At 41.0% G+C, this 104,338-nt stretch overlaps 1 protein-coding gene across 1 annotated transcript; it reads right to left on the bottom strand.

Moving 5' to 3' along the window:
• Nucleotides 1-42,015: 42,015 nt before the first annotated feature.
• Nucleotides 42,016-100,036, bottom strand: CNKSR3 (CNKSR family member 3). The gene is made up of 13 exons (XM_030499421.1): nucleotides 99,904-100,036; nucleotides 70,718-70,881; nucleotides 62,807-63,009; nucleotides 61,097-61,187; nucleotides 58,870-58,911; nucleotides 56,886-57,005; nucleotides 55,070-55,129; nucleotides 52,347-52,415; nucleotides 51,460-51,606; nucleotides 49,550-49,683; nucleotides 46,918-47,126; nucleotides 46,360-46,449; nucleotides 42,016-44,803 (listed from the first exon to the last, which is right to left on the bottom strand). The coding sequence occupies exons 1-13, from the start codon at nucleotides 99,953-99,955 to the stop codon at nucleotides 44,505-44,507; spliced, it is 1,680 nt and encodes a 559-aa protein (XP_030355281.1). The 5' UTR covers nucleotides 99,956-100,036; the 3' UTR covers nucleotides 42,016-44,504.
• Between the last annotated feature and the right edge of the window lie 4,302 nt (nucleotides 100,037-104,338).

The raw sequence follows: 104,338 nt of genomic DNA, 5'->3' as shown, positions 1-104,338 counted from the left end.
AATATCACGATAAGGAGAGATGTTATGGCAAATAATTTCAAGGATGTTTAGAAATCATAGCTAGTATAAACAAGAAGAGGAAACATCTTTTGTTATACAAGAAAATTAACATCAAGGCTCAAATACTGAGCCAGAAAGCAAGGGAATAACAGACCAAATTACAGCAATTATTGTGACACGTGGCCTTTTTCCTGTTATTTCTTGTGTGCTTTGGGTTTGGGGAGGGTGGGATGTAATTATACAAACTGCATAGATTTGAATCAGCCACGGTACCAGAAGCAGGAGAAGCGTTAGTTAACTGATAAGGGAAAGTTTCCACCTGAATGCTTTGTGCCAAAGGAGTTGAAATGGATTTCAGCAGAACCTTCTCAGCGACTGTAAGTCAAACTTTATGTAATTTCCAGACTCCCTTCCCCCCCTCCCCCAATAATCTCCTCCCAGAGGCTGTAGTCAGCATCCCCTGCTGAGCTCTGCCCCTCGCATGTCCTCTGTGCAATGGTACGTGGTCACACCATGGCAGCCCAGGAGCATGGCCAGGGCTGGTGGGTTGGCTAGCAGAAGAGATTTCCAGCCAACAAAAGCTACACCTGAGCTCAGGAGCTTGGCAAGCCAGCAAGAGGTTAGTAGGAAACAATACTTGAGTCCATACCACCAGGAGGGTGTCCCAGTACCCAACTGGAAGAGCTGTAGCATGAGAAGACTTGGCTCAGACCACCTCACTTCATAGCACTCTGGGCACCCATGTGCGTATCCTTGTCCTGACTCAGGTGGACATTGAGTTTGAAGAGGGGTGTCACCCCAAAGATGTACCCTAAAGAGCAAGGTGAGGATGTGGAATTCCAGCCCTCTTCCTAAGCCTCTCCATTTCCAACAAGAGAAGATTTAGGAACAGAAAGAGAGGGAAATCCTCCAGCCTACAGGTTAAGGCACCCACGTGGAAAATTATGCACCAGGACTGCAGCCTGCTTCAATGGATGTTCATTTCACTAAAATTGGGAAGTGGAACAAGCCAAAGAGAGAAAATAAAACAGTGAAACCTCTCCTACCTCAAATGGCTTTATAAAGGAGAAAAACTTGAATCTCTCACTTCCTGGAGAATCAAACGTAATGCATCTACTGGATAATAGCAAAGGGGATGGATTTATGTGATCTGTTTGTAAACCATACCTAAATTTCTTTAGCTTTTCTTAGAGGTGCTTGAAACAACTCATTTAATATCAGTCTGAACTGAATATGTCAAAAGTGGTTTCAGCTAAAAGATTTCTAATTCAAGTGTTGGGGTTGGGTTTTTTTTTTTAATTTTGATTCAACAACTGAATTATATATATCAGTTTGAATAGCTTTATTAATCCCACTTCATTCCTGCTCTTTCAAGAAGAGTAATAAACAAGTAAGTACATGAGTAATAGCTGATGCAACAAATGTGGAAACACAGCACGTCACTCATCAGAAATACCTTGCAATCATTTCCATTTGACTACATCATCTCTTCTGAAAGAGATAGAAATATCTCTGTTAAAGATCAAAGGCAATGTTAAGGGTGGAAAAAAGCGGAAAAAATACTGCGGTTCTAATAATTCTAATTGCAAAACCCAATCTTAATTCATGAGTAATAGCCCTCTTGTGAAAGTCAAAATTCACAAGGCCCCATGCTGTCTTTTACCAGTTACAAACTACAATGAGTATGTTGATTTGCAATGATATTGGTATAAGCCTGCCAGACATGCCTTCCAGGCATTCCTCAGATGACATCCAGAGTGGGCATATGCCTTCCTGCTTCTGAGCAAAATATTTGAGATATGTAACATGACTCAAACTATTTGTGTTGCAGAAGCACCCAAAATGTGCGTAGCTCAGCTCCTGTTCAGATGGCATTGACATCTTTACCAAGCACCAAGGCAGGGCTAGAAGACAACCTGGAAAATTAGCTTTTTGCCTTCCTTCTGTTTACATTTCTCCCATGGTTCACCAGCTTTAACCTCTCTGCTTGCTTTCTGTTTGTTTGTCTGCCTGCAACAATCTGCCTTTCAATGGGCAATGAATTGACAGGCAATATGAAACTAGTAATCGTGCTACAAAAATTCCCTAAAAAAATCAATGATTACTTAATCACATATTTCACTTACCAGGCATTAGGAATAGCATTGCCCCAAATTATAGCAGTGCTTGAAGCACTGTCCTGTGGCAAGGAGACAGCCTTACATAGCAGCCCAAAATTATCACATTACCTCAAACTGGGGTTCTTGCAACAGTACAGGGGAAAAATAATCACAGGGACTGTTAGCTCATAATTGTCCTTTGGGTTACTAGAGATAAATTTAATCTGACAGAACCTTACCATTAACTCCTAATTAATCAGATCTAGTCAGTTACTTAACTGGTTAATTAGCTATCTAAATTGACTATCTTACTTGTACAAGGAGTTTCTTGATCCGCATATACTCTCATTTACTGCCTCACCAGGAAAATTGGATATTAAGCTGGTGCTTTGCCACAGGGCAATGACAAACAGGCATAAAGGTCCTTTTCACCGAAATTCATGGACCATCCCACCCCAGTTAAGCTGTGTCCCACCCACCTTGGTCCCCATGACTTCATGTTTCCAATTGCAGATGAAACTACAGATTCACCATTAGCATCAGAAACAAGTCCATTAAAGCATAATCAAAAGTCGTAATTGCCAGAGTATACTTTCAGCTTTGGCCACAATGGACAAATTTAAGCTTGTTAAATAAAAATTACCCTTTGAAAAGCCAAAAGGATTCTTATCATAGGCTTAGCAGCAAGAAACTGCATTTGTCACATTATAGTACCATTCGTTGGTTATAACTTTATTTTCAAATGCATTTGAAATTATTCAATTCCCTCACCTGCAAACAATTAAAAAAGACAACTTCTGACTCTGTTTGGGAGAGGTCCAGGAAAAACTGGAACAAAGTTCACTGCTCCTGTCTTGGAGACAGAAAAGATTTGGAGACATCGCCCTGCTTGGATCACAGCCAGGTCCTGTCAGTCCAGCCAGGAAGCCCAAGAGCAGCAGGTTACAGGCATTGACAGCTCTGAACAAGCAGTTACAGGAGCCCGCGCTCACCACCTTTGGGAGGGGAGGGGCTGGAAGGGAAGAAGTTCAACAGCAGAGAAATGGTCCAGCTGTCTCTGTGGCCTCACAGACAATAATGAGAAATCAAATTGGCATGCTTAGTGAAGTGTGACTGCCCCAAATGTGTGACTGCATGCAGACTCCTTACAGTGTTGAGCTGATTCCTAGTGCTGTCATGTTTGAAGGCCAAGGAAGTTTACAGAAACATTACAGGCAATTACTACTGCCTCCTTTTGCTGCGGCAGGCAATAAAAGTAGGAAAAGTTAAGTTGACTACAGAAATGGATGAAGAGTTAGTGCAGTTAAGGGGTAAGATCTAAAGAAGCATTTCCTTGGTGTTTTGCTTTCTTCCAAAGATGCACAGTTCTTTGCCAGCCCAGAAGACAAAACACAGAGGAGGCAGGCAAAAAAAAAAACGCTCAAAGCCTATAGACCCTCCTGAGACAACAATCAGGGATTTCTCTTGAAGCAAGTCCCTTGTAAAAAGACACAGATAAGGTAAGAGGGAGCATCATTCCCTCCTCTATTTTTTTCAGATCAGCTGTTCAGCAAACACAGTTTTGAGGGAACACTGGAAGGTCCAGCACCTACATAGAGAATGAGGGGAATGTATCCCCCTAGCACAAAGGCAGAAAAGTGCTGCACTAATCATAAACGTGGATCATTGCAGTGACTGGAACTTGAGACATCCTCACTGGAAGGCAATTCTGACAAACACTTTTTGTCAAAGCATTGCAGAAGGCTTTAGGCATCCAATGGCATTGGAAAAAAATCCACCACAGCAATAAGCTGCTACAAAACGTTTTGTGAATTTGGAGGAAAAGTTTCAGAGGAAAAAAGAAAGAGAAAAGTTTTTGTCACAAAAATGAACCAGATTTCCTAAAATAAGACTAATAATAAAAATTTTTGCCAGGAAGAGCTGACATAGGGATGCTGCCTGGCACACCCCAGCCCCCAGGTGTGCTCTGTGACTCTTCAAGAACCAACTGACTTTGGGGCCATTTGTCCAGCACAACACAGAATCACAGAATCACAGATTGGTTTGGGTTGGAAAGGACCTTAAGATCATCTAGTTCCAACCCCCCTGCCACGGGCAGGGACACCTTCCACTAGACCAGGTTGCTCCAAGCCCCTGTGTCCAACCTGGCCTTGAACACTGATAGGGATGGGGCAGCCACAGCTTCTCCGGGCACCCTGTGCCAGGGTCTCACCATCCTCATAAGGAAGAACGCCTTCCTAAAATGTAATCTATCTAAATCTCCTCTCTGCCAGTTTAAAGCCATTATCCCTTTTCTGTTCCTCCATGTCCTTGCCAAAAGTCCCTCTCCAGGTTTCTTGTTGGCCCCTTTAGGTACCGGAAGGCTGTTCTAAGGTCTCCCCAGAGTCTTCCTTTCTCCAGGCTGAGCAACCTCATCTCTCTCAGCGTGTCTCCATAGGAGAGGTGCTCCAGCCCTTGAATCTTCACGGCCTTCTTGGACCTACTCGAGCAGGCCCATGTTCTTCTTATTCTCATTCTTGTATTTCACCAAACCATGTGCTGAAATATCCTCTTTCTGTCTGGAACAGGACCAAACCTCCTCATCGTGGACAACAGAAGAGATGCCGTAGAGCACTAACCACGTCCCCATGCGTATTTCCAGCACACACTAGACCCCAACGGGATAGCTCCTCACTGCCTGCTAACATGGAGATGCAGAGAGGGGAAGCACAAGTGGGGCATCTGTGGTGCCCAACTGCAGTAAGAGGTGAGCTCCACACAAGGGAACAGGGAGTACTGGAAAGAAGACTGCACCCTCAAAACTGGTCACTAAGTGAAATCCTTGCCTCATGCTTGGGGACAAGGACACATCTGTTCAAGCAGCCCAATCCATTGCTGCTAAGGCCAGGTCACCAAGGGATGAGCATCTGAAGGAGGAGTCCCTGTGTGGGCACCATGCTTGATAATACTGGGCAGAGCCTCTGCAGCATCACAGTAGCTGGAGGTCGAGTCCTCTCCATGAACACCCCATAGTCCTGGTCCCTAGCTCTTCCCAGCCTGTGGACCAGCTCCCTTTCCATCATTTTCCCCAGCAGCAGGGCACATCAGTAGAGCTTAAACTCACAGAAGTCATGGAGGTGCAGCATGGAGCTGGGATGTGCAAGAAAACCTCCCTGGGATCCAAGCTGTAACCTATGGGGCCCAAGTGCTGCCAGACCCACAAGTGACACACAATGATGTTTTCCTTTCAGAGAATTCTTATTATTTCCTCTCCAGTGGCCACAGAGACGAAAATCCACCCCAGAGGCAGGAGACCCCAGGGGGAGGGAATAGCCTCACCTCAGCCCCATAGTGCTACCAGGCTGCCCAGAGGGCTCAGCCCCCACCCACACATTACTGGAAGAATCTCATGGGCAGTGATTATTTGATTTAAGGCAGCAAAGCCAAGGCTAGAGCAGAAGCTAACCAGTCCTTCCTGTGTTTACAGCTGCTCTCCAGAGCACTGCAGATGGAGCTTTCACCTGTGTCCAAAAAGCCAGTAACCTGAACAGTATTTGCCACACTGCCACCATGACAAGTGACACAACAAGAAATTTCAATCACATACAGCTGCCACAACTGCAATGGAATACATCAGGATAATATGAGCACACTTTTGGCTCTTGCATTTGAGAACAAAATGCCACAGAGAATTACTACCATTTGCACTCTCTGAAGTTTAAATGTGAATCCTCTACTCATTTTTTTCCACTCAAGCAATGTCATAAAATCAACCACACTATACAAAAGGCCAGCGTTCACACTTTCAGAGAAATGTCAGAAGAACAGTTTTTAAAAAACTGATGATTACGAGGATGAATTGAGGAAGAAATAGCTGGGGGAACTTGTTGCTTCTTTAGTCAAATGCTTCCACTACACATTCTCAAAGTTCACAAGAAACAGAAGTCTTGAAAGTCACATTTGAGTCTTCATTAAAAGGTCAGGAGCATTGAAGACTTTCTCTTCCTTCCACCCTTCACAGTACACAGAGCACATGCACTGTACTCAAACGGTACCTCTGCAATAGAGCAGGTGAACAAACATAAACTGCCCTGGCAGGGCACCAGAGGAGGGTGGAACTTCTCCTGCACTGCAATATAGTCTGATTAGCCATAGAAATTTGCATGTGGTCTTCTTTTCTCCATGGGTGAAAGGCATTTCCCCAGGAATAAGCAAATGGAGAAAACTAGACTGCTCACATCAAAGCTTCTCCAGGGAAATTTAACCAGCACCCATTCTTCAATTCAACATCCAGGTCCACATGCTAGTATATAACATAGAGAAAATAGAAGGTCCAGGACAGGCAGTCCAGCAACTGTGCCCAGTGCTGTTCTCTGTATATCTGAGTTAGACCAGATATGGACTGCTGAGAGGCAAAAACACCACTTCTAGGATAAAAGCTCAAAGATAAGATGAGAAGGTGCTCTTGGAAACACTTTGCCCTGGGAATCCAGTTTAATCATCAGTGGCTTCCTTACTTCTAGACTTTGGCAGTAGATTTGGTTTACTTTTAATTACATTAATTCTCATTATCTGTTCAAATTGCTACAAGACATCTTTACTTTGACTTATGTTTGCAATGAGCAAGAAAAGAAAGCCTGCTTCACCAAACTAAAAGAATGTAGAAGAAATATCTGCTAGACGATAGCCTTCCAGCGGTGTGAAACAGGAGTCTTGCCCAAGATGGATAGCATAACAAGCTGGTTGGCCCCAAGATCTGGAATGAAACTTAGAAAAAAACCTCAGCCTGTTACTGGCTCCAAAAAGATTGCTGCAATACTTCTCCACAGCCATCAGTGCCTCTAGGCATTCACGATTTACTACAGTTCTTGCTTCTAAAACACTATAGCCTTTGCCAGAACATCTGCACACAGAAATAAATCATTAAAGATGCCAACTTGCTATTCCTGCAAATGTAGATCAGACTACATCAAATGATTCTTGAATCTTACAGAAATGAACACTTTTCCTTAATTCTTTTCTGTGAGGTTGCCCTCATTGTAGTAAAATCTGAAAAGTGAACATTTTTCTAAAGGAGAACATAATAAAGAGAAATTACTTACATAAAACTAAAACCTGAACTTGTTCTTTCACAGGAACAATTTCCAGATTTTCTCAGAAGATCTAGATTTTTTTTGATGTCATAAGCTGTATTTCACCAAACTTTTTGCCTTAATTTCCACCATATTATGGTTCTCCCAGCACTTCATAGAAAGTTAAGTCTGTGCCTATCTCTCATTTTTTTGTAAGGAGAGATTCTCTCTCTTCTCTGTTTTGCTTCTAAACTAGTCCCCAGCTGTTTATGTCCTTTTATGTTTAGTGTATTCCACTCTAGAGTATCTCAATCTTTTTAACATAATTCTTATACACATATCTTTCAAGTTTTCCATAAGAAAAACAAATAGACAAAATAACTTTCAGCCTTCCCAGTGATAAAACACAAAATAAAATCAGTATTATCAACTATATAATAACAATGTGTAGCTCAGAGTGATTGCAGCCTCAGTAGTTACTCTCACATTTATGATCCTCATAAAATAAATTATTTTAAATTGTTACTTCAGTTTTCCTTCACATGCCATGTGCTATTTTGGCAACAAAAATATTTGGCAACAAAACTCTCATAGTAGTACAAATAATTAATGAGAAGTAAATGCTTGGAGAAAAGCAACCCCACACTTGGTATTTCCCATTGCAGCAGAGCTATAATTTATACCAGTTCAAGAGTCTAAGGCTAACATCAGGATTTGAAGCAGCCATAGTTTAAATTGTCTTCCTTTAAATCAACTAACTTGATGACATAACTTTCAACACACACTTTTTCTGACAGGAAAAGGAATGGTGTATATGTCTTCCTAGTTGATCTCTCAGGCTTTACTCAAGAAAGTGCCATGACACATCCTCTTTCTGTTGGCAGCTAGATAGCTTCTCAAGCCTTCTGACCAGATATGATAAATTAGCACATCTGTTCTGCAAGCATCATCAAGCACAACAAGGTTGTAATCCTCCTGTCTTGTTAAATCATGGAAAAGATTGGAAAGATTAAAAGATCATAAAAAAAAAAATCAGATACAATTCCTCTAGGTACATCACTGGCAGAACACAACTGAATTATTACCTCATGATGGGTGATAATGCTTTTTAGACACACAGGCATGACCAGAAACACCTCAGTGAGCACACAGAGCTCTGAGCACAACATCTGAATGCAAAAGTCCTACTCAACTCCAGTAAGCACTTCGTCTTTCTGGGCAAGAGCTCTTACAGTCCATTCCACCCTCATTTTTATAGTGATGAAGAAATAGGCTGAAGAAAGTCTAAATGTAAACAAGATGAGCATCACACTTAAATAACTTTAACATGTCCATATGACAATTTTAAAACCCATCAACTCATGTGAGTTTTATTATACTAAGAAGTTAACACCATAATCCCAACCACAGATTTCCCATTTTTAAGCTGTTATTTGTTCTACTTTGTATTTGTATTCTACAATCTCAGAGAAAACAATTTGCACTAAAGAAAAAATGCTCTCCTGAGAGACTTTAAAGCACAAAATGTAACAAAATTTATTTAAAAATATACAGCTTTGAAAAAGTCTTTCTTTCTCACCATGAAGAAAGGGAGTTGTTTTAATCTAAAACTACAAATTAGGTAAACAGTCTAACAACTAAATTACTACTTAGATAGATTTTATTCAGTTGTATTTTTTCACAATATTAATTCCTTTATTTCATTAGTCTTTAATTTTGCTGAAACCTATAAAACGAGATGACAAAAACATTAAGTAGAATCAAGCCACAATACCATGTCTAAAGTTGATTACATATCAATTTGAAAAATACTTATTTTTCAAATTCTATTACAGTCCTTAAATTTCAATGTTATAATTTAAATACAATTGAGCAATAATATAAAATGCGCCCACATTCATAAGAAGGTTGTCACAAGAAACCCACTTCTCATGAAGGGGGCAGACTTTTGACCACCAATCTGTGATTTGTTGGGATCAATGACTTACTTAAAAAAAGAAAAAAAATCAAGGTACTCCAAAACAAATTAAAAAATTAAATAAATAAAAAATTCAAACTACTCCAGAGGCCTTACTCTCAAAATGTTTGTGTTGTTTTTTGTTGGGTTTGTTTGGGTTGGGTTTTTTTTTTAATTTATTTATTTCTGCCATTACAGAATTTAATTAATTAATTTTTAGCAGAAGAAAGTGAGCTGACCACAAGTATTAGGGTAAAAGAATGCTGAAATGTTGAATTTGAGATAGGCAAGGCTGAAACTCCTCAGGTCAGAAGGTGGAACAGCTGTTCAAACTGGATGTCAGTCAAGTTTTCAACACGTTTCATAATGTGCTGCATGCGCAACCAGTATGTTCCGACTGTGTCACTTCATTAAAAGTGAAAGAAGGGGAAGCAGCAGTGAAGAAAATGTATGAACTTTTACTGAGCACCCAATGTCCTTGCACATCTGCAGGCAGTAATACAGGACCCAAATATAGTATCATGTGCTATAGTATAAAGCAATATTATGGCCCAAAAGAAGCAAAACAGTTAAGCATGCTGAGTTGCTGTCTCTAATGCTGTCTAGAGGTTTCCATCAGGAAACAAACGGGGTAGAACACAACCACCACCTGAAAGTCTATCTCATCAGAATCATCAGAGTGGAGAAACTGGAGAAAACCTTACAAATTCAGCAATTAACCAATATGAGACCAAGATGTCCCTCCTCTGGTTGCAGGAACCCAACACCAGGATTAAGTTGCTATAATTCATTGTGTTCCTATCTCCACAATGCATCTTTACTGGAAATGCATCCAGGAGACAAAACACTGCTGGAGAATCTTGCTTACCCCTGCAATGGCAGGTACTATGTGGCACTTCAGAGTACACCTTCAATCTTTATCTCAGCGGGAGAAAAAAATGCATTAACACCAGTAGCGCACTTGGGTGCAACCCACAGGACTCCAGATAGAGACACAAGACAAAAATGACACCTGAAAAGAACCACTTCAGTGCAGCAAATTGCCAGTATATAATAATAATTATTATTATTACTTCTGTTTCCCCATTCCACCCCCCTGCCCCCACCTTCCCTCCCAATTCCCTGTTTTGCTCTTAGCTGAATAAATATTCAACAACAAATTTGGGAAGTGCTGCTTCCTACTTACTACAAACCTCTTCACACTGTTGCTTTCTGAGAAAATTTGACACCATCTCTGTTCTTGCACTTTGTAAGATCCACACAAACAATTTAAATACTGTATTAGGGAGCTACAGAAAGCTCAAACACATAAACAAATTACTATGTGTCAGCTGAGACATATTAGCTACAAAAGAGATTTAAGCTAAACTGAATTGCCTAGCACTCACATTTGCTTTAGATTGAGAGAAATAAACACAGTTAAAGCTGGTATGGTATTTTGATGTGCCCAGAAGCTGTTCCTGGAAGAACCTTATAGACTTGGATTCACCAAAATATAAAAGCATGCATCTCCTGAGACCTTGCAAGAAAGAAGGATAATGAAGCAGCTACACCATGTAACAAAGCAGGCAACTATGTAAAATTATTTACAGCATTACCAACCAAAATATTGAAAGAACTTTTCTGAACTACTAGCAATAGGGACTGCAGAGTGTTTATTTCTATTGTAAAGGATCATCCACCAGGTACTGTAAGAACATGGAAGAAAAGAGAAGGTAACTAACTGCGCCTGGCAGCTTCCAGTTTAAAAAAGGATATGACAAGAGGATGTAGACAGGAATCAGATGGAGTGCAAGATAGCAGTGATACAACACTCGTCAGGATCATATGTTGGGTCTCAACATGCATGAGAACAGACATTTTCCAGGTTTGTGTTAGTGTTGTAGCAAATAGCTTTGAAAAATAATGAAATATAATGCTTTCAAATGTTTGCACAGCTAAGAGAGGGAACCCAGGGAGTTCAAAATGAGAGGTAAGGCTCAGTATGTTTGATGATGCCCAGAAGTGTAAATAAATAGGATGGGAGATTCAACAAAGGAGTCAGAAAATTATCCACACAGTGAGTTTCTGAATTGATATGAGGTAACGAAATTACTTTTGTCAAGGCCAGAGAATAGGAAATTCCAGTAAATGCAAGATGAGATAATGACAACTTGGATGACTGTTCATTTCTTTGTATGCAGAGTGAAGACATTTGAAAATGTGTGCAAAACTTAAACACAGCTTGGAAATGAGGACATAGATAATTTAAGAAAGCACTTTGACTATGTCGTCACTGTCAGTAATGAGCAAGGATAATTTAGAGAAGGCAGAAATTTGTCATTTCTGGATTCAACTGAAGGCTGACCCATGAGGTATCAGAGAAACAGGTCAAAGTCTACATTTGCTGTTATAGTAGATCTGCCCTTCATAGGAAGAGAGGTCACGCTCTTCGTGAATTACTTGGGCATAAGGCGTAGAGATAGAGAAAATTGTTCAGAGGATAAGATCTTTTAGTAGACCACAGACAGTATTTTGAGGTATACCAGGACCCTCTGAAAGGCAATTTCCACCAGGAAACAGGTGGAGAATCACTGGCAGAGACAATCACAGGTAGTAAGGCTTTAAGAAGAGATTTTCACACAAAATCAAAGGTAACTGCTAGGAGAAAATTATGGCAGAGAACAGAGATTTCTGTTAGTCAATTGTATTTAATAGAAGAAATAAAAACATACCAGCTGAGGAAAAGGGAGAAAGACTAGAAGAGGTTCTTAAGAAAAGCAAGGTAAGGAAGTTAAAGGAAGACGAGCTCTACCCAGCTGAGGAAGCCAAACCTGCAGGAGAACAAGCAGTTAAAGAAGTAGTATGTGAGGCAAGGCCATGTTAGTCTATTGATTTCTACCTCCCTTGAAAGCAATCTGCAAGATCTGCTTGGAGAGGAGACAAGAACATGGGGAAAACTGAAAGTGTATGCACAGAGAAAATGTGACTCAGCTAAGCCAGAGGCAGGGGATAGGGCTAAAGGAGGACAGACACTCATCCTGGCAGAAGAATTCAGTCTATTCACAGGACTCATGCCAGAGATGCCCCATAGCAAAAGAAGCAGACATTGGAGGGCAGCCAGCCTGTAACTTGATGATAGGAAAGAGAAATGAACAATTAGAGGGTAGAGAAGGCTTGCAGAAGGGAAATATTTTTAGAAATGTGTGTCACTGAGGCATAAACACAGTGCACCCACATAGACACCTTGATGAGCTGCACCTTTAACTGCATGCATTGCTGTTCAGAAAAAATCCTTAAGAGACAGAAATGTGGCTCTGCTTCAGCTGAGAGGGCAATTGAGATGCAGAAAGGGGTAATAGGTATAGTTTCCCATGCAACATTACCTCAGTGCCAATCTCCCTGTCTAGTGATTGTGTAACCACAATCAGCATGATTTCCTTAACAGTAAGTGATGCATCAGACAGGACATTTTCTCCAGGCCCATGAACAGTACTAGCTCATTGACCCATAAATAGTACTAGGTGTGTTTAGCAGGTTGTTGAGTTATCACTTGAAGACAGTTCCACCTAGAGAACAGTAAAACTACTCAACATGCCATTTAGCAACACAACCATTTCTCTGGGTTACTGCTGCTACTCCAGGAACCAACACCAGCTGAGAAGCTGATAGGACCTCCACATGACAAGCTGATTAGCAGCAGACTGCATATCAGTATTATTTAATCAAGCAAGTGCACAATATGTTGTCTGTACAGTGTCCTACTGCTATGTCGTTATCCAAACCAGCCCTCATCCTATTCACCCACAACCAGGTCGCTGTTAGTTTAGCTAGATCCTGTGGGAGCATGGAAAGGATGGATCTGGGCAACAATGGGAAACATCTGGAATTAACAAGGACGAAACAGAGAGCATCTTAACAACTGTGGAAGCTCTTCAGCCCACGTTGTCTTGATGCCTTTTGCACAGAAACTGATGGAGTGTGCCATGCTGAGCAAGCAGAACCTAGCTGCCGCATCCACTCAGAGAAACACACTCAAACAAGTGAGATAGAGATGCTGCTTTCTGGCCACTGGGCAGCCCTATAGGAAATCAGGACTCCCAGTATGCACAGGGACAAGTAGCAAGCAGCTTGCACAAAAAGCTCTTGTGAACATTAGCAGAAAGGCCATTTCAGGAGAAGTTACCAAACAATTTCTCTCCCCTTTATGAATTATCACAAACCATTAAATGTTGGCATAACTGGCAGTCAGAAAAATCCTGCTGAGCTGAACTGCAATTCCTGAGCAGGGATAATAAACCTTCCAAGAAATCAAATTATTACAACTGAGCCCGGTAAAGAAAAATATTACCCTACACACCAGAAGGAACTTGTTGGAAACAAGTAGGTAAGTGAATGCTTAAACAAGCTGTTAATCTCAGCTCTCACCAGAGGCTTATTTTGTTGAGGAAAACTCAAGTCCAGAGATGTAGTCAGGGGTTTGGGTTTTCTGTTTCAATGCAAAGGACAGGAGATTTTACTTCCAGCTGTCCTTTTGTTCACAGTATGGGTAAGGCGATTCACATAGTAATTTTGCAGAGACTTCACTCATAAAATTTTATGTCTATGAGAAAAACATTAAAATTAATGTATTCTAAAATTCTTTTCACATTAAAAATAGAAGTCAGTTTGCTCAGTGCTGTCACCATAGCACGTTACAGTCTACCCCCATATTGCTCCTCAAATACTCTTTACACAACAGTAGATTTGCACATTTTTCTCCGTGAACCTAAAATTAATAAAGGAATTGTGCCCATTTCCATATTATACACTCATCGTCACAAATATCTGATTTACATGAAACGATCATGACTAGACTGTCACCCTGTCTTTTGATGGATCTTCAAACATAACTGCATTAAACTTGCCCAAAATAGAAATCATTCACATACACATTATCACTTGTCCTCACTCCACAAACTCCATTATTTCTAATGATTTCACTGTTTTTAAGTAATCCATTTGCATTTTTTAACCACAAAGGGACGGGGGGAGGGGGAGGAAACATAAGATCATTTGCACAGCCCTTAAGAGAAAGTACAATCACTTGCCAGTGTGAACTTCCTTTATTGTACCAAGTAAGCGCTGCTTCTCATCAGCTAAAACCATATTGTTTAAAAAAACATCATTAAACACAAACAACTACTATTTGTCACTTAAGAGGAAAGAAATACACCACAAGCTTACCAGCAAGGAATTCTGACAAACGAACAGCCACATTTGTCCTGTCAGCTCCCACACCTCTCAAAGTGGAGAGAAAACTCTTACAGAAATAGGTTGAAATACTGAAATTGCCCAAGAGGAAACTGGTGTCTCTTGTATAAGTCATACCTACGCAAACCACAAGCCAGGCATCTAAGCAACTGCTAAAAGCCATGCCTGCCAGAATTATTAGTACTAGAACTAAGCCAGATGGAAATGGAGTCGGGGATGGGACTAAAAAATTAGAAATATTCCCAGATGAGTAGTTTTATTTTTATATTTTTTTTTCCCCCCAAAGTTTTAAAACTGTGCTATTGAATACTCTTGAGAAAAGGCTTAGAGTACATTGTGGGAGCCAGGAGAAAGCATATTGTAGGTGCTACATAACAAATCACACTCTCCAAGCCTCAGCGCAGCCTCTGTTGCTACCCCATTTCCCAGAGCACCCTTCAGCCTCAGTCTCCCTGGGCCCCCCAGGGTCCAACCCTGCACCCCAAGGTGTGGGGGAGCTCAGGGCAAACTAAGCGCAGCCATGCCAAGGCCAGGGAGCCCTCAGGACAAAAGGAAGGATGGGCATGAAACACTACCAGTTTGGTTGTCTTGAGTCACCTGCAAGTTGTGTCTCAGGAAACACCATCCAAGCAGGGATGGGGCTGACAGCAAGGTCTGCAGAAGAGCACATGGGTCTAACACAGTTTCAAATCAACAGCCTCTATTTCCCATTTTAATTTTTTGACTACCTGATGCAATGGCAAGCTAAAATTAATAGCCCTATTAAAAATATGAGATGCTTCTGTAAATTACATTTTTATTAGGCGCGGGGAACAAAAGAAAATACAAAACCAGGACCTTGTAGTTTTGGGTACTTTTCTGGGTTGTGTGTTCAACACTTTCAGCCGTAAGTATGTGGACTTCAAGAATGCACAAACTTCTAGCTACAGCACAAACATCTAAATAATTTTCATTGCTCTCTACACAGCTCTTATTTCATATATCCCATTGGTCTAGAAAAGACAGAGCATGCACTGTGCTAAGTCTCATCCTTCTTCAACGTGATAGACATTGCTAAAAATAATGTAGATCATTGCATGCTTTGAAGTGAATTTTTTTCTTTTTGACTGACTGGAATATTACAGACAGGTTTCTTCAAAGCAGGATGGAGGGATGCTGCTGCCTAGAGATTCTCCTGCATTTCCTCAGACATCTCTCTGCTGTGGCAGGGAAGGTTCCAGGGTCCAAAGCAGATAAAGAAAATATCCAGAGTTGCTTTACTATTCATGACATCAAAATTACAGTGCCACCTGTAGGAGGTCACCCAGAAGAAATTTAATTTGGGCCTTGCAGATGCCATAAATGCCAGTTGTTGTAATTATAGGGCTTTCTAGTAGTCTTGGCAGAAGCATAAGAACATAAAAACCGGATGACTCATGTCAGTCTACAGGGACTAACTTGAAAGCCTTGTTCATGCTGAGCAACATGCTCAGTGAACTCAGAAGAGGATATTTTGCTATGAAGATGAATCTTGTGTGGGAGGAGGACGTGCCAGTAGAATGCACTTATAGTCCATTCACCTTAAAGCCTGTGTCACTATAGGCAAGAAAGAACTGCCACGACTGCTTCCAAGGCAGATACCACCGACAGACAGATGAATCTAAGGAAAATTTCCATTATGTATGGCTGCACACTTTTCTCCCAACCCCCCTTTTTTTTTGTTTTAAAGGAAAAAAAACCCCACCAAACAAACAACTTTTTCACTTTTAATTTACTTTTTAGATACTGTGTAACTCAATGCATCACACTTCAGTGACTAGTATTGCATTGCATATGTATGGTACTTTGCATCTGTGTTAGAAAATGATGATGCAAATATACATCCTTCAGAATATACTAATAAACTTATTTTGTTACTTTCTCTCACATACACCTTTACCAACAGAGTCATTTTCCACTTTTCCAACCCATAGCTAAGATGATGTCTGTCAAGACTTCTTTCCAATGTATAATTTGAAGATACACAGTAAGACAAAGGTAAGTATATGCACCTTTTTTATTAAATTCCCATTAATAACATTTGAAGTGGAAAATACTCAACTGATTAATTTAAGTCTTGCTGCAAACAGACTTAAAAGGGGAGGTGTATGACATGTTCAAAGGCAGATTCTGCTTAATGTACAGCTGTGGTCAAAAACGGAACAAAATATTCAGACAAATGAGGAAGGGAATGGTGAATAATATAATGGTGAATAATATAACTTGTTTAAATCAAGTTTTGTGTAGAATATTATGTAAAGTAACCATCACCAACAAACAATAGAAAGAATTCTGAAAGACTAAATAGCAGAGCAAAAAGAATAGTCAAGAGTTGTCAGGGAAAAAAGCTCTTGTAGGAAGGTGGATATTAATACAAACAATGCTTTGTAGTGTGGCATAACAGATAAGGGATTCAACATAAATATTTAACATTACAATTTATATAGGGAAAACAGAATTCGCTTTTATTCATATAAAACAAAAAGGAAAGGAACAAACAGTTAAAGGTGATAAACAAAATACAGACGGAAGTGGATTTGAGCACCATATTTGGAACTCACTGCTTTGTGAACTAAGCATGGAAGTTGGGGCAGAATAGAAAGTTTTACTCTGTGATGCAAGGCAAATAGTGATTCACCATGTGCAGAGAGCAGTAAATGAGCTAATTTCCAGGAACATTATGTTGAAAAATACATGGCAAATTTCACAGCATAAGAAAGTATTCTCTCAGTTTTACTAACTTGTTATGACCATAGCAGTGACAAAAAGCAAGGGACCTTCACTAACTTTTAAGGTAGATGCTCATCATGGGAATAAAAATTTCAGTAGGATGAGTGATGCAGAGTTAAAATAAAACATACACCAAGTTGTTCAAATACAGGCTGTAGAAATCACCACGCTTCCATCCAGGGAGGTGGGGGAGGCTGGAGCAGAAGAGAGATTTCTGAAGGGACTTCCAAAGTCCTTGACAGCTTGCCAACATGGCTACAAGGACACAGAAAACTTGGGGTGGGGGGAAAGGGAGGAAGAAGGAGGGAGAAGAGACCTCAAAAAAATTAAGAATTCCCATTTACCTGGCAAAATCTCTGTGAGAAAGCAAAGGATTGTGGAAGCAGAATAACCTAAATCATACGTGCCAGGAACACGGGGGCAGCTCACAGAGCTGAGATAAGTAAGGCTTGGTAAAAACAGGCAGATCAAACTACTTTTCCACTGTGTTCCTACAGCAGATCCATTGGATCCAAGCACTGCACAGGGGAAAATGTATCTCTCTGGTTAAAAAAAAAATAATCAAGACATAATATCCGTATTTTCTCCTTGAGCCGAGCAGCAACTGTCACAGGAATCAGAAAAAAGTGACCCAGTTTGCAGTTTATTTGCAATTGCATCCCATTAGGTACTGTGTCTTTTTTTATTCAAAAATGCTCTGTATTTGTTTCTTACCAGACAGGAAAGTAAGGTATCATCTGAGCCTCCCTTTGCCTGTTCAGCCAACTAACTGATGAATGTACCAAAGGGTATGGGAAAGCCACTGAAAGCAGGTTACATATCACTTGCCAACAAGCCCTATTGCTTGCATGACTTCTGCCATGGGCTGCAGAGACTGCAAGTGGGATGAGATGAGTCTCTATCAACCAGTATGATTCATATTTGCCATACCCATCTGTTACATGCAAACCAGTTGCTGCTGGCACTTAACTTTGATGGTGGAAAGCTGCCAACTCCCACTACCATAAAGTTTTCTTTCTAAGCAGTAAAGATGTTCCAGCTTCCTCTGTGAGGTTTCTTTTCTGTTTTAACTTGTTTCACCTAATCAAGTGAACTTGAAACTGAAAGCACTAACCAACCCTTGAACACTCCAGTATTGAGAGAACGGTGGGGTTTTATACACATCACTTCAGTTTTTTATTTCTCTCTCCTTCAGATGAAGTCAACTTGTGGGAGCATTATTTGCAAAAATCAAAAGAGAGGAAATCAGCTGTATATTTGCCTCTATCACTTGGCTAAATCCCAGCCTGAGATTTTGAGAATAAAGTGCTGATGGACGATATGGGACTGACAGCCTTCCACCAGGGAACAAGCACGCAGAGGCTCCAGCCCTGACTGGTACTGATTTACCACTTGACTTGGAATCAACCACTTCCACAGCTTTACTTACACACTTTAAAAGGAGGTGCACAGTGATTACATACATTGGAGGAATGTTATAAAAATTTGCTAATTAATACCTTTAAAGTGTTTGGAGTTCCCCAGATTAACTGTTTCACAGGGGGGCAGTATATTAACTATCTTTATAATGACAGCATTATCAGAAAAGAAAAACAGAACATCTTTAAAGTGACCAGAAAAATGTTTAAACATCTTGAAAACAAACAGTTGCCAAAGTTAAATATTAGACACTGGTTTTGTTGCAGCACTATACTAATCAAGGCATTTAACATACATACAGAATCCTAAATCCCACTCTGTTTCAAAGTAATTTCGTGCACAACTGTAACTCTAGGTTTCCTAAGGCTAGTCCATCTAATTACTTGTAAAGAACCCAAAAAGGGATGTCCCATCCCAGCTGTGAGATAAATAGTTAAAAAGTTGATGTAGCCATTGACTTGTGTCATTAAATTCAACAATTCATCAATAAGCTTTAATCACTTTGCATATAAGTCACTGACAGTGCATTTAATTCAGTTGTACTTTAGCATCACATGAGCTGCATTTAAATTCAAATACTGCAATGATACAGTCATCGGAAATGCAGAGCCTTCAAAATCTTTGACTTTCAAAAGGTCAATTTTTCAAATGTTGGTAAGAAAAGTCTGATATCATGGTCCTTTTGTTTGCACATCTACTTATCAAATAATGGCTTTTCAAATTATGCTATCATTAGGTACATACGTATCCTCTGTATTCATTTGGATTAACTGAGTTCCCCCAGATCAAATTCCCTCCTGGCTTATTTGCATTGCATGCATCCTTGGGCTGAGGGAAGCTCACTGCTGAGCTCTCACACCTCTGAGGAACAAAGGGGGTCATGCAACAATGCTGACATGTTCACCAGGAAAAGCACCCACCTCAGCTGCATGTCTGTTGTTCCTCATCGGTGTTTTCTGCTGAGGTTGCAAAACATCCGCAATTGCTACTTCCTCTTTCTCTCTTCCTCGCCCACAGCAGTTGTCACTGGCACAGTAACAAACCTACCAGGATGAGGAGGGTGAAGGGTGCTCTCCAGTCACGCTTTCTGCTCAGCTGTGACTTTTACCCTTCCTCTACTCCCCCAGATTATTTACATTTTTCATTATCAACAGTCCATCATAATAAGGTGAGAGAAGGCACTAAAAGCATTTTGCAATATGTCTTAGTAAACATTTGAGTCACTGTGGTCTCGTGGTTAAAATTTTGAATAGGCTCCTATTCTAAAACCTAAGCAGTAGGCTTCAAGAAGTGTAACTGGGACTCACCATTCCTTTTTTACCAAGTAATTTTTCTCCTAGGTTCACATGTGCCTCAACAGGGCACTTCACCTGGTAAAGACTTAAGTCTGGACATCTCCAAACATCTTATAGAAGACAGTTCAATGTTAAACCCGTTGTATAGATGAGGAATGTGAAAATGTTAGGACTAGATTGTACACTTATTAAACAAAACACTCAGAATTTGTATGGACACCTCTACCAACACTTTTACATGGCTATTGATAGCAATTCTGTGCAAGGGTGCCGAAACTTCCTGTGCAGGCATGCTGAGGATATTCCACAGGTTTCTGCTTTGTCATAAGGGACCCTTCTAAATTTTTCTTGATTAATAAGACAATGTCATCTATGGTATTGTCAATAATATTTAAGCTCATCACCACAACCAGAAATTTGTTTTCCTCTTATACTGAAACCAAAAGCAGCAAGCTCCCCTGAAAGCTGCAAGGTCCAAGTCATTGGAAACGAATCAGATGAAGAGCCCTTCCACTGCTCTTCACCCCTGTGGCCAGTGTGACTCAGCGGCATTGCCACACATCATCCTCTGACACTTCAGGCAAGACTCAGAACTCCTTCACTCCACTGCTACTCCCACAAAGTTGTTCCACCACTATAAAGAGCTGATGAGGCCCAAATGACTCATCATGCATGGCTTTGGGCATGGCAGCACTTCAACAAAAACTTCAAGCTCACAAATTGTATTTTTAGCTCCAGCAGTTCCTTGTCTATTCAATGAAGAGATGAAGGGGAACAAAGGTGAATGGTTACAGAAAGAGTGAAAAAAGGGAAGTGCGAAGGCAAAAGATGTGATTAGACAAGCCAAAGATACGGATTCCTGCTTTGCTATACACCTTTTCTACAAGAGCCTGCACCAGTTCTTTTCTGAAGAGGTCAAAGGATCTCTGAAACTTTGAAGAGCACCATATCTTTTGAGGAGCAACCCATAGCCACCTGGACAGGACATCCACCCATCTGATCTTCCAATTTCAGCTCTCAGGAGGCCTACATGTTTTCCCCAGTCATCACTTTAAATACAGTTCTCTTCCTGTGGTGCAGCCTGCTACAACAGCTTGAACATCCCTGGTGCTCTCCACAGTCAGAAACTACCAAGGTACCCTATGGGTGTTCTTGCTTGTCTTGGTCTTGGCAAAGCATCTCTCTGCCTGGCCTATGCCCAAGTCACCTTCGTGCTACTGTTGAGCTTTGGCGCAAGTGCCCGGGGCAAATTCACTCCCAAGGCTGACACAGAGACAGTATGAGCAAGGCACTTCCACAGCTGGATATACAGCAAGACTACTATTTTTTTCTGAATTACTTACATGCAAGGTTCTGAGAGGAAATAAAAGTGGAATTTTTATTCAAATCTCTGAACTGGGTCAGGGTAAAGGTAATCCCAAACCTTACCTTTGACAGCAGCCAACAACAAATAATAAAATAGAGAGCACAGGAACAGAGGCTATGTCAAGTGAGGAGCCCTTCTGCAATTCTGCAATCTGGGCACATCCTGAAGGAAGATTTGCACAGCTTTGTTGTATGCAATAGCTCTCAACAGCCTCACCTTCCATACACTTTTCTCCTTGCTTTTTGAATCCATCTATACATCATCAAAATCTATCAATCACTATCATCAACATCTATCATCAGCAAAATGAAATCCACAATAACTCCCATAAATTAATTGTATGGTGCATGAAAAATTACTTTATTTTTGCTTAAATTTACTGTCAGGTTTGGTGGGATTTTTTTGTTTGCTTGGATTTTTTGGTTCGGGGTTTTTTTTGGTTGCTGCTTCTCTGTTTTGTTTTGATTTAGTAAATGAGCATATTAGTTTTCCTGTGAAAAAGTGGGTATCTAGTGCTGCCCTGTAACCATTTCTATTCCAGTCGTAACTGACAGACCTTTATCACATTACCTCGCAATCTTTTTTCAAGCTGAGGAGCCCAAATGTACTGAAACTCTTGTAACACTTTTCTGTACCTTGTTTCTGACCTTCGCTTCCCATCTTTTAGTTAGCTGTTAACCCACAAAAGACCTGTAGCTGGCTAGCTGTCACAAGCCTTTGGCAACAGCCCTGCCAAAAGATGTCTGGAAATCCAAGTCCACTGCACTGATGTGCGCATGGGCAAGCAGTTCAGTAGCCCGACAACAACAAATCTGTAGAGCAATATAGGTCGTGCCCAGTCTCTGACATGCATGCGAGCATTGCAGATGAGTATTGGTAGTCTAGTCTCATGGACTGATTAGCAGTGCACTGCTGGAGTACATCTTGTTTAATTTTGTTCCAAGGCTACTCATTTTGTATAATGGAAGATCAGCCCACTGTGTGAACTATAGCAAAGTAAGTGGAGATAATCAGATTTGCTTCAGAAGTGCGCTCCTGATCTGAGTTAACCCACCTGTGTCACCACATTCTCTGTCAACTGGACACACTTTCAGTTCAGGTTGGCTCACAAATCCAGAGAACCCTGGGTTTGTGAGGAATGTTGTCTTTACCCCAAAAAAATTATTATTACTCTCCCTTGATATGTGTGAATCCAACTGGTTATTAATTTGCCACTTTCTATTCCTTTGCTACTCTGTAAATAATTAGGCTAATAAATTACATGCTATAGTACATAGTTTAGCATTTCCTTTTCCCAGTTGCTTTAGAATTCTCCATCAACACTGCCAAGTCCTAATGATCGATCAGCGTTTTTCACTTACTCATTTTAAAAGATATTATTTTAGTAGTTCAGATTTAGTCAGTTCCTTAGATTTTTTCCACACAAAAAGCTTCTCCAGGAACATTTAGTACAAGGGCTCATTTAACATTTATGGTCTCTGCATCTTTTCCCACCTCTTTCACAACTCAGTATCCAAATCTTTATTTGGTTTCTGCTTCTAATGATCTGAAAGGATTTTGGTGTCCCCCTCCTCAGTCCATTTTTTTAATGACTTTAGCAATCAAACCAAAAAGACTAACAACTTTATTTACCAGAACTTATGTTCTTTTTCATTTTACTCTATTTGATATGACTTCCATTTTCAAGGAGGGGAATGAGGGAAGAAATAAAAAAATCTTTTTATTTCTAGTAGACTCTTGTAATTTGTTTACTTGTATTATCTTTTTCATTTAATTACTAGTATTTTTTAAATCTTTCTTGATGGATGATAAATATTTACTTTTAGTTTCCAATAATGCCATATTTAAACAGTCTTGATGCCACTTCAAACAGCTTATCCTTTTAGCTGCTCCTCTTATTTTACTCTCAATACACATCCTCATATTATGTCCACTTTTACTTGGTTTCTTAAATACCAGATTGATGCAGAATTTGAAGTAATTGTGTTTCCTATGTTTGCTTAAGCTAATAAAGATGTAAAAAAGTAAATGCCATGCTTTCTTTGAAATTCCCCCTAACCACTGACATCCGGAATTAAAATTTTATCCAGGGTGTTTTCTTTCTTCTTGATAAGTGTTTCCTATTAAACAATCTTTAGAAGTGAGAGCTTTTGTCCATCCTTTGAAGAAAAATCCCTATAGATTAGGTGCCGATGTTCACTTTCTCAGAAATCCTGAGCTGGAAGATTAGCAATAATAATAAAAGCAATAGCAATTTCACCCCAAAGCCTTAGGGTACTACTTCTCCTCCTACAGCACCAGCACATCCACAGGGATCCAGGGGTAGGCAGTAGGATGCTGCTGCTGCCACCATTCTCTGGGGCTGCTGCCATCTGGCAGGAGAGGACAGGAGCTGGTGACACCTTGCAGGAGTGGATGGAGGCTGAACTCTGCTAGGAAGCAGCACAATGCCCCAGCCATACGCAGAACAGCTGCTTACCTTTCCTGCTGTGCAAAGCTACTTGTTTAATCAATACTATGTCTGCGTGCACACATTAAGCATACATTTGTACAGCAGTGTAGTTACAAAAGACTTTCTATCCCCTCCTTTAGGCTGTCTGCCAGAAACACTCAATTGCAGCAGTTCAAGATTTCTCTATAGCCTAACCTCACATAAAAAATCTGAAGCAGTGTATGACCTGGCCTCCACCCGACAAAGTGTTTAACTATTAGCTATTCATTAGACCATGGAAGTTTTATATCAGCAGTATGTTTCCTGGTCCAGCCACTGTGTTACAGCTGGATGAAGTGCTGGTTTAAAGAGTAAAACATGACAGCTGGTAGAGTGACCTCCTCCAGAAGAGAGATAAACAGGGACCTATGCTTGCACACAGGGCTCACCCTGTGGAGAGCTCAGGTTTCAGTGGGAGGCTCCCTTGGACCACTTATGCTCCTAGATGAGATAAGTAGAGCCTAATAAGACATCTAGTTTCTGTGCACAACTCCATCAGCTCTATTTAACCAAAGCATGGTAGAAACTGGTTATGCTGGAACAGCATTCAGTTCTGTATAATGTTAGAGATTACAGTTATACCAGGTATTCGAGAAAGCTCTGGTTAGAACTGATTTTCAATCCTATGAATGGTAGTCAGATTAATCATATAAGCGTCCTTTCCTAGCCCTACCCTATCACATATAAGGAAATCCAAAAGGAACATTACACACAGCTGAAAAGCTTTTGGGAAATACATAGGAAGATATTTTGAAAGTGCCACTTATAAATCTGACTACACAAACCCATGGAAGATAACAGCTTTGATCACAACACAGCAGAGACTCCCCCTCCTGTTGGTCTCTACTCAACCTTCTGCTACAGAAGGTGACAACAGTACACATATCCCCAAAGAGACTTTGTTTTATACACAAACAACTGAGCAGGCAATGGGAACATCACAAACCACGCACCTTTAGCCTCTCTTTACACAACTTTTCTGTACCACAGATCAAACCATTTCCTTACCCCTTCTCCAGTAAGGAGAACAGTGTGCATTCTAATCCAGGAAAATTAAATAGAAATAAGTTTTAGCTCCTGACAACTTCTGTTACTGCAAAAAGAAAGTGGAATCACTCCAAACAGATCAAAGAGGTGACTAAAAATCTTAACAGAAAATTAAAACTCATTCTGGACAGAGACATCCATCAAAATGGATGTTTTCCCTAGTGCTAATTTTCAGACTTAATTTTTTCATGTTCTTCATTAAATACGGTTCAGACGAATTCTCTGCAGGCACAGAAACCCCATTAAGCAGAGGTCATTTCAAGGACTGAATAACTGGTAGTGACCACCACCATGTACTATTGAATGAACTGCAGCCACTGAATAGTTAAGAGAATGACAGCAAGGAAGACAGTCCAGCTGTAGAAGAAGACTAGTTTACAATTCCAGGGCTTTTCATTCCCCCATTTGCTTTGCAGTGCTGAGCAAACTTGGCTTACCTCCATCTCAGTTCCCCAGATCACCCATAGAAAGTGATGGCTGTTCTCGCCTGCAGATGGAAGTGTTGTGAAGAGCAGATATATATCCACTAAATGTTACGGAGAGCTCTGGCTCCCCAGGTGTGAGGACCGCAGTCCCCAGGCAACACCCAAAGTAAGTATTTGTTATTAGATGTCAGTCAAGGTCAGTCTACCCCGTTAATAGCAGAAGTTAGCCTTTCAACAAGAGGAACTAAAAAGATTCAAAGGCTGGCCAAACTCTCATGATTTTAAGTTAATAAAGCTGATGTCAATGCCATAGCTATGATGACACCGAACTCAGATCTCAGTTCGGGAACAGGGAATACCCTCGCGCAGAAACACCTCTGGTTCAGGTGCTACCAGTGCTCCAGTTTCCCAGGGCTGCCACGTAACAACATTAATGCAGACACATTCTTGACAGTTATTTTCCTTAGGGTTATACGCAATGTCCACTTACGATCTCCAACAGCAGAGCCTAAGGACAGAACTAAACTTTCTACACCTAGTGATCCTTCTCCTGCAGAAAGAGTTCCCTACACCTAGCCTCAAGCTTTCAGGCACTTACAGAATAAACTCCTTGTATTTCCTTTTCAGAGAAGCCAGATGACAGAGCTGAACCTTTTGTTCAATTCAAGTTGAACAACATGCAGTCTCAAGTAAATGCTTCTTTTACTCACCCCCTTCCATGTAAAAGTTTCAGTCATTGCTAGATAATAAGAGAGTTTCCCCAACTTACATAATGTTTTCCCTTCTCCTTCTCTTCCCTTACATCCTCCAAGATGGTGAAGCAGAGGATATGGACAAAGCCCAAAGAAGTCTGCATGAAGAAGAGCAGCAGTCCTTGCTACATCCTCACCAGTCGTGCTACACGCCTCCCAGACCCGAATGGGAGATAGATGAATGCTCTGCACCAGAGACAATTACACCCATGCTCAGCAATTCTTTTCAGAGAGACAGCAGGAAGAGAGAACTCCAGACAAACATACGTGGTTGCTTTGCTTCCTCTCTTCAGACTCAGAGACATCCCCTTTTCCTACTCTTCATTTCAAAGGATTTTATTTTACCTGCTGTCCTCACTCCAGCTACAGGAACACCTGGACCCAAGAAGCAACCAATTGTTCCGGGCAGCTACTTTTTCCAAGCCTCCAGCAGCCAGGCTCAGCTGAGTTGCAAGTGTGACATCTGAGCTGGGAGACAAGCTCTGGGAGCTTGCTCTGGCATAGGCTAAGGGTGGGAGGACTGGAAGAGGGCTGACGTATCAATGCCTATATAAGGCCTTGTGACAACTAGCAGTTGTCTCAGTGGTTTTACAAGTATTAGTTGTATTTACTCTAGCTGAAGTGTTGCCATCTGCAATAGAAATTCAGGTTTCCTATGGCTGCTTCCCAATTCAACATTCATGAAACAGCCAACACCCTTGGTCAGGATCAAGGCCTCATCATGGTAGATACTAGGTAGATAAAGAGGATGACATCATCCCACCCCAAAGACTTGGCAAAGATAAAGAGGGAGTAAGATGATGGTAATGTTCCTGGAAAGGGAAGAAACAAATACAACCATGCCCCCACTTGGTCTCTATCAAAATAATGATTATGTGTACAGCCCTGATTGTATGCATACACATAAATAAAATCCAAGACTCAGAGCTGGGAAGTTGTTTAGCTGAAGTCTGCAAGCTCCTGCCTGTAATAATCTTCCTGCCTTCTGATTAGAGCCAAGAAAAGAGTTTAGCATTTTTCCTCTTCTTTAATCTAATACTATTTGTAAATGCGTTTTTCCTCACTCCTATCTTTCCAGTTGGTTTGTATTTATGTAGACATGCCAGTGTGGTAAATTTCAGACCTATAATTTGTGGCTTACTGAGTTGGGGATGGTTCTGAAGTAGTTCGCATGTGGCTGTTCCTCCAGCTAAATATTTACACACGTATACACTGTGCATAGCTTTTACTTATGTGTATGAACAAGGGCTCTGCATGCTTCACATAATTTTTCAGAGTCTACATGTGTTTTCGATCATGACAACACATTGAAAATATGTGCCTACAAAACACATTTTAAACGTATTTATACAAAACAGTATGTACTTACCCTTGAGGTGTTTTCTATATATATAGAAAAGCTGAAGATTAGACTTCCTGTTCTCATTCTTTCCCTTCAAGTTCTTCACTTGTTAGTCATCGTATCCAGGTTTCCATTACAACTCAGCTATACATTATTTTTCACTGGGGTGAAATAAATTCAAATGTGAATTCTAATAACATGTATACACATGATCAAGCATGAGACTAGCCCCTAAAGAGACATCTGGACTTTCACATTTCTGTTAGTTCAACAATGATGGTGCAGGAATGAGCATAGTTCTCCTGCTCAGTGTCTACTGAACTTACAGAAGCTTACAAATCTTCAATGTATCAAAAAGAAGTATAGTTATAAATAACTATCGACATTCATTGCCATCATATTTAACATATGGGTATTTTAAAATCTATTTTCTTAAAAAAATCTAATAAATTCCATCTTGTCTACCAGAGTGGTTTTAAACAGTTTTTAGCCTCAAAGCCCTTTTCCTTTGGTTATGTTAGCTTGTGGATGTGGCTAAGCAAATTGTTCTGTTTGCTTCTTGAAGGCGAACCCAAAGGCATTTGTAAAAAAAGTTCAATCCCAAACAGGAAATATAGAGCCGTGGCTAGTTCTTGATTGCCTCACATATTTGAAAGTATTCACTTTTATAAGACTTTGTAATATGATTGATAGTTAAATATTGCTTTGTCTACAATGACCTTCCTTTTCCTACTGCTGAGACACAAGATGACAGGCAGGCTGCAGCAGGCCTGGGACCTGTGCTCTCAACTTGCAAGTTCCCAGCTAACAGCTCTTCACCCCTGGGATAGCCTTCCCCTGCTTATGAAATACAAAATACATATGACAACAGCCTGAAGACAGTAACGCATGAAAATAGATGAGATATAACAAAATTACTCTGGGTACTCCATAACCTTCGAACTAATCTTATAAACTTGAGCAGTCCTCTAAAAGCCAACAGTGCTACATAAATGTACTCACAGGCTGATAAATGCTTGCAGGATCAGGGCCTGTTTACAGAAGATGATCTATTTAACTTATGTATATTTCTTCTTCATCGTCATCTTGAATGGCTTTTTATTTATGTGCATGACTGGACAGTCTGTGTTTTGCATGAATACCCACATTCATCCGCAGAGAACAACAAATCATCTTTCTCCCACTGCAAAAGTTTGTCAGGGAACAGAGAAAGACCCACACAGCTCAGCCAGGCAACCAAATGTCACAAATACAAATAGGAACACATGGGAAGAAAACAATTCCTGAAGGACTTGTACGCCAGGCTGTTATACATGAGCTGCTTGTCACACTGTTATAAACAAGTCAGTTTGTACAATTCAGATTTTTTTTTTGCAATCTGAGGGCTTCGCAGACCAGAAAATCCAACCAGTGCAGGTCACCACTGACAAATCCTCAGTAGCCCAGCTAGCTGAACTGTTACTGCTGTGCTCTCCTACAGCAGAGTCATATAGATAAAAGCTTGGCTGCCCAACCTGTGAGGGCCATCAGCTTACACAGTGATATTTGGAAAAACGTTAAATACAGCAACAAAACATTGTCAGAAATTCCAGATGAGAGCTAGTCTTTTGCATGGACCCATTTGAAATAAATGTAGAAAAAGCAGTATAAGAATATGGTGTGACTACATTGTGGTAGTCACAAGCTACACACTCACACAGAAGTTCCTATCTTGGCCAAAACCAAGAGACTGATGTAGGGTCTGCCAGGGTTACCAACACAAGTTTACAGATCTCTCCAGCTGTACCTCTAATGCCCTCCTGTTCTCTAATGTCCTCCGAAAGGAGCAGAGTAAAGAGGCTGTAGCAGGCAAGCACCAGAAAGCATTGAATCCAAGAGAAAGGCTTATCTCAGACAGACCTTCTGGCCATTACCAGGGCCCAGGATCTGCTGCTGGGGTCAGTGGGAAGAGGAAGGTACTGAGGAGGAGCTGTTCTAGACAGCGAGGAGGCAGAAAGGCATGTCTGGGAGAGAAAGGCTTGAGCACGTCCTGAATGCACAAGTCTTCCTGACGAGTGCCCCTGTGCTGGCTGTGTGTCCCTCCCAGCTATACTTCAGGCTCCATGTGTCAGTCAGATATCCAAGAGGCAGAGTCCGAAGGTAAAAATAAATAACCCACAGACTCAAGCCAGAAGGCATTTGGGGTAAGGATTCTGTTCCCTGAAACATTTACCATGTTTGAATCATTTTAATCTAGGAATGGAAATTCAGACCACTTGTTTTACCCAAATTTTATCCAAAACTGCAAATTCACAGGAGAAATAAAACAGTAATTTTCAGACAAATTCTCTGCTAATAAAATTAAACACAACTTTAACCTAGTTTCTGCCATTCTGGTAAACCCACAATTTGATGCAGTTTCTGGTATTACAAATTTAATCCAGAATAATCCACTTTTTCCCTATTCATTCTGATGAGGGTTTCTCAAGAGAATAGATGGATCTTTAAGACAAAAGGAATTGGAAGAAAAAAAAAAAAAAGACAAAAAAACACACCTAAAACCCAACCCAACCCAAAACCCACCATTTTTAAAAAAAGTTAAGTGGCGCCTGATAGTCTACAATCTGTCACATTAAGCAAACAAGGGGAGGGGGAACCGTACTTTGTAAATAAGGCAAGTACAAATCTAGTTTCTACAATCTGGAATGAAGCCAGGATCTAAGTATGAAGGATTGAGAGGAAAATCTGTTGTAAATTCTTTCAAGTGAAAGTCCCTATTTAAAAGGCAAAGAACACCAGTTTTAGAAAGGTCATGAAGCACAGCAGTTTTTTCAAAGCACAACTCTAAATGTCAATTTGACCTCTTTTTAAAAGCAGAGACAGATGCAGCTGCACTTGGAGTGTAACCCTTATGTTAGAAAGAGAATAGCAATGATTAACAAGATATTTTGCATTGAACTTCGTGTAGACAGCCATAAAAAAAATTTACATACCTACTCAGTAGGTATGATTTATTGTTGTATATTCTCAGCTTAAAGAAAAAAAAAAAGGGAAGAGAAATATACCTCTCATACAGACATAAAGTTACACATTAGCTACATCATTAAAGCTGTCACTTCAGCCTGGGTTTACCACCTTTCTAGCTAAGGCATCTTACTGCGGCAACAGGGAAATGTGGCAACGGGCAGACCCATTGCCACAGTACAGTGTCTTGACTATAGTTTGCAAGTCTAAGCTCTGGCAGCAAAGGTGTAAGAGTGACTCTGAAAGACAGATGACAAGTCCTGCCATTCTATGTCTGATACTTACTTTAGACAAGTAGTTTAACTTTGGGCAGGATTCAAAAATACATGGGTGTATGTATATGCATACCTACAGACGTGCACACGTGAATGCTCATATAAAGCTCAGGCAAATTCCACTGAAACTGGGAAGCCAGACTGGAAGATTCACTTTACATTAAGCCTTTGCCTTTTATTCATAAATTAAATTGACTGTGGGTGATGTGACTGACTGGCAGATGGTAAATTGAGCCACTACATGGTGTTTACCATGAGGTAAACTGTTGCTTCTCCTGATTTTTAATTGGAGGTTGATTGAATTCTGGTGCACTCCACTATAAACAACTCCTGGCACTAAAAACAAAAAGACAAGGAATCATTTCATGAATGTATTCCCATAGTCCATCAAACATTCATCACTTCCATTGCTCAGATATACTGTCAGAAGTGATAAACGCATTCATATGATATGAGTAACAATGATAACATAGTCTGATATTCTGTTCCATTCCCCATCACAGAAGTATCTGATCCTGCTTTCCAAGGGAAGCAAAAGTGTAGGGTGCAACCTCATTCAAGAACGTGAAAGATCCGTCTCTGCTTCTCCAAAGCCTTCCTGAATATATACAGCATAACACGATATCTTGATTGTGGCCCTCCATTTCTATTCACCTTACACATGGTTGAACACACATGCGAAAGTGAGTATGAAGTAGATATAACATGACCTAACCACATCTGACACACACCTCCTACATAACACCAGAAGGCCTCATGGCAAATGCTCCAGCCACTTGCTGTTACTCCAAGTCAGGATGCAAGAAAGAAGGGTCCTGGCAGAAGAGTAATGGTAAATCCTAGAACAAAACTACTATAGCTCCATAGGACATGTAGGTAGACTCAAACAGCGACCAGCTGGCAAAGTTGCCACATTTCAGGTAGTACCTAGCCAACCATCCCCAACCTAGCAGGAATTGTACTGTGGCTCAAGCAGAGATGAAGAGACACAAGTATCTCATTTGTAGCTCTTTGCACTTTTAAAAACAGAGGTTATTAGTTATTGTTTTTAGTTTACCAGACTGTTATTCTCTGCATTCCTACTTTACTATGTATATTATTGCCCCCCCCAAAAAAAACACAACACCCTTAACCACGGTTGTTCCCACTAATAAATTATTTATTAACTATCTTTATATAGGCTCTCTTTCACAGTACAAGTCGTGTTGAAATTGCCCCAATTAAAATATTTTCATTTATTTGCATGACTAATCAGTATTTATCAGTAACATAGCACTTTATATCTTCAAAGCACTTTAACTGCATATAAATGCATTATCTGAAAACTTGCCCAAGAATTTATTCTGAAATCTGATGCATAGACTCAGCTATTGCTTCCTAAAATAACTAGTGCCTTCGCATGTGCATTGAATAGCAGTGAGGGTAACAGTGACAGGCCTGAAGAAGTATATGTGTTACTTATGGAAAGAATGAATAGTCCACAGAAGAGAGAAAGACCAGACGGTGTCCAGTGATCACACGGAAAAGCAGATGGTTCAGTCCTTTGACTTGTACAAAAAATGTCTATCCCACTTCCCGCCATGCTTCTTGCTGAAGAGAGCTGTCGTACTTAGTAGCAAATGAAGTCCTGCATCTCTAAAATTGCTTGCAAGAGACTTGCCACTGTTCTTTCACTTCCTCCTCTTCGGAGCTTTCTACAGACACTTGCATGCCAAAATATTCAGGGCGTCTGGTGCTGCTTTCTGGATTCTCTGGACACTGATAACTTGCACTACATTCAAAATTAATTTCTCACTGTAACGCTGTCACTGTGTCTCCACACAAAGCTCTTAGTCCTGGGCCACCCACTGGTTGAAAGAAGATGAGGGTGGGCTCTCTAGCTTCCCAGCTTGTTTTAACAAGGAACTTACATACAGAAACAAGCTACTTCCATAAGCACTGAGCTACCCTGCCTGCCTGCAACTTATTTTCCTTTTTAAAAATTAAAGGTTACAATAGAAACGGGTTGTGGGGGAGATGGAAGTTCTTTCAACTCCATCATACCAAAGGAAGCAATATAAGAGTAGATTTGGTAGATCTGTTGTTTTGGTTTTCAAAGACTACAATATTTTTTTAGAGCTATCAACATGCTTTCCCTAGAAGACTCAGAAGTGTAGCACCATCCCAAATACTTTCCTCTTGTTGAGGGGAAAAAACCCATAGTTTTTCAAACTAGCCATGTTTTTCCAATGTTACGCAAGTGCCTTAGCTGAAGGAAGGACAATGGAAATCACAGAAGATGACGATTTTATTCTAGATAACAACAAAACTGCAAAAACCTGATTTTGCATGTTACTGCTCCCTGTCCTTTCTTCCTGTATGGTGCCACTGAACTAAACCTTCTCATGCATTCACTGGATTCCTTCAGGCTCCTTTAAATCTCAAAGCTGCACTACAGTTATAGTGATCTGGAGGGTATAAGGTGGCTTTTATCCAGAAAGACCTAAAAGCGCTTGATGAACTCCACCAGGATGCAATTATATACAGCCTACTCACATCTCTGCAGATTCATAATGTTGAAAAGGACATCAAGAGATCATTAAGTCTGCCCCTCCCAGCAGGATCAATCATACTTGGGCTATTCCTGACAGAGGCTGCCTAACCTGTTCTTAAAGACATCAAATAATGGAGGTTCCACAGGTTCCTTCAGCAGCCCGAAACAGTGCTTAACTTTCCTTTACATTAGGTTTTTCTACCCAACTTCAAGTTCCATGCCGTAATTTAAGCCTATTGTTTCTTGTCTTATAAAAATCTGTCCTATAAAATTTTTATATAAATCTTTATCATGTTTGCTCTTATGACAACAATTCAGTCATCTCTTAAGAATATGCAACACCATTGGATATTTTCTCAAAAGCCAATGTTTTCTAAGCAAAGAGCCCTCTAAGGGCACTGTTGTCCCCTCATTAGGACTACCTGCTGGAGCGAGTACTTCAGGTTATGCGACAAGCACTGCCAACCTGAAAATGACAGTCACCAAAAGGAATGGAAGTGCTCCTATAGCACAGTCAATGAGAGTCTCTCTTGAAGAACCTGCTGGGAACAAGAGCCCTGACCCTTTTTTCTGTTTTGTGTTGGTTCAAAATACCAGCAATTTACCATCATTTCCTAGGCAGGTTATTATTCATACTAACACAGTCACAGTTTGGTATAGACTCGAAGTGAATGCCGGCTGGTCGCGTCCTTCTTCAGCTTTGGGATAAAAAAGAAAATAAAAATCAAGCCAAGAAGATCTCTGAGCAAAGCTTCTTTGTGTTACTTTTTCCATTCTGCTGCTTTTTAGGCTTTTTGAACAGTATTATTACTATTTAGTACTTAAATGCCTAAAGGCCAATTGAATCATCAACCCAGCGTGCTCAGGAAGTTACGACTGTAAGATACCACTTGCTACAAAAAACCTTATGATCTAAATAGATAAGAGACTGTAATAAAAAGGATAAAACATAAAAAAACCAGTTAACTTGTTTGCCAATGTCAATATAAACAAAATATCTCACAGGAAACTAGGTACATCCAACATGTGAAAAACTAAAATGATGTAGCTGCAGGGAATGGGTGGGGGTATGTCCACAAAACCACTGCTCCCACCCAACCCTGTCACCTGTGTGTCCCACTCCATAGCTGGGATTTTTTCAGGTATTAAACAGCCCCTCACTACTACTGAGCTTAGGTTCATAAACAAGTAAATTAAGTTTAGAACATCTGCAGCACAAGACATAAGTTACCATTTTCTGGCTGGTGGCTGAGAGGCACCAAATCTCACAGTTCACCTCTTGATTTTGAGAGGGGAGCAGAAGACACATTAGCCATCCAGTCTGAAGGATCCCCAGCCCTAGCAGAACTCTCATGCCCTCCCCATAAAGCACTGCTTGAAATATACTAAGCAAGTCATGCCTGAAAAGTGTATAAAGCATTATCATTTTAGAGTAAAAACACTTTATAGCCTAGTTGTAACATATATTAACTCTTCAATCCTCTGAATATAGTTTAACTTACCACAAATCTAGAGATCTCTCAGGGAAATCGTAAAGTTTGCACATATGAACCAAGAGGGCTCCCCCCCATGGAGACTCCTTCCCATCTTTCTTTTCTTCTTCCCCCCGCCCCGACCCCTGAATACAGGAAGAGAGATCACGAGCTGCCTGCTGAAGAAAACAACCAGCGAATAGTGTGCATCATTCAGATGGCTTGGATGATTCAGCTTTTCCAAGTGAACTTTACTGAAGTTGTGCATAAATGGTGCTTTGTGCATTTCTAAATCAGCAGTGTCATTAACAGTCCATGTAAATATCAACACAATTTCTATTTGGAGAGCAACTTTTCATCTAAAATGCAGCAATGTATCTGTTACCTTACAACAGCTCTAGTTCTCAAACTGATAAATAATTACATCTACCTATGCTTATAGACTGCAGTATCTTCAACCTTTAAAAATCCATATTTTACTGTTCTCAAAAACTCCACCAAACGGGGCAGTGAAAAAAGGATGTAGTGAGAAGCTCATAAACTTAGAAGCCACCTGATATGATGTGCATTGGTTTTAGAGTGGGAGGGCTGGAAAGGAACAGAAAAGCCAGATGTTACAGTCTGCTCTCGCAGATAAAACAGCACGATAAGCAGCAGCTTGATTGTAAATGTCCCACAAAGTTACCAGCAGCTACATTTTGAAAACTCAAGATATTCTTGTCTAGAAACCTGTAGGATAATAATACTAAAAGTTTCCAGACAGTGGGCTGGGGAGGGGAGGGAAAGAAAAGATGCACAAATGCAGAACACATGCAAGTTTACTGCTCAAATTTTAAGAAATAGAGACTAATTTTACTTCTCTAATTTCTTTGGCTTTTTCTCATTTGTTCAAGTGTTCACTTGAATCCTCTTTATCAACAAGATCCTATTTTCATTTCACCCCTGCAGCCATAAACCAGAAATGGCTTTAATAAACCAAACAGAAGAATCAGACCCAGTGCTGCCTTGGGCAGAACCTCTTGCCAGACAAGCCCTGTTTACTCAGCAGAAATACTTATTTATCCTGGAGTATAAAAGCAGCGCAAGCATGTGGAACACAACACTGCCTTCTGCAGGCACACAAACATAGCAATGCAGTAACTGCCCAAGGTGTTCAGTAAGGGCAGCCAAAATGGATCTGTCTAGAAGAACATGCAACTATTGCCTACATGCATATGCAGCCCCCATACAACCACAGGCCGCCTCACTTAAGAAAAGGGAGAAGGTGGGAACAGATTGAACAGACTGGTCATCATGGGAAGTCGCTTAAGACCTAAAGAAAAATAATAGAAACATTGCTTGACCTGGTGCTTTGACCAACAGAAGGAAGCCTTTGGGTCACCTGTTGTGCCCCTTTCCATTAAGACACTACCTGGGATCTTGTCTTAGGGCTGCAAGGTAGTATCAGAAAGCAACCAGAGAACCATGCTTTGGCAGCACCTCTTCTTCCACTAATGGCTTTTGTTTGGTTTTGTGTTTTTATAACTGACATTCACTTCATTTTAAGATGTTATGTATATCCAACCCAAAGAGCTTGTATCAAACTAGTCAGGCTGGTGCAATTCCCACCTTACATCTCCTGCCCTGAGTCAACACTGCTAGACTCACTCACCCTTGCCAAGGTATCTCCAACCACAAACAGCCACGTGAGCCACAAGCACTGTGTGAGACCAGAGGGTGCCTGAAACCTTGTGTTTTGAAAACATGTCAAATACTTCATTGGAAACTAGATGACAAAATCCACATCTGCAGGAATGAGCTGTGGAAGATGTCATATGCTTTGGTTACCAGGGAGAGGTTCAGGTTTTCTGAACTTCAAATTTCTGGTGATGGTTTTTTTTCATTCCCTACCATTTCTTGATAGCAACGGGAGTACTTCTCATCATGGCTTCCCATCACACTGCCCCTCTTTGGTCAACCACTGGGAAAGTGAGTCACGATACTGAAACCTGAGCCTCTTCCACATCCTGCTAGAAGAGGCCTTATTCCCCACATACAGACCATATCCATCGCCAGCGCAACAGCAAACTCCAGTCAGTAGGAAGTCAGATGCATCTTTTGTGGCAAGGCTCACCCATATGTGAGCAGCCTGGTGTCTGCCTCAGTGTTTCACTTTGCAGTCTCTCCCCGACCATCCCAGCTTGCTTAGTTGCCCACTTTGCTTTAATAAAGGCCTTTCTGTACAGCGCTAGGTGAATCATGCCCGTGCCATACGAGGAGCATATACACTGCTTAACCTTTTTTGCTTTTTAAATAATGGCTGCTGCACACTACCTCTGCACTAACACCACGCTGTGGGACACATCATCCCTCCAAACTCTTCCCACACTTCCACAAGAAAAGAAACTTTGCTAATCAAAGAACAACTCATGTATCTTATCACATTAGCATTTTACTCCGTTTTTTAGTTTTCTAGTCCCACTTTCATTTGCCATTCAGGTATACTCATAAGCTACTTCTGACCTACAGCTTATTGGAACCATAAGTCACCCACAATCAAGTGCAGGGTACTCACCACAGGACACCACGTGGCTAATGTGGACCGGGTGTATGATCCAGCCTAATACACCAGCCTCTCCCCTCTCTCCCTGTTAACAGAGAGCAAGTCTCCCCTGGCTCACAGCTCATGAAAATGACACACTTGGGGAGGAAGGAAATCCCCTACCTGACTACAGGGCAGAAGGAAGCTGTCAGTGCAGATGCTGTTTGTAAAAGTCCAGCCCATCCCTGAAGAAAAGCCGCAGAGCAGCCCCTGCACAACAGCAGAGAGGGGGCCATGGAGCTCAGCAGTGGGCTGCTGCTTTAAGAGTTAATGCCCAGCCACATCAGCAGCATCCCAGGCAAGCTTTTCCACTGGGATACTATCAGATTAAATAAATTCTAAGCATTTCTACTTCCTGCTTTTGAATTTATTACTTCCAAAAAAATACCTGAACAATTGCTCTGCTGCAACCAAAAGCTTTATAAAGTTTGTATTTTGAGAGCTAAACCAGAGGCTTGTCACTCAGCTCTTGAGCAGGAGGAAGAAAAGAGAGCGACTGCTGCTTTAGCTGCTGGGTTCCTCCACTCCTTCTTGTCTCTCCACCCTGTGTAGCAACTGCACAGGCAGCGGCAGAGGGGCAGGTAGGAAAGGGTCTGCAAACATCGCTCCAACGGGACCTGAGCATCCAGAGTTACAAAACTCAGAGCAAGGAGAAAAACCAGACCTTTTTTCCTCCCCAGTGATAAGAAACTGATGTGTTTGGAGCTAAAGGGTGAAGGACTGCTTGGGGTGGTCTCAACAGCTTCAAAGCAAAGCCTAAGCCAACAGCTTACTAAGCAGAGAGGAATTCTTTTGTGAATCGAGTGCTTGGAAATACTGTCTTGCCGGCAGCACTATTTTTACTGGAAAGCTCTGGCCAAAACTATCTTGGACAACAAAACAAACTAGATTATGCTATAAATATTAAAAGCCTTATAGCTGTTTGTTTGTGCAATAAATTCCTGGAAAGTCCCTTGATGTAGGGAGGAAAAGGTCAGAGAGGAAGAAGGAAGTAGGGAAAGGGAAATAATTCATTTTGGAGATTATTTCATTCTCATCCTCACTTAAAACAACTTATACCAACTTCCCACCAGAAACAAACGGTCAAGAATTATGCCAGTACATATTAAGTCTTCTGTATGTTCAGTGGAACTTTGAACTGATTTGGGAAGACAGTCTCAGCTAGAGCTGCATTACACTTAAGAAAGCCTTTGTTCAGGTTCTATGGAGAGAAATTTAAACACCATCGTTGCCCTACCTGAACTACTGCCCCTACTTCCTACTATCATATAATGAAATCAAATCGATTTTTTTTAACAGCCATTAAAGTTTGGCTGATCATTTCACCTGAGTAAAAATCCTTAGTTTCATTATTATTCATTATCATTAAGTTATTATTCATTATCATTCATTAAGTTATTATTCATTATCATTCATTAAGTTATTATTCATAAGGTTGAAAAAGGGTTTCTTGTATTTTGTTTTGGGTTTGTTTGGGGCTTTTTTTGTTTGAGGTTTTTTTTTTTTTCCTGGTTTTTGTTTGTTTGGGGGTTTTTACACTTTACACAAAATTTTACAGCCCGTTTGTGACTACTTGGCATTACTAACATTCTCACCGGAAGTATGTGAGGATCTCATTGGAAGCATTTGCACTGGAAACAGCTAATGTAAGATGGAAGAGGAAACATATTCTTAAGGAACACTGAGAATCATGCAATTACTTGGAAAAACCATTAAATACCTGTATGAGGTTAGACTGAGGCATTTTTTATGACTCTCCATAAATATTTCCCCAAACAAAAAAGCATCTAAGCGAAGGTCACAAAGGTCTGGAGGCTCATTACCTGCAAAGGCACTCCCAGAATATATTAAAACACAGAGTAGCTGAGTGCCAGCAGCAAGCACAGCTCACTGGTTCATCACAACCTCATCAGGTCTGCTCCGCAGGTATGTTTCAACAATTCCTGCTCTGGCCCATCCGTACTGAAGGAGAGTTAGTTACACTTACAGGAGACAAAAAAACCCCACAAAAAAGAAACCAAAAACCCCCAAAGAACTTTGCTGAGAGTGGCACTGTAAATTGGACTTGGTTGTCCTCTGATTCTTTGGTGCTGCCAAGCTGTCGCTGTGCTCGGTGAACTTTCATCCTCACCACTGCCCAGGGAACAAACTGAAATTGCAATCACAATTCTGCCTGTAAGTCAGCACTGTCCAGCGTTTGTTTTATGGTCAATTCCCATCTCCATACCCAGTTAACAAATCGTGTAATCACCTAAGAAAAAATATCTTTGCTCTCTCCTCAAAAAATATATTAGGTTAACTCCATAACCACTTCACGGGGAAAGTTAGTGGCCTACATCATCCTGAACAACTGAGGTGGCCACACAGGGAGATTTAAAAATACGTGTTTACATCTATTCTGTGTCATGCTAAAACAAACATATTTCTCCCATTGGCAGGAACTGGAGGACACCCAAAGGTCTGGGGTTTTTTCCTCCACCAAATATGTAATCCTCATTTTTCTTCCTACTGGCAAAGCATGCACAACAGAGAACTTCTGCCTGTTTCATATTTAGTATGCGTAGAAAAAATCCCAACTCCAAGTGACATTGGCCCAGCAGTATTGGTTTTAAATTTGACTTCCCACTTCTGGACTAAGTCCTGAGTAACCCAAACTAAGCAAGCTTTTGGACCACCGTGGGAATGACACGATCTCACCAGCAGTTACTGACTACCAAACAAGAAGGCAAAACTGATGGTTATGCGCTTGCCAGAGAGCTGGGTTCGCGTTGCACAGGCAACTGGATAAAGAGAGGTTACTATTTTAAACTGATGTAGCAGCAGTGTAGGCAGTAGAATTTGGTGAAGTTATATATTGACAGCAGCTCTTGATTGCTTTTGTCATGCATCTACAGCTCAAGTTCCATGTGTGGAACTATATATAACTACTTTGAGTGACTGCTCGCTTCATATTCCAGCACCACACAAACGCAGCAGTAGAAACAAACGGGAATGTAGCACTTGTGTGGGTTGTTTTCTCTGCAGAGTTACTGCTACACAGCTGAAACAGTGTTCAATACAACATCGACCCATACATTCAGCTTTGCCTGGCCCCTCTTCCTTTATTCTCCAAACTGAGTCTTTTTAGAGAGCTCTTCTTACATTTTAGTTGAAGTAGATGGCTTTCTTGAGAGCTCTTGTCCATTATAAAAACCTTATAGCCTGCAAGATGACAAAAGCATTTCTATGCAATGGCCACAAAGAGCATGTGCTCCACAGCCGCAGCACATGCAAAGGAAAACTCAGACGAAAGAGAAGAAAGAAGCCCCAGCTGTGCAGTGGGACAAACTCAGTTTACTCCAAAGGACTGAACACTTCTTTCCAATTGGGCACAGTCATTTCGATTTCATGCTCTGAGAGCATGCACTAAGACATACAGTGGAAGCTGAGGAAAGAAGTTGTTATCTAAGTGCAGAAGCCACAAGCACAAGCCAGCATCCTCCCTCCTCCAAAATAGCAATCCTGCTGGCAAAGGCAGTTCTGGGAACGCATGCGCACAAGAGTCAATTGCAGCCCAGATCATGCAGAAGAAACTCCAAAAAGAGAAAAGCTCTTGAGGAAGTAAAACCTGCAAAAAATGTGTGAGCTGAAATTATCATCAAGGTCCAAGTCTAAGCCTGATGAGGGCGCTAACTTCATCTACTCAGGGTATGGCTGCAGATGTAGAGCAGTTTATGAAGACTGCCTGTTGGGAATGCAATAAAACAGGGCATAAGATTTGGACCAAAAAAAAATATTTGTAAAAAAAAAAAAAAAAAAAAAAAAAAAATATATATATATATATATTCTTTTATCCTCTCCAATTGTAAAGCTCATCTTCACCATCAATTTCCTGGTTTGGCCAAGTTTTAGAATTATTTCCCCCCCCTCCTCTCTTTCTGTTAAGTGAGCACCTAGGTTATGGAATATGTTGTTTTTAAAACAAGCCCTGCTTAGGAGGAAAAAAAAAGGTTATCAGTTCATTGTTTAGTATAAAATCAGTATAATACAGTACTCTTGTCACTTCTGTTGGCCATCCAGAATTCAAACACTGATTAATTTCACTATCCATACTACCATCATTATTCCATAATATTAGGGGAAACACATTGCTTGAAGAATCATTCTGTCTCTATAAGCCACCACCATTCATTTTTATATCTTATTTCCTCTTCCTCATTACCATCTAGAATAGTATTTTCTTGCAATTGATTATGCAAGGGAACACCTAAGGAATTGGCTTGCAAATACTCTGCAGACTAAAATGGACGTCTGCTCAATATTTCTTAAGTGCACGTTCCTGAAATCTCACCATACATATCTGCAATATGCAATAGTATCTTTTTTTTTCCCCTCATTTTTGTGGATTTTACAATCTTTTTGAATTAACTGTGTTGTTTTGCTACCTTGACATGCCAAGAGTATTATGGAGTACTGTACCACAGCAGGATATTTGGATATATATGTTGTACTCATTAGGAAAGTCAACCTAGGTATAGTTTTTGTCATAACAGATACATGTGCTTCAATGCCAAGAGACAAGCCAAGTAGCTGCATATTACAGTTTCCAACTTGTTACCTACATTTTTCTCAGATTAAGCCAGAAAGATATCACTACCTGTGATTGGTTCCTAGATCTGTGGGTCTTTCTTTAAAACCCCCAAAATATAGAGCACCCTCTATATTCACTATACATAGTAAGAAATTAAGCAACCACCATCTTTCAAATTTAACCTCTTGGACAAAGATGTGAGAATTCAGACTTGTCAGATGTTTCCTCTCACTTTTCAATTAATAGGGTAGAAAGAGGAATAGCATAAAAGAGACGGGTAGGAGAAAATATTCCACAAAGACGGGACAGATTTCACCTTCTCTGAATGAGATTAAAATGCAAAAGGAACTAGAAAAGGAACTGAAAAAGATGAATTTTTAATATTTCTCCATACAGTAGAACTTCTAACAGGAGCTGTTACTGTAAAGAAGAAAAATACCTGCACATGGGAATGTTGTGACATGCACTGCTATGGGTATTTCCTGCATTGTAATCCATTCTTCCAAGCAGTAACAATAGCACTAAGTGATCTGTGCCATGTTGTTATTTGGTAAGACACAGCTGGTTAATATTGTAGGTTGTGCACAGACATCAAGAAGATGGGGTACTTGTATTTTCCCTCTCATTTGGTGTTCATGCAGTGAGGGACTTCAATGTTTCTCTGAAAAAAAATGTAGGACTTTATTAAATGCCACTACACATCGGCAGCAGCTTATTCAATCAATTGCATTATCACCCAATGGCAACAGCACACACACTTATTCTCTACACAACACTGAGCCTCCCTCTAGATCAGAGCCTGACTCCCCCACTTACTCCATCAGCACTCTTTGGAAAGAGCTTTCTAGTATAATCAGCATTTTGTAACAAATACAAAAGGAAAGGAAATACAAGATACATGCTTCCTTCTTTGGCAAAGAAATTATCTGGACATTATTTGCACATACCTGAGCCAAGAAACACCCTTGCTTAGTGGTCACCTCCATTTTTAAACCTTGGAAAACAGGACATTAAGGATGAGCAAAAACCCATTTTGAAGTCTTATTTAGACAATATCTCTGACTTTAATCCAGTTCAGTAATTGTGATTTAATTTAAAACAGTTCAGTCATTTTGGGGTTCAGCTATATTACCACCAAAGTGCTTACAACATGGCAGTTTCAGCCCTCTTCTCAGGGGCAGGACCAAACTCATCTAGGGTTCAACTGCACGCACTGCAGTATTTGACCATGCCTCCAGTACAGATTGCCATCTCAGGGAGTGGGGAAGAGTGGCACAAGACAGACATATTATAATCTGCTTTGATGAGAAAGGTTCAGACCAACCCCCAACTAAATCACCAGTGAGTCACAATCAAACATAATTTAGAACTGAATCCTTATCTCTGTGGGGTGTAGCACTTCATAAGCTTGTTGCAGAATGGCCACATCTTCGCAGCCAGATTTATGGTATGTTTCATGTTTCTAACACTTGTGTTATTACACACGATTCCTGCCCTAGTACAAACTAGCATTTAATGTCCCTCTCCCCCAGTTATTAAATATAAATTCATCATCTTTTCAGCAAGGCCAAAGGAGTATAAAGGTTTTGGCAGTGTATCATCTACAAAAATAGTTAGTCTTATAATTAGCAGGGAATGCAAAAGACTGTTTTTCTTTTCATTTGACTAGTCTGTGCCCAGTACTGCAGTACAGGAAGGTACAAACTGTATCTGTTTAAGTGTAAAAAATATATACAACTATATTTAACATTTAAATTAAAACACAACTGTTTCATACCAACAATCTTATGTACATTCAGTTTTAAACAATACCTCTTTAATATCCTCTTCTGTTGTTAAACAAGTTTTATTTTCCTCCCAAAATACCCAATGATATTTTAAAATTCTGGAGGGGGGAAAATATGAGCTATATAGAAAATAGCAAGATGTCTTACAATTGTAACGTATCATAGCACATACTTTTCATAAACAACACATCATTCAAAATCTGAACCACTATAAAATTTCTCGTAAGTCCAACAGGACTGCCTTTAAAAACTTACTTTGGTTAACAGCAAATCATTCTTAAACAATTAAGGAAAAATATATATTCTTTTACCACCTCTACAGATGCATTTCCTTGGCATGTTGTAGCAATCCATATATCTTTACGGATGAGCACTGCAGTTGCTCAGCGCTCTTCACCTGTAATGTGATTTCAGTAAAATGGATTATATATCAGGTTGGATTGATTTATAGTTAAATTAGTCCAACATCCTAAGATCTCTGGGTAAGAGAACTCTCTTCCTAAGACTTCCTAAGATCTCTGGATATCAGAGAAAGAATGGCAACACTGCTACTTCTTCCTCACAAGGTTGCTCTCATGCAGTACTTGCAACAGCATTGCTAAGTTGCATGAAACTGTTTTCCTGCTTATCTTTCCTGGTCAGGAGAATAACATGACTTTGCTGTGCTCTACATATTCTGACACCCAGCCAGTCGCACCAGCCCCTGAGCATTCAGACAACTGAAGCGCCACTGGACTTTACAGTAACGCAGTGATTTCCTCTGAGTCAGTATGCATGTTTCAGGTCATGTGTGGCCTCTGTATCACTGAAATTTTACTAATTTCCAGCAGAATAAATGCCCTCAGCTTTTGTCCAAGAAGAGGAATTTGATCTTTATCTTTCTTCCCTCCTTGCACTACAAAACCCTCTGATCCGTCAAAAATCACCAATGAAAAGGCAAAAATGTAAGATTCTCCAGGAAAAGAACACCACATTAGTCACTATGCATCAGTTAAGCTGAAAAGTAGAGAAGTCTGACCGATGAGCAAAGGCACTTGGTAACAGTCCTGTGAACAATAGTCAATGAGTCAACAGTTTCAGTCTTGTGATCCAACTGACCAGCAGCGAGGGCTCTGCAGAGGAAGATTTTGTGGACGATGTAACAGAAGATTTTTTAGCACCTTCCTCTTGAAAAGGAATTGTTGCACTGTTGTGGAGGTCTGTATTCATAAAACACCTGCTGCCTCGAATATAATCTGTTCCCCTCACTAACTGCTTGTCAGACACTGGCCTTGAGAGAGGGTGTTGTGTGGAGGGGCTTTCTTCAATGATTGGGGGTATCCTTTCATTACTGAAGTACCTGCAGAGGACATCTTCACCTGTACGAACAGGAGGAGGAAAACCAATTACTGCTAACTTCAAAATCCTCCATTAACATTTTCTATTTTGATAAAGAGATTCTGGTTACAGTTCAAGTTACCTAGGTTTTGGTTACTTTTCAAAACATAAGCAGCTGTCAAGAGATACATGGCTTTTTGCATCCTTCATATTTTAAGCAACACAAAGAACAACAAAATCAAATCACACATAGACAGTACTATTTGACAGTTAAATTACAAAACTGCTAGTACAGACTACCTTCATGTAAATCATTACCATGAGCAAGACCCAATAAACCTTCTCGTAATGTATCATTCAAGATGCTGATAGACCAGAGTTGAATCTATGTTTACCTGTATGTTACTCTTGACTAACTTAAAGCTACAAACATTACTCTGGACAACAGAAAATAATTTTGCAGATAAAGATGGCACTTCCCTGGTTTTGACCATTGATTTGTGTTGCTTTCTCTGGTTTTACTCTTCCCTAGGCAACTGTTCATGGCAGCTGCTGCTAGGGACATCCTACTGGGCTAGAGAGGTCTTTGTTCTGACCCAATGCACCCTACATACAAGCCTGCGGTACTTAAATACATTTCAAGTGCCAAGAACAGCCAACACAAAACCAAAAGCAAAATCAACCAAAAAAAAAAAAACAAAAACAAAAACACAACAACCAAAAAACCCCAAAACAAAAAAACCCACAAAAAAACCTGAAAACAAACAAACAAAAAAAATCAGCAAAAACCAAAAACCATACACACAAAACCCAGCCCTGCCACCTGGTGATCATTCTGTTAGACTTGTTACTTAGCTTGCTTCTAATATCCCTCCAAGTTGATGCTTCTTGTTATCAGCTTCTATATTCCCTAGAATTACACATTAGCTTTCCTTAACAGATTTCAAGAATAAACAACTCTTTCTTTCTTATTTCCCACTCTAACAGGACTTGTAGCCTTTCAGGTGCAAAAGGAAGCCAATGAGGGAAGGGAAGTATGGGAATGAAAAAAGCCACCCAACCTAACACCCAGTGTTATGAGCTTCAGTCTCTCATTCTGTGACATCTGTAAAATACATTGATTTCTAACAGCAGTTGCAGCAAAAAGCAGCTCCTAAACATTTAACTTTTGAGAACGAGCTTGCTTCCACAACAGTCTCCACAGTGAGCTAAATAAACAGAAAAACTTAACAACAAAGCAGTTTTATGATCAATATTAAATGCAGAAGGGAAAAGGGTGTGTGTAAGAGCAAAATGGTAATCCTGTGCTATAAAGAGACAAGTACAAATCTTCCCTAGTCATTTTAGCATTCTTTTAATGCTCACAAGAACATTAAGACAGGACAACAAAAGCTTAAGCCCCAGCACTGAATAGCCTCACAAATTTCACAGCTATCATGTGGCATTCCTGCTAAAACCATCAACTGTCATCTTGGATCAGTTCAGCAATATGCAGACACTAATTCTTCATTCCTAATTTAAACACTTTCATCCAGTTCACCCCAAAGAAATTTTGGAGAGGAATGAAAGGAAAGAGGGACAAGACTGAAAACCTTGCCTTTTCTCCCTGGTGCTCGTGGCCTAGAGAAGGGTTCTGCAGCTCCCATCCAGCTCCCATCAGCAGGCATTGACAGAGGACGAGGTTTTCCTGAAGACAACATAGGTTATGAGGAATTATATTAAGCTTAGGAAATGAATTTTTAAAATTATACTTTTCACAATTAAACAAAGGGAGAGATACAACAAAAACGAGTTAAAACTGCAGGGAAACAAAATTCAGGATACTTCCACTGTTGAAATATAAGAAAACAATACGCTGAGATTGAACAGCCACGCTCTTGCTCATTTACAGCAGCAGTGAACATAATAACCAAAAGTTATAATCAAAATACACATGGAAATGGCCATCTGTAGCAGCAGATCCTAGCTAAATGACATTCACTAAAGAAATAACAGCATCTAAGTGCAATTACTTCAGATGTGGAATTTCATTCACAATTTGCACAGACTGCCCTTAGTATCCATCAAGTCTAACAAGCAGTTTTCTAACACAAATTATTCCAAATTGACCAAAGCGTTTATCGTAACAGTAATGACGAAAGAGGAATGAACTCACCATAGGATTGTGTTTTTTCCCTCATCTTGGCTGGTAGAATATTTGCTTCGATGGGATACACAGGCAACTGATTTGAATCGGCAATAGTAAACCTTCGCCTTCGACTCTCCTGATCCAGAAAAGAATTGGGTGACTCGGCACCCTTGGACCTAGGTAGTGGCTGACTGGGTTTGTTGCCTCCTCCATATACAAAACTTCCCTTTTCATCTCTGAAAGGACATTTCATTTGAGTTAGTAGCTTAAAAGAGTTTCATGCTATAGACATGAATAGGTTTGAAAGATACGTCTAGCACCTAATCATACTCCTGACAACCGGTATTCTGCTGCAAACAAGCTGAAAAAAAATAACCCAAGTCAGGTGATAGATAACTTCATTATAAACATATTTACCAAAGAGAAAGGAAAGCTCCCCTGCCCCACTCCCCACCATGCTGATTCACTTTTAATGACCCAGTAATTTAACACACAAAGAAGTTTCAAGGTATCACCCCTGAAAAACCTTTTGAGAAGTAAGACCTTTCTACCCTGAGAGTACCAATGCTCCCAATTCACTGCCTGCTCAGGACGCAGTTGTGACAGAGTACATGCATAGATTTATCTATCTCTGTGTAATGGCAACACTTATTGCCTCCATCTGAGCGACTGTGCTTTTCAGTCATTGTAAGAGGCCAATAACTGCCACTGAATATTTATCACCTCCTCTCTTCATCCAAAAGCGAGACCTCCTTGAGAGTTTTAGTAATAAATTCATAGTGTATGTACACTGTGCCTGTATTTCAAGCAATTTCTGCAGGAACCCCCTTCCCAGAGCAATCCCTCATTCCAAAGGCCAAGAACAGCCATTTTTAGCACCAGTCCTTCTGAGTACTTTTGGAAGAAAAGCTACCCTCCAAATTAGGATTTGCCTTGGGTTTTTTCCCCCTTCCCTGTACATGCTACAATCTTATTGCTTAAAGCAACCACCAGCCAAGTCAGGCATAAAAATACACAGCTGATTGTTTCAGCAAGCACATGCCCTGGTATTCACTACAGACCTCTGGGCACTGCATACTCTAGCTCTCCATCAATAACAATGCTAGAGCTCAGTGAAAGGGAGGGAGCTATTTATGGAGATTCAGGGGCTGAAAATTGCACAGAAGTGTTACATCACAACCATATGTACCAGGAGAGCTCTCCTACACCACCACCATGTGGAGACTGTGCCATGGGGAGGGAAATCAGCCACTGCTCTCTGCTTTCCCAGTGTGAACCAGAGAAGATCCATGCCAGGAAGGGAAGAGAACAGGACAATAGGAGGGAAAAAGGGGAAAAACTGCCACACAAATGCATCAGAGTTTCAAAAGAGGAAAACATGCAGAGGTGAAATTGAATAGCCAAACAGAAGACAAAATATCTGTCCTTTCTCCTCTTCCTTGCTGCCACAGCTTCCCCACATTTGCTTTCTTTAAAGGTCTGCCTCCCCCTTTCCACACACCCGCCAGGACAAGTTTTATCTTGCACTGTTACTTCCTTCCTTGTCAACAGGGATTCAGGTTTAAAGGCATCTGAAACTACCTATAATTTTTGTGACTTTAAGACAGATAAACAAACTGAGCACATGCACATAATTCACCAATGTGCTTGAAATGTAACAATATAAAGACCAAGACATGCTCAACTCAGCTGCTAAATCTATATGCTTCATTTTATGACAAGGTTTTGGTTGGTTTTATTTTGTAAGAAGTGAGCATGCACAAACTTGGAAAACGGAGAGTTGGGTCCAACTTCAATAAGAAGACCCTACCCTGAAGAGCCCCGCAGCCCCAGTACTGCCCCAAAGACTACAGTAATACAACCTCTGACACTGTAGTAGGCCTTAGATGACAGGAGGCAAGCTCTCCTTCCATATGAGTCCTGCAGCAAAGGGTCATAGTTTCTGTGTTGGGCTATCTACATGTAACCTAAAGTGTCAAGCCAGGCCAGGAAGCATGAGAAAGAGAAAACTCTTTTGTCCATCACCTTTCCAGGTCAGCTGGCAGGATTCTGACATGAGTCAACATGGACTTGAGAACAAACAAAAGCTAGCCATAGCATACACATGCCACACAGCCCTCACCCTGCCTTTTTGCCTTCTGTGTACACAGGTCTGTATTTTTAAAGCTTACAGTGAACAATAAAATAATAAAAGTTGAATGAACTGACTCTCCCTTCCCTTCAGTGGAAACATTCCTGTTTTATACAGCTTGCAAGTTTAACAATTTAAAACTTTTCTCTCCTAACCCCCACAACAGTTACTTAACTTGCTAAAAACAAACCCCAAACAACCAAACGCACACACCACAGTGGAAAAAGTTACAGACAAAAATTGCTTCTTGCTATGTGCAATTGGATTTAAACAAAATCAAAAACATAACCCCACAACGAGGGGTGACATCCATTCATGTTTTGGGAACAAATCTGATCCGCATGGCACACAATCTTCTAATAATAAAATCTATTACAATCCTGGTAGTTGAAGCCTTTAAACACCTAGAAGTCTGTGAGATCTGCAGTTTCCTCAAGCTCATCTGCACAGAACTCTAGCAGCAAGCCAGCTCAGAAACCAGTGTAATAAAGGAGGTTTTTGTTCAGTAGTACGTGTTTATTTGCGTACCGAGGAGAATATGGAACAGCTGGTGGAGGTGGTATGTACAGATCCAAAATGGCTGGCTTCTCTTTTTTCAGCGAGGTATCCACAGTGCTTTCTTGTGACTGGGTTGAAGGACTGGTGATTGGCAGAGGACTGGTCTGAAATGTGGAACAGCCGTCAAACATCTGAGCGCTGATTTATCATTCACAAAGATAATTCAACAATCAATAGTACCATTTCATCTCCTAGTGAACTACTTTTTCTATGCTTAAGAAATGCATTAAAAACTCTTAGCATTTACATTTTCCTCCACCTCCAGTTTTGGCTAGCTTTGCAGTCCCTCCTACAGAAATCCTATCATGGGTAATGCATTGCTCAAGAATATTTTGCTCTTTCCAGTCCTATTTTTCTTGTAAATTCCATAGACAGAAAAAGCAGCAGAGACAAAACCCCTTCTTCTATTTTTAGATTCATTAAAAGAATGCAATTTGTTAAATACAGATATGATCCGCAACGCTTACAAGGTCAGCTTACACTACCCTTATTCCAAACAGTCCTAATGACTGGGGCACAGGCAGGAATATGATAAAGTTCACCACAATTTGCATCAAGGGATATAATTAGGGTAAGGGAGGCAAAGGGAAAAAATATTCGGTATTGCTCATCTGAGCAACTTTGCCATTTTGCTGTTTGTGGCTCACTTCTATGTCCCCAGCATCTTGCCAGGCTCCTGTCTGCCTCTAGGAGAGACAAGGCTTGAAGGACCGTTTCACCTTTGTCAGGCAAGAGAACTGCACTCTCCCCTTTTTGTCAAGGAGCTGCCCAGGACTCCACTCTGGCCACTCAGTTAATGGCATCCCTGCACAAGCATCTGCCTTTTACCAGTCAGTACATTGGAGGCCAGAACTGCCAACAGGCTTCGCCAATCACTTATTCCCCCAAGGAAACCCTGCTGGGCGCAGCCTATATCCCAGCACACCTCAGCTCTCCACACAGGTAACACAGTCCTTGCTTTGAGTAACCCTTGAAAACTCACAAGGTGGTGCTTTTTTAACTTTGGCTCTGATTAAACAACAGACACAATTCCACAAACACAGGCGTTGGTGAAAGGAAGGATGAAAAAGGAGTCAAGTGAGCATCTTCTACCCAGTCTGAAAGAAATCTGCCTGCATCAACACTTGTGATAGCCACTGGCATTTCACAGGTTGATAAATTATCCTCACAGCTGCAGAGAGACCGTTGCCAGAACAGAAGCAGGAATGGGAACTCTCCCTGGTTTTCCTTGCTTCAGGTAATCAGTTTAGATTCAATTAGGTCATTTCCTCCTGTAAGCATTAAGCCCTAAGCTTCCTAATACAACAAGCCATTCCTCAGCATGGTTAAGAGTTATTAACGTCACTTTCTCTGTCTGCTCACTACCCAATCCGTGAACTGCCCAACAGCCAAATCTTATTTAAACAAGTAGTTTAACTTCTTGAAAAACACTCTTTCCCATCCTTCACCAGACTAAAAAGAGGACAAATATCTAGAATAATCTAAGTTATTTCAGCAAAAACATATTAAGTCTGCTAAATAGAGGAAGCATTTATTACTCCGTGCTGATGAATTCCATACTTATCAGCAGTTTCAGCAGTTTTGCCTCATATAAGGTCTCCCAGTGGCGCACAGATTGATTAAAATGCTCAACACACCTAGGATGTTTATGTATCAGGAAGGCATTATCTGGGTTTAAAAAACAAATAAAAAGAGACAGGAGGAGGCAAGAACATTTTCCCTTTTATCTAGGGGCCAGAAGAGGACAACCATTTCACCTAACATTCCTTGACCTATAGTTTAACACGTGTACCTGGGAGCATGTCTAGTATTTCTCTGTTTTCAAGTTGAAAGCAAGGCATTCCTATCCCAACATTAGAGTTGAGCCAGCAGCCTCTTACCTGCACCAAGGGTGGTTTCCAACGCAGGTTCTTTAACGGAGCGGGAGTGAAATGGAAAGAGCCAGTAGGACGTTTCTTTAGCAGCAGCCTAACACCAGCAGGATTCTCTCGCAACTTTGCCACCAGATTTTTTAGTTGCCATCCAACCTGGTAAAGAATAAACGACATCTTTATTATCGTATTGCTTTTCGGAAGGCAAATAAACAAGAAAACCCCAAATCTGCCAAGTCAAACTGTCTGTTTTAACATGAACCTAAAGAGAGAAAGACATCCAAAAAAGCCAGAATGAAAAAAAAAAAAATTGGAAAGCTCCTTTTTGTGGAAGGTTGTTCTCTGGTTTGTTTCAAAGAAGATCTCTGCTTAAGCTGTAAATTAAACATTGAGATATCAAGCAATGTTCTTTTATTTCTCAGCTCTGGTCCTAGAGCTGTGAATGTGCTCAGATTGAGTAACGCAGGCATTTACAGTGAACTGCCACATTTCTTTCTCACATTGAAAGGCATTCCTTACCTGTGCTAGTAAAAATATAATCATTTTATATGAGTTCCCAGATACAAACAATTTGACAAATACTTGAGGGGTTTTTTTAAAAGCTGTTTTTATCCATATTTCAGTAGATTGTAACAGTGCATTTTAAAACAGGCCTTAAATACAACATGAATTATTTTAATATGATGCATACATCATTTAAACGTGAAATATGGCATATTTATTTTAGCAAAATATTGCAAAGAATAAAATCTCTCTTGAAAACAGAATGTTAAAAAGCCTCAAAGGTTTCAATAGGAAAACACTAGAACCACCTCCTTACCCCACACATTCAGAACCTGAGTGGAGCGAGCTTTACAGAGCAAGCATAAGGGAAGGTTGGTAAGGCGGTTACTAACCACAGTTTGCCGATTAACCTGGATCACTTCATCACCAGCATGAATCTTCTGAGATCGATCAGCAGGGGACTACAGAGGAAAACAAGAGGCAAGTGCTTCAGCAGGTTTTCTTCCCTCCCATAAATACCCCCACCAAGCAACGTCAAAGGTTGCAACCATAATGAAGATCACACATTAGATATGTTGATGACTTGAGAATTGCAAATGAATTCAACTTATGATTTATTTTTTAATAGTGAAAGAGCTACAGGGAAAGGGAGAAGACATAGCCTATATCTGCCACAGGCCAAATTGCACTTAAGTCATGGGAGGGTCTCCACTGTCCTTTTGCCTCCAGTTTGTACTGTAGTTTGAGACAGCAGCGGGAGACTACAGAAGACTTCTGTCCTAACACAGCAGCTACCTTAAACTTTAGCATTCAAATAAATGTACACCAATTAAAAAATACAGTAAGACTTTAAATGTGCAGAACAAAGAACCAAAACCCTTCAAGCCACAAAACAGATCCATTATACTTTCCCTTTTTGTTTCCTAATACAAAATAAGAGCTACCTAGTTTAGTGTGAAATTACCTGTCTGCATCAAGGTCAACAGATAAAAATACATGTTTGCACACATCGAATGTGCATAGATAGGTATTTTTAAAATATCTATTTAGTAATAATAATACACCTTTAAAATACATTTTTCTGTGAATAAAAACCGAGCTCTAGGGAACCAATAGTGAGTAACAGCTAAATGTGTCAATACAACATACCAACTCTGATCAGGCTTGACAACACCCAAAGCACCCAGGCATACTACCTTGGTATATTGTACCCTCATCAGAGGAAAACTTCTCCTCCGATTCCCCCCAGTCCATGAGTAACCATGTGGCAGCAGGCCAGCTCTTCCTAGCGACTCCAGAACTAAGCACTTTGATTATGGACTTCCTTCTCCTTGTCATCACACCTTCAGAGCTCAAGTAACTTGTTTATTAGAAGGAGCTGTAGGAATAAACAGTGCAACTAGGGAAGAAAACATGGGGAAATTTGTGGGAGGCTCCAGCTATCACGAGTAACCCCATTTCTTCATTGTCTTCTTGCTTCCTCTGAGAGGAAATGCCTCTGTGGAAGGCTGCATATATATGAGTCAACCAAGATCATGGAAAAATGCTGGGCCAAAGTCAAGTTTGTAAGAAAAAAAAAGCTCATTTCAAGCTGTCGTTTGGGTGATCAACAGCCTGTCTGGGGAGGGTGGGGAACCCTTACACAGAGGACTCCTAGAACAAGCGCCAGCTAGCACAGCAGACACTGCAATTGCATTGTGAGAATAGAGGAAAGAGCAAAATTTACATCTAGGACAACGTGACACGGAAAGTTACAAGTAGGACGGCACAACTCAGGAATCCTCTTGGCTGATTGGTATCAAATGCATGGACTTTCCCAGTCCTTCCAATGTACAGTAGTGTTAATTTTGGGGTGCAGTTCCACTGCATTCCAACACACTGGCCTCTGGTGATAACTACTAAAATACCATTCCAAACCTAGCAAGAAAATTGAATTAAGACCTAGCCTAGCTCATCTAAATAATTGCATGCCACCAGAAAGACATCAGTTGTTTGCAGATCTCAGTCACTTTTCAAATTTTGTTGCTCCAAAGTAATGAGCTTTCCCAAAGGAAGATAAAAAAAAGTGTTGATAAAAAAAGCAGATATTTAGGTCAGCACTCAAAGCTATAGAAGTAATACAGCCCTACTCCTGGCCTCCAAAATGAGATCTGTATGCACAGGCAGCTTGTCAGCAGTCAACATTACATTTGTTTATATTATTCAGATGTTGAAATTGCTGTCAAAGTGGACTTGGTCTCTGCTGCAGATCCTATACAGTTATGCCAGGGCAACAGAATAAAAGCTGGAAAAGCTTTCCGTTTTCACTCTGAGCTGCAAGCACAGATTTCCGTGCACTCCTCCCTGGCCCCTGGACTTGGCAGGAGCACAACCAGAACCACTGGTTCTCTCATTTTCACAAAATTAAAGAAAAAAAAGAAATCATTGCTGCAAAAGCCACGATCCTTCACTCTTTTTTCTTTCAGCCACTGCTCCTGTAGAGTGGCATGTCTGACAACACCACAGCATCACCCGCCAGCCTCAGCTGCTAGCCAGAGGCCCACTGCAATGACTGCCCAGAAACCTTTAATAAAGTCTCAGCTATAGAGAACTCACAGTGTAAGGCTAAAATAAGCAGCCATCTGCCTCAACAATTTCCTTCCAGCAGACCACTCAAAGCCTTACTTTTTCTTGGTCTTTTTATTCTGCAAGGTAATTTTGTCATTGGACAGCTCATTGATTTCATTACTTGTTACTGAATTAAGCACACTGCTACCTAAATGTTCCCATTAGGGGAGATTGCCTTTGCCAGCAGCAAGAAAATACATTCAAGGCTTTGTTAAGCATGATACCATAAGCACTCAGAACAGCAGACAGAGTAACTTATTAAAGCAATTACTTTCATGCCAAGTATTTGAACTCATGTACTTGTAGAAACTGGTTTAATTAGACTAACAGTGAAACACGCAGACACAAATATTTACAAATTGTGGATAAACAAATGATGCATCACAGGGTATTTAAAGCAGTAATATCATGAAAGTCATATGTAAAACAGGAAAAAGTAGTAAAAAAGCCAAACTCACTCAAAGCTACTGTCAGACATCCCGAGTTAATCTACATTTATTTCACTTACATTTTCTGTAGTTCCAGTAATTACATGTAATCCATCATAAGTTGATTTGATGTACATTCCCTAAATGTAAGTAGAAAATGAAAAACAAGTTTAAAGGCAAAAAAGCAACATTAACTTATCTGATTAAACAACTGTTGGCAATAGACTCAAAACATTATTAAAAAGACAATTCACATATTTCCTCTAGAAAAGTGTGTGGTCTAATATTACAACATTCTAAACCTCTTCATAGATCACTTTTACTGTAATTAATTATAATAGAATAGAATGACTTAAAACACCTAATATATGGAATGCAATTTAGAAACACCATCTGGTTCATAACACCAAACACTGCTGGGTTTGCTGCCTTGTCAGTCTTTTGCCTTGAGCAAAACTTTATTTCCTTACTGCCCAGTCTGCATCAGAGAATTACAGATGTTCCTAGATGGCCACCAGCTCTCTCCATACAAAGCACACTTACACAGGTGGGCTACAAATATTGCCTACATGTTCTTTTACAATTTCTCTTGGCAAGTCAATATACAGACGGCCTTGTAACCACAGCTCTGACATCAGCAATAAGAGCTCCAGCAGAACTAAGTATTTGTGGCTCTAAATGTTAAAGCTGAGTGTGAAAGTAAGGACAAACTCAGATGAAGTGGGTGTTGACCATATGAACACCAAATTTAAAAAAAATCACCAACGGGCTATTACTAGTAATTGTTCAGATTTCCCCACAAGAGGTGTCCAGTACATTGGTTTCATCATTTATGAACAAGTTTCTACTTCTCCTGTCTACATCTCTTGTTAGACACACTCACAGAGCTGTGCAGAACTGGAGATTATTCAGGCGTTGTAGGCAGCTTATCTGCCTGAAGTTACTCATTTGCTTAGAAGTAGAAGGAAAGATACAAGATGGTTTGGGGTTTTTTGCCCTTTCCTCTCCAGCCAATTCCCTTCCCTGTTTGCCTGTCAGTATCCCATTGTATGCGCCTACCTCCTCATTTCTTACTTAGTCCAAGATAGGCTGACTCTGCTTCACTGTAACTTGTGCAAAGACGTCCCCATAATTTCAAGAATGCATAACTGATTCAGTCTAATTCAGTGGCCTAGGTAAAACTGCATAGCACAGTAACACTGCAAAGCTTCCTCTAATAGTGTTCATCTTTTTTGCCTTCGGAGCTGGGGTGGAAGGAATACAAATACACTTAAGAATTTAAATTCCCTCCAACTCATTCTAACCTGTCTGTTCCCCAGCCAGAAAATCCACCAAGATTTCAAACTCAGTTTCTCATAACCAGCACTCAGCTAAGAAGCATCCATTGAATGAACAAGATTCAGTAACGTTACACAGCCACTGTACTGTTAAAAGGATTTCTCATACTCCTGCTAGCCTGAAAAATCCTTATATTGTTCTCAATCTTGCTATAAAGACACATAAAATGCGTCTTTCAAAACACAAACATGATTTCTCATTGCCTTCTCTCTCAACCAGCCCTGCTATAAAAACAGCTGGTTAAGTCGACCTGCAAAAATAAAATGACCGATTTCGCAAGCACCAGTAAATTCCTCAATAGCCTGGTTAAGGCACAAATTTGAAGCAATTTAGTATAAAAAAAAAATTTGGGATGAAACCTATTAATGTATATACCCACCTCTGACAGCCATTCCAGCACACTACCTGACAGTTAACCTTCAGAGTTCCTCACCATGCCTCTGTTTCCCATAGGATATTACTGGTTTTGAAATACCTTGCTATACACACATCTGCAGTGATCACAAGAATACCTATTAAACACTAGGATCATCAGGACATTCCAGGATTGGTTCTTACCAGGCCTTCCCCAGGTTTAATGTTGGTTAAATGAACCTCCTCCAGGCATGCACACTGGCTCATCAATGGATCTGTAGTTGATTGGATGGCTTTATCACAAATGCCATTTAAAGTCTTGGCCTACAATGAGAACGTGCAGAAACAGTTACAAGATTTCTTTCCTGGCTTCTTCCTCTTTCAGTTTTCAAAACAGAAAGGAAAGGAGGTCTGGAACTTGATCCACTAATAAATCATACTTTAGAATCACCCAAATAGAAGATTCCTTTGTACAGATCTATTCTACAGCATGTTTATCTTCTTACTGTAACTTAGTACAACTAACCCGTTTCCATGAGTGCCACTTCATCATTGCTAACAGATGCCAACACATCTTCTGTTTTAAAAATAAAAAAATAAAAAATACACAAATAGCAGCAAAAAAATGTGTTTGGAGTTTGTTTGCTTTAACCAAAGTATAACCCATTAAAATATTGAAACATTTTAATGAATCTTTGGGAGAACAACTGACAGGTTTACGTTCTGTTGTTTATTTCTGCTATGAGAATAAAATTTGCCGTGTGTCAGAAAAAGTGAGGTGCTGGCCACTGACTTAAATGCAGTTTTACTGTATAAGGCAGGACATCTAGCACTTGAGCCTTTCAGCATTACTTCTCTCCACCGTGCCTCTGAACTGACCTCTTCTGGAATGCTTATGCAGGCAAGGTTCATATTTCCTTTTGACCAAAACATAACTGATCCTAAGCCAACATTGTAACGAAAGGCAAATTCTGACCTTGTATGTGTGTCAGTAAAGTCAGAGGCAGAACAGCTTTGTCTTGTACAACTTGTAACAAGCAGAACGGCTAATTAACAAGAAAAAAAGTGTCATAGTCCAAAAACATGTGCCTTCCCTACACGCAGAAATTTTATTAAAGCCCCACAGTGTGGTTTGGGTTAACTGAAGCAATACTGAAACTTAAAGTAGGTTACAACAGCTTAAAGGAAAGGGGAGGGAGGATCAGTACACAGTACAACAGTTAGTTACACGCAACTTGGGAACGAGCAGGGTAAGTCATCTTTCACAAGGGCTTTGAATCCTTCAGTCAAAGTAGACATATAGTTACAGGACAGGGGGAGCTGCCTCGTAGGAAGACATTGGTTTGGATTACAGTGGTCCCTGGAAACAATAGTTCCAACGTTTTTTCTTTTGTTTTACATTAGATTTATAGGGCAGCAATAAAATAAATCAAAACAATGCTTAAGTGTGAATGTGAGGAACTGCTCAAACAAGGGAACTCCAAACAACAATACCTACTTCCAGAGTGGGTGCGCACAAATGGAAAAAGAAAGATGAAAAAAAAACCCCTCTTTTACGTGGTCTCATTATTTACGGACAAAATTATTTTTAGTTATTGTGCTACTAAATTCCTAAGCATCTATGAGCTGGCGGAAGGCCTTATCAAAGAGCACAGCCTGGTTCATGTCAAAAGCAGGAAGCGATGATTAACTGTTACAAAACATAAAAAGCATTCCATTACGCTCCTCATTTGGTCACAAGGCTGTTTCAAACAAGCCTGAAAACTCTAAGTCGAGTACAATCAGAGAGAGAACTTCAGTTCGGTGGCAGGATAGTTCTTTTACACGAAGAAGTTTAATAAGCCATAGTGCATTTAGTCCATAATAAGCAGGCACATCGCAGGCATACTTGGTTTATTTGGCCTACAAATTTGAGGTCTAAATTATCTTGAAAAATAAATAAATAAATAAATAGCTCTGCAATGAAACTTTAAGGAATACTTTATGCTATTACACACACTACCAGTCTGTTCAAACTTCATTGATTTTCTCTAGAGCAAAGAATATTCGCAAAATGGCCCATAACAATGTTTACTTGCATAATATATCTGTATTTGTGGAATTGGAAAGCTGTTGTCAGTAGAGAGTAGAAGCCACCAAAATAAATGTGAATGCAGACAGCTGAGTTTCAACAGAATAGTGTACTTACTACAGTCTGAACTTTATCTTCCATGTCAGCCACAGAGCAGTCCTAAAAACAAAACAAGAACAAAAGGCCTACATTAACCAATAATCACGTAAACACATCATTTCTGAAAACTCTGCAAAACTGACACTGTAACCTCAACCTGAAATAGAGTTATTCGTGCTGCGGGGATTAATCAGATTAGTTTCACCCAGTAGGGCTCAAATGTACTGTTAAACAACTATTTTCTGGCCTTGGTAGAAAGCAATACTAAACCTTGAAAACTAAGAGAACATGGGATTCAATTACAGCCAACAGACTTTTCCGGAAAAACAGACCCCTGCACCATAAAACTAGACTCTCAGAAGGCCAGGCACATGAGCTTGTCTTACTCTGATAAACACCAACTCAGGAGCTGCTACCCCAGTCACCAAAACGGATCCAAAACATGTTGTTAAAAACAGAAAAACGATTTTTTTAAAAAATGCTATTGATGACGACCCGGAGGGCCAGAGGACTGCACAGAAAGCATTTTTTACACAGCCCAGGTACAAAAGTCTTTGAAGTGAAACAAGTTCATGTAACAAGCTGCAGAAGTCATCGTTTTCTGCAGGAAGAGCTAGAGAACGGTAGCAGATTCTCAGATTCAAAAGTTAAAACAGCAAGTAAATAATGAAACAAGATCTACATTATCTCTAAGGAGAAAACCCCCAAACTCCAAACATTTAAACAAGCTTAAAATCCAAGATACATCTGTACTGGGTTTGCATGGCAAGGTTTTGGTAGCAGGGGAGCTACGGTGTGGCTTCTGTGCGAAGCTGCTAGAAACCTCCCCCGTCTGATGGAGCCTAAATCACCTAAAGGTTTTTCAATTGTCTCTCCCTTTTCCACTTCAGTGGATTCCTTCAGACCATTCTAATGTATCTGCAGTGTCCCAGTACAAAATAGCATTGATTCTTCTCCCATTAATGTTTTTCCTCATATGCAACAATCCCATTCTTTATTATAGCTCATATCAAGTTGGCAGAGAAGTACTCTGACAGTTTTTAAAAGGCTAGGGTTGTATTTGCCAACTTCCATTCCCCTGCCATCAAAGGCTGATTTAACTGAAAGATTAGACACCATTTTTAGTAGTTTTATTAATACAGTTCAGCAATCTCATATCTCAGTTCCTGTAGCACTCTTGGGTGAATACCATCTGCTACTAGAAACGCTTACTGTTCTACTTCACAATCTGCAAATCTGTAGCTGTAAATCACTGACTTTCTGCGATTGCACATGCAGCGCCTAAACAAGAAGGGCATTCAGCAGCAAGCCAAACTTGTGCTTCTTTGAACTTACACTGTGCTATCCAGACACTATCCTTTCACAATGATCCAACTGATAAAATTGGGTGTTATCATGGCTTGACAACTCACAGGATGTTTCTGTCCTTTGACATCATCCCCTCAAAACTGGGAGAGAATCACCCATGTCACAGGACATGGTCCTTCGGAGTTCACACAATCTACGGCCACAGACTAATGACTATGAGCAAGTTGGGCTGGAACTGAAATGTGCACACAGTGCTTCACAGCCAAAGCAGAGGATTGCTGTTAGAACAGTTTCAAAGACAGGCAGTATTATTCAGAGAGCAAAATGACATAATTTGCCAAGACTGCCACAGTTGCTATATGTCCTTTTAGCTGTTACCAATATCAGCACCCATCACATAGCTGATAAATGGAGTTTTGAAACAAAATTGTGGTCTCACACTACTGGTAGAAAAAGCCAGGCTAGTGGGGTTTGTATTGCAAAGGTGGCAGCTGCCTCCATTACATGCACCATTTTCCATCTGATGGATAAAACACTGTATGGGACAACACCGAAGAAGTCCAAAAGCGTGTGTAATAACCAGTCATATTTTTGTTTAGAGTTAGCACTGATAACTTTTTCAACAAGTTGTTTGGAACTTGAAAATCTCTAAATGTAGACCAACTGTTTTAAAAACTAAACCTCTTCCCATTAAAGCTCAAGAAAGCGAGTAGCCTTTAAATCACAGTCACTTCAGATACAGCCAGCAGTAGCAAAATTGGAAATTGAGTTGGGCGACGACACACAACTGAAACTGACCTTCATGGACCTTTCAAGTAAGCTCTCATTTCCAGATCTGCCTTCCAATTAGCACTCTGCACACAGTGAGAACATTGCTTCCCCAAACACCCCCCTTCCTTCCCTTTTGGAAAGCAAAGTGGAAAAGAAACCAACTGACCTTCTGAACAGTAGTAGTAGTGAGATCCAAGCAGAGCTGAATGATTCTGTTCTTCATTGATGAAAAGTCAGCAATACCCGTAAATGGGGTCCTGCATCAAAAGAAAATGCCCTTTAGATAAAAAGGACATGTCTTCTCCCACCCTACCTTACCAGTGAGGAATAGCAAATGAGAGCAAGAGTTACAATTCTGACATCCATGGAAGTTTGAGGATACAGTTTTATAATATAAATATTCCTGACTGCATAGTCCTGCTCCATCCTTGCACGAAAACTGTTGAATGTCTAACCCTGTGGTGAACAAGTTCAGAGAGCAAAACCAGAAGAAACGGTCCATTTTCCAAACTACAGTTCTCTCAGCTGCACACTCGAGTCAGATCACACTGACTGTGTTGTAAAAATCACATCCATGGGCCTGCCAGTGAGTAGCCTTCTAGCTCCCACACCTATGATCACTAAACTCAGAGTGGAGAGGGGGAAAAAAGAAAAAAACCAAAATCATTATAGGTAGGGCAGCTTTAGAGCCTATAGTCTCACCCTCAAACCTTCCAGACAGCTGAAAGAGCTAGAAGGGGGGTTGAGAAGCAACCCCAGACATCTTGCTGACTGAGATGCAGAAGAAATTTAGGGCAAGCTACCAGCAACAGGGTGAGAGGAGAGGACCAGGTGAGAAGCACAATCTGTTAACATCACTGCCTGCACACAGAACTGACTGCTTGCTGAAGGGCAGAGATACTGAAGGATAAAAGGGCTCCTTGCTGCTGGTTCCCATGCAGCTCTCCCCTCCTAACCCTTCTTCTTGGGAAAGCTGGCAAGGGTCTGGAGAATTTACATTCATCTGCTATCATGGACAGCATCCCTGGCAGCACCCAATGGCTCTAGTGCCTGTTTGCTTCCTCTGCAGCTGCCACAAAACAACTCTGGCTCTTGTGAGGGAAAAAAAAACCCCAAAAAAAAAATTGAAGAAACCACACAAACACCGAATTAAATAAAGAAATAATTAAACAAAACACACATCCATCTCATTTCCACCCCCCCAAAAAAAAAGGAAATGGCAGAAGGACAGACTTTCAAATCACAGAGCTGAGGCCACAATTGGAACAGAACACTAAAAATTTTTTCTACAAAAGACTTGCCAATGACAAGTAATTTAGAAGGTAGGACGGGGCAAGGAGAAGTCACATGTGTGAAAAACTGGCCTGAACAGGAAGACTCCTATTTTTATAAATACCAGTTTGGACGCAATGTTAGCAGTGTCACTGGTTTTAGTAGGAGTGGAAGCACAGAAGTAGATACCCTAGATTAAATTTGTCCTCTAGAGGCCTTCCGGTAACACCAAAAAAAGGGGCGAGATCATAGAGTCACAGACTGGTTTAAGTTCGAAGGGACCTTAAACATGATCTAGTTCCAACCCCCCTACCATGGACAGGGACACCTTCCACTAGACCAAGTTACTCCAGGCCCCATCCAACCTGGCCTTGAACACTGCCAGAGATGGAGCAGCCACAGCTTCTCTGGGCAGCATCTTCCAGTGTCTCACCACAACAGAATGTCTGGAATAGAAACTACAAGATGACACCTCTAGATCTCTCCAAGTGATATAACAGCATAACTGCATGAAGATCTTTACACCCAAGCATCCAGCAACTGCCCTACAAGGAGAAGCAATTCATTATAGCAGTAAATAAAAATATAAAGATTTTATTCTTACCTGTCCAACCATGCAAGCAAGGCTTTAGCAGCACCAATAAGCTCTACCACAGACGTAAGGAATTCATTGGGGGGCTTGCGAGAGGTGTTTCCATCATAATTTGAGCTTTTCCTACGGCTGCTGATGTAATTTTGCAGATTGTTGGATGATGCTCGCAGTTTGAGAACCAGGTTCTTCATATTGTCTGTTTCAAGGCCATAGTTCTGCAAGGAATATTATTAAGGTTGATAAATCTCCCTATTGAGTCCTCCTATTTATTGTATCGCAAGTTACAAACTTATATGGGATGAAAGTTCTGAGGATTGGCCCAATTTTTTCAGGTTGGTTTTGAGGATTTTCTTTTTTTGCAAAAATGCCTTCTAAGATATTTTTGTACACTACATCCAATAGCTTTGATGCCAAACCCCCTCAGTTTCTGACATTAACAAGATTTAAGAATATTTTTCAGTCAGAATGAAGTTGCAATATCCTATCAGATGGCATTTACCTTTAAAATGTGGTTGGAATAACATGATTGTGTCATTTCTCTTTTTCCTAAAGGAAAGCAAATGTTGCTTTTTCTTAAAATATTTTCTATACTGTGGTACATAAACACTGAAATAACATTTCATTCACAACTAAATATAAATTTAATCTGGCAAGAGATAAAAATGTCAACAGGAAGCAAACGTAATTTCACAGTCACAAGCTTGAATAAATATTTGGATCACAAGTTTTCAGTAACTGTGCTCCTTGATTATAGCAGTGCAATGATTGGCAAGTTTGAAGACTGTGTTAACACTATACATAGTAATTAAAACCATCCATCTATCTTTCGATGTTGTATTATTCATTCAACAGCATCTTCATAAATATTTGAAACCTAACAATCTGGAAGTCCTGCCTGCAACTTCAACTTTGCTAATTCTAATACAACCAAACCACACTCCCCAGGATTAAAACCCAGTTGGTTTTATGCAACACATTGATCATCTCATGCCAAACATGTCAGAAATGCTATATTTGTTCTAAAGGCAACTCAATTTTGTAATCGAGATTTTCTTCTTTTTGCTGTCAGCATGCAAACGCGTGAATTAGGTAACAACACGTTGCTGAGTATCTTCGCTTTTGAGTTATCACACCTTGCAAAACCTCTGTGGGCATCTTATGAATGTCCCAGACGATGCTTATCTCTGAGAGTGAAAATTCCTACTTTTCTTTAAAACAAAAACAACCCCAAAACCAAAAAAACACCCCACATGACCAAAAAAAAAAACCAAACAACACACACCACAATACCCCAAAAAACTACTACCCCACAACCAAAAAAACAAAACCAAACAAAACATCCAAAACAAAACACAACCACCACACCAAACACCAAAACAAATCCCCACCCCGAAATACGAGACAACCCTGCCTTTCTCCATTCTCTTGCTGTTGCAGACTCTTACTACCAACCTCAAAGTTCCATAGGTGCTGTACTATCTATAGTATAGGTGCTATATTCTTTCTCCTTTCCCTCTCAAAAACCTAAAGCAACTAAAGCAAATCTTACTTCCATTCAATTCCAACCTTCCAGGGGTTCTTGATGCCTCTACTCACAATCACAGCATCACCAGGCTGAAGGGGAGCTCAGGAGGTTCCAGTCAGGTCTTGAAAACCTCCAAGAACAGAGACTGCACAACCCTTCTGGGCAACCTGATCCATCGTCTGACTGTACCTAGGGTGGAAAAGGGTTTTCCTATATTCAGCCTGAACCTCTGATTTCAGCTTCTGCCCAAAGTCCTTCATCCTCTTGCCATGCAATACCATGAACAGCCCAGCTCTGTCATCCTGCCAGCTGTGTTCCCCATCATGGTAGGTGCTGGGGATTTGCTGTTAAGACCTCCCTGAAGCTCTCTCTTCCCCTTGCTGAGGAAGCCACAGTCCATCAGCCTTTCCTCATGGGTGAGTACCCCAGCCCTGACCAACCCAGTAGCTCTCCACTGAGCTTGCACTAGTTTGTCTACCTCTTTCCTGTACTCGGGAGCAGGGTCATATGTAGACTAACAAGTGCCGAGTAAAGGGTGATAATCACTTTCCTCCCTCTCCCAGCCATGCTCCCACTAACATAACCCAGAATGCTGCTGACTTCCTTGCTGCCAGGGCACACTGCTGTCTTGTGGCTCCATTCCCTCCAGTCAAGCACCCACGAAACAGGCTCTTAGATTAAGTCATTTACAAAAGATGAAATAGAACCCTTGCCCTAAAGAAACCCACCAGTGTAAGAAGAGGTTTCAGCTACTCAGCTACCTTCAAAAAAATCTACCAACTCCTATGGATAAAATCCCAATGGGTCTAAGTTACACAAATGCCTCTCCTCCTGCCCCTGAGGACTCTTGGCAAGGAAGCACCCCTAAAGTGCAGCCAGGAGCATGGGTTGAGAGGATATATCCAATTTAAAAAAAAAAAAATGCCACTGTTGCAACAGCAAGGATATCCTTAAATTTTCCAGGATCACAGAGAGGGAAAGATTTGGATCACTAAACAATATTAGAGTACTTGCATACTGTCATGTGTGACCTTATCACCTTTTAATTACAACAGACCAAAAAAACCCACCACACACACACAAGACCATCATTCAGATGCATATCTTAGTCACTTTTCTCCTCCTCACAGGACATTGCATATTGGTCCATTTTTTGAGGAATACTTTTTCACCAACAAAGCTGGATGTGGGGTAAGTTCATGTGACCACAAAACTTTGACAGTTGCCATGCGCCAGAAATCTCACCCTTTAGCAGGGGTATTAGAGGATGCTGACTCCCCCTCCTTCCATAAAGGGACAGAAAACACAACAGATTTTGTTTTCTGTACAGTGGTATTACCACCTAATGACTCTCATCAGAACTTGAGAGAGTTTTGATATATTTAAGTATCTCCAGGTCTTTCTTTCTGTCATTCAGATGCAGAAATTGTGCCCAGCACCTGTGAGTGTCTGCAATTAGAGATGGCCCCAGCATTTAAAAGGGCACATGTTGATATACCACATCAGATTTTGGCTTTAGCCCTAAACCATTCACATTCTCCTTATCAGACCACTTTCACTTTATTTATACAGCAGGTCAGACCGGCGTGACTTTCCCAGTTCATCCCAGTTCAGCTAGTTTTTAAATAATTCTATCAAGTAGTTCTGTTTCGAGGTGGACTTCAGCAACACAGGTGTTGCCTCTGGAGATACACGAGCTCCAGCTTAAGACTGCAACTGGTCTCCCCAACAGCCTATCAGAAGCACATCACAGCCAAGCTCTCCAGCCACTGCACTAAGCTTTCCTACAGCTTCTCCCAGAGACTTTGCAGAGTGCACCTGAGATATCTACACCAGCAATTTGCACTCTAGGAAAAGTTCTGGCTAAGCACTACGCCTATCCAGCAAAACAGGGAGCATGCAGCTCTTCAAGTACAGGTGACCGAATTCTTCAACTACCAGATCAGCCCTGAGGAAGGAACTTCCCCAGAACAAAGGGTCATCATAAGCCAAACCACCTCTGCTCCACAGGCACGCCAGTCTTCTCACCTGTTTGCCACAACACACAGAAAGCATTATGCCCCTTCGCCAGATATAGCAATACTTCTATGCAAATTGACACTATCTCAAGCACCTCACACATAACTACCTATTTTTGCTGTTATTCTGCTCCTTCCCTTGCACTGTCCAGTCTATTGGGAGGGCTGGTTTGGGGAACTAAATAATTCAAAAAAATCTATTCCCTTTTTTACTGCAGTGTGCTCTCACCTGGTTTAGCTCCCGAAAATAGCTTACTTAAGGGTCAGGTAGGTGCAAGACCAAAAAGATCATTAATAGAAGGCAGCAGCTGACTTGGATTAATTTGACTTGTCATGATGCTGTAGCCCCAATTCAGGACAGATAGTGCTGATAGTGCAGCAGCACACCAAGCAGCCTTCTCAGCGACACACAGTTGAAGTGCAGAACTTAGGAAGCATTTTTGAAATACTTCTACAGGATTGAGGCTACAATATTGAACAGATTATTTAAGCAATCAAGAGGTTTTAGATGTTGCTCATGAACTGAAGAACACATTACATTTTCCTATCACTCCTGATTTCAAACATCAAAGTTGCTTTCATCAAAACACAGGCTGAAGCCAGCGGTCAAGAGCACCTTATGTCAAATATTCCCAGCTTGTTACTCATTAACCTGGGGAGCCACATGCAGGGCTGGAGGGAGAGACAGCATGCACACGTGCACAAGGGAGCACAGGCACACAAGAGCATGCTCTTTCTGAACGCCATTCCATTTAATGAGAAAAAGTACTGACCAAATAATTGCTTAAGGTTCAGGCAGCCAACATTTAAAATAAATAAATAAATAAATAAATAGCACGGCTAACTGAAGTCAAAAAAGCACAGCAGTTGTGACAGGCTCTACTACTCCCCAGGGGCAGCATCCCCTTCCCCTTCATAGCCATGTTCATGTGCCACAATGCGATGAGCTGGATCTGCTCATTGACCCAACCGAAAACCAGCTCTGGAAAAAAAAATGAATAAAAACAGACTGAATGCCCGCTCCACAGCTGATCTGACTCACTGCATGCCTTTAGAATAAACACTAGAGTTAACACAAAGCTTTGTCACAGTCACCCGTTCTTGCCCTCTCTCTTTTAGCAAAAATGCACCCTAAAGAATCATTTGGAGTCCCAAATTGCCTAATAAACAACACCAAATTTAAAGTCGAGACCTCTAGAAAAGTGAAATGTTATGAGGTGGTGCAGAGATGTGGTGTTTTTGACAATGATCAACTGCCAATAAGTCTTCATGTACGCATGTTCTCTTTTGTGTTTTGAAGTTTTATTTTGCTGCACTGCAAATACGCTGGCAGAACATTACTACCAGCGAAGTTATCAAAGGTACAACACTAAAACCAATGTTCTTTTTGGTTTGTGGGGGTTTTGTTTGGGGTTTCTTTTTGTTGTTTTGTTCTTGGGTTTAGGGTTTTTTTTTTTTTTGTTTGGTTGGTTGGTTTTTTGGTGCGGGGTTTTTTTTTGGTTTGTTTTTAAGATTGCTTAAAACTAGTATGTCTTCACTCTAACCTCAAGAAAAATCAGTTGTTTTTATGCTTCCAAACTCTCCTATCATACAGTGCTGGTGAAGATTCAGAAACCTAATCCAAACACCACATTAAAAAGGAAAATATTTGCATATAGTTTCCTCTTAATGCTTGCATTGTTTTATATTTATTAAGCCCAAACAAGCAAGACTACTCATCAGGGAATGATAAGTAAGTATTCAGTTTTCACCACCACTCTAGATGCTTCTTGTCCCAGTTTTTGGCTGAGAAAACTTATTTTCTGGATCCCTGCCCCTGCTTTTGTGGTTATGCATCAGATTAAAAAGCATATTTATGTATGTTTGTTCCCCCTTCCCCAAATATTTTAGTCAACTAGGAAATGACTTCCACCCTTTTTCTCCCCCAAACAAATATTGTCAACAAAAAGATGGAGGTACTCAAGTTGATGGCTTTTTTCCTCCTGAGGAATTCAGTTTCTTTGATATGTCCTCTAAATTCCTTAAATGTCTTCAACACCTGCTCAGAAAACTATTAGACCAGCTCAAGAGCAACAGATATGTGCATTCATGTGAAATCTTCACTTTTTATGCCTGTCCACACGCTATCCTGCTGCCTCTTCAGCTGCAGCTTTGTTGCACATGCAGTCTCTGCTATGAGATGAGGCAACACTACCTCATCACCAAAGCAGCAAAGAAAAATGCATTCATTTCTCTTCTCTTTCAGTTATACTGGTTCTAGAGTTCACTTACTAGGGCACCAGACACCGTAATTGCAGACATATTTTCAGCTTCGCAGAGTAGCTGCCAAGAAATCATAAAGTTTTTGAAAACATGTATTTGGTGTCTTTTCTCCAGGAAAGGAGTACCTTCCACTGTGTTTTTACAGCTGATCTACTGAGGCTGGAAAAAAGGTCTGTATGGTCAATGCTTGAAAAGAGTTACTGCAGGAGAAAGATGTTCCAAGACTGCTGCTTCACTGCATTTAGAGCTGTAACTGTTCTTGTGGTGTAAGGGAACCAAAGCACCGATCTGAAGGAAGTTCAGCTGGGAAACTGCCAAGGCAAAACTAGATAAAAAGGGAAATTCTTCTTGAGAACTCCATGACTGGGGAACCAGAAAAACAAATCCCCAAAATAGTACCTTTGCTTTCAAGGCTCCAAAAGTTAGGGAAATGTCACCATATATATATACACACACAAACACACCCCGCTAAATAATATCAATACGCAGACCCACTTCCAAGGAACTAATACAGATGGAACAGGGAAAACTTTTCTCCCTCACACAAGAGACAGCAAAATAAGAAATTGGCTGTCACTAGAGCTTAAAACACACTATTCCCTCAGGAACAATATCAATAGCGATTTTCTATAACAATCCCAAAAAAATCAAGTGAAGGGGCATCAGGAAGGTGAAAAAGGGCATGTCTAAACCACAGGAATTCTTCCTCCATCTCTTAATAGGGAACAAGGACGTTTCAGCTGCAATACACAAATTCTGCCTAATGCATTAACTTGAGCTGCATTTCACAAAGGATTTCCAGAAACGAGTCTGAGGTCAGAACTTTTGTCTACAAAGGAAATTAGGAGGAAATTGTAGGAGATAAAACACAGCTTTAGGTTCTGGCGGTCATCCAGCTTTGTTCATTTTATGCTAATACTTTTAAAAGTAAGAGAAAAAAGTGCCTTTGGGGGCTGCCACATCCATTACTTCAGTCAGGACTGTATACAGCACACGGTACAGATCTCCTCAATTGCCTGACAGATGATTATCCCTTCCCACAACATGAACTGCATTTCGGGCTAACTGCATTCTTCTGTTAGATTTTCAACTTATATGTTAGAATTTTTTTATACATTAAATACTGAAGAGGAAATACAATGTTTTTCAAATATAAGAGCAACTCCCTGGGAAACATTTCAGATGGTATGAAGTGATTTCATTAAATACACGTCTTTCAGTACAGGCTATCCAATTTTTTTCCTGGTTATGGAATACAAATGATCCCTGTAGCACCTCAGCAGCCAATAAAGCACACATTACAAAGGCAATAAAGACTCTCCATTTTAAGAAGAGTATGCTTAGGCACTGCAAGGCATGCCTAATGAAGGGCAGGCAGGCCAGTGCTGGCCAAGGAATCATCAGGCAGCCTTCCCCACCCTTCTCCCAGAGGTAATCATATATACCTCTGGCTCTCATTTACTGCGTTACATCAAATATATCTTCAAGACTGTGTCCAAACTACAGCTTTTAAATAAAGCCTGCACTATCAAAACAATCTGAAATGTATTTATTCTTTCCAGAGTGTGTTTGTTTTAAAAGTATCTGTGCAGTTATATATCAGGAGTAAGACAGAGGAACAGCTTAAGTTCTGAATCTAATGAGAGTTGAACTCGTTAGGACTATAACTTAGTAGAACATCCCTCATTTCAGAAACATTTTCTTCACTTTGCATGTAGATTACAGAATTGCCCTAAATCCATTTCAACTGACACAAGGAATCATTAACAGCTGTCATTTCAACAGTATATATTCTGTTTGACAAATTCGCTCTACTCAATAGCAATTTTAATCACTCTGTTCACTAACAGAAGCCAGAAGATCTAACAATGCTACTCAGATAAGTTCTTTAGCAGCCCAACCAAATGAATTAGCATTGCCTCTTATCAGGAAAAGGTTAAAGAGCTATTAATATAACTCTTGTGAGAATTAAACAATTTCTTAATGTTTTCTTTTACTGTGATGTGTAGCAGAAAGCAAGAGAAACAGGTATTCCAGTTTCATCAGACTCGCCTTAGTTATTCACCCAAAAGAGCCCTTTGAGAAATTCTTCTCATATCCGTTCACCACTTAACTAACCAGTGCACACAGGAGATCCACAGCCTCTAGAACCAGTTCCTGGTGTCCAATCCGTGAGATGCCCAAGTCTTCAAGGTCCTGGTGAGAAATCTGTAACAGCTGTTCACCGTTTATCTTCTCCCGTTCAAATTTAGGAACATACTGCTGCAGGCAATCGTCCAGGCCTACCAAAACACAAAAGAGAGAGAAGAGGATGTGATTAGAGATTTCTGTCTTTTTTTCTAATTGTGGGGGAGGGAGAAGAAAACAACATCAAACCACAACCCTACAAAAACAAAAAAGAAACCCTGCAAAAGGCACAGATTGCAAGTTCATACAATACATGATGCCAAATGATGAAATAAACTTGCAGTGCAACTGAAGTTGTACGACAGGGGCAGAAAAAACATAGCACACAAGTTGTGTGGATATTTGGGTCACTAAAATCAACGCACAATGCGCCTGTTCCTTCTGGATCAAGCTTAGCAGGTAAGAAAGTCCTTTTGGTGTCTGCGTAGGGTAACCCAAAACCCCGAAGGGCAACCAAAGCAACAACGACAACAAAATGCAAGAAGGCAAGAACAAAGATCTTGCCCAAAGTCTAGTTGAACAAGTAAACAAACAAAAGCGCAAAACACCACAGTTCCCAATCCACTTATACATAAAAGGGCTGAATGAATGATGAGAGGAAAATGGAACAATCAAAGGCAAAGCAATCAAAATTATGTTTGGCTCAAGTCTCATTATTCCCATGATTTATGAGACCCTACAGCTTCCCGAATCAGTCATTCCTTCTTCCCCTCGCTAAGGATTAACGGCACTCGCTAATAAGAAATCCAATTCACTTTTGTATCTACGAAGTATTTTTAAAACAGTTTATTTTGTCCCAGCAATATCCCTCAAATACTCACTTTAAATTGTGATTCTATAATCCTGTTCTCTACAGTATCCTCTCCCCAGTGATTAAAGAAAAGATTTCTGGTTTTTGTTTTGTTTTATTTAACTAAACTTCATGTGTTTAGTTAACCGTGTGTTCCTGGGTTTTTGTGTATTCTTATTTCCTCTGTTCTTAAAGATCCTGTGAGCAGCAACAATCTGGGAAAAAAAAATTTGGGATGGATGTGTTATTTTAAAGATGACGCAGGGCTCTTGATACCCTGTTTCACTTCAACATATTAGCTTGAGCAAAAGGAACAGATCCAATTAGACCTGCTTTGTAGAAATACACTATATTAACTGTAAATAGTTGCCACAAGCAAAAATTCAGATTACATATTCAACATCTACTTTGTAGCATTCACAATAGCTACATTTGTTTGACCATTCAGTTCTTTAAAAACTGAACCTTTAGCTGTATAAAGGATGTTTATCCACTATACTGGCTCAAAAGGAAGCCATTGACATGGGCAGGATGTTGAATGCCGCAGATGAGAAACATGAACAGCATCCTGAACTACAAGGAAATGAGAGCCAGCAGACCAGCACCCAATTCCACTCATGTAGACACAGTAGCAACCTGGAAAACAAGCACTCGCAGCACACGCTAGTGCCAAGAAAACACTCAAGACAAATCACAAGGGGGTTCCAGAAGTCACATGAAACATACTCGTTTCGTAACAGCAGCACGAGCAGCCACCACTGCCTTGCAGTGTCTGGTCCCAGTAGATCTGTAGGTTATGGAATTTCAGAGGCACAGGCTTAGCTAACACACATCACTTGCCTTTTAACTCTCACTCAGAAATTAATAAAAACAGACACCCTGGCACTTAACAGTCAACCCTTTACATGACTCGGGCAAGCATAATTATTACAGCACATCAAAATCTGGCTGAACAAGCTTGACTTGTCCACATGCAGAGCTACTAGTGTGCACAGCTTGATTTTCAAGCATAATTATGAATGGGAAAACCCGCATGCAAGATGAGCAGAGTCTCCCAGGGCTACAGTTGTTTGGGGTGCACTCTTGTTTCTTCCCATCTGTCTTGGAAAGGCCGCATAAATTTTGAAAATTGAGCCCAGTGTTCTCTTTCCCACAGGCACCAAGTTCCCCCTTAGGCTACACAAACTCTTTTCCCAGGAAAAATAATAAAACGATCTGGCCTTCATTGTTTAACAATTTATTTTTTCAAAACAAATTCTCAAGCAAGGCTGACATACAGTGCACATATTTGGCATTCCCAATTTTTATTGCTGTCTTGCAGACCACTGTTTCCCACCATTTGCCATTGTAAGCCTGTAGTTCCCATTATGAATTACACAAACGCCTAAAATAAAACACTTTATTAGGCATGCAATGAAGTTTTCTGTTTTAAGGTTTTTTGGATGCAGTGTTGCTTTTGCCTGCTATCCTTTCTGTGTGTTGACTCAACTTTCTAGATCCTCATTTTATGCTAAAACATGAGACTCACAGATGCATATTCCCCCCCCCACCCCAAGAAATACAAGTATGACTTTCAGCTTTCTTGTGCTTTTTTTAATTCATGCTTGTTTGTTCCTTGAAAGTCTGTTACAACTTGAACACCTACCTCAAATATTTTTAATGAGAGGCCTTAAAAACAATACTTCTGCAATCATACCCCAGGACTATATTTTATAAAATGCAATATCACAAAAATCACACAAATGTTAATTCAAAACAGCCAACAGAGATTCCCAGCAGCTCAGCTAGAAATGTATTAAAGTGACCAAAACTATGCAAAGCAGGAAGTGAGGGCAGACCCACACACTCATGGCAAGCATTCACTAATGGTTTAAGATGAGCTTACTGGCGTTAGTGTTGCTATTATTTTTACTAGGAAACATATGGAAAAATCTTAAACATTTTAATTGAGATTGTAACCACATGTATAGTCTTTGTTTAATTTTCCTACATATCAATGAAATGGTTACACATCATATGTAAACCAAAAAATTCCTATTTTGTCAAGAGAGAAAGAAAAAGGGAGGAAAAAAACCCTCATAAATCAGTTCCATAAACTAAACAACATAATATTAAGTTTTAAAAGACAGCAGTCAAATGCCACTGGTCATTTTTTAACTTCACCAAAACATCTCAGTTCTTTCCATGTATTTTCTCTGAGCTTCAGAGCCTCATGCAGACTTGGTATTGCCCTTTAAAAAGTCTGGATATTTTTGAGAAACTTAGATGAATTGAAAAACCTACATTGCTCAGAAAGACACTTTCTTACATGCCAGGTCATTGCCAACAGTGCAATATTCACGGGTTCGAACAAGAGTTTTCTCTTTTTTCTTTGTTTTTTTAAACACCACAATTAAGACCCACATTGGAAAAGATGTCCATATTTGTCCTTTACCCACTGAAGAGCACTTCTAAAGTCTAATCTACTAATTTTATGTTCAAAGTGTGCTTAAAAAGCAATTGTCTCAACTGCATATGAGAAGTGTTACTTGAACATACATCAAAACCACGAACAAAAGATATCATCCTTCCTACTTACATAATTATTCCAGAATGAGGGAAGATGTGAATAGCAATTGCAGAACGTTGCTCAAGTTTTACAATGATAGTAGCAGTAATTTTTTTGGGAAGGGGGGAGAAATACTAGTCTAGTTAGCATTATTCCCATCATGAAAACCCTTCTGAGGAACAGCAGTGTAATTTGAACAAAACTCCCAAATTTTGGCAGGTGTAGAGATGTGCAATAGATACTAAGAACTGTCTAGACTTTTGTGTCTAAAATAACCTTCCACCACTATGCAAAGCACCCCAGAAGACATTCAATACCTTGCATTCATGCAAAAACACTAGGACAGAGCTTACACTTGCAGGTTTCCACTGATACTAATCTCAGTCTGTTTCCAAGATTAAGAAAGTTATTTTGAATAAGAATGAAGGAGGAAAAAAACTTTGAGGGAATTAAGGGGGAGGCTTGGGTCCAAGCCTAACTATCAGTTTACTATTTAGAGAGAACATTTCTACTGTTGATAGATGTCAGCCATTCAGCAATGACATATCTGACTCCCAAAGCACTAGAGACACGTGTTTTATAAGTTGAGTCGTTAAGTAGCTCCGTGCTTTTTTCTCACCTTCTGTGCTGGACATTACCAACTAATTTACCTACTGTAAAACGATGAAAACAGTTAACTAATGTATTACAGCCACAGGTCCAAACCGAGCTGACTTGCCACCACTTCTTTCCTCCCACCATCCCACTCTCTCCTCTTGTGAGACCACAGAGTCTATATACTCCAACATGGCAAGTCAGGGAGCGGCTGGAAGCAAGGAAGAGGAAGGGGAGATAAACAGGGCAAGGAACTGAGGAAGGAACATTTAAAGGGAACTGAAAGGTGATAGGGATCATTTTCCTTTAGTTCAGGAACTTTAACAGGGTCTCAAGTTAGCTCATGAAATACCAAAACTGTAGCAAGGAAGCAGGAGGAGCACAAGCCACTTGAACAGAAGAAGAACTCGTAACTACAAGACCTCTTTCACATAGCACCACCATGGGGATCATCGCTCACTGTCTCAATGAAATACAGCCTTATTTTATGAATATGTACTCATCTCTTCTCTGTTGGGTGTCTCTAATAAACTGCAAGAACCTGGTGTCTCTAGGTAGCACCAAGGTTCAACTACAACCCTCATCCCATCGAGGAACTCCCCCGGACAGCTGGCTAAGTGGGACTGCTGGAGTCTTTTTTGCCTCATCACCTTAAGAAACACATGTTCAAATGCTTCACGAATCTGACCTTTCTACCTAAGAAAGTCACTCTAATTCTGGTCTCCCCTTCAGAGTCTATTCAGTTGCCACTTTCAGTCTCCAAAGACTCTTTGCACACACCAATTTGCACACATCTAAGCTTTGAAAGATGATCTGTTCTGGAAGAATCTTTGACATACCTTATGTCAAAGAGCACATGCTACTGTACTATCATTTTTATTCCACACCATTTTATTACTGTTATTGCAATAGCTTTCTCCTTTCATTTCCTCCATCTATTTCCAGGACTGGAAGAAGTTAATAAAAGAAAAAGCATGAGAGAATCAAGGCAGCAAATGAACACTAAAAAGAGAAAATGCTACTTCATAAGCAGGTGAACCAGCATCTAAGAAGGCAAAGTAAAGTAGGGGAAAAGGGTCTGCAAGACAGCTGTAAAAAGCTGAAGCATCTCCATAGGACAGGTACAGGGTGAAAAGGAAGAAACTGAAAAGTTCAAGGAGAAAGAAAACAAACACGCGGTTTTCTTTAATACAGAATGCAGTGGGAAGGTTGTTCCATTGTAACACCACAGATTCCATTCTCCTCCTGCAATATTACAGACAAACAGAGTCAGAAACAACTTTAACAAAGACATTTAAAAATCCGTCAAAAGAATGATAAAAATTAATCTAGAGCAGTCAGTGGAAACTTAATTCAGTAATAATTTGAGCCTAGGTAAGAAATTACTTTCTAGGACCCACATGCTTGAATGTTTCTTAGCTATCATGACTGATTCAGCATTCATCTTTCCACGAGTTTTCAAAACAAAAGTTATCAGTTGGTTAGAGCCACATACGGGCACAGAAAAGAGCTCAAAGGCCTTAGTTTGCCAAGAGAAAATAAAAGCTTTCGAGAGATCTTTGAGTTACTGTAAAACAACCTTCCTCATTCAATTCTTTAATCAAAGTGATTTCACAATCGCTCATAACAGTGCCACCATCTGGAGTATCCATCATCAAAAGACAAAAAACAACCACAAAATTGAAGAGCAAGAGCTGTTTATTAACAGCATCACAAAATGTCTCCTGCATAAACCAGCTCATTTATAAGTTTTCACGTTGTCAATTGTAAGCAACTCCTCACATTTTCGTTTAATCAGCTGCATCCTGACCAAGCAGGCACAGACTCTTGCCTCACCAGGCATTAGGTCTAGTTTTGCTAAAGACAGGCATTGCCTAGAACAGCCAGAATGGTACAAGTTTCTTGTCTGTCCCCGTCCCCCACTTCATACAGGGATGGAACCATAAAAATTGCTGGCCTCTGCTTGCCGTCAGGGATGCAAAGGGCAGATCCCTCATGAAGGTCACAGCAGGACAGAGGGAAAGGGCGAAGCCTTCAACTTTGATAATGAGTGCTTTACTGTCCCCTCGGTAAAACCCTCTGACAGTTGCACAGAAAGCCTTTTGCAACGTGTTCCTATTTTCAGTATTTCCAACTAACATATTTAGCCTGGAAAAACAGACTACATACACATGCGTTCACACTGCCTCAAAATAAATCAATTCATTCCATTCAAATCCACCCATAAATCTCTTAGCTCCTTTTGAATGCAAAACTGAAAGCTTTGCCTTGTAATAAAAGAACTGGTGAGTAAATTTGGGTTGTAAACCATCCTGACCAGAGGGCTGTGAAAACTGTGTTTAACCTTTTGTCGCTCCATATAGATGCAATCTCAGATTGACAGGCCTTACTGCTGTGCTATACTTTTTACCAATCTTCTCTACAAAGCTATTGATTAAGGCCATTCCAACAGTACCCATTAACATGCTCCAAGACTGTAAATTTGCAGACAGCTATAAATTTCAACACTTCACAGGGTCAATCATGAAGTATATTAAGGAAGAATCAAAATAGTTTTTGTCCACACACTTGCTTAACCCTTCCAAGGACTCCAGCACGTTTGCAAGGCAAGACCTCTCTCTAGAGAAGCCAGAAAAACACACTCAGATTTCCCTCACACAATATTTTTGGAAAACTAAGCAGACACGGTGAAGAGAGTAGTCTTTACAGAAACAGAGACTGTAGGGAGGAGGAGGATATGATGAAGGCCTACAAGCAGCACAGAAAAACAGAAGGAGCACTGACTGTACATCATCTCTTCCAATAAAGGAATTAGGGAGAGCCAACGAAGCTAGCATATAACAGGCCCAAACAAGCAATAAAACAGTGATTCTTCACACAGCAGTATGCAACGAATGTTCAACATCCATAGGGGTTCAGAGGAAGGTTCATGAAAGAAAATGCCACAGAAGTCATGTCGGACTCTTCTTTCAAACAGAAATGGCAGAAGGCTTGAGGAAGCCTACAGAAGGAAACAAACAATATGCCATCTTTCCTACGATCCTCCTTAATGTATCCCTTTTGGGCAAGCATTCAGGATGGGATACTCAGCTAGACAGCACAGGACACAGGACTTCCACAGCTGTGCCATGCACAGCACCAAAATGTATATGGCAGCTCCCTTTTAATTACTTTTATCCTAAGACTTCAGAAAATTATTACCTCTTTGCTAGTGAAAGCTACTAGTGGTGTTAGTATTCACTGTAATAGTGACACCAGATTTTTCCCAAAATGAAAAAATTCTATACAGATAAATAGAAGGTGGTGGGTGGGGGGTGGAGGAAAAGGCTAAACACTAATACCGAATTGTGCTATCAATATACACCACAGATAAGTTCAAGCAATACTAGGAAATAGATCACAATGAATCATACAGCTGCTCTTCTGGGTTGTAATCTAGCTTGAGACATGAACAGTGAGTGGGAAATTACAAGAGAGAGTTAATTTAGAAATTGTACTTTCAGTTGACAATGAGTGAACTTCTATCAGGACTGCAGAAATAAGTCATGAGTGAATGGCAGCATACAATAAACTGAAATAAAAGTAATTTATGCTAAATGAAAAATTAATAGTATTTAATTCCAAAAGCTTCCCAGTTAAAACTCAACGTTGAGTTTTCTTTCTTTTTCATAACTCTTTTTCAGGGAATTCATCAAAAAAAAGAAAAAAAAAAGGAAAAAAAAAGAGGAGAGGGGGAAAGGAAACCTATTTCTTCTATTTTTTATGGCGGCTTCTTATTATGACGTAGCTGTAAGGCTTCAAATTAAAGGCAAAATTAAAATGTAATGCTATAGAAATTGAAAAATGAATTGTGCTGGCATGCCACATTTCTAGAGGGGAAAAAAAACAACCTGACAAGAACGACCACCAGAAGAGGACTGCTGATCAGAGACAGACGAAGGATGGAAAACAAGAAAATTGATGCACATCATTTTTTCCTGCTAACTTTGATGTACATTCTCTGCCTCCATCAAGGATTAAGCTCCATCTGACAAAGTAGCTTCACACAATACATCACTTGTGCTTTGGTTTTCTCTTTTAAGAATCATCTGCATCAGTCACTGACCAGCTATGTTTGGCAAAAACAATCTTTCTGTGCTTTAACAGATTTTGTTTGGCAAATTAAATACGTGAGATGGAAGCAGAGCATATCCATATGTTCTCAGCAGATAGACCTGGCACTCTAAGTTTCAACAGAAGATGTGATGTAAGCCAACATTCAGCAAATGTATGCTAAACACATTAAACTAGAGACCGCACCTGCCTGGGGCAGACAAGCCCAAATAGCTTCCTAGACAATACCACAAGATGTCTTCAGGGACACTGCTGACAACATCCTCCCTGACTTCACAGTAAAAACAATATCCTACTTGTGGAAAGATGCAACTCATTCATCCCCTGGGTATACTGCAGCATGAGCAAAGCAACATGAACCCATATTGTAGCTGTAATGAGGCTCTTATTTAATCAACATTTATTGCTCAAGTAGCACCTAGAAACTACTATAAACTCCAAACTGAAACAAGAAAACACCTCTTTGCCCAATATAGCAATACGTGCAAAGGTGTGCCTATTTGTCTGTTGGTTGCATTTAAAATAGCTGTAATTAAATGGGTTTAGAATGGCTCTCCACTGCCACAGAATCACTTCAGCAAGTATGACCCAGATCTTGTTATTCTTTTTCACCTTAAGTTTTTACCATTATATCTAAATTATTTCAAATCCATGCAGCCTGACACTGCATATTGTAGTAGACTACTGCAATGTCAGAAACATTTACACTTAATTGTTACTAAAAAGGTTTGTTCTTGAACTGATTCACTCAAACTCTTTTGACAGCCATTGTGTCCAGTGAACGTACCTTAGTGTTTGTCACTACCTAACAAAATCATTTTGCTGGTGAAGACATGACTGACAGTATCAGCAAATACAGAGCTTTTAGTACAGTAGAAAAGCAATGTGACTTTAAAGTCACGCACATGCATTAGAGGAGGCGAGCAAGATGAATAAATGGCTGTGGTGAGAAATGATTTAAAAGGTCTAAAAACACTGCCAGCTCTTTCCTACACCCTTGAAAATTCTCTTCTGTCTCTTTTTGCTGCTTGCAACTAATCTCCATGACTAATCAAAAGGTGTTGCTTAAACAGGGCATCAACAGAAGTTAGTTTATTACACCAGCATAGAGTGGCTCCATTAACTCCACTCAAGCAATGACTGTAGAAACGTTCCATATACATCAGGATAAACTAGTGTGTCCTACAGGCTATTCGTGACATAAAGCATCATTCTCACATACTGTGTCAAACCTCTTACAAGAAGTTTAAGAGTGCAGACTCTGTTCCATCCTGGGCTTGAAAGCTTCACTCCTCTTGGATGCTCAAAAGTCATTTCCCAATGCACATGGGTTCGAAGAATCACTAACCCTTTCTCCAGCAGGAAACAAAAGCAAGTGATAAAATCATAAATGGAGAAAACCAGATTATTCCAGTATTCCTTTTTCTCGCCCCACTAAGGCTTTTTCTTCATACTAAACACATTTTAAGATATGCTGGCCAATACATTTTAAATTATCCTCGAACAGGAATTTGCAACTTCTGCAGTCAAGGTAGATCTGTTTTTCTCTCCCTCTGAAAAATTAGTTTGTTCCATTGGTGCAAGTAGCAGCTTTGCCTAAGCACAGGAGGATTTTGGCAGGAATCAAAGCAGAGCCACTGAAAGCTGCAGTTGAGAAGGATATACAGACAAGACCTTTGTCTCTCCCTGTGTACAGTGCTGGGCTTTGTGAGGAATCAATCCACCTCACCATATGCCCTCTGTGCAGAGCACATGTGATGACTACCTCAGAAACAAACCAGTCATGGGCATATCACAGACTTCGTCTCTTCTGCAACTAGGTGGCAACAAGATCTGAGATAGAAGGGCAATTGCCATTTCATCTTCAGGCTGGTCCAACACCCTAACTCACTCTGTCAGTAAGGAGGCCACACGCAGACCTTAGAACATTCACTTCATTGAATCCCAGATGGCACAGAAAGATGCATAGTCGGTTATTGCCAATGCACTTTTATCCAAAACTGAGGTAAAGCACCACCGGAAACAAATTTGTCCCAGCCACTTAACATCTTGACAGGAGAAGGCAACCTGCACAGCTGCCTCTGCCCCAACGACTGCAATAGGATCTTTATAAGCTCAACAGCAGCAGCAGCTTCAGCTAGTACCATGGGCTGTAAATTGGGAAAAGATGTAGGGAGGAAACAACCTGGTCTGCTGCATTTGCTATGGAATTGCTGCAGAGGACTAGGGCAGAAAGGTGCAGGGAGATGGGAGATGAACAGCAGAAAGTGGCACAACTACGATCAGCAGAGGTCATCTGTCAGAAATCTGACTTGTACTTCGTGAGACCCCCGCGCTATTCCTCACTGGACTTGCTGCAGACCCCACTTACAGAGAGGTGTATTTCCTCGCACCCATTAAACAGCTCCAAAGAGAAGCCTGAAAGATATCTCATTTCTGCTACTAACAGATACAGATGTTTTCACTAAATCAGTGCAACCACAAAGGAATACGTTTCCCAGAATTTTCCAACTCACATAACCATGCTGAATTTGCTGGGTAGTTTCTAATACTGCTATTCTAGCACACTCATTTTACAGGAGAACTTCTACTCAAAACATGCCTTTAAAACACTTCACCATTTTGCTTACCAAAGTACAATAGCACTGAACATAAAACAGTCTTCATGCTAGCTATGGTGTCATCCACAAGATTTCAGGAACCAGATTTGTTTTTTTTTTTTAATGGAAAAAATTTAATTTTGTTTTATTGTTCATGTGAAATACATATTACAGCTTAATTCATAGCAGGAATATGGAATCATTTAAGTCCCCTGAGACAAAAACTCCGGAAGATGGGGAAATTACAGAATTAGGACACAATCTGTAAGTCACATATGGCTGAAGACCACCTCTCTAGTGCCATTCTTCCCATCATCCATCCTACTTCTCTCTCCAGCATCCCTGATCCCCTTTCTTTCTCACCTCCACCAGACTACTATCCCCTTGCCGGAAAACCTTCCGGGTCCTATTCACAGCAAAAGTGGTGACAGAGAGCCAAAACAGAGGTGATGAGGGGCCCCATCGAGTGCCCTGACTGTGTCATCTTCTGGGAGTCACACCAGTGCACCAGAGAAACACTGCAAACCGCAGCCTGGACAAGCTCTGTTGTGGACCAACACACACCATTCCCGAGGCACTAGCGAGCAGCCTGGCAGCAAATGACACCATGCAAGGAACAGGTTTTGAGAAATACACAATATAGGTGCCATTTAGGAGGAACCAGTGTTGCAGGGCTCTATTTGGAACCACAGACTTCATGAATACAAGAAGGCACTTTAATGACTTATGGGATGTTGGACAAGAAGCAGTGTATGCCACAAAACATAGAGGACAGTGACAAATATGGTGCGGTGTAGGATGGAGGCTTACACAGCCAGCATGTTAATATACGGTCCTACAAGGTATAGGTGAGAATTCTATTTGCCTCTGTAGGTATTGGGCCAGGGGGAGGGAGAAGATGGGACATAGATGTAGAAGGTCGCTACACTGTTAGTACTTGACCTAGCAATGAAATCCCTCCAGCAAGACACTGCTGTCTCCATATCCCAATATAAAACATTCAAAACTCACCCAGTGCATATACTGCCTAAGCGTTCAAAACTGGCTTATGCTGTGTCACATCAGTGCCCCAGGTTGCTGGTCAGACTGGTCTTCTGGGTCCCAGGTGTTATTACCATCAGTCATTTTCTATAATATTGCTTAAAGTGAAGCAACTTTTCACTTCTTACTGAGGAGTATGTCTTTTGGCAGGTTTCACCCCATCCCTCATCTCCTTGCTCCAGTTTTCCAAGCAGCAGACATATGAAGTTAAGCTTGCCAACAGGCAGCTCCCCATCACTGTACTTCACTAGCTCACCTAACTTCATTATTACTATAAGGTAATTCACAGCCAAATTTAAAAACAATTTGCACAGCAGCATGAGACATGGGAGCACCCCTGGACAACTTAATGAGCCATTCCCCTTATAAAGTCTTGTAATTTCCATTGTAATGTTAATGCATTCAGAGTAACACACAGTTTACATCAGCTCCATTGCAATGATGAAACTGCAGGGTGTCAAAAATTCAAAGCTGTCTGAACAAGGAAATGTTTCTGCTTCAGAGAGTTAATCTCAGTAAAATATAGCCACCTGTATTATCTTTTGCCTACTGAGACTTCAAAGCAATGTTTCTTCAGTTCATTATTCTGATAGATTTACCAATTCTCTGATTATACGTAAAAATACCAGTTTTCCTCATGCTGAGTTTTTTCTATGTTACTATCCATTCTTTATTTTTTAAATAAAGTGGTAAACTAGCCATTTAACAGCCCTACTTCTACAAGAGTATAAAAGCAGACAATCTCCCCTTAAGGCTTTGAGTTCTGTATTTGCAAAACAGATGCACGAAGGGATGAAAATCCTATAAATGGTTTGCGTTCTTAATGCCTGACACAATTTAGTCCTTGGGGAGCGTGCGCTACTTGTGTACGTGTGTGTATGTGGGAGATTGCATGCAATCTTTTACAATGGGGCCCTGAACCTGTAACATTACTTTAAGCACCAAAAATAACCCACGGTCCTGCTGCTGTATTAAGAGCAGTGATCAAAATGTCACCTATTAAACTTTTGCATCACTATGATACAGTTGCTCTTCCTCACTTTTCTTGGTTGCTCTTTTTATAAATCAATAAACCCACAGATACTCCTTGCACACTTATGTTGATCCAGATCATATCGCAGTAGACCCTGCTTTAGCTACCCGAAGTATATAATCAGAAGGATATGGCTGTTTAGTTGGACAACAACAACAACAGGAGATACTTGTTAACAATAAAATCATACAGAAAAAACTCTGCAATGTAATGTCCCTAGCCTTGGTTATGAAGACACACTAGAGAAATTGCAAGAGCAGAAGAGGGATGACTGCACTTATTCTTAATATAGTAGTTAATCATGAAGAATTAACTCAATCCAGAAGTCTCTGAAACAGGCTAGAAAAATGGATGCAAATACTGTCTTAAAATCAGTGGGTGCAATCATTTTTGCACCTGTTTATATCAAATATGATCCCATCCCCAATTTCTATTTCCAGGGTCATTTACACATTCATTTCTTACTTTTCCTCTATTTACCTTTCAAATTGCACTAAATTTTAAAAACCTCAAGCATCCTGTTGGTGCTCAGAGGTTTTATGCTGCCCACTACCAGCTATTACAGATTTCAGTTTTTTGAAAATCAGTACAAAGAGTAGAAATAATGAGAAGTAACAAATGCAAAGTTTCATGTGAAACTGAGTGATTTATGTCACCAACTTGAAGAGAAGAAAGAGGTAGAAAGAAGAACTAAGTTATATTTCATAAGCACTGTAAAATTCTCAAAGCTTTGCTGGTCCTTGAAATCCAAATTTGGAAGAAGCCTAGCCACTTTTTTCTAACAAATACCTATCTTGTCTTCAACATAACTTTTCACTGGAAAACTGAAATATGATGTGCTCTCCTCTTCTCCTGATCTTTTAAAGGAGTTATAATTACCGTAATCACAGAATGGACTTACTAGAGCCATTAATTCAAGACATGCAAAAGGTTACAGAATTCCTCTAAAAAATTACCTCTTTTTTTTCCCCTCTCTCCCTTCTCCCTTTCCCATCTTTAAAAGTTGCACCATTTTTGTAAAAGTGCTACTGATGGGTATAAAGGCTGTATGAAACCGAAAAGCACGGAAACCTAGAAGCAGTTTGCCTATTACAAAAAAAAAAAAAAAGATATTACATTCAATCCAGAAATATCAGAAGTTTCATTTATTCATACATTTATTAGTTTGTTTTGACCAAATTAAAGCTGCCTGAACAGCCTCTCTCCCGAATGCATACTTTATCTCAAATATTACAGAGCCTTATTTCCAAACCACCTAAAGAGAGCAAATAACCTCTTCAAGCTAGAGCTTATTTCCACAGCTTGGACTTCTGCAAGCTGAGGTGCTGCATGGTTAATATGGCATAGCAATCTCCAGTTAGTGATCAAATTTTCAAACTTCCAAATCATGCAAAATTGCTCACCGTGCCCAAGAACGTAGTTGGAAACGTAAATTCAGTAGTACTCAGTGTGCTACTTTGTAAGGAGAGAAAGAACATGCAACCAGGTTGATCTTCTTCAACCCCTGAAATACTCCTGTTTGTTAATTACACAGTGATAGCCTTTTAAGATGGTGATTTATGGACGCCTGTTTGATCACTGTTCATCTTTGTTCTTCACTTACAGGCACTGTAGTGACCTTATTTACACCCAAGTTAATCATTAGGTCTTACAGAGAGTGAGGAAAAGCAGGGGAGGGCAAAGGGTGGAGAGAGAGAGGGAAAGGGGGGTGATTTTATAAGTTATTAAAACAGCAGCAAAGAAGCAGTATCTCACACAAATTCTCTCATTCTGAAGACTTGGCTTCACATCCCCAATCAAGAAACTGCTACCGAGAGGATGGCACCAGCCACGTGCTCTCTACCAAAGCCTCCAGAAAAACCCACCAACTCCAGCAGTGCCCTCTCCACTAGTAATGGAGACCCCTCAGCAGAAAGCTGTGAGGCACCAAGTCATTTCCAATCTATCACCACAAAGGCTACCAGGAGCTCCTGTCTTCTGCTTAGCATTACCTAGAGAAGAATGAGGGCTCCCCACCCGAAGTCTAATGCTCTCTCCCCCCCCCAACATTTTTAATTATAACAGATATAAAACTGTCATCAACATCTTGGTCTGCAAACACTAAACTTCAACTACTGTTTCCCCTTTCATGCACACATGCTAATCCTGCTGAAAGATGCTGGAATGAAAGCCACAGAAACTAAAAACATGCATTTACCTGCGGACCAGAGCTGACAGCACCAATTTACACCCTCTTCCTAGAAGGAGAGCTGGTGGGGCCTGGGGGGCTTTGAGACAGAGGGGAGAGACCAGACCCCTGCCCAGTCTCACTCTACCTCCATGCTAAAACCTCCAGCAAGGGAAGTCTTTAGCACAGCAAAACTCCCCGGCAAAGCAAGAACCCAACTTAAAAACCAACCAACCCGTTCCACTCAGACAAAATCTAAACATCAGCCCACTTTAACCAGAGCTGGACTTCCATCAGCCCTCACATCCAATCACCAAACCTGTGCCCATCTGCTTTACTGTTGTTATCAACTTCTTTACAATAGCAGAGATAAATCTCTTCCAAAGGAATAAAATGGAAGCAAGTATAAGCACAGAACTCAATCATATGCAATATGATTATTAATCACAGCAATTACAGAGTACAGACAACACAAAAGCATTGTCCCCCTTGAAGCATTCTCAACTAAGTTGGCTGCCTGTGTGGTTTGTCAACTTTAATAGTTTAGGCCATTTCCACAGGGATAACAGCTCAACATCTTTGCAGTAAGTGTAATTTTCATACTCCTTATCAAGTGGGGAAAAACAAATAAATAAATAAAGGCCTTTGCTGGCCCTAAAAACAAGTACTATCCTTCAACAAACAGGTCAAGCACAAAGACATTTCATCTTCTAAAAGCAGTTACAGTATATCCTACATTACTTGTTTGTGTCTCTAGCACATGAAGACATAAAGCCTGCGTGCCCGACAACTTTATGTGGTTAATATGGCTCAACAACCCCCCGCCCTGGGGCCTTCATCTCAAACATGCAATTAAGACCTTGCCTTTTAAAAGTTTCAAGGTTTTTGTGGTTGAAGGAGTAGTTCATTAGTCACAAGAGGTCCTTTGCTTGAACTCTGATAATTAACACTCTGATGCCTGTTCCCACAGTGGAAACAAGAAGAAACATTACAAAACTGCCTGCCTCTTGGCTCCCAAGAAGAAATGGGGTGATCCCTTTAATTTGGTTTGGCTGCCTTCTCACACCACCATGTGGAACTGTTTTGGCTGATTGCAGCAAGGTCCATTACTCACATCTGCCTCTCCTTTGTGTATGCACCCTTGCGAACACTGTGATTAGTGTCACACCCATGATCTAGTCAAGGAGCAGTTTGCTGTAAGGCAACAGCTGATGCAGTTGCCAGATAGTCAGCCTTTTAGATGACAACCTCCTACACTATTACAAAACATTTATGCCTAGCACCTTACAGTCACTAGGGAGGTGTAAATACAGGCACATGAGAATCACTGGCCATCAGCACCTGCTAATCACATTAATATGTCACAGCAAGCTGAATGACATTAACAAAAAAATGCTGATGGGGCATACCTCCTCTTTCCATCACGACAGATCCCATGGGGTCACTAACGAATTCTCCTAGGTGATGCTGTCATTACTTGGATGCATATATTACTTCATGTTTAAAATCCCCACAGCATTTTCATCAGGAATTCTAGATTCTTAAAAGTTATTGTTCACATTGTTTTAAATAGCACATCAGAGTACCCTTCGTGAGCCAGGACACACATGGATCCTCAAGACCAGAAAACAGAAATCTCAACCCCTGTCCAAAGGGAGCTTGAAACAGAAAGGAACATAAGAGGAGGAATGGCACTCTATCCCCTGGGACAGGTGACCATTTCACTGAACCAGACATCACCTTTCACCTGCAAAAGGCTCAGAAGCTTGATGCCATCACAGCTCACAGCGTTGAGGAGAGCTTCACAGCAACATGAAAAGGATTACAAAGCTTAAAAGGTGTTCATGTAAAGCCATTGGGTTCCCAGCAACAGATGAGGGAAGATGTGCAGAGCAAGACCAGGAGAAGGCCTGACCACAAAGAAGTCTGAGACCAAATTCAGCCAGCACACAATTGAAGCAATACAGGTGGCTGCAAAGAGGGGGGAAGAAAAAACTGACACAGTTAGCTCACACAGCTGGACAAGAGGAAAAACCAAAAACCAAAACACACCACACACAAATACTTTGCAGCAGTAAAACACGCTGACAGTGTTGTCCCAGTGACAGGAGAGACCTGCCTGGAGGCATCAGATACAAACAGGCATTTTAAAGCATATTGCTGAAGCAGCTCAGCTTTCTTTGAACAGGTTGTGTCAAAAACCAAGGTTTATTAACTGAGCAGTCAACCACCAAATCTCTCAGTTTTTACCCATACTTTTGCAATTGCTTTAAACATCTAAAGCAATTGCTTCAGTTAGGTGCCTGACACATTTTCATTGTTCCACATCATCTTACATCCCTAGTTAGGTGTGCAGTGATGATGCTAACTTCCTAAAATAGCAGAGACCTGAACAGAGTTCAAGTGCAACACCCCAACCATCAGAAAGCCAAAGGCATAAGATCAGCGGTGGCAAAGCTGACTGAGGGCTCTGAATCATACACATCCAAAATACCACCAACCTGACCAGGAGCCTAACCTCCTTCCAAGATGTAAAGTGGAGCGAGGAGGGCAGGAAAGAGCCTTACATCTATCTCAGCCACCCCATCTGACATCCTTACACAATATGTTTTATGATTGTGAAGAGGCAAAAGCATGAGCAGATATTCCACCTTCTTTGTAGGGTGGTGACAGGGTATTTCTGACCTTCTGCTGAAGCTCCGAACAAGTCTTGATACTCCTGAGGCACAGCAAAGCACCATCAGATATTTGTAGGGAAGTCAGTCAATTCAATTGATGGCTATCTGCTTCTTCCTTACCACATTTCAGCTAAACTGGGTTTGGAGGGGTTTTTTTTTTTTGAAAGATCTGTTACAGAATACATCTTTATTGGTGGAGCTTCCAGGGAATGCATAATTCCTAGATGCCAGAAGCATCTCTAGGGAGGGCCCTTGCATATACGGCTAGCAAAGCTGCTAGGGAGCTGCTGCAGGCAGAATGAAAATATTTTAAATCTTCCTAGAAAACTAGTCTTTAAAAGTTAACAGATTCTGAGAACACCCAATGACAGGGAGGAATATTCAAGAACAGAATACAATTCAGTAAATCCACAGGAGATAATTAAGTTTCCAACTATCATTGCAACACACTCTTAACTCTTGGAAAATTGAGGATAATACTGGACAATAAAATTACATGCATTATGCTCAATAACACATGGGTCAGAAACCACACAATCTATTCAGTATTCTGCAGCAGTCAAGCCATGCGGATTTGAGAAAAACCTGCAAGAGTACATACAAGCTGACAATCTGAGAAATTAGTATTTCTGTGAATGACAGCCCAATGAAAGTCTCCAAGTGTGCACAGCACAGGACTGGCTCTCCTAGGAGCTGGGGTTCCTCTCCAAATATACGACCCTGAGAAGCCAGTACTAACCTTACTACACTAAAAGCTGACATACAGTGTTGCTAATGGTACTATGGCCACATCTTTGTGTTCGATTGTCAATTGCCTTGTTTCAAGAAACAACTGATTTCCCAGAATGGATAGCACCATAAGATTGGAGGGTTTCTGCTGTAAAAAGGATCCAAAGTAGTCCCGGAAGGCTGCCTCAAGTGTTTCTAATTGTATCACAAAGATCTAAAAAGTATCAGCTATCCCCAATTCAATTATACTTGTTACATTATACCTTTTCATGCAATAAGGTGTGGTGCTGCTAATCTGTCTATAGAGCTTTACAAGACAGCCCCCTAATTCAAGACACTGTTCTGAAGCTAAAGAAAGGACAGAAGAGGTGGGTTATAATCACACTTGCATCTGTTATTACCCTCACGTGCAATATTTTAAGAACTGTGGGTTAAAATATACCAAATTTTTCACCAGATGCTGAATAGCACAAGATGTAATTACAGCTCTCCCACATACAGATCACACCAATTGACAAGAGTCAACAACTCTTTTGTGCATCAGATGCCTCTTGACTGGTAGTATTCCAACAATGTTAAATGCAGCCATGCTCTACTTTCTTAAGCAAGCACACAGGTATTTTTAAATGAGCATGCCCCCTGGTTTGTCATTATGACTTCCTGCACCCCAGCAGTTCTCAGGTGACCAATGGAGAAAGGAGGATCTAGTCAGTACAACACAGTCCACAATTTTTCTTCCTCTGCTGCAGACATCATGGGACAGAACCGGTAAGAGACTGACGTTTAACTCCCCCGATATTCAATAGGGATCTACTCAGTACTCAATGGAGCCCAGAGCATGATTCAACTCGCCCCGAAACAGACACCGAGCACAAGATCTTCTGAGCCACTCTCTAGGCTTCAGTGACTATAACAGGAGCATACACGTCTAAATTAATCATGTCTTAATCCTGACTTGAATGCCACCCACTGTATGACCAGAGGCAAATCACTTACTTTCACCATATGCTCCACAACGCAGAGCCATGAATGGATACCTGAAGTTGCCCAGACAGACATTTCAGTTTATAAGCAATGTAACTACATTAGCGGGTGAAAATTATAGAACCACAGAATGGTTAGGGTTGGAAAATAGCCAAGACAATCTTGCTAATGCTGTTTCTACTACATAAATAACCTACTTCAGAGGTTAGTTGGACCTGCACTGTGTAAGGTAGGCACACCTCCAATTTGTCGCAATGTTAACTCCCTATCTTTAAAATGAAAACAACAGCAAATTCCTGCTGAGAAGGGTGCTGAAAGAATCAAGACTGCAAAGCACCAGGGACACTATAATAACGATGCATTAAGGTTAAATCTACGTACAAATTGCATACGGCACCAAAAGAACATTTCAACAGCCTCTGTAGCCTTTGTTTCTCAAGGCTCTACTCCAGTCATCTTCTCTTGATACTTTTAAAACCTGAATTAAAGGTCCACAACTAGGCAGAATCGCACTGGCCAGCATCAGTCTGGTACACATACCCTAATAAAGCAAAACTTTTAAGAAGCTATGATAACTATCATAAAAGCAACCATAAAAAACAGATCCTCCACTGCCAGCAAGTACCTGCTATGGGAGCACAGCATCCATCTCAGTCCATTTTAATGCTCCAGCTTTGCACTGCTGCATCAAACCCACCCTCCCAAATAAGCAGTGAATCCCATCCTCAGTCAAATGACAACATTAGGTGTTTCTCCAACATTATTGTTAAATCCTAATCATAACTGAGGGCAAACCATGTTCTTAACTTTATTTTTTTCTTAATAAATGCAGTGATGTCTAACACATGTTATTCTAAGATACAACCAAAAAGAGCAAGAAAGAAAAATGTTATTGGAAGTTTGATTTCCAAGTTCTTGTTTTGATCACATACAGATTTATTTATCTAGTGTTATTGTCTGAAATAGTGCGAACTATGTACGGTTAGAGAAAAGATGGATTGTTTTTAAATACAAGAAAATCTGGTGCTTGTATGTTTACACAAGGATTATATTTCACAAGGTGTATAATATTACATCCTCTGGTGAGTGCTGCCTACATCCAAATACTACATGGAATGCTACAAATTTTAAAGGGAAAAAAAAAAAAAGGCACACAGAATTTACAGCGTATTTATCTTTTGTCTCCTTTTTCTTCCAAAGTTTCCGTTACAGCTTGCACTAGGAATGCCAACAATTACTGAGATTCATGTTTTGCCATAATCCTTTTAAAATTCTGTTTGATGAAGCTAACAAAATACTAACATCAAGACTCTTACACCTTGCGAAGGGTGGGAGGATGGAGCAGTGAATATACATCACCACTAGAACTATTCAGGGGGGAAAAGAAAGAAATTAAAACCACACACACACACACCCCCCCCCCAAAAAAGACCAAAACAAAACAAACAAAAATTAAAAAAAAAAACCAACCAAAAAAAAGCAAACCAACCAACACACCCCACACCAAAACCACTCATGTCAGAGTAGGTATCTGTATTTGACTAGGTTCCCACTTTTCCTCTACAACACTCTTTCCAGGCACAGCTCCATCCCCTGGTCCCTGCATATGTTTTTCAGTTCACATTCTTCAGGCATGTCTGAACTTGTTCTTATAGCCCTCCTCCCTCAGGGAAAGTCCTACACAGTAGGGAGGGGAAAAGAAAAAATGAAGTTCTTCATCCCTTATTGTTCCCTTCTCCTTCCCTGACCCCATCACCAACCACACATCTCCTCAGCAGTGCAGTGCCGATACCTGCTCAGGTACAGCCTTCTGCCTCCTGCCGCAGTGGGATAGCAGCCAACTCCAAATTAAATTCTCAAGGCACTGGAGTTACGATATTGCTGTCCCAATGAAACAGATGAATGGTAGATTTTCCTTCTTCTATTCGCATGTCCGCCTCTCACCAAAGGGTTGCCTTTGGCCACCGCAGCAAGGACACAGGTCTTTCACAATGCTAGTTCAGGAGGAAGAAAAAAGTACTGCAAAGACCTGTAGCTCAGAACAAAGCATCTTCAGAACAAGCAACAGCAGTAGTATCACAACTGAAGGCAGAAATCCTCTCTTATTAGATAAGGGTGTTTTACAAGCTATAAAACCCAACAGAAGCCCTTAACCAGTCTGCCCCACTGGCCCACTAGACTTGCTAATATATCCATAGGAGGTAATACTTTGAGCCCTTCCATTCTGTTCTGGCTAGGAAAGCATCTGTACCAGATAGATATCTTTTATTTAATGACAAAATGGGCATATTGTAGAGCTTTTCATAAAGCATTCACCCAGCAAGCTTCATTCCAGTAATACAAGACTCTGAGATAAGGAAAGATATTAATGATAAAAGGATGGCAACCTAAGCAACATTCATTTTGCAAACACAAGACAGAGACATCAGGATCATTAGCCTAGAAGCGTGTACCAACGCTTGCTTTAGCAGAAGCCTTAGCCCTTGATAAGCACCAATTAAGTTTTAAATGGAGTTCTTTCCTTTGATCAAGGAGCAAGATAAGATCATATTTATGCCGCAGAGCTTTGATTGCAACAGCACACCAGACACTTTGCTTACCTACGCTTAACTACCAGTATAAGGAACAGTCAAAAAAACTAGAGAGATTTGTCATTACAGTGACAAAGAACAGTCTTCATGTTAAAGGGTATTGAAGAAGCACGTACAACAAACTATATTAACTCGGCACTGATGCAATATTATAACATAATTCGGCCAGATACTGAATGCATGTCTGTAGACCAGAGTTACAGAAGTCAGTGATCTGATCTCACCAAATCAAACACAGATGCTTGGGTTTGCCCAGCATGTGTGACGTTTGATAAAAATCAGCTACATTTCATAATATCATAAATATCTATTTTAATAGGAAATAAATGTTTAAATCCAAGTGAAACAGATCAGCCTGATTCACTGGACCTCCCGCAGATCCTCCAAGCTGTGAAATGTTATTGCTTGTACCCTGAAAAGATGGGGACAGGCATATGGAAACTCACAGGCTATTTCCTTGTGCAAAGGAAGCTTGGCCCAGAGATCTGAATAATAGTCTCAGAATACAAAGTCATCTCACACTGGTGAGGAGAGCCCAAATGACAAAAGAACTGTCTACCCTGCCTAACATCAGACAGCAATCCACAGTCAGACAGCATTTTTATTTTAATTTCTTATCTCTTACTGCAGCCCTGTGGACAAACACACTAAAATCCATGAGCAATCCTGCAACCACAATAAGCTGCGTCCTGAAGAACTACCATAAACACGCAAGAGGTTGCTATAGAGGCCCCAGCTGCATTAACTCCTGTTCCCCCTTCCTTTCCTTTCCCCAGGTTTGCTTTGAAAACATCGGTACCTCACTACCTCCTCCATTTGACAGTGCTTACATATATGGGGTATGTGCAGGATAGAGAGAGGAGACACTATGGAAACACCACCCCTCTAGGGAGGCGAGACCTGACTGATGTTATTAGGAAACTCTAAGGTACAAATCAACTGTTATGGAAAAAATGTGACAGTAAAAAACTTTTCCCATTAAATTCACAGAAGCATTGTTTAGACTTACTAACACACCTTCTGTGTGATGCTTGCCTGTAAGTGAAAATCCTGTCCTGAGATGCAGCAAACAAAAAAACTGAGTAGTCTCACCACCTCTCCTGCAAACCCTAACTATCACCAGTGGTCCTCTGTCTGACATGCCCGGAAGGAGCTCATCTGTTAGACCATGATTTACACCAGGCAATCCAGAAGTTTAGATTCAAAAAAATCAAAAGGAGAGAACAAACACCACCCAAAAAACCCCACATACTTTTGAATACTTGCTAACAGGCTGGATGCACGCATCGCTCATAACTGAAACTCACCTAGTAGCATGTGTTGGATAACAGCCTTTTGTCAGGGTCTTTTCCTTAAGAAAACAAAACATCATGACAAATTTCAACATGCGTTTTACCCGGTGCCCTGTACTTTGTCTTCCCTTAACTCTTGCAGTGAGGTAGACAATGTACAGAGAGAGGCATGATCCTCAGCCAAGAGGATTTACATGTTGAAAAGATGGGCTCCCACGCAGAAGTGCAAGGAATGAATCTATAACAAGAGCTATGAGAATCTGACACATGTATACAACATTTCATCGAAAGTGAGTTTTTTCCTACAGAAGTCTCCAACAACAGATACAAATGACTTCCTGTCATTCAAGGAAGGAAAACCCAATGGCCAACCTCTGCACCCTCTACTGAGCAGTTAGAAGAAATTACTTCTAATAAGTATACCACTTTACATGTCTAGTTGGGTAATGCCAAGCAATAATACTTGCTCTTAACACTACAACCAATGTACAGGTACTACCTAAATACACCTTGTATACCTAAAATTCATATTCAGAGTTTCACTGCATTCCTCTACAAAGGTTACAACCAACTTTCCACTAACACCCATTGTGATTCTAGCATTTAAAAATGTTGCTTTTCCAGACATTATGTTGACAGCATTCAACTCCTAGACTTTCTGATGTTTGCTTAAAATAGTTTGAACAGCAACTTAATGGCAAATAAACAAAGCTGACTGTGAACATGAAAAGATCAGGGGCAAGAAAAAAAAACACAGAACTCACAAGCAGCTCAAGAAAGTGCAACACAGCAAAAAACATGAAAACGTGATCTAAACGCATGAACACAGAGGCAAACTTTGGTTTATTTTTTTCATACACATTCACTGATCTTAGCAACAATGAATAATTTTAAGACTGCAGTAACACAAACTCGTTGTGCAACTTTTTACTTTGTTTCAGCCCACAACTAAATATAAATAGATCTATTTAGTATATTCAGGTTTTGCTAGTAAATCATTATGGGATAGCTATATTCAGAATTTCAGCTGAGGTCTGCAAAGACTGATTATTCAATGTCACTTTCTGATCTATTTAACGAATACTCTATACAAGTATTTTTAGGTATCCAAGTAAATAGAGGACAGAGATTCTTCTGCAGCCCCAGCTATGGGCAGCTTTCTACTCTTCTTCACTGAAATCAAAGTACTCTGCCTTAAAAAAATAACCAGAGGGTTCTTAGTGTTAGATTTTCCCAAATAATTGGAACAAAACATCATTCATTTGAGAGTACCTAAAAAGAAAAGGCTAAAAAATAACTCCAGTGCTACGCATTACCCATCATTAATCCTAAATTCCAGCTACAGTTTGCAGCTCCCAGCACACACTGTTAACATGACTGACCTTGTTGAAATCTCCCTGGGTAAGCAAGATCGCTCTAAAAAAAGGAACACCAGGCTCTCACAATTAATTGCTAACTATTAATAAATTAGCATATTTCCCTGTCTTCTCCCAAGCATCCCTATAAATAAATATAGTTGCCTGAAAGCTTCACCAGGAATGGAAATCGGAGTATTTCATGATATAATAGGCACAGGAGTAAGTAATATCCATGAACTACCGAGGAAGCAAATAACTGAACCTGGAGTGCACTAAAAAGGCCAAAGCAGATGCATGATCCCCAGCTAGCTGAGCCTACAGCTACAAAGGCCAAATTGTAATGGAGCCTCACAACAACAGACGCTTCTAACCACAAGCGCATCAAACTGTCTTTACCGTGCAAAATTTGGCTTGAAGTCACAACTCACATAAGTATGTGAGGCCTGAGGGGTGGGGGAAGAGACAGATCAGGCTATAGTAAACAAAGAGGAGGCACATCAATGTTCTCCAGTAAGACAGTGACAATTCTCACACAGGAGACTATCCCATACACAGCTTTCCTCCCCCTCACACCTTTTGAGGAATGACCTTAGCTGCAGGGTTTTCAGCGAGACCAGAAAAGGCTCCTCCACATCATCAGATCACTGTTCCCTTCAAACTGTTGCTATGCCAGTAAAATTAAGCCACTTTTGTGTTAGATATTTCTCCAAGTGCATGGCCCTACGGAACTAAACAGGTTCTTGCTTGCTTCTGCATCCAAGATAGCCCAGAAAACTGCTGCATTCAGCAAGGCCACAAATGAATACCAGCAGATGTCCTACAACTTCCATAGGCATACATCTGTCCCACAATTACCTGAATAACTCCAGGAATCCCTCTTGAGGGCCTCTGGGGGAATTCAGTTTCATGGGCTCATGAGGGAGTGCTATGAGATACAGGTGAGAATTTTGAGCCCTTAAGCATCTTCACCTGTGCTGGAGCAAGACCACAGGTTAACCATAGAACCACCAAAAAAAAAGTCCTATCAGTATAGTCAAGAAAACAGTTCAGGCTGCATCACTCACAGAGCATAAACTCCATGCCAACCGAGCCACAAGTCAAATCAATACAGCATCCTAGCCAAAGTACCATCTTTCCATGGATGCATATGGCTCCTAAACACTATTTCAATGTGTCATGCGATAAGAGAAACCTATAACTACACCATCACTTCTTCCAGACAGAAATCAAGGAGGTGCTTATAAAAATATCAGATACAGTTTTCAAAAACTGATGCTGTAGCTAAAAAGTTATTACATATTTGGCCAAAGCTTGAAATGCTTCATGTACACAGAAAACTGGTAGCAAGTAAAAGCACAGCTCTTCCTCAATAGCTTTGGTTTAGCTAGACCGACTCTCATTAGCTACATAGCCTGCTACTGTTGGTACGCAGCACTCTGCCAGAAAAAACACCCTTGTTCACAAAAAATAGCAGCATTCTAGTCTGAATTAGCAAGAGAAGACAAGCAATTGCATTTTGTACCAGCTGTTGTCGGTAACAATGAACAGAGCACTTTTTATTTAAAACCTGACTACAAAAATCTAAAAATATTCGCGTTCAGCTTACTACTTCTTGATAGGTTCTATTTGAAATTATAGAGAAATGGTATTTATAGTATTTACCTAGGAGCGAAAAGCTCAAAAATCACAAAACTCTTCAGGATAAGAGTTCAAAAAAGTTAGTCCAAAAGCTATGTTAGAAAAAAATAAAAAGCAAGTTCACCAAGAGTAAATAAGCCAACTCTCCAGCAGTTAGTGGCTTACTTTTGGACTTTGCTTTTAGGGGCTTGTTTCATGGAACAGGGGGGAGGTTTCATGCTTCTTGTGGCTAGGAAAAGTTATATATATATATATAAAAATCATTTTACAGTTGCTTGATTGTACAAAGATTTGTTGGGGGGGGGGGGGAAGTCCTGAAGAAATACTCTCAACTTTACATTGAACATTAAAATGGATTAGGTCAGACCACTTATTTCTGCCACTCTCTACATTTTTCCAAGATGTTTTTATTGTTGTACGATAATCATGAATCATTATCTGCAAAACCAATCTCCCCACTGAGAGCTGGCATCTTCCACCAGTTATTTATGCCATTCTTCTAGAATACATCTCCATGGCACCACAGCACTAACTACAGGCAGCAGATACCAGTAGCCAACTACTTTCTCCCAGAGCTTGGCCGGTTCAGTGAAGATCATGGTATCACCCTTCCTAGATGGCACGTGTAAGAAAACAAATGGCAGAAGCTCTCCTCCAATCACTTGTTTTATGCAATTAACCTTGAGAATTAAATATAATATTCATAAGATAAAATACAGAATGTTAGTTTTTGGTCAAACATAAAATCCAGTGATTGTGAACTACACAGCAAATAACTATTTCAGATTAAAAGTAAACTATGAAATATTGTGCTAACAAGGCTGTTAGCTAGCTATTAAAGTGTCAATTTTAACGCGCAGAGATGAAAGTATAACCATAAAGAAAAATTTTCCATGTCTCATTTCGTTATTACAGTCTTGTCATGCAGGGAGTGACATAAAATGATGCTGTGCACCAGAGGTCAAAAGCTTACCTAGAAACTGAAAAACAGCAGCAGAAACAAAAGTCACCAGCAGCCTTTAATTTATTCCTTTGCATTTCAAAGGACACGTGTTTGTATTAGTCAGAAGATCCACCTCCCAGCTACAGCCAGCCCTCAAATTATTCTGCATAACACTAATTGAGGGTCCAGCTAAAGAGTTACCTGTTCAAGGAACCTGCAAATAAAATAAATTATGCAAGAAAGCAAGCCAAGCATGCTGAAGTATAATAAAGCGTTTTAAAATGATTAGCAGGTTTAGTCTTTAATCTGGCAAGGTAACAAACTTTCAGTGCCCAAGAGAAAAAACATAATGAGGGAAAAGCATTATATAAATATTCTACATGCCACAGCAAAAAGCTTATTTCATTGGAACAATGCACTCCTGTTTAAACCAATACCAATCAGGGAAAAGAGATCTTTCTGGGGAAGTTATTTATATGTTAACGCATAACTTCACAGCACGTTTGTGTGGAATCCTCTTCTCACAAAGGCTGCTTGGACCGTCCCTCACTGGCACAGCCCCTTCATGCACATGTTCACGCTCAGGAGGGCTGGGAGTATCCATCTCACTCTGTATGAAAACATGAGCCTGCTTTCCAAATTTGCCTCGGTCTTGAGCCGAACTACTGCCAAGTGCTGACCACAGGCACGCAGTCTAATCAGCATTATGGTCCTGAGACAGAGGAGTAATGGCTGCTATAAGTAAGTGCCGCTTCTAATCCAGGGAAACTTTCACCTCTGAAAACATTCCTAACTTCACATCAACTTCAACTCCAGCAAAGCCTGTGAAAATACTTTATGTAACAAAAGGCAATCACACTAAAACACAGTCCTACGAGAAAACAGAAGTACCCTTCCTAAGCCATAAATCCCTCACCTAACTCATAGAGATTTCCCTCTCGATTTATTCCCTGTAGAGCGGGAACTGCAAGAGCAATATCCCAGTGTGCACTCAGAAAACACTCACAGGGTCCAACCGGAGTTGACAAACCTGAGGTTTAATCTGCCCTCAAAAAAACCCCGACGATACCCAACACTGCAGAGGTCTCCCACAGCAGGAAATGGGCACCTCACGAGCGCAGCCCGTGACCCAGCGCCTCCTTCGTCCCCACCTCCTCTCTCCCTCCAAAGTGCTTCCCGGAGCTGGGTGCACGCTTCCCAAGTGCTTTCTTCACGCATCAGTCCCGCTGAAGCTTTCCACACCTCTGTCAACATCGTGAACAAACCTCGAAGCAGAGTAGGAAGTTTTGATAGGCGGGAGAGGGAGAGGAAACAAGCATAGACATGAGAGATGAGGGGTGGGAGGGATGGACGGACAAACAGACAGATGAAGGGGCCACTATTCAACTCTCCGAGTGGGAACCCAACGTTTTAATCCTACCACCGTTAAACAGGATCAAGAGTCCTTGCTTAATTCAGCTAGTTCATACAGTTTTTGCTTAACTTACAACATAGAAAGTTTCTTCGACCAGCGAGTGTGTTTTGCTTGAAAAGCTAGAAGTCAGCTCACATGGACTAACTACCTGAAGGAGAAAGTTACTATCTCTGTGTGAGCATACTGCACAGCACAACAACTGTAGAAGGGGAGCCCTGGGGAGACCCCACTGTATATATACACATGCCCCGAGCCAGCCACCCTCACGCAGCCGGATGCAAAACTCACCTTCCCCTTTCCCCGTGTCCCAAAACCAAACCAAACCAAAACAAACAGGACGCGAAGTACGCACAAGTGCACTAGCAGGTAAGCAGACAAGTCAGGAGGGCGCGGTAAGCCGCCTCCTCCCATGCAGCGCGCCGAGGGTGTCCCACGGAGCCGGGACTGGGGCCGGCACCGCTGCCGCGCTGGCAAAGGCCCCGCCGGCCATGCGGCCGCCCCGCTGGGGAGCCCGGCTCCGTGGGGAGGAGCGGCGCCGGCCAGCGGGTCACCCCCCAGCACGACACCGGAAAGTTCCCGCTGAGCCAACCAGGCGCTCTCTTACCCTTAGTCCAGTCCACCACTTGCTTCGGGCTCCACTTGGTCACCGGCTCCATGGTGGGCTCAACCCCGCCGGCGCCAGCCCCCGCTGCGGACCGCAGCCGCGCTCCTCCGGACTCGGACTAGTCCCCTCTCACGCTCCCATCCCGGCAACGCCGCTCCGGGCCGCCCCTTCCCCGGCCTGGCTCCTCCCGCCGGCCGCGGCCGGGCCCGCCCCGCTGCCGCCCCGCCTCTAGGTGCTGTCCCGCGCCGGGCCCGGCGCAGACGCTACGGACGGTTCCGAGGCCTCTGAGAGGCAGAACCGCCCGTAAGGGCTGCACCCCGTCGGGCCCGGCCCTGTGCTTGGTAGCTGAGGTCACGCTACGGGACCCCTTAAGCGTGTCATGTCTGAAAGCCACCGCTCTTGGGACGATGTCTTGGGATACCAGCGAGGGACTCTTCATCCGGGGCTGTAGCGACAGGACAAGGGGTAATGGGTTCAAACTCAAACAGGGGAAGTTTAGGTTAGATATAAGGAAGAAGCTCTTTACAGTGAGGGTGGTGAAGCACTGGAACATGTTGCCTAAAGAAGTTGCGAATGCTCCATCCCTGGCAGTGGTAAAGGCCAGATTGGACAGGGCATTGGGCAACATGGTCTAGTGTGAGGTGTCCCTGCCTGTGGCAGGGGGGTTGGAACTAGATGATCTTGTCTTTTCCAACACTAAGTATTCTATGATTCTATGACATAGTGACACAAATCCCACTTATCTTTAAAGCAAGGTGCAGTTTTAGCTCTCCTAGGTGAGAAAGCCTGGAAAGTATAGAGAACCCAGGCAGAGAACAGGTGAAGAGAAACAGTAATTATTACCAGAAACAGGAATTGCTGCTAGTCATATCACCCCTACCATCATATTAGCATTGCTTAATTTGTATTCAGTGATTCACAGAATGGTTTGGCTTGGAAGGAACCTGAAATATCATCTGTTTCCACTCCCCCTGCCATGGGCAGGGACACTTTCCACTAGATCAGCCTGTGTTTGTGCTTGGGAGTGCCCCAACTTGGCCTTGTTGAACTTCATGAGGTTGACACTGGCCCACCTCTCAAGCCTGCCAAGGTCCCTCTGGATGGCATCCCTTCCCTCCAGCATGTTGACCACACCACACAGCTTGGTGTTGTCGGCCATGTCCAGTGATGATGCCACGGCGAGGAAAGGGACGGAGCGGTGGGCACACGGGAGTTTTCCCCTCTCTGTAGTTTGCATGGGGGTGACCCAGCAGGCAGAGAGGCAGCTCCCAAATGCTGGTGATCTGGGAGCCACCTGGCACCATGCCCCGGGAGTGGCGACCTGCCCAAGGGGTGGAGCAGCAGCCGGGCTCTTCACCCCGCTTCGGTGGCAGCCCTGGGTGAGTCACGGCCTCATGGCAATTTTAGCAGCAACTGTGGACTGCCTTCAACTGTGCTCATCCCAGTATTGGCATTTGGGGTTTTTATTTCTGAATCCTGTGCTTAAAAGCGTCCTTGGGTGTGGAGGCCATTTCACCATAACAGATTACTTCTGTTTTGCTGCTCTTGCTTGGGAGCTACGTTAAGCTGTCAGCTGTACCTCAGGCTCACTTTCCTTGGAGGAAATGTGTCGCTTGTGTCCTGGCCACCTTCTGAAGTCAATGTAAACCCCCAGTGAATGTCAGTCTCTACTCAGAGGTTTATTTTGGAGGTGCTGACCTCCAAAACCATGTGCCCAGCATACCAACCGCCACTATTCCTTGCTACTGAACACGTAACTTGGCCTACAACCACTTTTCCATTAATGAAGCAGCAAGGAGATGTGGAGAAACCCAGCACTTTTATTGTGTGCATCACTTAGGGGACCTGGTTCAGCAGCAAATTCCAGCCTGAAGCCCTTTTTTAACACGCACAAAGGTCTCGCTGTTCCTCTTCCTCGGTGAGGAAGAGCAGAGTGAACTCTGCTGTGACAGTAAGACTGTGAAATTTTAACTTGGCAATATTAGACAGCGAGTAAGCAGCTGGGATTTCAGGCTGTCCGATATCCCACTGTTCTCATCGTCTCCCGTCTCTATCCATCTGTTATCCCTAGTCATGCACTTGAAACATAGGCTCCTTGGGAGAGGGGCTGCCCGTCCTTTACATGGCTGTGCAGCGCCCAGCTGTGCAGAGACCAGCTTTCCCACCACGGCACAAACAGCTGCCTTCTTGCACATGCTGCTGCAGACCCCCGCCATGGAGCCAAGGAGCGACACTTCACATGTTCCAGTTTGGGGAATGAGTGGATAAAAAAAATGGTCTTTTTTCATGTGTACCTAAAAACAGTCATTTGTTCATTCTTCTTGTTACATGGTGGTTGAAGGTGTATTTTTAGTTCTCGATTATAAGGTCAACTCATTCTAGCTAATTTATCTATTTAGTTTTTAGTTTGTGAACTATTAAGCCTGCCAGTTAATAGGCAGTTTCTGCCTATTTGAAAGATTAAAATGCAGTTCACTACAGCTTTAACACTGGTGCAGCAACCAAAAGTTTCCTGATTGCTCGCTGAATCATGTGTCATTCACACCTAAAGAACAACAAAACAGCAGCTCTCCCCACTCCCAGAGGCCTGAGTAAACAGATGGGCCTTGCTATGTGCCCTGCTAATGGTTTCACAAGGGTTAATGCAACAGTGCTTCTGTCCTAACTACGCAGATGCTTCCCAGGGTTGCAGGCAGGAAAGCAAATGTCTCTCGCTGTTGGTGTTTGGAGCATTCATCTGCTGCCATCCTTCTCTGTCACACTTCTTGAGCCAGTCCCTCTGCCTGATTTGGGTAGGAAGAGCACCAAGTTTTGTGAGTAAGGCGTGCAGAGCTGGTCACTCACTAGCAGATTGCCGATCTGATAAATCCATTATTCATTCATAGGAGTTTTTGTAGTTTTCAAAATGACAAATCTATTTGCTCATTTTTCAAGCAGGACAACATTGCAGAGACTCTCTGTTCTTTTACTACGTGATGTCCCCCAGCACCAGCTGCTTTACAGCCTGCTCTGGACAGATGAAGTGGGGCTGACAGGGGAAGGCAGCACGTCTCCAGTATCTTTGAGACTCAATAGCCGTGTTGCTTGCCTGTGCTACTCTTTTCAAGCCCAGATCACAACTGTTCTTTTGAGTTGATTTTTCTCATGATTGCGTCATCTCATCTTTATTTGAGAAGAGATTAACTATTAGTCAAGTGGCATGATTCAATTAGAAGTTCTGTTTGTAGAATAAGGTATTTTTGTTCAAAAAATACTCACTGACAAATTAAAAAAAGAAAAAAAAAAAAAGCAGTCAACAAACAAAACACTCTGATTACCAGAGTGCCAAAGAATAAAAAAACCACTGCCCCTTTGCGTTTCTTCAGATGCTCTGTGTGTTAGTTTGAGTTTAGTGCCAGTATGGAATATTAGGAAAGACATCAGTTCTCTTTCCCTGCTTGCATACTGGTGTGGAGTTAGTTTCTGTGGCAAGGACCAGACTACCAGATCTCCAGAAGTGCACATTTTTTCATTTATTATAATTTTCCAGCAATAAAAGTGATTTGATTTGAGAAGGATTTTCAGACCAATTGTTCTCCCATTCCCCACTTTCATTGTTTTCTTTCTTTTTATTTCCCCTTGCAGACCACGTTTTCAAGTTTGCATGGTCAGCCTGGCAACACACAGTTCAGTGTGGACAAGGCTTATGGTTCCACAGTCATGGATGCAGTGCCTGCACTCTTCTGTATCATCCTACAGCAAAGACTTACAATATAGTCATAAACCCACAGCTGCACCCCTGCCAAGTTGGCAGAGGAAGATATACAGTGTTTGTCACCTTCAGGTTTCCATCCTGCAGTTGGTCAGCAGAAGGAGAGAAGATGGTTCTTTATAACAGAAAGTCCGCTGGAATAAATTATACTTTCTGAAGGGGAAAAAAACTGTATTTGAATCATTGAAAATGACTGGCACCATTTCATCAGGTATGTTGGCTCTGGTCTGGCTTAACACTGGATTTACCGTTTTATCTAAACACAGTCTGATCAACCCTGCCTCTTAGGCCTCAGTTTTCAATACCAAATCTGTGTGCTACCAGGCCACCCACTGGGATCTGAGCCATGCATGGCAGGTAGATGATCACATTCTTGACAAAGCAAGCAACATGTACAACAAGGGTTGTATTGCAGTTTTAAGTTGACATCAAGGTAACAGACAATTGTTGATATAACACACAAACCTGCTGGTATAGAGAGAACACACCAATATTCATCAAACAGTTTTGAGTTTAGCAAGTTTGGACCAGGTTACCACATCGTGTAGCTTCTTGTGTCCCCTGACCGCTGCGTCGCTGTCTGTCCGTTATCAGACTTACTGTCATCTGCCAGAGCTACAACAGCAGGTAGGTCCCTTCGCATAGTGCAGATTTGCACAGGCAGCAGCAGCCCTGCACAGCTGC

Source organism: Strigops habroptila, chromosome 10, assembly GCF_004027225.2.
Source record: "Strigops habroptila isolate Jane chromosome 10, bStrHab1.2.pri, whole genome shotgun sequence".
NCBI classification, from domain to species: domain Eukaryota; kingdom Metazoa; phylum Chordata; class Aves; order Psittaciformes; family Psittacidae; genus Strigops; species Strigops habroptila.
The sequence above is the reverse complement of the archived record's forward strand: the minus strand, read 5'-3'. Positions and strand labels throughout refer to the sequence as shown.

Bases quoted from the DNA above. Each gene is read 5' to 3' on its own strand.
- CNKSR3 (XM_030499421.1), bottom strand. From the start codon at position 99,955: ATGGAGCCGGTGACCAAGTGGAGCCCGAAGCAAGTGGTGGACTGGACT. The intron at 58,912-61,096 runs GTCAGTTGGTTT...TTTTGTTTTTAG, and splicing joins CTACTACTACTGTTCAGAAG to GACTGCTCTGTGGCTGACAT. The intron at 49,684-51,459 runs GTAAGAGGCTGC...TCCACATTTCAG, and splicing joins GGAAACCACCCTTGGTGCAG to ACCAGTCCTCTGCCAATCAC.